The sequence below is a fragment of the Microtus pennsylvanicus genome, chromosome 1 (genome assembly GCF_037038515.1).
Source record: "Microtus pennsylvanicus isolate mMicPen1 chromosome 1, mMicPen1.hap1, whole genome shotgun sequence".
NCBI lineage: Eukaryota > Metazoa > Chordata > Mammalia > Rodentia > Cricetidae > Microtus > Microtus pennsylvanicus.
Window position 1 is genome coordinate 197312049 of NC_134579.1, and position 144179 is coordinate 197456227.

Genomic DNA, 144179 nt, shown 5'->3' on the forward strand with positions numbered 1-144179 from the left:
AATATGTAAGAAATTAGCCAATAAGAAGCTAGAACTAACGGGGCAAGCAATGATTTAATTAATACAGTTTCTGTGTGACTATTTGGGGGCTAATTGGCTGGGAACCAACAAGCAGCCTCCTTACTATACATTATAAAATATATACTAATGTAGTAACTTTCCATGCCTATGCCAAAAAAAAAATTTGAAGGGATGGAAAAATGGTTCAGTTGTCAAAATTTCTTGCTTCTCTTGCAGAAGACCTAGTCTTGGTTCCCAGTACTCATATGTGGCTCACAACCTGTAACTGCAGTTCCAGGGAATTCAGTGCTTTCTTGCATCCACAGGCACCAAGCACACATACAGTGCACATATGTGTATGAAGGCGAAAACCTCATACACATAAAATAAAAATAAAACAGCTTAAAGTTTAAATACAGGCAAACTATAATAATACATTTAGAACTATGCCCATTGTTAATATACATTCTAGTAAAAGGAAGCTAGAGATTTGCATTGCCATCTGTGCAGAAAAAACATTGCAGTAAAAGGCTTAGAAAAAACTTGTTGAAATTGTTTCATAAATAAATGTTTTTCATCCTTACAAAATATCTGATTGTTATACCCCAATTGCATTCTCTTGAATTCATAGTTAATGTATGCACATTTCCTTTTAGTTTTAAAGTCATATAATTAAAGATATATGCATCTGTTTTATAATATTTTATCTATTTCTATGTATATAGACTAAAAGAATAATATCAGACATCTTTCTTATGTGCCTATTATCTTCTTAATATTCTTAAGAAGAAATATTCTACATTGACCAAGGATTCTTTTTTTTATTGAAAAGAAAAAAAATTTTCCACCTCCTCCCAGCCTCCCATTTCCCTCCCCCTCCTCCCAGCCTCCCATTTCCCTCCCCCTCCTCCCACCCCTCTCCCCCTCCCTGACCAAGGATTCTTAATTCTTGGGATTTAACTGTACAAATTGCAGTGAATGGGCCTGAAATAATTTTGAGATGCTCAACATTAATGTAAACTTTATGTGCGCTGTGTGACTTCATGGTGAATAGATCTGAAACTTGCCTGAAGGTGGAGATCAGCAGTCTAAAGTCACAACTGAATGGCAGTGGAGCAGTTGAGCACACACTTTATGATGTGATATCTGGTTTTATATTCCAAGTTGTTCACATGGCAGGATTATTTTCCCCCTAAGTCACTAAATACAGTTGAGCCTCAATTTCACAATCTATAAAATAAAGAAAGCAAGGCCTACTTTACATATGATCTTTTCATGAAGTTAATGAAGGTTAAAGACCAGGTTTCTGGCAATGTATTAAGATCTCATTGGATTTGTGAATTGTGTCATCTTTTGAGTAAAGATACCCCACAATTTGAGCATCTTCATAACCTAGAAAATTGGATCCTTCATTTATTCATAAGAATTTATATGGAAGAAAAATTAAAATTACATCTAAAGCTCTGGCAATACGTTAGAAAACAACAAACATTTGATTAGTGTTCATTATCATCCTTATTATCATATGTATAGAAAATCTGCTTTCATTTATTTTTCAATTGCTGTATCCAAATGATTTTTTCATTTCTTCAGTAGTGTGGGTTAGGAATATTTAAAGGGAAGCTTAATGTGCCAGTAGAGTCACCTTGATGTATTCAGAATTCAATTTGGCATGAAGAAACTAAAGAATTAGACATTTGGTGTAGGTTGATGAAAGAAGTAGCTTTGGGATTTCATAAAACAATGTTTAAAATCTGTTGAAAAAGATCAAGATGTTTATTCAGAGAAAACTGTGATATCATGCAGAGAAAAGTGCCTGAGATCCCATATACTTGTCAGCTGGAAGATGCAAGAGCAAATGAGATTTCACCAGAATTATACAAATTGTATTACCTACACAGAAGCAACCAAATTGTCAAGAATTTAACTGCTTACAAAAATGGTCATGCAATAAGTCTGAGTATTGTTATTGGAATTTGGAGCATAGAATACCTGTTTTACATATACACATTCATATATCAACTTACAATTCATAATAAAAATGTTATCATACTTTCCAAAACTTTATCTTGAACTTAGAAACATTTCTAAAAATTATAATTATATAAAGAACCATAAATATTGATGGATAATGATAAAACTCCACTTGAGGGGGCTAAAATTGATATATACATATATATACTAGTTATAAATAAAATTTACTCATCAGAATGATGTGTTTATCACCAATAATAGGTGTTTGAATATTATCTCTCACCAAATTACTGACTCAGTATGGAAATAGTCTCTATGATTTAGAATAAAAAGAATTTAAAGTAAATATGGCACAGTTGCTTATTCCAATGCCTTAAATTCCAGGGAATTTGTAAATCAATGTTAGCAAAAGTTATATCTGAGTTATGTGTGTTTAATATAGATGTACATGGTGTAATGCAACATTTTATTGAGAGAAAACTATTTGTCTTGTTCTTGAGTCAGCTAGGGAATAGTATGCATGTGGAAATTATTTAGTTTGGTTTTGCTCAATAATAATAGCAAAGTCTGTACAGGATGTTCCAAGAGTGAGTTGAATGGCCTCCTATCACAGTGCTATCTCCTGCTTTGCACTATGCCCATTTATCAGGACAGAACTGGTCACCATGTTCTTTGTGTTGCTCTTCAGAGAAGTCATTCTCACAGCAGAAGAGCTGAGAAGGTAGCTGGTTGACCTCTCGGGATAGGACTTCCTCCTGCAGCAGAGCTGGCTGTTGAAGTGCTTCCTGAAGCTTTCGCTGAGCAGGTAAAGAGCAAAGGGATTGACACAGGAATTGCTGAAACTCAGAACCCGGGCCACTAAGGTGACTATCATGTGACCAAGGGAAGGGTCGATTTCCTTGTAGTTGAAAGACCTGTACAAGTAAAGGACGTGGTTGGGAAACCAGCAGAAGACAAAGCAGGCCACGAAAACAAGCACAATCTTAGCCAGGCGTTTCCGGGTCTCCATCTGTGAACAGCAGCAGAGAAGCCCATTTGGTCAAACGGAAAGAGAGGCAGTCTCAGCCCAAACTCACAGCCCAGGAGCAAGGAACCTTATCAGTGCTTGTGGTGAAACCCAAACACACTCATTGTTTCTTTCCCTCATCAAGTGATTGCTCTAACAGCTGGACCAAGACTATTTTGTTCACCACATTATTTTCTTTTAAAAATATTTAGCAATTCTTTTTTTTTTAATTTATTTATTTATTAAGGATTTCTGCCTCCTCCGCGCAACCGCCTCCCATTTCCCTCCCCCTCGGCGCACGCCTTTAATCCCAGCACTCGGGAGGCAGAGGCAGGCAGATCTCTGTGAGTTCGAGACCAGCCTGGTCTACAAGAGCTAGTTCCAGGACAGACTCCAAAACCACAGAGAAACCCCGTCTCGAAAAACCACAAAAAAAAAAAAGAATTAAAAAAAATATTTAGCAATTCTATAAGGTCAGATGATTATTATGCATAGCAACCTTCATGTCAAAGTAGTAATATTAATGAACTCCTTAAGGTATTATCTTTTTACTTAGGGTAGGGCCATGTTAGTAAAAAATGTAAAATATTTTATTTATATTAAATATACTAAATTGATTAAGCATAGAACACACACAAGTGCATATATTTTCCAAGTATCAGGGTATTTAAAACAAGAAAAAATAACTTATTAAAATAGAACTTGACTATTTTTCTTATAGTTCTCACTATTTCTTCTCTCTCTCTCTTTCACACACACACACACACACACACACACACACACACACACACACACACACACATATATATATATATATATATATATATATATATATATATATATATATATATAAAATCAGATACCTCAGATAATAATCAAAATTTTCTGGAATTGGAGAGGTGACTTAGTGGCTAAATCCATATAATCTTAAACCTAATGAACTGAATTCAATTCTCAGGGCCCATATGGTAGAAAAGGAGAAATAACTCCAGGAAGCAGTCCTCAAATTCTCATAGACTCACCATGGGCTGAATGTATAAGTATGCACACACATATAAATAGATAGACGATGGATAGATAATAGACATATAGATGGATGGATATAGATGACAGACTATAGATAGATAGATGATAGATAGATAGATAGATAGATAGATAGATAGATAGATAGATAAAATGATTTTTAAACTTATGATGTAACTATCAACCCTACTAACATTATTAAACTGGATTATATTTTATGTTTTTTTCATAAAATTTATGCCATGCTTACTATTTAAAGAAAGCTTCAGGATTGTAAGAAATAGAATTCAAAGTCAGACATTTAATATTTTAACTTAAGAATTCTTCTATAAAATATAGAGTACAAAATTTAGATCTTATTTCCCAATTTGCTTAAACATGTACGTATAACAGTGTGAGTAGGGACAGAGTTCATCAGAAGACGCTGACAACAGTCTTCACGTTCTGTGCGATGGAGACTTTGGTCAGCAGCTAGAATATTTAAGAAAAAAAGGAAAGTCTGAAACCTGAAGCTCACATAGCTGAAACTGAGAAATAGAAAGCAGTGGTCCTACTGTTGCATCTTGGTGCCCTACATTAGACAATGCAACCATTTTCAGAAGTATGAATATGGAGTTTAGAGTTCTCATGGTATTCTGTCTAGATGACACAGCACAGGTGTGAGACTTCCATGGCATTCTTAAACTGGAGACTCAAGTTCCAGAAAGTTGGGCTTTGAGATGATACGTTGGAAAATGTCAAGAATCAGGTACCCAATCATGGTTTATAAACCTCCAAGAGGAAATTTACAAAAATAAGGCAGAACTAGTAGCATTTTAAAAAAAAAGCTGTGGGTATTCGAAGAATTCAACTTAAAGGAAATCAAAAATCAAAACTCAAACATCCAATTTAAGTAATACAACTTAGATTACAGAACTAGTTAGATTGTGTGTGTTTGTGTGTGTGTGTCTAGTTATATAAAGAAAAGGACACAATGAACCTGTTGCATAGATTTTTTTTGCCTCCATGGTTCTAGATATTTAAATAATGAATGATTTGTTTGTTTGAAACATTGGTTCAATATCTGAATCTCTAAAATCAATGTCAACTCTTCATATTGATAATTAATGAAGGCTGCTTTGCCCCATGAAAACCTCTGCCAGCTCTTGCTGCTGATTGGTGACTCAAGACTCAAGACTCCATTCTCTCCGTCCTCAACATCTACCACCAACTTCAGTTATCTCAGATTAAGTTTGTCTTCAAATCGGCAACAAGCAGCCATTGCCTCCCTGAAACATGTTCTGGCCCATTAGATGTGCATGTGAATACATATGTGCATATGTACTTGTGTGTAGAAGCCAGAAGCTGACCGTGTATTCCACTATCACTCTCTACTTTGTTTGGGAGGGGTGGTTCTCTCATTGAACCCTTTGTACAGATAGTAGACTAAGTGGCCAGCAAGATCCAGGGAATTTCCTGTCTTCACATTTCCTCCTCTTGTTGTTAGTTATGGCCCATGCCTGACATTTTTACATGGCTTCAGGGGACCCGAACTCAGTCCTCACACTACTAAGCAGGTTCTTTACAAACATAACTGTCACCAAGAACAGGTACATTAGTTTCTACTGATAACATTCCAACTCTTGTCAGAGGCTCAGATATCTGATAAATGGGATCCGGGTAGATTCCATTTATATGTGACACAAACACATACAAGAAATTCTCCAAGAATCCCTCTGGTAAAGCAAGTGAAAGCCCATAGGCTGTCTTTATATTTCATAAGATTAACAACCCATAAAATAACACACACACACACACACAGATCCTGACCCAACTTACCTGCTTTTTGGTATGTTCATTGTATTCTCCTGGAAGATTGTGTGCACTTTTAATTAAAGTCTTTGCAATATGATAATAATAAATACTTATAATAACAAGTGGTATGAGGAAATAAACAAGAAAAATGAGCACTGAGTGAATCTTTGGATGCAGCTCATCTGTTTGCGGGTAAGGTATGCATGCCGTGAAACTGCTGTTATCCAAGCTACCAATTCGTGCTACTTCCGAAAACACAGCTTCTGGGACAGCCAACAACACAGAGACCACCCAGATGCCCACAGCCTTCACACTGGTCCACAGCACCACACCAGAAGTCTGCATGTCCATGGGGTTCACGATAGCTCTGTACCTAGAACAAGAGACTCAAGTTACTCTCTAGGAAGAAAGGAGGGAGGGAGGGAAAGAAGAAGAAAATGGAGGATAAAAGAAAAAAAGAGAAAGAAGGGAAGGAGAAAGAGAAGGAGGGGAGAGGGGAATAAATTTCTCTGGAAGTATAAGTACCAATACTTTGTTTTATCCTAGCTGCTTTCTAATGTATGGAAGATACAAACTCCCTGGCATCTCAGTGTCTCCAATTCATTCCAGGCCTTCTTGGAACAGAGCGCAAGCAGAGAGAATATTTTAAAGTAGAATCTCCTAAGCAGTGATGATTGACTCTTTCACAATGATTTTATCTTCAATCAATGCACAGTACATGTATCATTTTTCAATGAATTTGATAAGCTATTCTATTTTTGCATAAATGTGTTCATTTCCAATCTATCATTATAATTGCTAGCTAAGGGAAATAACTGAGTTACAAAGGAATGCAGTTAAATTCTACCTTGATTCTTGTCTCATAACTTCAGACTCTGAGACTCTCCACATTTTTCCTTAACGTTTTCCTAATCAATAAATCTCAGATATGAGTCCAGAGTGGGATTTTTCTCCACAGTACAATTGAAAGAACTGAACATTGAAGAGTATTCTGTTTTTATAGGCCTATTTTATTTTGTTAGACCATATAGAAGTCTATCCTCTCACCTTTTGTATCTTAGTGGCAATGTGTAGTCATGACAGGTGGGAAAGGACTCATATTTGGAGACAGCCTGCTCAGCCAAGCCCCCCCCCCCAATGACTATCATACAGACTCGACCTGCTTTCCTGGCTAGCTGCTAACATCTATTCTCCGAGGCAACCTGGCAGGTTGTTCCCACCAACGCTTTTCTTTCTCCCCGTAGTTAGTGGTTTCACTGTGCCTTCACTTACTGAACATAAACAGTGTCTTCTACTGGGTCCTTCTGGAGTTGTTTTTACAATGACCCTTCTCTAAAGACCTAATCACCTCCTAAAGTTTCTAGTGCCTGCTACCATTGTTTTGTGGGGGAAGATTTCGGCTTATAAATTTTAGGATGACACAAACCTTACCTTCATATTATAATATGCACTTCAGATCTAGAAACTTAAATGGTATTAATATATATAAACTGATCGATCATTGTGGTAAGATTCCTAGCAATAGGCCAAAATTCATTTAAAAAAATAAACCTAGCTGGAGAGTACGGTAAAGATGAGGATGACCTTTCCAGCAGGGATAATTCTTGTCACATTCTGCAAGAAATATATCTCGGGAAATCTTTAGATAATACACAACTGAATGAAAAGACAATATTATAAATTCTATAAACAAAGAAATACACTAGAAAAAACAACAGATTACAAAAGCTGTCAGAACTGTAACATATCTTACAACTGTGAGTGTTTGTTTCTTTGTTTGTTTTTGTTTGTTTGTTTTGTGGGGGAGGAGGGAGTATTAGGGAATGAATCCAACACATCATGCATGTAAAGCAAGCATTATACCACTGAGCTATAGATACAAATCTGAAAAATATTAATGCTGCAAGTATATCTTTGGGAAAACATAAAATGATAAATAAAGTCCTCTAATGAATATTAAAGTGGGCATGTTTTATCATGCTTTCTTCAAATATTTACATTAAACATGAGAAAGATATCCCTCAGCATAAAACCTATTTAATTAAACTCAGCAGCATGGCAGATATGTGTAAAATGTTACATTTTCCCTTACAAATAGTCTCAGAGAGATATTCCTAATTGAAAACTGAATTAAAGAATAACCAATCAACAGGCAGCCATAGAGAAGTATAATCATCATCCATATATTAAACTTTAGTGGATGATTTCTTCATCAATTTGAATCTCATTTATGATATCTGTAGGTAGTATAAATTTAATGTAATTAGAAAATTGAGTTTAATCACAATATAAAATAAAAATAGATCTCTTTTTCTTCTAGCGAAAGTAATCAGAACATCTCAAAAATCTTTGTTTCTTTGAGCATGTCTAGTTAAGCTACTGTCTTTTATGTTATTGAACATTATTGTGCAGGAAGAATGCTATAGATTAACAGAAGAAAGGCTATTTCTCATTGATGCTTCACTAGTACACGGTAAAATGTCCAGAGCACACAGTGTGTGCTCAATAAATGGTTATTTGTCTGAGTATTAAGGACATCATTAATGAAAATCAATCGTGGTAAGTGGAACTGTTAAATAGAAGGTTAGGACAGGAAGTGTACAGTAGAGACTGTCTAGTAATGTTCAGTGTGCGTCAAACTTCACCTGGAGAAGTGGGGTAGGACAAGAAGGATAAATAAGTGTGTACAAAGATTGAGTGACAGAGTCCCTAGGATGCACATTGAGAGATGTTGCCTTTACTTTACTAATATTTTTCAAGTCTGCATATAGATTATGCTTACAAACAATTAGCACTGGGAATCATTGCCTCCGGCTTCCTGCAGGATTTCCAGCGCAGTGGGTTCACATGCACAGTGGATTTCTGGGAAGAACAGAAATCCAGTGTTTAGAGAGTCAGACGCCTTCTCTGAAGGTAATAGTCTTGATTTCATATTAGGAAACACAACCTTAGGAGCATAAGTTTTGTGGTATTTTGTCATCCTTCTCCAGGTAAACTCTGTGTATAAAATGGCTGCAATGAGGACCCAGATGCCATAAAATCCAGGCTGGCACATTCCCATCTTCCTTACCATGTGTGTCACAAGTAAACAAAGTCACACTGCCATAACTGAATTGTGAAAACAGTATTGATATTCAAGAATAACACAGTGCATTTTTTACGTCAATGATGCTACTTCTAATGAGAAGGAAAATGGAAGTAATCTGGCAGTGATTGAAATCAATTGAGCAAAAGACATAATTTACTACAGTCACATATAGTATCACACGCTTTATTTAATATAAATGTAACAAATTAGGTGCAGAGATCATACTGTAACTATGGCTCTGTAAAAATCATCACAGCTGGGTTCTTCCTATAAAAGGCAACTTTTTATTTGGATGACAACTAGAAAGTTCTCAAAAAATTAATTACCTTTTGTGAAAGTGTGGGTCATCCTATATTTTTTCTTTCATTTTCCTGACACTTGCTTTTCCTCCCTTTTTATGCTTGTCATGTTATTGACATTTTTATCTAAGCTTTGTTGATTTTTCCAAATTGAAAACAGCCAGGGTACTCAATGGTCCAAAAGAAGCCATGTGCCAGTCTTTGCCTTTATAATGTGAGCATCTTTTTGTCTACATAATTGCTATGGTGTGTATATGATGCTCCCAGCATGTCCTAAATGCAGGAGAGTCTTCAGTCTTCTGCCTCTGATCAGTGAAAATCTACTTGTTTCCATGACAATAGATTGGAAAACTTGTATGTGAAAAAAACTCAATCCCTGAGTATTGCTATTAATGCCATACTTTTAAAATGAATGCTTTGTGTCAGGTTCACCTATCGTGATGGCTAATCATTGTGTTTTGTTCTAACTAAATTTGCTTCTTTAGAGTCTGATTAAAATAGGTCACCCAAAGAAGAGCAGCCAAGCATAAATGTCAATTTTAGCCTTAAAGTTCAAATAAAACTTTTGAAAAGATAATAGAACTGATGCCAAAAAGACAAAATAAGGTTCATAAATTGTTTAAAATTTTTTTTAATTATTTAAAATTTTAATCACTTTTCCAGTAGTAATTTGAAAGAGTATGCAATATAAACTGAGTATCTACTTGACAACAGCATCAAAAAGACTCTCCACTGAATATTGTCATATTTCCAATATATATTAATTCTCTTATTCCAAATTAGTATAAAGAAAGTATATCCAAGCCCCAGAATCTCAGATCCTGAATCATTAATAATTCAATATGCAAATTAATAAGGATAACAAATACCATTCTTATAGCCAAGTTAAATTGTTTAGCTAAATAACTTCAGTCTGTCCTTCATACCCAAGAGAAAGAGACCACAGCTCCTAATTACAAACATTGCCCCCAGACAACCATCTAGACATTCCCGCCTACATAAAAGTCCTGAAAGTCTGATGCAAACAGCCCAGGATAATAGTCCTAGCCTCCATTCAGTAAGCCTGGATTTTTCTCCCAGAAATCACAGGAGGACTTCTGTTCTCTGAGCTTCGGGATCCACACACGGAAAATGACAAAGTTGACCAACTGGTCTGCCAAGGAGAACAATGAATGCTTGCACTGCTAGAGTATATGAAAGCAGACCTGATAATTAAGGCTGTTCCCATAGCATTGTTTTAAGACAATAAAATTTAGCATTATGGGGGAAGGAGATCACTTGATTTCACCAAGAACTAGAAGAACATAAGGTTTTCCAACAGGAAGATATGACAGCCTATTTTTAAAGAACACTAATAATTCTAATTGTTTTCACTTAGACAAATAATATTTACTTCACATTGTAAATGGTGCACAGACTAAACGGAGCAGTTTCCACAAGTTGAATTTAGTGTTCTAACATGTGAGAATATCACCCTACTGAATCAGGAAAGAGCTTACTCAAGTTTACACACAGAAAAATATTTTAAAAAAAAAATCCGGAAGGCAACTGAACTTTAACTCGTTTATGCTGTAGATCTATGAAGTTCATAGTAAGGTTTCAAAAGTGTGTGGGAGAATCTTACTAGTGTGTGCGAGTTTAAAGTATTTAAATGGTTTGTATATGTTTTTAAACTTCGCTTCTCATTGCGTTTTAAACTAGAGATACTAAGCTTCCATTACATACATACGCTTTCTTTTCCCCATCTCCAACCCCAAACTATCTTAACACTTATTCCCTGGATGGAACATCCCAGTTCCCAACCATGCTGGGACCCTGTTCCTGTCTATCACTTTTCCAATTTATCCCCTTGCTAACTATATTCTTACCTGTCAGCGCTGAGGGCGGTGAGCGTGAACACAGAAACCCCCACCGAGGTGAGTTGGATGGCGGGGATGAGTTTGCAGCCCAGCTTGCCGAATACCCACTCATCAAAAAAGTAGCGGGAGGCATCCACTGGAACACAGGTCAGCAGCAGCAGCAGGTCCCCAGCCGCCAGGTTAGAGATGAAGATGTTGGGGACGCTCCTCATGGCGCTGTTGGTGAGGAATATCTTCACCAGCATGATGTTGCCAAGCAAGCCCACCGTAATGATGATTAGGTAGAGGGACGGGATCACACAGCGGATCACCAACTCCGCGGTGGTCCCGTCTGAGCCAGGCAGGAAATCTTTTTCCCACACCTCGGGAACCAGCTCGCTCTCATTCGCCTCCGCGGGCAAGGAGAGGTTGGAAAGAGACCTGGGGGGCATATTCTCTTTTTCCCAGGAACCCGCAGGAGTTTTCATGCACTCGAATGTCTCGAAAAGTGCAATGAGCACGAAGTGGGTTTAACTGATTTGCTTCTAATCCTGGCAAGTTTGTGACTCCTGGGACTGAGCCACCGCGCTGGCCCTCAGAGAAGTCTGCGCGCTGCGCTCCGGAGCTTCTTCCTAGAAGAGGTTCCCTTCACTACTGCAGGTTTGCGATGTAAACTCAAGCAAAAAGCAATGCGGTTGAGGCTTTATTCCTCGTCTTTAAGTCTTAGTTCCCGTTACTATTAACAAGCAGGAGAACAGAGGTCAGTCCCAGTGGGACCAAGAACCCTACCTGCCCCACTGGTCCACACCAGGACCGGAAGTCATCCAGGAGCTGTCCAGCGGGCAGCAACTGAAACGCTGGCACTAGCGCGGGCCTTTTGTGCTCACCCCACAGCTTTGCTCTTCTCTCTGCCATTCCTGTTGTACTGCTGTGTGGAACTGAAGAGGAGTTGGGATTTTTTTGTTTTTTTGTTTTCATTCTGCGTCCCCATATGCATCCATCCTCAACCGACGCCGAGCTGGAGGAGCCCACGCAGGAAGTTTGTGAGCCTCTGAGGATCCAAAATCTAAGCTGGCAAGTCCCCAGTGCTGAAATACTGAATTTAGCAAGCCAGCCAGGGACAAAGAATTAAGTCAACGAGAGAACTGCTCTCTGTTGTGTTCTATTATCCTCTGACCACCCCTAACCCCAAATCAGGAAACTCTTCCCCACAGTTGACGTATTTTTAACTTATATTTTACTGGGATATGGCGCGCATAAAATGCACATCAATCAGATGTATGCTTTACTATCAGAACAAACAATCTGGTATTAAAGCACCACTATGCTTGTCTTCAACTTAGTTGGTTCTCTCTTGAGGACCACAGTAATAGAACTTTTCAGATTACAATCATTTACCTTCTTCCCTCGTTACATCTGGAGGAGCTATACAAGCTTTGTGAGGGGCGCGTGTGTTGTGGTTGCCTTTTAGAAACATACAACATAAATAAACAACTGTTACCTATCCATTCTCATGTTCACTAATATTTGGAAGTTTCACAACTATAGCCAGGTATTTGTTTGTTTGTTTGCTCACTCGCTTGCTTGCTTTCTTGGTTTGGCTTTTTGAGACAGGGTTTCTCTGTGAAACAGTCTTGGCTGTCCTGGAATTCACTTTTTTAGACCAGGCTGTCCTCACACTCATAGAGATCTGCCTGCCTCTGCCTCATGAGTGCTGGGATTGAAGACGTGTGCCACCACTGCCTGGCTCACTTTAACTGATTTAAATAACGTTTCTATAAATATTTTGCACATGTAGTGCAAGACAAGTAGCCTGAATTCATCCTCGGAGGCCACATGTGGTGTGGAAGGAGAGAAGCAGCTGGAATGTGCAGTCTCTCATACCTCATGTTCTGGTGCACACACATGTATAAATTCCAGGCTTGAATTTTCTGGTCTCAGAGCTTATGTTCACATGTGGTAAAATTTAGAGTTTCTTGAGGTGGATTACCAATTTGTTGTTCCTTCTTATATTAGTATGATATTAATACTATATGTGTCTCTGGATATATATATATATATATATATATATATATATATACTCATAAATGTAGACAATTAAAATCCGATATATTCATTTTCTGAAACATGATGTTCTATGTCACTCAGAGTGGTCTTGAGTTCTTGGTTTCAAGTGACTCTCTTGCTTCAGTTTCTCACGAATATGGAACTCTAGGACCTAACTCTGCATTCACATTGACAGGTTCACAATCTGTAAATAGAGATACAATAGTTTCTAGAATCAATGCCACCATTGGAATTTTACAAAGAAAAGACTGCTCAGGGCCAGTCAGTTGGTTCAATGCATAAAACAGCTGTACTGCGAGACAGGCAGCCTGAGTTCATCCCTGGAGGCCACATATGATGCGGAAGGAGAGAAGCAACTGGAATGTGCAGTCTCTAACTACCTCATGCATGCCACAGCAACCCAACTGTACATTCAGAAACACATAATAATGAGCATAAATTAAATTTTAAAAAGCTGTCCGGATATAAATAGCTCCAAAATTAGACAAATAACACTCTTGTCATTGGGAAATGTATGCCTGGGTTTGAGTGCAAGAAGATAAAATTTAACAGTTATGAGTCTGTCAAGGAGCATCTTTAAAGATTAAGTCATGAGCTGATAAATATGTGCACAAGACCAAAGCCACTTGTCAATGAAGCAGCTTTTCAGACATCACCTCCCACAGAAAACCTCACACCGCAAGGTGGATATTGGAATTGTAATCAATTTTCTCTAACTAAAATTTGAGTCTGTGTTGTACTCTTAAATTTCACTGCTTAGTCCATTGCCAAGTTTAGACTGGCTAAGTGGAATTTTCATGTACATTTCTTTGAATAAGTGAATATCGCTTTTATGTTTGTCCATTTTACTTTAGCAACATAACTATCATTACTTATAAATTGGAGTACTCTAAAAGTTTTATCTTCAAGGTTAAGTTTCTCTTATAGCATTCAATCTCATTATGCAAGGTAAATTTTTAAAGAAATCTATACCCTTGGAAGTCTCAAAACTTTCAGGCTCAAAATATCTTATTTTATTGATTTTTATGTTTAGTGTTTTCCCTTGCAATAAAATTGTTTCACTTCTTTCCTCTAGTTGCTCCCATGCCCCTCTCAGGCTGATAGTATTTTTATTTTACTATGTTTTTTTTACATATGTGTCTGTGCATGTGTAAATATATCTCACTTGCTGAATCTCTTTTTCTTGTTTGTGTGTATATGGTTTCAAGACTGACCACTCTGTATAGGAAAACCAATGAAGGGGCTCAACCCTGAAAGAGACTAATTTGTTGCCCACAGTTCTACATCTAGGGGTAAGACCCCATGAGATATTTCCCCCTTCCACTAATGTCAGCATGTCTACTGATACTGCCATATTTCTAGTACTGTTTACACAGAATTTTAAGAAAAGAGTGATTCGCAGAAGCATCTCTAATAGTCTGGCTTTTACAACCTCTATGGCCCTTCTTCCTAGATGTTCAATATGCCACAGATGCAGAAGCTGTGATGTTGGTGTATCCATTGGGACTGTGCTCCCCATGATCTCTGCATTGTGTACAGATGGGGTTTTCTAAGATGGCTTCCATTTGCTATGAGAAGATTCTTTGATGAGTGCTTGTAGATATGCTTATCTGTGAGTATAATGATAAGATTTATAATACAATATGGAATTAGCATTGATCTATCAAAATGATGGTAGTAAATTCTTTCCTAAGTTCATGACCTTACTACTCCTGAGAAGCTGGCTAAGTTAGTGTTCAGCATAATTTCTCTCCTATTGAATGGGTCTTAAATTCAATGAAACAACTGTAGATTGTCAAGACATGTGAGAACTACTTCTTACACCTATTAATATCTTAACATGCTAGTGATTGTCATGGTTCGTAGTATTGAAGCTAGGTGGACTATTTAACTGTTTTCTACTCTTCTCAGCTTACACAGCATTTTCTGGAAACAAGTAAGCTATACCACAAGAAAGAGGTTGTAAGGCTGAATCCAGCTTGGATTACCTGCATTGTGTATCCTAAATGTATGGTATCTTCAGCAATAGGGACCCACCCTCAACTCTCAACCCTGCAGAGAAACTTAGGGCTTCATTGATAATATATTGTTTTGGAAATCATATGGACTACTCTGACCAACCCATCAAAAGAAGGTTTCTTTGTGCCTGATACTATATTCTTCTATAGTTATTATATTATAAGGTATGTATATGAGTGCATTTAGAAAGCTAGAGTATTGTATGACCTTCTTCTGATTGTCTATATTTTTCTGTTATGTCTATACTCATAACAATTCAGATAAGAAAACTACATAGTCCAAAAGATGTGTTAGCAAATATACAAGTCATGGGACTCATAAAAAGAAGACATTTTTATTTAGATGTACTTTTCATTTTTGAATAAATCTCTCTATATATTCACTTACAGGTTAAAATTCAAGGTAAAGGCTATTGTAGACTATATGTCAATAATGACTACTATGAGATTTCACTAAATTATTATAACTATGTAACAACTATTAAAACAGAATTCTAAATAGAATATGAATATTATTTTATTTTCAAGAAATAAAAGCAGGCATCTACTGAAGAAACAAAATGTTTATTTTATTTAATGTAACATTGTCTTCTGAGAATCATATCTCACTAATAGCTATAAATATTCTTTGATGTGAGTACTTATATTTTACATATTATTAAACAATTGAGGTAAGATGGCTTCCTTAATTCTACAAACAACTCAATAAAACTGCATTCTGAAGCTTATTTATGATTTCATTGCCTGTTAGATCTCTTTGTTCCTAAGAAAAACAAATACATGAATAAGACCATTAGAGATGATTCCATGGGTAAACTATTTGCTGTGTAAAATTGGGGATGTGCTGTAGGAATTCCTACTGCCAGTAGCCTTTAAGTTACCCGCCCACTTGGGCATGACCTCTTATACTATAAATGGCAATGTAAAGCGAACATCAGACTGCAGGACTAGGTTGTTGTTCCCCATTTGAGCAGAGACACATAATCTGTGTGAGTCTATCCCTAAATAAATAACCCTTTATTGTACTCAATTCTGAGCTAGTGTGGAATGTCTTTTTAGTGTCCATCTTCATCTGGTGCCCGTGTGGATTCAGAACACATGCAAGTGGGTAAAACCTGGGCATAAACACACATCTTTAATACCAGCAGTGGAATGGCAGGGAAAGGCAGGTACTGGGAACTTTCTGAAGGAATAGTTTAGTGAAAATGAAATACTCTAGCTTCAATGAGAGACTCTGTCTCAAAAATTGATGGAGAGTGAAAAACTTAGAAACTGAAATTATTGTAAGCCTCCACATATTTACACACAAGAGTATAGACACACACACACAGCGTATACATATAACAAAGAGATGATGAATAAAAATTAAAGAGGATTAAAAACAAAATGCATGAATAAATGCAATTCCCATGTAAGTAAAAGATGTTTTTTTTTCTTTTTCATTTTTCTCTGCTCCCCTCTCTGCCTCTCCCCTCCCTGCTCCAAACCTCCCCCAAGGTCCCCATGCTCCCAATTTACTTAGGAGATCTTGTCTTTTTCTACTTCCCATGTAGATTAGATCTATGTATGTCTCTCTTAGTGTCCTCATTGTTGTCTAAGTTCTCTGGGATTGTGGTTTGTAGGCTGGCTTTCTTTGCTTTATGTTTAAAAATCACCTATGAGTGAGTACATGCAATGCCCATCAAAATCCCAACAAAATTCTCCAAAGACCTTGAAATATTGGTACTCAACTTCATATGGAAAAGCAAAAAAACCAGGATAGCTTGAACAATCCTGTACAATAAAAGAACATCAGGCATCACAATCCCTGACTTCAAACTGTACTACAGAACTACAGTACTGAAAACAGCCTGGTATTGGCATAAGAACAGACAGGAGGACCAATGTAACCAAATAGAAGACCCAGATATCAATCCACACATCTTCGAACACTTGATCTTTGATAAAAAAGCAAAAAATATCAAATGGAAAAAAGAAAGCATATTTAACAAGTGGTGCTGGCATAACTGGATATCAACATGTAGAAGAATGAAAATAGACCCGTATCACCGTGTACAAACTCAAGTCCAAATTGATCAAAGACCTCAACATAAAGCTAGCTACACTGGACCTTATAGAAGACAAAGTGGGAAGTACACTTGAACACATTGGCACAGGGAACCACTTCCTAAATATAACCCCAGAAGCACAGACACTGAACAATTAATAAATGGAACCTCCTGAAAAGATGGGTTTTTAATTGTGAGATATTGAATGCTCATAAAATATGCATTGTAGATTTTATGTCTCTAATATAAAAAAATAAAGAACCATGCCCTTGTTTCACATTTGTTAATATAATTATTCTGTAAGTGAATTGGAACAATTTGAAATTTATATCACTCTGATACTCTTTATATCTACCAATGTATTTCCCTTCAAAGTATTAAGAAGAAGTCAAATGTTATATATGTTACAATATTTTACAGATTCACATTTAAGAACATTGAAAACACAAATCTATCTATAATTATCATTGTATTCAGTGATTAGAGCCCATTGCAATCAATGTTAAGATAAGCAAATCTTGTTAAGGGAAAGCAAATGTATAATGTTTGAGAAACTAGAGAGCAATACTGAAAATTGCTGAAAAATCCTGAAAGAGCAGTGAAAGTGGTAGATAAGAATTAAAATCAAAGAAAGACAATAGGAAGTTCAGGGACAGTTTTGTCTACAAGAAAACATGTGTTTAAAGGTGTGTGGCAATAAATGAACACAGAGAAGTATAGATTACTAGCAAGCCATACTTGGAAAACCAGTTCACATTACAATAATGAGTCTCTACATAACACTAAATATGTTAGAATTCCAGTGAATTAAAATCAATATGGTCTGTGAAAGACAAAAAATAGCTTAAAAGTATGTTTATTTTCATTGAGGAGAGAGTTCTTTAAACTTAATCAAATTTATGAAGTAACTATCCAAAAATAATCAGTCAAAAACTCATGGAACAATAAGTACTGTAAGTAAGTTTCATTCTTAGCAGTAAGAGTATAAAAAGCCTTTGAGTACTCAAAGCATCTGGCACATTACTCTGCAAAGTATTGTATCCAAAGTTGGAAAAAAAATGATTCATATGGTAGTTTTAAAAAATCCCCAAAGGTAGTGGCTCTATTAGGAGATGTGCACCTGCTGGAGTGGGTGTGGCCTTATTGGAGGAAGTGTGTCACTGTTGGGGTGGGCTTTGAAGTCTCCTATGCTCAAGCTACTCGCAGCGTCACCACACATTTCCTGGTGCCTTCTGATCAAGATGTAGCCAGCATCATGTCTGCCTGAATTCTGCCATGTCCTGCCATGGTGATAAGAATCTAAACCTCTGAAACTGCAAGCTTCTACCTCAGTGAAATTTGCCTTTATAAGAGTTGCCATGTTCGTGGTATCTCTTTACAGCAATAGAAATCCTAAGACAATACACTGTAGGATTTTTTATCTATCCTTCTGATCAGAAAATGATTAATAAGGTATGAAACCCAACTCACTGAAATTAAACCAATAATTATACAGGTGATATAATATTAGATGAATAATGAGGAAAATTAATTGTACTCCATTTGGTCAGAAAAGGAAAATGCATTCTAAGGAAAGAATATATATATATTTTGATTTTAGAAAAACAGTCTATTATGAAAAATAAGCTATATATAATTAACAGGAGAAAAACATTGCAAAAGAAAACTCATAATGAATTCTAATTCTGATACGGTAATATTGGTAATATAAGATACTTAAAATGAAATGCATACAGAAAATTTAATCAAGTGTTAATGTACCACAGGATATTTAGTTAGACAAATATCACTTAATTGGCGTGTCAGAATGTGGATGAAGAAAATACAGAAAAGATATTACTGAAGAAATACTGTCCCCAGTTTTGTGTATTTATTAAAAGCTAAAATCCCTAATAATATGGGAAACTCAATAAACCACTGATAGAACAAACAAAAATATAGTTATCACAGCATGAACTCTGTAGTTTTTCTACTAAGATCAATAATAAAAGAGAGATGTCCCTCCTTTCACTATATTAGATGTCCTCAATAATGCAGTAAGCCAAGAAAAAAAATAAGTAAACTTGAAGGGAAGAAATAAAACCGTTTCTGTTCATGGATGAATTAGAATTTGATGTAGAAAATATAGGATAATGAAAACTGAGAAGAAGAAGAAAAAATGATTCTAGCAAATAGTAAAAGAATTATGGCAGGATTTCAAGACTTAAAATTAATTTACAGATGTCAATTCTTTTCTTATGTACCATTATTATTACGTGGGTTTTAAATCCAAAACACTAAAGCTTTTGTATTGAGTCTCCAAAATTAAATACATAGATGCAAATATAAGAAAATATATACAATATCTACTTGAGGAAAACTGCAAGAATACAGCAAATGAAATCAGAGCTTTAAATAAATGGAAACAACTGTTTATATTCATAGATGGGAGGAATGACATGGTACATCTATTATTGCACCTTGAGCTATAGGTTCAAAACAATCCAATTAATAGCTCAGTAAGGTAGTGTGTGGGCACCAACAAAATGACAATAAGGTGTCCATAGATTTCCTGGAGACTAATCATAGTAAAAGCAATATTGGAGGAAAAGAATAAAATCAGAGAATTGATGCTACCTGAAGACAAACTACAAATCTATAGTAGTTAAAATAGTGTGTTGATGGTGACAGAATGACAAGTCAGTCAGTGGAATAACAGATAGGTCCCAAAAGTATTCCCCAGAAATATAAGAGCTGTTCTTTGGCAAAGAACTGATGGGAACTGTAGGTAAAACATTAGTAGAATCATTGTTTCTAGGGTAAACAGACCAAAATAGCTGTTTTCACTATATCCAGGACAAGCATCAGAATGAGTAGTTGTTTTCTAGAAGTACTTAGACCTTTAAGAAATCATTATGGTAAATAGTGATTGTTTTCTGTTATTTATAGATTTGTTTTTCCGAAGTTTACAGCCTTTGCATGACTTTGGTCACAAGACAGTCCTCGCACATCTTGCCTTATTGGGTACTGGGTACTGTAATAGTACCCAATAAGGACTAAAGTTGCAGGGGTGTGATGGTTTCCTTCAGAAAACGTGTAGATTATATCAGTGGTTTTGGTTTGAGGAATTTGTTTTGCCAATAAAACAATGTTTTTGTCACAATCACACAATTGCACAGCTGTTCGGGGTTCATTTCTTCAAAACTGTTCCTCCCTGCTGCCAGAGAGCCTAAATTGCAATCTGGAGTTACCTTCTTTCTTTGATCATCTTGAACAACACAGGACACCTGACATTTGGCACCCCTCGTGGGGGTCAAAGAAAAGAGGATTTGGGCACTCCAGGACTGGAGGTATTGTTCATTCGTGGTCAGTGAGACTCTAGGATTTGGAAGGTACATGGGTAATTGAAATTCCCTATCTCAGGAGCAACAATATGTTCAGTTACTAAATACAAAAGCTCTAGAGACAAGTATAAAGAAAGGAAAAGGAAAGGGCATCTCCCCTGTAGAAAAGTGGGAAATGTTTATGTTCAGATTAGTTGGAAACCTACAGAAATGACAGATCTGAAGCAACTTAAAGAAGCAGTAGTGGTATATGAGATGCATTCACCGTATGTAGGACAGATTTTAAATTACTGGGACACTCAGAATAGAATTATTACAAAAGATTGAAAAAACTAATGGCAGCTGTAATTCAGAGTTTTCAGCCCAAAGCAGTAACACCTGAATTCCAAGGATTAAATGGCATGGTGGAGATCTTCTGCACAACATGAATTAGGGTTAGGCTGTCCCAGAACTTACTTTGTTTGTTTGCTTGTTTGGTTTATGATTAAATGTTTTTTGGTTTTGTTATGTTTTTCCCTCATAGTGTGAATAACTCAATATTAAAGGTTCCTTTGTGAAAGATGTGCTTTGTTTTCCCCTAATATTGGAAATAACTTAATATCAATGGTTCCTTCGTGGGAGAAAAAAAATTAAAACAAGTCTGACTTCTGGTCCAGAAACTATCACAACCAAGGCATAAAGTACCAAGTCAATGCTGTTTAAATTTCCAGAGGTATTTATTAGCCATTCATTACAAGGAGGATGCTCTCTTCTCTTTATCATCTAATTAAGCTTAAACAGATGGTTAATTTTCATGGTAAATAAACAAAAGGAGCAAAATTTATAATTTTGATCTATGTCATTGTGTATGCTCTTTTCTGTTTATCATTACTGAGGATTTGGCTTTCTGAAAACTCTAGGTTAAATTCTATAAAAATGTGAAGCTTGACACAGAGCTTATTAAATGATGAGGCTGCTAAGGCTCATAGAATAACTTCTTACTGATAAAGAGCCTACAAAAATTATTTTCCTCTAAATAAAGTGCAGTAAAATTGTTTGTTTCATTCTGTTAAAATTGGTTAAAAAGTCACAGTAGCATGCTGTGTGGGATCTATAAGAATAAAAAAGGATCTGTTTTATACGATTTTATAAAAATATTCCATGAATATTGCCTAAAGTTACTTCTTCAAATTCTATAGAAACTGTTTCTAATGCTTTTATAAATGGCTCTTAAAAAGTACAAAGAGCATGTTTACAAACAAATTCAGCATGCTCCACCAAAAGATTGTACTCACTCTGGGTTAAACAGCTCAAAAGTCCAATCTTGCTGTAATCAATCAGTTTTATCAGATTTTCCCAGACATTAAATATTTTAACTGACTCTTCCGTTTATTTAAAATTTGATAATAGCTTATTTGGATGGACCAAGAAGAATCAGGGTCTTATGGTCATAATAGATAACTCTAGAACCCCAGTTTGCACATCCTCACCCAAAATATATGTCCTTCAGGGATACTGGAGCTCAGCATTAACTTCCCTCATTATAAATTAACACATGATGAACAGAGATGAACTGAGAAATGAAAGCAGTCTAACTTAAGAAAAACCAAATATTGCAGAAATTCTGTGAATGTGGAAAGGATAGCATGGAAGGAAACATTGGAATTGGGCAGAAGTCTAGTAAGCAAAATGTTAACATGGGTGGGACATGAGTAGTTTGGAGATAAAAATGCAAAAAAAGAGATAGAAATGAAAAAAAAAAGACTTACTCCTCCAGCCTCATTTCCTTGCCTAAATACTAGCGGAAAAAAGACCTGTCTAGGAGGAAGAGCCAAGAACTGCTGTGGCTGCTGTTGATAAAAGGCAACACCTAAAAAAAAATGTTAGTCCTAATTAACCCTCTTATTATTATTATCTTGGATTAGAATGGATTTTTGTATTATAAAAATTCCTAAGTTTATTAAGATTTACTTGGGTTGACAGAAATTGACTTAGAGATGTATGTCTAAGATTAACTTTAATCTTATCAAAAGTATTTGCCCTGTAGGAGACAACCTAAAATAAGTGCTAAATTAAAATCAAGAGTCTGATGTTCTAACATCAAGGAGAGATTATGTTTGTATCTTTTCAGAAAAAGAACCAAGCCCCAGATGATTCCTGATCTGACACATCCATCAAGGACAACCAGAGACCATCAGACAAATAAAACTTCCAAAGACAGACAACAGATCCATCAAAAAGAGGTGCTCCAAGAGTCCGGTAACTTGGGGAGACATCAGGACTTAGACATAGACATTTTGTTCACAGCAAAAATATTTTTTACAAATCTTTATATTTCTTATTCTGGCAATTGTTATAAATGTTTGTCTTTGGGGAAATAATTTTTACTGACTTTTACAGTTTTGGAAGGTACTATGCAAGATCCTGGGGAGAAAAGTTAGTTTCAGACAGCACTGAACCATAAATGCTACAATACCAACCTGACAGGCAAATTGTACCCATTCTAACAATAATGGCAAGATGGTTGTGGATATAACCAGCCACTTTCTGATTGGACTTGAGGTCTCCAATCCACAAATGTATCTAATTTCCAGTATTGCAAACCGGATCAAAAGCTTGTGACTGGGGATATCACAAGCCCCAGTGGCAAATCTACTGGAGTGTCACTAACTGGTCCTATTGGCCAAAGCACTAATTCTTTAATACATTTGTTTATGCCCCTCAATGTTGTGCTGCTCTCGGCTTTGGTCAAAGAAGCTTATTTTTGCTGTGAGTAATGATTAATGCAGACCTATAACTAAACAAAGTAATAAAATAAATGACTAATTGTTCATTCATAAGTGGATTGTCTATCCATCCAAAGTGAAGTCAATATCACAGAAGAGAATATTTAAAGATTTTAAGAACAGGAGGATGAAGAGAAGAGCTGTCCAAATGTTGTCTTCTTGACATAACTATTGGGTAAAAGATTTTTCCTCAGGAGAAATAACACACGTCTACACGTGCATAGAAAGAATTCATGACAAACAAAAGTAATGCTTTGCTCCAAAATCCAAGTTGGTGAAGCACGATGTTTGTTTGTTTGAGGTTATGAACAACAGGAGTTTGGTTGAAGGGTGACTTTCAGAAGCTGGGATTACATTCCAACGTTGGTGATGACTGATAAAATTTGCATTCCTGCTTCTGAATTTAAAGGGGTCTTTACAAGTTTGGAAGCTCTTATTTCAGCAAGTTGGCTGTTAAGTCTCCTCCAGACCCAACCCCACTTGATCCTATCTATGGAACTCTGAGGAGGGAGGCATCTATGATCAGTTTTCAATGGTCCCAGACATGAGTTTGATTACTCTCCAAGTCTCCTGAGTCTTTTCCTCCCTTCTGGAGAGACTATTTCAATTCAGATGAAGTCTATGCAAAATAGCATGACTCAAACATACATTACCTTACAGCAGCTATGGTAGCCTGCCCTAGACCTTCACAAGATCAAGCTGGTAAAAGTTACAGCATCAATGGGGGAGGGATCTCACGGTTCTACTCCTGGCTAAGAGGTAGTTTCAGATGATGGCTGTTGAGGGAAGAAAAATTACTTTAGCAATGTGTCCTCTGATAGGCTGCTCATGCTCCATTTGCACATAGTCAGTACTAATCTGATTCAGGCAAAGGTATAGTGATTTGAATAAGAATGGTCCCTATGGGTCCCTATAGATTTGAATGCTTGATCACCAGGAAGTGGCACTAATAGAAGGTGTGACATTGTCGTAGTAGGAATGGCCTTATGGAAGGAAGTATGTCACTGAGTAGTGGCTCTCTTTTCTTCCCACTACCTGCAGATCCAGATGTAGAACTCTCAGCTCCTCTCCAGCACCATGTCTGCCTGTGTGCCACCATGCTTCCCAACATGCTAATAACAGAATAGACTTCTGAAATTGTAAGTAAGCTCCAGTTAAATGCTTTCCTTTGTATGAGCTGCTATGGCCGTGGTGTCTCTTCACAGCGATAGAACAATGTTAAGACAGAAGGCTATTAATAATGATGATAATGTTTTTAAAAGGACATAGGTTGAGTGTAAGATGAACTGTTGAGTCCTGGGAACAGTTGGTAGGTGGTAAAGAGGAGTAAATCAGATTAAAATACCTTATATACATGTAGGACATTATCATGGTAAATTAAAACATTATTTACAAAAAATTAAGAGAAGATAAACAGATAAAATGCCACATATAAAGATATACAACATCATAATATTTTTAAGGTATAGAAAATTGTTTTAATTAATTAATTAATTAATTTAGGAAAAACTCATCTTTTCACATTTACATACCAATTCTGGTTCATACTCCCTTCCCCTTTCCCACTCCCTCTACCTCTTCCTCACCCTACATTAACTCTCAGAGAGGGTAAGGCTTCCGATGGGAAGTCAACAGAGTCTATCACATTGCTTTGAGACAGGAACAAGGCCTCCCCCACTGTATTAAGGCTGAGCAAGGTATCCCTCCCACATTCAGAGGGCCTAGTTAGGTCCTATGCTGGCTCCTCCATTGTCAGGCTGGAATTGGTGAGCTCCCATTAGCTCAGGTAAGCAGTTTCAGTGGATATCCCCATTATGTTCTTGACCCCTTTACCAAATTATTTTATAACATAATATTTTAAGGTATAGCAAATCAAAATAACAATGATTTATTCTACACATATATAAGAATGGCTATAATCCAAAAGACTGGTAGTGCTAAACACTAATGAGAATTTGGAACAACATGAGGCCTCATTCAAGGATAGTGGGAATGCAAAAATATAGAACACAGTTTGGCAGTTACTTGCAAAACTGAACATATTCTTAGCATATGGTCCAAGTCTTGTCTTTGGTGCTTATCCAAAGGAGTTGGAAACATGTGCTCTAGAGTTTCTGTTTGACCTGACTGCTGTCTTCATGATTTGTAACTGCCATGATTGCCCCAGAATAACCCTACATAGTTTTCAACAAGCCACACTAGCAAATTGTTAGAGCTGGATTTTGAGCATTACAACCCAACTACTGATACAGACGGGTGCCTCATTCCTTGATATTAGTTTACAACACACCATATACCTACACTCAAACTAAGGTAACATCACTTTGGTTCTAACCCAAATACATATTCCTCTTTCACACCCAAAATGTGGGAACTCAACTGGTTTTACTTATACCTAGGACCATTCTTCCACCAGTAGTTCTCCCAATAAATTATATTCTATACAATCCAAGATCAATCTGGCTCTCTTTATTCCCACTTATAGTACTTTGATGTCTATAGTTCTTATAAACTAGAATGTGCATATCCAGAACATATATCCACACAGAAGAACCTACATCAGGCTTATTATTGTAAAATTTTGAAAATAATTAAGATGGCTTTCTGTAAGTCAATGGAACAAAAGCAAACAATGATAGATCAAACAATAAATTTTATTCAATGCTGAGAATAAGTCTGAAACTGTAAAAAGATTCAGAGAAAATGGATATGTATAACTAAGAAAACTAAGACAATCTGAAAAGGATACACACCATATTATTCCAAGTATAGAACATTCTTCAAAGGGCAAAGCTACAGACAACAGAGGAAACTGGTGATGACAAATTGTTAGGTGAGGGGAAATCTGAATATGCAAAATACAAGGAATGTTTGCATTAGTAAAAGTACTGTGATGATACCAGAATGATAAATGTGTCCAATGCATATAACACACACCACTAAAGGTGAATCCTAATGTAAAGTGTGGTCTTTGTGTGATTTATAACATTTCAATGTAAGTTCATTAATTGTAACAAATATACCACTCTGTTAGAGGATACTGATAAAGTTTAGAGTATTAGTGTATCAAGGGGCAGTATATGTGTGGAACCAGTACATCTTTTTAGTTGTGCCTTGTCAACAGTCTCTGAATCTCTTAGTTAGTTTGGGCTACGATAACAAAAATCATACACCAGATTATTTCTCTCTATTCTCACAAGGTATTAGAGACTGACAAGATTTTTTAGGCCTCTCCAATACTATTCCTTCTCTAGTGACCTAATCACCATCTCAAGCCCCTATCTATACTACCTGAAAGTTAGGTCAGACAGACATTCAGACAATACATTTTTTTTCTTTTTTAAAAAGGATGTGGAGGTAACTGAAGCCAGATGATTCATTGGGATCACATACAAACTCAAGTGCTGTAGATGGTATTTGTAGTTTAGGTAGCTGTGGGAAACCCTCACTACACATAGATAATAGCATAATCAAGGTCAGCAAGCAACTAATGATTGTGTCTTGAGAATCATTTCTTGTATAACTGCTTCTGAATTTCAAGAAGTTATCACTCAATGGATACAACATATATATTGGATCAAATAAAAGAAAATTCTACTCCTAGGTTGAAGACAATCTTAATGTAAACAGTATCAGGTATAAAAAAAATTATGACTAATAGAATTTGCCTCAGTGAAGAGATACATTCAGGGAAAGAACAGCTTTTGTGAGAACAAGATATCCCATTGTTACACTATTCTAAAAAGAAGGAAAGGGATGGCAAGCTCCTGGTTCTGACGAATGCTTTTTTTCTCTGAATGGTAATGCTCAGGTGAAGATGCAGTTCATCAGTACACCACTCAAAAATAGTGTGCATGGTGCCTTAAGTTCAACCCTCAGCACCTCAGACATGTTAATGCTATGTTCATTATCACAAGAACTGGAGGAAGGAAATCCTTCAGACGAATGGTTAGAGTAGACATAGAAGCAGTCTTCTATGATAACACAGTTAGATTAATACTCCCAACATCTTCATAGACCTACTATGCCCAGGAGAAAACAGATCTGGTTAGCATCATTAATACAGGTAAACTTTAATAATTTTTTTCATTGTCCATAGTGCAAAAAAAAAAGAGGAGAAAGAGGAGGAGATGGCCAAAACTACCTGAAATATCTTAGTAAAATCAGAATAAGCCTGTGACTCACCTCCTCTAGCCCTCATGACCCCCAGGTAATGTGGTAGGTTCTTTCAGTGAGTGAGAAACCACAAACACAAGACTCCATGCAGTTTCTCCCTGGGAGGATCAGAGTAGCATTGGTTTTCAATTCCCACCTACCTGAGCTCTGGTCCAGCCAAGAGTAGCTGAGCAGCCCAGAGCAATCTTAACCCCTATCTACTACTAACACATTAAAAGTTATGCCCCAGGTGTGATGTAGGTATTGCTTTCTATGTGTTGCTTTCATTGGTTAATTAATAAAGAAACTACCTTGTTCTTGGATAGGCCAACCCTTAGGTGGGTGGAGTAGACAGAACAAAATTCTGGGAAAAAGAAAGCTGAGTCAGGCAGTCGCCATGATTCTCCCACCAGAGACAGACGCAGGTTAAGATCTTTCCTGGTAAGCCACCTCGTGGTGCTACACATATTACTAAATACGGGTTAAAGCAAGATGTGAGAACTAGCCAATAAGAGGCTGAAACTAAGGAGCCAAGCAGTGTTTAAAAGAATACAGTTTCCATGTAATTATTTCGGGTAAAACTAGCCAGGTGGCGAGAAGCAGCCTGCTGCTCTTTTAACAACACAGGTTTATCAATCTGAAAATATTTGGGTCCTATCATATTCACCTTCACTCTGATTCACTTGAAGAGGGAGAGGCAAGGTGAAGAAAATTGGACTACCACCTTTGCCCATTGCTCTGCCCATGAAGCAGTGGTGTTACTCAAATAAAACAAGCCATATCCCCTGCTTTGAGAGTGGTTTCCCTTGAGTGTTGAAGAAAAAACAAAAAAAAGAAACAAACAAAAAAAAAACAAACAAACAAAAAGCAACCAATAGCCCTACCCAAAGAAACTAACATTGGAAGAAAAAAAAACTTTGGGAATTTTAAGATAAAGAACACTGTTCAAATCAGTGAATACTATGATGTACCATAGCTTCAAGAACAATAAGCTAAATCATAAACCACCTACTCACTTCATAAGAGAAAATCAAAGAAACAAGACAGAACAAAGCTAAAATGCTGACCTCAAAGTCTATCTTTTGCAAAGAGTTCTGACTTCAATTGAATCAGACTGTGAAGCACTTAATGCCCCAAAAGTACTCTTAAGAACAATATAGCATCAGCCAGCAATTAGTTGAAGCTAACAGCTGAATATTACATTTACTGAAGCAGAAATATTAATAAAGAGTTCACAGAGGGGCTGGAGAGATGGCTCAGGGCCCCAGAGTATGTATTCCTCCTATGAGGACTAGAGTTTGGTTGCCAAAACTCAAAACCACCTGTTAGCTCATTGCAAGGGGGTCTAATGCCTGTAGTCTCTCTGTAAACACATGAACTCACATGAATATATTCATAAACATACACATAATTTTAGGAATAAAATATAGATTTTGAAGAGTCCAGAGACAAAGAATATTGAAAGATACTGTTCAAACCAGATCATACTAGCTTGACTATCTACAAACAGAGTTTCCTTTTCTGAGGAGTGATGTCAGAGATTGTGCACTGTGGAGAATAGAGACATCATCCAAACAGTAAAACTTACCCAACAAATACAGACAAACAAATAGGTTTGAAGGTGGTCAGCATACAGAAAGGATATAATGTACCATCTAAACCATATAGTTTTCAGTGAGAATTCTTATACATGAAACAAGACATAAATATAGGAAAGAACAGACAAGAGAGGAGTGGAACATCAAGTGTAACCCATGAAATGTTCAAGTTAATTATTTCATAATGATTATGTCTATACTAGTTGAATATAATGCTCAGTATATATAAATAACTAAACAAGTCATGGTTTAAAAAGAGAAAGAAGGTTTGGGATGTCTCGTCCAACATACGTTGTTGAAAAGGAGGCAAAAGAGAACCCCATGTAAATTCTGGAGATGAAAGTGAAACAATTAACATATCACATTTATTGCTGTCCTCAGCACTGGGTTTGAACTGGCAAGGTCAGTAAAACTGAAGACAGACTGTAGTGAGTGTATAATCTGGAGACAAGAGAAGGCAAAATGAAAGTGAACGGACTTGGAGAACTTTTGGTATATCATTAAGTGTGTCATACACACAATATCACAATGGCAGACAGATAAAAAGAAATATAAAATATTCAAAGATATAGTGGATAGGTTTGGTGAAACATATTTAAAACACAGCAAAAAAACCCCATAGCTCCCCAACTGGACAGCACAAAGATAGTTATTCCAAGGCATTTCAAGGATATAAAAATATTTAAAGACAAAATATTGAAAGCATCGAAAGAAAAATGACTTGTCAAATACAAAGGAAGAACTCTAGGGTAACAGTTCATTTCTTTTCTCTTAAAAAGATGGAGGTCTCTGTTCCAATGGGATGTTATATCCACAGTAATAAATGGAAACCTAACAGACAACAATCTCATAATCAGTCAAGGCATCCTTTTAAAATGAAGGCAACTACATTCAAAGACAAAACCAGCAGTTTATGGTAGCAGTATCACTTGAAGAGAAACACTAAGGACATTTCTGTGATGGTTTCTGCTATTAAAAAAAAAAGCTTATTCAATAAAGGGTTCGAGCTACACTTACCTATATGTGTAACACTAGGTTTTGAGAATCATATGTAAGAATTATAATGGTTTAAGGAAGTGGCAAGCGTCAGTTCTCTCTAGAGTACATAATCTCACCATTCACAGGTAGCAGGGTTGCTTTACAGTACCAGGCATGAATCCCTTCTTACTGAGTGGGTCGTAAGTCTAATTAGATGGCTGCTGTATGCCTTCACATATAGGTGCCACCTACCATCCCAAGTGGTACATAGACAGCACAAGCCCTTTATTCACCTAAGGGCTCAATGAATATTGGAGAAGAGGGAACAGAGAGATAGGAAGAGATAGAAGATTAGGATATTTGCTACAACATATTAGGGAAGCCACACTCGTGAAATGTTAACAATATTGCCACCTAAAAAAGACCTGCACAATGGCACCACCAGTTGCCATCTCTTCATTGAAGTGGGTGTCTTACAAAGTGCCAGCCACAAAATAAAGAGAAATACAGAGTTAATTGTCTGCTGAGAGAGAGTGGAAGAAGCAGTATTCTCCAGGGACGTGTCCATTGGTAAGTTATCCAGTGTCAAGCGGTAGTCCTTAAACAAATATGGCTATGAGCAACCCTTAATGGACTCAGCAGGTTGTATTTAAGCATATGCTTGTGTGGGTGGGGTTGGAGGTGTGTGGGGGGAGGTGCAGCAATAATAATAAAGGAGAGATCATAAACTTGAGAGGGAATTCCAAGGATAAAGGATGAGCTGGAGGGGGGACAGTGGAGTGGAAAGGATGTAAATATAGTACTCATTCATGAAATCCTCAAAGCAAAATGAAATGTAAAAGAGGAAATATATCTCTTAAACAATACATTTTAATTATATTTATACTGAATCATTTTTTTAATGTGTAGACCAGGCTAACCTCAAACTCGTGATTCTCCTGCCTCTGCCTTCTTCAGAAATTCTACTGCTATGCACCACCACAACCATCCTCCTTAATCTTAATAGATAATTTGATTGTCATTGTAGGAAGTTTTTATTTTTATTATATAATTATACACTCACAATGTAAATTTAAATTAAATAATAATCTGTAACTTGACAAAACTGCTCATATGAATCAACGTGGGTCTGACCAAATGCATATGATAATACATAAAGTAAACAGTAAGAACCTAAAACAAAAATTAAATTGAAATCTTAAAACATATAATAGATTCTCTTGGGACCTGAGAAGGTAAGAAAAAATGGAAGCAGGGCTAATGGTGTAAGGTTTCTTTGGGGCAAGACAAAAATGTTTCTAAACTGATTTTAGTGGTGATTGTGATATCCTGTGACTGTAGTAAAGACTATTAAATTGCACGCTTTAAGTGACTGAATGACATAATATATGAACCGTGTACCTCTAAGGTTTCTAAGACACAAACCAGGAGGAAGTGGAGGAGGGAGACAATCTCCCAGACCCTTTAGCTCATCGTGTTTACCTGCAAAGCCATTTATAGAAAATCTATTGGACCCTTTAAATTATGGAAGTTTCTAAGTAGGGAATGGATTTTATATTAATCTCCTTGACAGCTCTGACCCATAAGTTCAGAATAATGCATGACTATGAAACTTATAGAAATAGGAAACACAAAAATTGTTTCCCAGTTAACCCCCATAAGAAGCTGATGAGTTACATTGGAGATCTTTCTCTTTGGGAAAATATTTCAATTTACTCCCATAAAACAATTAAAGACATGTCTGTACCAATGCTGATAAAACACTGGGGTCTTGAACTCACTGGGACATGACCTTGGATGTGTGCTGATACATACAATTAAAAAACATTTTTGAGAAGAGATCATTTCTGTTAGAAAGAGGCAAGAAATTCAGCACTCAATTTTTTATTTAGGACTGTAGATGGAGACTACTCATATGTTTCCTGGCCACCCAGACCCAAATAATCACACAGAAACTATATTACTTACAACACTGTTTGGCCGATGACTAGGGCATATTTCTAGCTAGCTCTTATATCTTAAATTAACCTATTTCTATTCATCTGTGAATTACCATGAGGCTGTGGCTTACCGGAAATGTTCCTGGTACTACTCCTCCTTTAGCAGCTACATGGCATCTCTTTAACTCCACCTTCTCTCCTCTCTCTCTCTCTCTCTCTCTCTCTCTCTCTCTCTCTCTCTCTCTCTCTCTCTCTCCAGATTTCCTGCCTGCCTTTACTCTACTAAACCATTGGCCCAAACAGCTTTATTCATCAACCAATAAAAGCAACACATATACAGAAGGACATCCCATATCATAGAGCTAAAAAATCAAATTGAATGTTTTTTAATGAGAAAAGTTACTTTGGTTATATAATGAGATTTCTATGTGTTTTTAACTATAAACATTATTTGTGAAACTTAATCAATTTGTTATTTAAGAATGGGTAATAGTAGGGAACCCATTTAAATAGTTTTATTCAATCACCTGTTTCAAATAGTTACCCCCAAAATGTGAAATGGGAAAGTTTATTCAAATCAGAGGATAGAACTGGATGAGACTTATTTCTGTCCAAAGAATACTGAAAATCGAAAAATCATAGTATAAGAAAAATATCAGTGTTGTTGGAATCCATGTGGAATTGTAACTTCAGATAACACGAACTGAGTACTCAATAAATGACTCTCTCCATTTTAAAAAAAGAACTCTTTCTGTTGCAATGGCTCTCCTCTCTTCAGAATATTGCAGTATCTTTCAGCACAAAACCAATGCTGTTTTGAAGTTTAATTCTCAAATAGACAGTATAAAGCAAATGACCTTAGTCCATTAACATTAACTTGTATTTACTTTCTTTGGTAAGTATACTTAATTGCCACTCTGCATCCAATTTTTGTTGTGAAAGTACGCTAGTGTTGAGGGAGAGTCATTTTCCAACTTGAAGCATGTAGCCTAAATAGAAAACCTTCTAGATATGCCTCAAAGATGAGCAAGATCATAATTTCCTTATTATAACGGCCATGGATCTCATTTGAATCCTACGCAAATATTTATTGGAATCATCAATATAGTCCAGTTTCCCCTCTTGCAGTGCATGATTACCAAGTTCTCCTCATAGGTTAAAAAAACTAGCCCTTATTTTCAGCAAAATAAAATGATTACTCTTTTGTTTTCTATAAATATGAAATGGGAAAAAGAAAAAGCATCATCTTCAAATTTCATATATATCAGGAATTGGACAAATCACTAAAATCCCTTGGTATCTCATAAGCATTCCCCAAATGTGAGACAATGCGACCAATCTGTCTTCTCCCTCGGCATCTTTATTACTGAACTTCATAATTTAGCTGGCAAACAGATTGCTGGCAGCAGCCGTTGACAGTTCAATAGTATGTGTCTCGTTAGCGCCACCTAGTGAGGGCTGGTTTCATTTCCTAACTCTCAGAAGATAGCTGTAAAAGCAAAACAACCAAATCAAAGGAACAAAAGAATGACAGTGGATGGTTCTGTGGCCAGTACATCATTTCATCCACTGTTTCCAAATACAAGTGTAGCAATCAGAACAGGGGATGTCACATCACAAAAGGAGTTTGTCTGAAATTTCATATATATACATCTGTTTACCATCCTTCTCTAAACCTTGTTTAATTATTGCAAAACAGTATAAAAATTGTAATGAAATATCTCCAAGTGTCTTATTATCCACACTCTTATAGTACAAGCAGAACATCAGTTTGAGAGTCAAACAAAAGCCACATTTTAATTTTTCTTACCTATGATAAACAAGTATAACAATCAACCTTGCCAATTTGAAAGCATAAAAACATACGTAAACATAAAGGATAAGTGTCTAAAATGTTACCATTTCACTCAGAGGCTTTGATACTTGCAAATATAAACATAGCCAAATAAGTGTTATCAAAACCTGTCTCCGCGCCCTGTATGCTCTTGTTCAGCAGAGATCATGATACAATCCTGTGATACAATCCTGCTGCATTCTCTCGCCCATGCCATCCCCGCTAATTCTCCAGAGGTTACTTAGCATGGAAATCTCAATTATGAAATACAAAAAGTTCTCCTCAAAGCCAATATGCGCAGTCACAAAGAATTCTGCAGAGGTTAAAAGACTGATATGAGTTTAGTCCACTGAATATAACCTGCATGGTATTGCCAGAAAAGACAAGAATTTGAATGAACCCCAGTGGGAAAATAAATTGCCTTGTTCCTTGAAGACAGTCTCTGCTGGTTAAGGCCAAGAACTTTCCTTTGGGAACTGTAATCTTCTCTCTCAACACCTTTTCTCTCTTCACTGATTACTACACGGTTTGGACATTTTACTTAGTACTCTGATATTTTATCAAAAATCGTCTCTCAAACAATAGAAATTGTTCTCAATAGAATGACAAATCATACGGTTGTCTTTCTTAAAATCCATCATAAGTAACAAACTAAGGTTATTAATGAGAATGCTGCCTCCACCCATCATGTTTACTTCTACCCTCCAGGTTCATTGAGTGATATTTCGATTTCCTAATATTTCAATAACTATACAGAAAAGTGTAATGATCAGACATATGTCCTGTTCATGGTGGCAACGAAAGAAAATGACACAAGAGTTGAGAAATTAGAGTCTGGGTGGTAAAAATGCTAGTATCAGAACCCATTAAGTCCAAAAGCATATCTGAGTCTATAAGTGTATTGAATTATATGCCAAGGATTTCAGAGACTAGAAACAGACTCTTCTTGAGAACAAGAAGCTAAGTAAAGGACGATGGTAAGAGTACATACAATTAAATGGCTCACAGAATGTAATCCCCAGAGCTGGGAACCTAAATAAGCATTTTTCTTTTAAGTTGCTTATCTGAGGGATTTTGTTTTCGTGGCAGAAAGTGAACACAATGTGGTCATTACACTTGTATACAAGTACTGCAATATCACACTGCTAGAGTCCTACTGTCAACTAAAAATTACACACATCTATTTTTAAATTTTTCATATTTTAAAAGATACATTTTTATGTCTGATGTGGGGTTGGTGAAGATTTTTTTTCCCATACGGTAGGCTGCTTTTTTCTCTTATTGACTGTTTCCTTTGCTTTACCGAAGCTTCTCAGTTTCAGGAGGTTCCATTTATTTATTGATACTCTTATTGTGTGTGCTACTGGGGTTATATTTAGGAAGTGGTCTCCTGTGCCCATGCATTAAAGGTTACTTCTCACTTTCTCCTCCATCAGGTTCAGTGTGGTCGGATTTATATTGAGGTTTTTAATCCATTTGGACTTGAGTTTTGTGCATGGCAACAGATATGGATCCATTTTATTCTACAGGTTGAAATCCAGTTATGCCAGCAAAATTTGTTGAAGATGCTTTCTTTTTTCCAATGTATCTTTTTTGCTTCTTTGTTAAAAATCATGTGTTCATAGGTGTGTGAATTAATATCCGGGTCTTCAATTTGATTCCATTGGTCAATGTCTCTGTTTTTATGCCAATACCAAGTTGTTTTCATTACTGTAGCTCTGTAATAGAGCTTGATGTCAGGGATGGTAATGCCTCAGGCAGTTCCTTTGTTATACAGGATTGTTTTGGTTATCCTGGGTTTCTTGTTTTTCCATATGAAATTGAGTACCACATCAGACAAAGGACTGATCTCCAAAATATATAAAGAACTCAAGAAATTAGACATTAAAAATCTAAATAACCCAATTAAAAAGTGGTATACTGAACTAAACAGAAAATTTTCAACAGAATTTCAAATAGCCAAAAGATACTTAAGGACATGTTCTTCTTCTTTAGCTATCAGGGAAATGCAAATCAAAACAACTTTGAAATACCATCTTACACAGGTGGAATGGCTAAGATAAAAAACACTAATGATAGCTTATGCTGGAGAGGTTGTGAACAAGTACAACACCCATCCATTACTGGTGGGAATGCAAACTTGTGCAACCACTTTGGAACCAGTGTGGCGGTTTCTCAGGAAATTGGGAGTCAATCTACCTCAGGATCCAGCAATACCACTCTTGGGCATATACCCAAAAGATGCTCAATCATACTACAAAAGCATTTGTTCAACTATGTTCATAGCAGCATTATTTATAATAGCTGGAAACAACCTAGATGCCCCTCAACTGAAGAATGGATAAAGAAAGTGTGGCACATCTACACAATTGAGTACTACTCAGCAGTAAAAACTAATGACATCTTGAATTTTGCATGCAAATGGATGAAATTAGAAAACATCATCCTGAGTGACCCAAAATACAAATATGATAGGTACTCACTCATAAGTGGATACTAGTCATAAACAAAGGGCAACAAGCCTATACTTCAGGACTTTAGAAAAACTAAGTAATAAGGTGAACCCAATGAAAAATATATAGACACACCTGGAAATTGGAATCAGACAAAAATTTGGGAGCAGGGGAGTAGGGGTAGAGGACGGGAGAAGGGGGTTGAGAACTTGAGAGAACGAGATGGTAGGACAGATATGAGAGCAAGGAAAGAGATCTTGATTGAAGGCGCCATTATGGAGTTAGCAAGAAACCTAGCTCTAGAAAAATGCCCAAGAACCCACTGGGGTGAACCCAGCTGAGACCCTAAGCAACAGAGGAGAGGGTGTCTGAAGTAATCCTTACCCTGCAGTCAGACAGATGATTATCTTAAATATCACCATAGAACCTTTGTTCAATAACAGATGGAAACAGAGGCAATGACCACATCAGAGCACTGGGCTGGGCTCCCAAGATCCAGTTGAAGGGTAGAAGGACTGAGAGTATGAGCAAGGAATTCAAGACCATGAGGGGGGTCATCCACTGAGACAGTTTGCTTGAGCTAATGAATGGGAGCTCACCAACTCCAAATGGACTGGGAGTGAATGCACATGGGAACAACCAAGCCCCTCTGAAGGGCGTTGAGGGCTGGAGCAGACGGAGGGGCCACTGATAGTGACACTGGGATGTATCTACTGCATATACCAGCTTCATGGGATCCTGTTCTCTTGGTATGTAAACCTTGCTCAACCTAGATGTAGTAGGGAGGGCCTTGGACTTTCCACAGGGCAGGGTGCATGGCACCCCTTAGGGTTGAAGGGGTAGGGGGAGGGTCTGTGGAGGGAGAGGGAGGGAACTGGAAGGAGGGGAGGGAGTGGGAATTTGGATTGGTATTTTTTAAGTAATAATAAAAAAGAAAGAAAAAATTTTTTAAAGATACATTTTTTATGATCCATTCATAGTTGTTTGCTCACTACCGTATCGTTGAATTTTTCTGCAATTTGAAATGTTCTGGGTTTTGTCTTCACAGTTTATTCAAAAGTGTCTAGTGCCCCTGTATTACACTGGGTATTGCCGTATGTTGCAAACACTCAGAAAGAAATGTTTGCTTTTAGCTCAAATTATCAAGTGATCAATAGTAAAGGTGGTCAAGGAAATAGCAATCTACATTTAGTGATTGATTGATTTACTGCGTGTATGTGCATGCACAGCTGTGCAATGGGTGCTTGGATCTGTATATATGTGGATAGTCACATGAAAAGAAGCTCATCGACCTTCTGTGTGGGTTATTGGGACCTAGCTCAGGCCGTCAAGCTTGACATCTTTACCTGCTATGGCACTTTGCTGGTCAGGAAATAACTTTGATAATTCTCTCCACACCCTTAGTCTTACAAAAATATACCTCCCATCCAAACACTCATCTATACAGAAGTACTTATTAAATTTAGTCACAAGCAGCAGGTTTTAGAACATTTGACTCTAAAGGCGTATGTAGTTACTAAAGTCTTGTTTGCACACAGGCAAGGGACTGAAATTAGTCTCATATTCTGACTCTAGGACTCTAGGAATCAATGGGATCATTCATCTACTGAGAAACAGGCTTCGTATCTTACAAGTGTGATCATGCACCTGAGGTCCTGAAATGGTACTGCTCTACAGAAATCCTCCGTGCTACGCCTGAGATGGCATTTGATTCCAAATTGTACCATGTACCAATTCAAAGTAGTTCATTCTATTAGGATCTTACTTTTTCTCAAGTTCTCTCTACATTATTTGAGAACTATGAGAATTTTTTAGAGAAACAACAGAACAAATCTTGTTTTTGTTTCTTGCCCATTCACATTTCCATTTAGTTTAGAGTTTTACGTTTTACTCCAACGAATTCAATGGCATACATAATCTTTCAGCTTACTAGTATCATAAATTTTATCTAAATGGGCTCTGTTGGTTATCATTGTCTTTCAAATAATGGCTTTTAATTAGTTATTAACTTCTACTAGCATCATTATGATTAACATCCTTAGCAACCTGCCTCCTCATAAATAAATAAATCACATATGCATACGAACATTTTATATTGCAGCATTGCAATTAGAAACTTGCTGCACATAAATTCATATACTAAATTGTTCAGATCCCAGACACAGGCACAGATACTAGGATTGACTTCTACTAGTTTTATGTACCACAACATTTGCTATTATTAATAAATCTGTATAGGATACATACAGAACCTTTCTTTGCACCTTGAAAAGTATCAATGGCATATAAATCTGGGAAGACTGTTCACTCTAAAACTGTGAGTGAATATGGGATGCTTTTAAATTTTTAGTTTATATGACTCAGAAATCTCAAATAATTAGAGTAAGTAGGATATTAATATAATCATCTCACATATGGCTTCATATCCTATCAGCTCCTGTACATCTACATCAGAAGATCTCTATTAATATTATGAAACAATGAGAACATCCCAGTGCATATTGTGTAGAAATGAGTAGAAAATTTCATGCTAAACTTTCCTTACAAAAGGGGACAAAATATTTTATAAATTGGGTGTTTATAACAGGGAAAGGCATGAATCAGCCTTCATGTGCCTCGGGTTCATTATTATTCAAAGGAGTGAATTTCCCCTGGAAACATGTCACAAAGGAACAGGGAGCAACTCTAATCATAGCTCAACAATTGAGTATGAGATTATTAATTCTAGAATCTGAACTTTATGTACATAAGACTGCTTATGTAAACCAAAGTTCAATTTTAGAAACATTTCATAAATATAAATTAAAGGCATGCATTGTACAAAAGAAATTCAAAATATGATTCCATATTTCCAAATATTAAGCCGTTACAGGGTGTTTAGTTAAACTAGAAGCAATTTTCAAGTTTCCCCACACTAAGCATTTACAATCTCTAATTATGTGCAACATTTTAAAATGACACCAAATCGATGGCATGATGACAACAATTGATGGTAGGCAGGATTTATAATGATGAAAATTGCAATTAAGTCAAATACAAGCACCAACAAAAGAGATGCATTATGTACAGACATTTCAGTTTGACCTGCAGTAAATAATTTTACAACATTGGCCATATATACACTCTACAGATATTTGATTTGCCAAACAAAGAAGAAAATCATTGAACTTTCCCATATTTAAATTTATATTGTTTATCACAAGGAGAAATATGATTTTCTTATCAATAAATCTAAACAGTTCAGTTACGACATCTGAAGCATGATTGAACAAAGCACGATTAATAAAAACTCAGGGTCAGAGATTGGGGTTCAACCCAAAGATCCAAAAACCAAAACAACCAGTGGCCTCTTACCTTGACCTCGGTCTGAAATGGTGATCCTGCCTCCAGGAATCACAGAATGAGGCTGTCTTTGAGAGGTGTCTCACCCTGTTTTATAATTCTTCTCTAGGGCTGGGATTAAAGGTGTGCACCACACTATTTCTATGGCCATTAATGTGACTACTGGGATTAAAGGTGTGTGTCATTGTGGTTACTGGGATTAAAGGTGTGTGTTACCATAACCTGGTCTATAAAGTTGACTGTTATAGTTGTTTTACAAAGGTACTGTTGTTTTACTCTCTTCAGATCTTCAGGCAGTCTTTATTTATTAAAATACAGTTGAGATGTCACTAACCTGCAACCACTGCTAACTTTAGATTTCTAAGAAATTCATATACCTCAACCTACCTTGGGATCAAAATTCTTCATTTGACAGTGGTAACTTGGGATTGCTTAAGATGAAAGCCCTCCAAAGCCATGTGTATTTACATGACAGATTGTCTCAGAATGAAAAACCAAAATGGAAAATTTTCATCTTATGTCCCTTCAGGCTTAAGTAGTCCTAGGTAAAAAATGGACTAAGAGTCCACTTTTGAATTACTGGAACTATTCTCGGTGATCAGAGTCCTAGAAGGTGATGTGGATCTGAGAGACTAGAAACAGTACCTCTTCTAGTCAACCTAATTGCTGAACACCTCAGTAGCCTAGATGTTGGCTTATGATTTCTGAACATAATATCTTCACACATCCCTTCTTCTCTATACTACCTTCAGGGCCCTTCTTCATTTAATAGCTCTGACTCAGAAGGCACAATTGTATTCAGGAACATCTGTAATATAGATATCTTTTGAAGTAAAAGTACGAAACATTCCCAGACTCATTATGGTGGCAGAGGTTGTAGTCAAGGCACAGGAACATGATGACAATAAGGCATCTTAACAATTGTTTAACAACTGATGTTTCGAAGGGAAAGACTGTCAAGTCTCACAGAAAGCTAAGCAGACGATTGGTGCATTCTGAATGGAGCATCTCCTCTCATTCGGACATGTACACATGCTTCTCAGGTAATATTTGGATCCCGAGTGTCCCCCAAAGGTTGGATACCCTGTGTGGTACTGGAAGGAAGTGGTAAAACTTTTAATAATTGGGACCTACTGGCAGGTCATCAAAGCAGCATGTCCTTGAAGGAGATTGTGAGACTCCTCCCACCTCCCTCTCAACTTCACCCACAGAGTTTTGTTTTGCTACAGAATTCCTCCAAAATGTGCTGCATCACCAGTCATTCAGAGGCTGGTCGTAGGCTGAAATTTATGAACTGTGTTTCAAAATAAACATTAAAAACTTATTTTCACAGATATTTATAACAGAAAGGAAAGCTGTCTAATCTGACATGAGGATACGTGTGCAGGATATTTTTTGAAGAATACTCTCAAGAATTGACTGCAGAAGCAAATGGGAAAGACTGGCCAAGGGAAGAAAACACCTCTGATATGGTTGTCACTGGGGTCCTGGTCAATACCAGGGGGAGCTCTAGAGCTGGGATAGTCCTTAAGTATTGCTCTGAACTAGGATTGGAATAGGACTGTATTAGCCTATTACTGGCACAAGTCCCCACTGGGGACAGAGCTAAACTAGCATAACAATTTCTTGAAAGGTAGGGCTATACTCCGCAAAGGATGTAGCTGCCTGTGTCAGCAACAAGGAATTCCCAGCAGTAGTGGAATGGAGTGGAGGTGGAGAATCTTTACCATTCACCACACTTGGACCAAATTACCCTCATCACACAGGAGTATCGTATTAGGCTTGGGTTTTTAATTCCTGTTGCCTGCTGCTTGAGAGATGATACAGATGGTTTTGGCCATATAAATATTTCTGGTTTTGCCCAACATAAAGCTAAAGAATCTAGAATAGGATTCTAGAATAAGGGCATAAAATCTTTAAGTTCAGTGTCACATTAGCAAATGACCAACTTTTAAGTAGTGATCCCAAGAAACCAACAATAATATTTGTTAATCTGGTACTTATGTTCACATATGATACCAAACACTTTCTACAGACTATCTCATTTAATAATAATAGAAGTGCTAGAAGGTACATCATACAAGTTTTCCTATTGCCGCCGATGGCATATTCAAAACCAGGAATAAGCAGAATATGTAGGTTTGGGTATAACCAGGAAATAGTGATATATTTAAATATAGAAGACTTTGACTGTCACGGATGTCAGTTTAACATTCCCTTAGTGAGGGGTTAGTTTTATGTAATACAATGGAAAACATATGGAACACTAACCTGTGCTCAATCTCCAGGACCCACATGGTGGAAAAAGAGAATCAGCTTCTGAAAACTGTCCTCTGACCACCATACATATGCTATGGTAATTCATGCCCCACCTCTGTAAAAACAGTAAGTATACTGAAATAAATATATTAAAATTTTAATTTTGAATTAACTGAAGTTCCTGTGTACTGGTCCTCCAATAAAATTCTCCATTTAAAAAAAAATAGTACATCCAAGAACAGATGATCAAACACTCAGAACTAGAAACAATTTGGTCATTTAAAATAAATAAATAAATATACAAGTAAACAAATAAGTAGAATTTGAAAAATACCTCTGCACCCTGTCATAGTACTGACCATATAGCACTTAACACTTTCAGAGAGCTCTGTTGAATTCCTCATTTTACTTCTAAGTCAAATCTTCTCTATTATAAATATTTTAATTTACATTATATTTGTCCAGTGGTCACAAGTCCAGCAATCTTAATTCTTTGGCATACTACTGAGAACCACAAAATGAATCTGAAAGGGTTTCTGTTTAAGGAGAACTGTGGAGCTAAGGACTAGATGTTTTGCTTTCAAAACTAGAAAATCACAGCAATAACAGCAACCCTCCACTATCATTACTGCAAAAGCTTCAAGCTCCTTATAAACAGTGCAGAACTTCACTATCAAAGAAACAATTAAACAAACTGTATACATCAGCTTATGTATTTCTATTTCTAGGTTCTGTCAGAACAGGAAACTGATATAGATATGAATAATTTGCATTGGTATGGATTTTAAGGTCAATTTTGTTATATGTATATGCATATTTCTAATCTTGATTAAGATATTGTGATTATGTAGTTCATTTAAAAAATGTAATGTATAATTAGGAAATATAGGTTGTTAATGGATAATCATCAATAATAGTCAAGCTTGTAGTCATGTTAGTTAGATTTTCTAGATGTGCATAGATATATTTCAGATAGGCATTCTTCATATCTTTCAAAGACTACAGAATATGACATTTTAAATGTTTTAATAACTTAGGGCTTTTCATGAAAATGAGATACATCTGTTCCTGGCAGCACCAATCTACTTCAAGAGGAAGATGGGCATCAAAGAGGCTCCTTATGGAGATTGATAGCCATTTGGGCAAGAAACTGCACTTGCCTGGACTGTTGGATAAACTGGACATAAAGAACCCGCAGAGAGAGCATTGCTGAACTTGCCTAAAAGTGAGATGGTCTTTCAGGGTTCCTGCTCATGAAAGAGTCTGCGATACATTCTGCAGGACACAAAAGACTCAACTGACTTTGGAATTTCCTGCTTCCTGGAAATGTCTTCTGGATACTATGGGCCTATAGGCCGAAGATAGATGCCCCAATGGTACAGAGGAACTTTGTGTTACTGTCCAGGCAGCAAGATGTCTCTGTCATTTCTAGAGTTTTGGAAGTTGCTTACTTCTTGTTTACTTAGGTAATATTATATCCTTCTAGAGTCTTTGACAGAGTTGAAGAATGGTTAGTTGTAGTTACAGTTTTCTTTTGTTATAGTAAAAGATAAAATAGATCTAAATATTGTAATTGTAATTCTTGCTTGATAACTGTTTTGTTATTTGTAATTTTACTATGTTAAACTTAAAGCCTTTCTTTTTTGTTTAAACAGAAAAAGGGGGAAAAGTAGGAGGGTCATCTGTCTATGTGTTACTTTCATTGGTTAATAAAGAAACTGCCTTGGCCTTTTAATAGGCCAGCCCTTAGGTGGGTGGAGTAGACAGAACAGAATTCTGGGAGGAAGAAAGCACAATCAGGCAGACGCCATGCTCCTCCTACCCAGGATGAATGCTGGTTAGACTCATGCCCATGAGCCACAGTCAAGTGGTGATACACATTAATAGAAATGGGTTAATCAAGATGTGAGAGTTAGCCAGTAAGAGGCTAGAGCTAATGAGCCAGGAAGTGTTTAAATGAATACAATTTCCATGTAATTATTTCAGGTAAAGCAAGCTGGGAGCTGGGCTGCAACCTGCCTCTCCTTTCACTACAGGAAACCCTAACACAGTCTAGGTATCTCCATGAACTGAGAAAGCAGAAGTCTGTTTAGGCAGATGGAAAGGTGCTCGGTTTGCCAAAATGAGTACAATAGAGGTGGAAACTAAAAGAAAGCACTCTAGAAACATGCAGAGACGTCTGCTGGAAGCTTCTACTGAGTACTGATCCCATAGACGATAAGCTAGACAGAGACGGAGAAAGAACCACCGTAGCTTCTACTCCCACACCCAGGCACAGATACAATAGCACATGCTTACTTTCCTCCACTCAGGATAGCCTCGGGAAGATCACAAACTCAAGGAAGCCCAGGCTACTGAATAGCAATGTCCTTTACCAAAAACAAAGAAAAACATTTGAAACACAAAGAATTAAAAGTGGTTTATGTCCTGAGGCAGTTTGTGTTCTCAGAATACAGAATACACTCTGTAAATATAGCCGTGCACTGAAAACTACATTTGGGTCAATCAAGAGCCATTCATATCACAGTGCCCCCATAAGATGAGATCATCCTATGATATAGTCATGTTAAGTAGTACACACTAAATACACACTACACTGTTTGAACAATGACTAAATTGCACTGACTGTGTATGGATCAGAATGCATCTTGAGTCATGTGTGACTTTTACTTGGGAGAATTTTACTTTAGTTATGATTCTAAATTTTTCTACGCCAAAAGCAAATATAAATCTACCTTTACAGTGTTTAATCCTTCAAAGTATTCATCAGAATCTAATAAGATAGTAGCATGCCGGAACAATTTACTACCATATTTAAAAGAAGACTATAAAGTTCAACAGCCAACAAAATAAAATTTATAATGCCAGGCAATCAGTTAAAAGTTACCAGGTTTATTAAAAGCTAGAACACATAATTAATATTGAGAAAATCAATCACCAGAAACAGACCTATAAAGAAAAAACATGAAACCAGAAAATATATTAAACAGCTACTAAAATATATGCTGTCTGTTTAAGTGAAAGGACAAATATATTAACATAATTACTAGAAAAGAAAGAGAATTCTTTTAAAAGTCCTAAATTCAACTTTTACAGCAGAACTGACACAGGAGTGCTGGTAAGCTTTTGCTTCATGAGCCACATGGTAATTATTTTAACTTCATGGACCACATAATTGCTGTTGGAACAATTCAGCTCTTATTTTATACCAAAGAGCAATCAGAAACAATATATAAATGTGTGGCTATAACAATGCTGTAATAAGGCCCCTTTCACAAAGAATATATCAACTATACTGGTGACCTCTTCCTAGAGATAAAATATGTCTGAAATGAAAAATTCCAACCCCTGAGTCTATATGTTAACTATTTAAGATAACACATACTAAGGAAAAAAATAAAGATCAGCTAAGGTCCTTGTTTTCTGTTGCTATGACAGAGTGCAATACTTCCCCTTTGGGGGCTTTATTTCTCACAATTTCTGTTACCTCTGGTTAAACACTATCCAAAGCTATTTCATGGAAAACTTCAAGGGGAAACAGTTTGTAAGTTTAAAACTGAGAAACAGAGTAGCATAATGCTATCTTTCTTGCCCCAGTTCTTCCTGTTCTGTACGTCCATCATCCCTCTGTTGTTGTACCTTATCTGCATATGCTATCATTACTTTAGTCATTTAGTGGCTGTCTATGCAACCACATTGGTTATTGTGTCAATATCCCAGCGCTTATGCTCAGAATAATGCCGCCATGGGCACCTAACACTAAGTCACATGCCTGAATCATCTAGGTGATGAACTATCCCATGTAAAGAGGAGTGAGTACTCTACAATATTTTGACAGGAAGAATGACTACAAATTCATAATTTTTTTTCTGTTTGTTTGTTTTTCAAGACAGGGTTTCTCTGTAGTTTTGGAGCCTGTCCTGGAACTAGCTCTTCTAGACCAGGCTGGTCTCAAACCCACAGAAATCCACCTGGCTCTGACTCCTGAGTTCTGAGATTAAAGGCATGTGCCATCACTGCCCAGCTTCATTCATAGAATTGTATCAGAAGATATAGTATCTAAATAGTATATATATATATATACAATATATGATAGATATGAATATATCTAAGATATATATTTATAGAACCTTTATCTGAATGTATTGTTGAATTTTTCTATTTGGTTAGAAATTATTATGAAAGTCTTACTTTCCCTACATTATAAATTTCTTCATAGACACTGTGTTTAAATACTATATCTAAGAAATACACAGTATGCAAACGTTGGAACATTGTCCAAAAACGGAGTTGGTGAGAATTCTGAGTGCTTTTGAGAAAGCTCTAGGGAAACAAAAAGAGTCTTGTGACCTCAGTTTCTTCAAAAGAAGTAATTGTTCTTGAAATATACTTCCGTGTTCCTTCCAGGTGTAGAAGATGGGAGTGGTTTTACATCAGGTTATTCATTACGCCTGGATATTGTTATTTGTTTATGTGTCTCCATGGAAAACACATTTTTGCTGTGTGAGTCTTGCCTGCTGCATACGGCTTGCCATTGTGATTCTATGTTTTACTCATCTGACTCTTCTTAACCTGCAGTGGCTTTTCATTAGTGTTTTTAATAAATAAAGCCTGCCTGAGAATCAGAAAAGTGAAGTAGCCACACTGGCCAGACTTACAGACCAGACAGTGGTGACAGAGGCCTTTAATCCTAGTAGCCACACTAGATTGCCATAGAAACCAACGGTAGCGGTGCACACTCTTAATCCCAGAACTAGAGAGGATTATAAAACAGGAGGAGACAGCTCTCAGTCACAGTCTCATTCTGAGATTCCTAGAGGCAGGTTTGCCATTTTGTACCAAGGTGGTGGTAAGAACCAGTGGCTGGCTGTTTTGTTTTTCTGACCTTCAAGTTGAACCCCAATTTCTGTCTCTGAGGTTTTACTAATCATGTTTCATTAACCTTCAGAGTGTAAAATTGTCTATGCTCTCAATAAAGTTTACTACTATTAGAAGAGACTTTAGTCTGCCTCATTTTATCAGCTCCGTTCTCCCAGGTCCCACTTTCTCCAGAGCGATAAACATATGAGGAATTAGGTTCAGGTACTATCTGTGGTTTCAGAGTTCTGTAGTAGATAAGGTTGACTGATGGACCACAAACTGTATAAATTACAATGTACTTGGCTCAAACAGCTGCATGCTTGGTAGTCAAAAAGAATGCATCTGGCATCAGACACGGGACTTCATCCTATTCCAAAACATGGTGGAAAACCAAGCAAGTATGCCTGACACGGAAAGAGGAAACTGGACAGAGATTTGTCCCTATTATCCAATCCCACCCTCAAAATACCTAACCCACTCCCACTCCCACAACAGGCATCCATCCATTTTCAAGGACAGAAGTCTTCATAACTAAATTATCTACTTAAAGTAATTTAAAGTACTGCCCCTTAACACTGTCACTAGTAATAAAATTTCATTGTGAGCTTTGGAGGGTATACTCAACTTGTAGAACTTATCACTGGAACCAAATCAAACAGTTTCTCGTGAATGTAACTTCAGTCCCCTACGGGAGGGGAGGGTGATGAAGAGAACAAACAACACATTTAAGGAAGTAATAGTTCATGTTTTATTGGTACTCTCTGAAAAACAAATCCACAAATTGACGCTGTTCAATAAGCTCCACACAGATGGGGAAATCCAGGCTTGGCAATTTTAGGATTTTTCAGTGCAAGCAATGATTCAATATCATGTTTATTGATACAATAATCATGGGGATTCTGTGGGCCTCCACAAATAATCCACAGTTTTGCCTACTTGGCATAATTTCTGATAAATTGATAGAATGAGGAATCCATCTCCAAAACAGGAGTTAAAATGTTTATTGAGAAACCAAGCACATACCAGACACTGCTCAAGGCGGTAAATCATTTGCTCCTTCAATCATCGCATCTCCATTAAGAGTTGTCTACCCATTTTAAAGATGGAGAAACTGAAACTAAAGATCGAACATAGAAACTTAAATAATAGCAACAGCAGGAAAGAGATATGGTCTCGGGTCTTCTGGATTTATATGCCATGTTCTCCTTGGAGTTCAATCCTACTAATGAGATATCCAAAAAGGAAGAGTCACATGTGTTATGAAGCTAGAAACCAGGCAGTGTAGGAATATTCAAAATACAAATACCCTGAAATGACAGAAAGCAGAGCCTTCTATTCTAGTCTTAGAACAAAAAACTGCTGGTACCAAATGAATAACTGTCAATAAATCTCAAAAGTAGAGCAATCATTGCAACTATGGTAATAAATACGTAGACTCATAAAACCACAGAAATGTGAAATTACTTACAGATTGTAGTATCCAGTCCTGCCTTTTTGGAGAAATGGATGTGTACCTCCGAAGGTTAAATCATTTACCCAAAATAACATTGCTGTTATTGACCTTTCTATTAAACCATACCAAATTCCATTCTAGAAAATATAAATTATTCATGTAGGAAGACAAACCCAATTGTGGCAGATCAGAGATTTCAGAGAGATATGAATTGGTTAAGGACTGTGATTTATGAATCTAGGCAGCCATCCAGATTGCCTTATCTCAGCTGTCCTTCTGGGAAGCACACTATTGTGACTTCCTAAATTGATCTCTATTCTACCCCATTCAATGGTCATTGGCTATCATGTGAAAAGAAGGGTAAATTACTGAGACACAATGCAAATACTGAAAGTCAAAAAATGTTAGAGGGAATTTATATTGAGATCATCTCCCCTTGTTTGTTGGAAACAGAATTATACAAGATAGTTCATAACCATACTCTGAAGGATTAAATACAAATCATGCCCCATTTTAAGCAAACCCTAAGCACTGCAATTTTACACACACACACACACACACACACGCATGAACACACACACAGCTGTCTACACATAGCCATATATTCTTTATTTAAGATTTATTTTTTTGTATTTGAGTGTTTTGTCTGTAAGTGTATATGTGCACCACATGCAAGCAATACTCATGGAGGTTGTAAGAGTGCATCAGATCCCATAGAGCTTGAGTTGGAGTTCTAGGAACTGAACTACAGGTCCTCTGCAAGAGCAGCAAGTTGTTCACCTAGCCATCTCTCCATGCCTGACCCACATAGTCTTCTATCCTTATAAGTTCTTTGAATTCAAGGGTTACCATGTTCTCAAACACTCCAAACACATTGCACTCATTCTTTTATCCTTCTAAACCTTTGAATTCAAGGACGGCCATATTTCCATACATCCCAAACACCTTATAGACATATCAGCTGAACTATAAATGTCCAATGTCTATTGAGAGGATAAATAAAATAAAAAATAAAAAGTGCTAAACAAGCACAAGAACACAGAACACTGTGGAAAGCAAAACACAGAGCAAAGTACTTTTTTATTTTCAGGGATTTTGAAGGGTTTGAGAAATAATTGTATTTATTTAAGGTAGACATGAAACATAGTGTTTTCATGTGTGCATATATTATTAATTATGGTGAAACTTACTATTGTATCCATCCCTGCCTATATCACTGGTGTGTATTAACAATTTATCCTGTTGGAAACGTTTAATTTCAACATTGTTGTCTGTAGCTGCATTGCTAGTAGATCACCTGGCAGAGTGGACACTGTGGCCTGTCTCTATACCTTCCCTTTCACATACCCCCACTGGCAGCCACCATACCACTGTCTGTTTCTATACTTGATCACATCAGATTTCATATACAAGAGTGTTTATCATCCTGTGCCCAGTTGAAAGCTTGATTTACGTCATATGGATCCTCCATTATTATCCAGATGGTAGCAAGTGAAAGGGTCTTTCATTCTTTTAAAATCTGAACGTTTTACACGTGTGTTTGTGTGTGTGTGTATGTGTGTGTGTGTGTGTGTGTGTGTGTGTGTGTGTGTGTGTGTAGTGGTAGTGGTGGTGGTGGGCCTTAGATTGATACATATCTTTTTATTGTGGATAATGCCACAGTGAGCATGGGCACGCAGAGAACCTTGGGAGAAATTAACTTCACTTGTTAGGATGTGTGTTACAGCAGTTCTGTTTTTAAAGGACATTCATACTGTTTTCCATAATGGCTGTGCCAATTTGCATACCCATCGACAGCGAATAGGGGCTCCCTTATCTCCATACATTTGCTGACATCATCACCATTCTGAAACGCATGAGGTAATATTTTACCCTGGTTTTGGCTGGCAGTTCCTTGATCATGAAAAGTGCTGGGCACCTTTTCACTTGTCTTTAACCATTTAATGCATGGTCTAAGTAGTTCCTTTGTTCTTTCTTTCATTCAAGTATTTTGGTTATTTGGTTATGCAACATCGAGTTTTGCATGCTCTTTCTATACTTCAGGTGTTATTCCTTTAACAGATACGCAATCTGAGTGCACTTTTCACGCTGCAGCTTATGCTCTAGTTTGGCTAATTGACTCTTTTGCAGTAGAAAGAGTTGCACTCTGATATGCTACCACTTTCTGGTTTTGCTTCTATTGCCAGTCTTTAGAGTTACATCTGAAATTCCTACCAAAGAAATTTTTCTTCAGCTAGCTTCTGGCAATTTTACAGTTTCATATAAAGACTTAGTCTTTAAGCCCATGTATGTTTGTTTTCATATGTCTGAGATAAGGGCCCAGTCTCTTTCCTGCCATGCATAGGTATCCAAGTTTCTCACTCACAGTAGAGGCTACTGTTACTACATTTAATTTGCTTGGTGTCCATCTGAAAGATTGGCATGTGTAAACCCACCTCCATGTTCTTCATTCTATTCCATTGCTTTCTATGTCTTTTTTTAATGCCAATTCATGTCACTGTTTTGATTATTCATGTTTTGAATACATTTTGAAATCAGGAAGTCTGCTTATAGCTGTGTTTCTCTTGCTGCAGACTACTTTGGCATTTAGTGGGTTTGGTCAAACAGTTACATAATTGGGTGTTTTTCTTTTTAATCTGACTGAGATTACACAAAATCTGCACACCAATTTGGGTAGTGTGATTATTTCGGTTCTGGGAAGCCAGGAACGAAGGAGCTGCCTCCGCCTATAAATTGGTGGGCCAGTGTGAGCTTACTACATCCACATAAAACCTGAGAGAGCTTAATAAGGAATTCTGGACACAAAAGAACAGAGTTTAGCACAGCTTCTTGGTAGCCACATTTTTTTTGGATGGGCTCTGTTTGAATATTTGCCTGTCATTGGATATGTAGTTGACAATTTTTTTTCCTTTCTGTAGGCTGTTTCTTTGTAAAAAATAAAGGTGTGCTTTGTATTGCAGAAGCTTTGCGGTGTCATGAGGCCCCATTTATTTTTAATTAATGGTTGACCTAGTGTCTGTACTAGCACTGTTCTGTTCGTAAAGTTTAGATGATGAATTCAAGGCTCTTCCCCAATTTCTCTTCAATCAGCTTCAATTTATCTGGTTTTATGTTGAGTTCTTTGACCCATTTGGAGTTGAGTTTTGTGCAGGGTGGTAAGGATAAATCATGCACCCATCCAGTTTCATCAGCATCATTAGTTGAGGACACTCTTTTTGTGTATTTCTGATTTCTTTATTAAAAAAAATCAGGTATTCATAGCTGTGTGGATTTATATCTGAGTTTTCAATTTGATTCCATTAATCAATGTGTCTGTTTCTGTGCCAATACTATGCTGTTTTTATTACTATAGTTTGGTGATAGAACTTGAAAGTGGAGGTGGTGAGACCTCCAGTAGTTCTTTTATTATTCGGGAATGTTTTAGCTACCCTGAGATTTTTCTTTCCATATGAAGCTGAAAATTATCCTTTCAATATTTGTGAAGACTTGTGTTGGAATTTGATGGGACTTATATTCCCATTCCTATATATCTTATATTGTCATTAATACATTGTACAGACTAAGCAGGTTATATTTATTTATTCAGGAATATGTGTGTATGTGTGCATGTGTATGCATGTAACAGCAATTAAATAAAAAAGAGGTCATGAATTTGAAAAAGAGCAAGAGGGGGAAGACATAGCAGAGTTTGGAGGGAGGCAAATGAAGGGGAAATTATATAATTATAATATCAAAATATAGAAGAAGAAATCTGTGTCATTATATGTAATCCTTGTAATATAGTTATGACTCCAATCTGCTAATAAATTATTTTTCTTAATTTTATTTTTAACGTTTCATTTATTCTTTGACAATCTCTAAAATACCTCTAATGCATATTCATGATGTTCATACACCTATTCTTCTCTTTCTCTGAATCCCCTCCCATTCCCTCTAGAAATCTCTTTCAAACACTTTTCCATTGATCTTTCCTGTGCATATACATCCCCTGAGTTAATTAGGTTTGTTTCACATGCATGGATGTGGGACTGTTGAGTGGATCAAAGACAACTCACCTGTGGATGCTCCTGAAGGAAGATGATCCCCCTTCCCTAGCAGTTCTTAATTTTGTAAATCTCCTCCCCTAATGCTAGCATATCATAGGAAAGTGTTATGTCTATGCTAATTAAGGTATCAACATGATAATATTATACACAGCATGTTTGGAGACACTGTTTTTCCTTTTTACAAGAGCTTGAATTCAATTGCTACTTGCTCTTCAAAGGTCTGGTAACCTCCATTAAAAATACCAGAGTATGTGATAAACGACAATAGTTACATGATATTTACAAACTTACTTCCAGATGCTAATATATAATACATCTTACCCGTTGTTATTTCTTTCAATCCTTTCTTAGGCTCTACACAAAATTAGAGGCTTTGTCTTTTCTAGGCTAGAGCAGAAAGGGTTAAATGTTTCAAAATCACACAGACGTTTCATGATATAAGGGGATCTTTAATTTGTTCACTTACCACACACTGCATAAAGAGGAACACTCACATGATATTGAAAAACAACAGTTGTCTGGTGGTGTGGGAAGTCCTTCTGTGTATGCTTTGCTTTTATTGGGTAATGAATAAAGAAGCTGCTTTCAGACAATGGCTTACAGAATATAGCCAGGCTGGAAGATATATATATATAAATATATGGAGAGAGAGAGAGAGAGAGAGAGAGAGAGAGAGAGAGAGAGAGGTCATTGAGACGCCAGAGGGAAAAGATGTGATCTGCCTTCTGGAACCTTGCAGGTAGGCCACAGGCCTCATGGTAAAATATAAAATAATAGGAATGGGTTAACCAAAGATATAAGAACTAGCTAGCAATACACTTAAGTAATTGGCCAAAAAGTGATTTAAATAATATAGTTTCTGTATGATTATTTTCGGGAGTCTGTACAGCCAGGAAACAAACAAGTAGCTCTACAACAAATTGGCACTCCAACTTAGGCTAATTAAATCCACATAAAACCTGAGAGGGCTTGGAAAGAAATACCAGACACTAAAAAACAAAGTTTAGCTGCATATTTTTTCAGATGGGCTCTGCTTCCCAGTGGCATGCTGCAGCTCCTCTAAGAGAGGTCTTCCTGATTCAACAGTAGCAAGAAGAAAAAAAACTACATGGTTTCTAAATAGCATTTTCCTGGTCCATTTTTCCAGCACAAACTCTGACTCTTTCAGGAGAACAAACATTTAAATGTGGTTTGTGATACACATACATATATGCAAGCAGAACATTCATAAACATAAAAAATAAATCATGTTTAAACAATGTAATAGCTAAAGAATTGCTAGTATTGCTTTAAAGATCTAGATCTTGATCAGATTATATGACTTCTGGTTCCCTGGTTTTCTTCTGGAAGACGATAGTGAAGGAAACCATTTGACTTTTAGCACAACTACTGTTTTCCCAATTGAAAGGGGAAGACACTTTTAGCGAAGAGCAGAGTGTAGAGTTATAGGCCATTGAAGAGCTACAAACTATAGTTATCTGTGGATCTGGCAACCATTTCGGTTAAGCAATAAAGTCACCAACTGGCAATATTTTCCCATGTGAAATTTCAAAATCTTTGTGCAGCAGTGATGGCTATATTCTCTTGCTCTTCCATGTTTGGAGGAGAAGTGTTGATGGCCCTTGGGTCCATTTCATTGTTTTATGTAGCTATTGAATAAAAGAAGACATTTACCTTCGTATCTCAGACTCTAGAACAAGAGAAGTCATAGCTAAGCCATATCCAGGCATAATAGCTTACGTCTACTATTAGACAGGAGGCTTAGCATCCTAGAATAATGGTGAAAACAGTGAGAGAAATTAATATTTATGATAGAATATTCAAAAAAGAATACGAATTTGAATATAATTTTTCCTTATTTTTGTACCCATACCTCTGTCACACAACTTCAGATGAAAAGGAGAAGCTATTCTCTCATCTGGGCTATCATGTCTTGTGTTACATAATATAACATTAACAAACATGCACCCAGTAGATGCCTAAGCACTGCCTGACCTGTATTTCTAGGAACCCGCATGCAAAGGAACCCAGATGTTCACTCAATAAACAACGCTAGCAACTGTCATATGTGTGAGACCGCTCTCCTAAGAAGCGCTCTTACCTGTTGAGTTCACCATCCCTTTGGAAGCTAAGAGTGAATATATAACATTTATTGACCAGGACTTTCCCCTTATAAGCAAGTACCCACAGCTTGCTTACAGGATGCTATAATTCAAAAATGTATGACATTATATATATTTAACTAACATTATTTATTATTGCACAAAGATAGAATAAAAAACAAGATTCCTCTCACAGAAATAATTGTAAGAGCTTTTACACTTCTCTTTCTAGGAAGGAAGTTAAGTATACCTATACTCTGATTCTGAAGAGATAAGAATATGAGAATTTTTTTATTTAAGGAATCATTAAGTTGCTCATTTTGGTTGTTCCTATTAACACAGCACTCTTATTCAAGAATGTCACTGCCTTTGCCCATTGGTTACAACTATATATATAACATTATCGCTTCTCCACTGTTGGATAAGATAAACAGTTTGACAAGTCTTCAGGATATCACAAGAGAAAGAAAGGTGAGTAAAGGGAATAGATAGGATCCATTATTGGCTGTGTGCTATTATTGATCTACAGAGAATAGACCAATACCAATTGGTTTAGGTAGGAGTAGTTATTTCTCTTTCTAGGTCCATGCTGGACGTCAGTATCTATAACAATATCTATTGGATAATGTCTCTACTAAAAGACAAAAGGAAAAGATAGCTATGATTCATGCTAAACCCTAGTCTTATCTTGATTATTGTCCCACATATGAATCCTTAGGAAACCTAATTGCCTCTTTTTTATGTCTGTTGCAAGTATTCAGCAAAGAGATACATATCACAACACACTAATAATACTCAGGTTTGGAATAATCACCATACATCCGTGTTTGCAATTTCTTAGACCTCTTAGAAATTAGCAATAATATGTTGTGGAAGTGAATTAGAAAATATCAGTAGTGTTTCCATGTGCTTTAGGACATACCAAACAGCAATCCAGAGTACACAGTGTGCCGATTTACGTCTAAACAACTCTCAAGAGATTGCAGGGCCCCTGAGTGCTCAGGGCATCTGTCTGCTAGCCTGCTTTGCTGACTGACTGGTTGGCTTTGCTGATCTTGCAAGCCAAGGGATTATTAGATTGACCACATGCCCTCTGCTTTTGTTTCTTTGTTTTTTGTTTTATTTGGAGATGGAGACAGGAAAGTTGACTAGGGCCCCAGAGATCTGAGGAAAAACGAAAGAAACAGGAGGAGGGAAGAGAAATTTGCAGAGATAGGTGGTTTCTGTTATACAAGTCAAGAGAGAATGTAAAGCAAACTAACAACATAGTTTAACAATAGCCCACAGGGATGCCAAGATAACATCTACTGGAAAATGTCTCTAAACTACATCAAGAACTTCTACGAAGGGTGTGTAAGTAACAAACAAGAAATTCAATTGTACAAATTTTTGTCTGTGTATTTTTAACCTCATTGGCATATGTGTTGATGGGAAAATTAACTGTACATTTACAAAGAAAAATAACATATAACAACCATGTGCTGTAAAATAGTCTGAATTTAAAATTATAGATAGATTAATCCTGGATATGCTTTTATCCATTGATGCTTTAAAGTAGCTCACACTCTTAATTCAATATTAAGTATGGAAAGCAAAAAAAAAAAACAAGCTAAGTAAATACTGTTCTGTCATTTTGATAGTGTTTATCCTAAGAGTAATATTGTATTATAATCTAATCTTCCAATAGGGGCAATCAGACATTGTAAGATTTCTGGTTTTATTTCAAAGAGATTACATGAGAAAGAAATATTCATTGAATTGAAAGCTATTTAAAACGTTTCAAAACTTCCCTGTTTGGTTGCCAATAGAGCCCGGTTTGACTACTGCATTCTATAATTGAAGAGTAAAGCAGCACAGAACTCTTGCAGGGTCTACAGTCAATTTGACAATCTAAAGCATCTGTCTTACTTCAAAGCTTCTCAGACCTTAATATTTTAAAGTACTTTTTGATGTGATCATAAAAATATCCTTCAAAATCTCCTTTCCAAATGTTCCTTTTCCAATCCAGTTTGTCCCTTCCAAAACCAACAGGTTAAACCTCCAACTGTGGTCGGCCAGTTCCACACCCTCTTCTTTGGGTCTGTGAGGATGTTCTTCCTTGGAGTGCTGGGCTTTGCAGTTTACGGGAACGAGGCTTTGCATTTCAGCTGTGAGCCAGACAAAAGAGAGATAAATCTGTTCTGTTACAATCAGTTCAGGCCAATAACTCCCCAGGTAAGTGTTCCAGTGTGGATGCAAACATTGACACATATAGATTTTTTTTCTCCTATAGTTTTGAGAATTACTCTTTTATTGGCTGAATCTTTGAGAAAATGTAACTTGAGGTCCGTAAAAAGTACATTCAAATTCAGTAATCTGTTATTTATCGGTATATTGAGCATAAAGACATTAAGCAGCTATTTCAATCAGATAATTCATCATTATCATTAGTGAGTAGGCAGTGATAGTAAAATATGATCATGTTTTCCAATTGCCATATGTTTAGAGTTCTAAAATCTTAGAAAATAAATGATGTATGTAAACCCTACTGCATTTGTTTATTATATTTTCATTTTTATAAGGCATTTGTGAAACTTAGAATTTTTAGGTTAGCCCTTTCTGAATCTGTGAATTTTCCATGTGTTTTGGTGACATGTTTATTTGAGTTGACTAAAATAGTTCTGATATACGTTAGGTGTTCTGGGCATTACAACTAGTGGTTGTCCTGCTTCCTGGAGCTATTTTCCACCTTTATGCTGCATGTAAAAACATCAATCAAGATTGCATTCTTCAAAAGCCCGTGTACACTGTGAATTACATCCTCTCGGTCTTGTTAAGGATCAGCCTGGAGATGGTGGCATTTTGGCTTCAGATTCACCTCTTTGGCTTCCAGGTGAAGCCTCTATACTTGTGTGATGCTGAATCTCTTGGTAAAAAAATAAATGTTGTAAAATGCATGGTTCCAGAACACTTTGAAAAGACTATTTTTCTCATTGCAATGTACACCTTTACTGTAATCACCATGGTATTGTGTGTTGCTGAGATTTTTGAGATCATATTCAGAAGATCGTGCTTCCTATTTAAACAATGACATGGTTGATTGCCTAAAGTCATGCAATAATTCCTATCAATCTTTATGTTTAGTCTTCTCATTAAGTATCTTAATTCCATATGTTCTATAAATTTTGATGTATCTGTAGTTTATGTATAATATAAATAGATAACAAGTTCTAAACTAGGTGTTTTTGAGCAAATATTTCCCATTTTTATTTTATCACTTATTCTATGACAATGTACACATAAGACTAATGATAATTCATTTTTAAAATAGTGATTTTGAAAGCTTCTCTCATAAACAACATTTTAAATGATTGCATTATTTTTTGACCAAAGAAACTTCTTACCTCTGCTAGAGACTGGGAAATTGATGTTCAGAGTTGTTATGTTATGTTCAGAAGGTCACTCAACCAAACTAGAATCTGGGTCTTCTCTATCCATTAAACTATAGAGTTTAAACTTTAAGGACATAATTATCTTTGCATTTGTGGAAAATATAATTTTAAAAACATTAAAAAATATAATTAATTAAAAGTCATTATATAGCTTTATCACTAACTCTGAGGTAATGAACAACTGAATCTTTAATGGTAAACTTATTTGTTTTCCCAATATATTGTTTTCCAAAAATTTTAATATTAAATGATCATGGAGATAGTTAAATAATAAATTAGAGCTGCTGTAAATAACACTGTGCATGGCTTCCTTGTTTTCTGTTGTATAACTTCAAACCCTGATTTTGTATAACTTCCATATTTAAAGTGTTTACATTGAATTATAATTCCTCAATGATTTTGAAATTATCCCGTAGGTAATTTTACAGAAAATCAGTGCACTCTATTTGTCTTTATTTCCAAACAACTGTCCTCACTAATGTAATTTAAAAATATTTATGTCCTACTATTTTATGCTGGTATTTTAGTAAGGAACCATACGTATAGTCTATCAAATATTGAAATTGTGGATTTTATTAAGCACCATTTAGCCTGTTTGATGTTACAAATTCCATATTAGGAATTTAAATCTTGTGCCACATAAAAGCATAGAAGAAAATCCAACTTAGTTCCACTCAGCAAATAGCTTCTGAGGACCCATTATTTCATATGTACTACATTGCTAGGTCAAATTTAAAAACAAAACAACTTGGTACCCAAAGTTGTTGGGTGCTGCAGCGATAAGTCAAGAGAGTGGTGACCTGAAATAATGCAAGTAAATTGTAAATAAAATAAAGAATAAGATGATGAGAAAAATGTCTACGTATTTGAGAAATCACTGATAAATTTACATTAATCCATGGACTAAGAAAGAACTGGCATCAGAAGCTAAAAGGTAGTATAAACCAAATAATAATGAAAACAGTTTATTGAAATTTATTACAAGAATTAAAACAAAGTTGGCTGCCTATAGCAGTCCTATATTTGCCATTAAAATTATAAATTTATTTATTTAGCAAAACAACTAGCTAAAATCATTAAATAGGCTAGGAATACAAATAACATGAAATATAGAAATATGAAATGAAATTTAAGCAAAAATGCATTAAACTTTGATTATTTCAAAGTTGAGTAAAACCAGTAACATTTTAGTTATACAGTTTTAGATGATAAAGAACAAAAGAAGAAATCAATCTTATAATAAATGAAAGGTGATAGGACATTAACATAGTCAAAAGGATACTTGAACAATGTAACACTAAGTTTGATGGATGAAGAAATTCTTTGAAATGCTTATTGCTAAGACAAGAGAAACTGATAAAATACACAAACCATAAATATTCTTAAATTTATTAAATAAATTAAGGTGTAAGCCCTTTTCTTGAAGAAAACTCCAGATCCAGCTGGCCTCTCTGGTCAAATTCACCAAATGTTTAAGAAAGAGATACAATTACAAAATTTCTTTAGGAAGAAAGACAAAAGAACCTCCCAGCTTCCTGGGCAATATTGTGTCAGAACAAGTAGAAAATATTCCCATTTTGTATAAAGAGAGTAGCATACCATAATTTTGTTATTGAAATTTCCTAGAAAAAATATATTAGCACACATAATCCAACTATGTATGTATAGATAGAATATGTGCAGGTTGAGTTTATCCTGGAAGTGACAGATCATTCAAACACTTAAAAGACAATTAATGTAGTTGAACTGTATTAAAAGAAGAAATCACATAGTCATCTTAATAAAAGCATTTGATTAAATTTAACAGTCATTTCTAATGAAATAAAAAACCCGAACATTTTACTTAATAAGAACATTATCTGAATTTAATTTTAAAAAAATATAAAGTAATATTAGGAAATACCCCATAATATTGAAAAGAATGAACAATTTCCCCCACAATTTGGACAAAGAGAAGCATTTCCACTTTTCCTGTTTGGGGCTGAATTTGAATTGTAGTTCACTAAGAGAAAAACAGATAGATAGATAGATAGATAGATAGATAGATAGATAGATAGATAGATAGATATAAATATAGATGTATTCTTGATAATCTCATGAGTAAATTCAATAAAACCAAATAAAAGATACAAGGATTGGAAAAGAAGAAATATCATCTATATGAACAGTACACAGAAAATTCTAAAACATAAAAACCCTAAAATAATAATGAAATGCAAAAACCCCATGCTTTAAAACAGTAAAATATCTAAATTTACAAAAGTATTTCCATTTATAATATACTAAAAATATCAGGAAACACATTGGAAAAATTCACACAGTATTTGCTAGATAGGTACAATAAAAATAATGCAATAATCCTGAAAGAAATTAAATTAGATAAATAAAACATAACTGTGTTGATAGCCTTAATCACTTAGAACTTTTGGTGACTCACATAGAACTATAAATTCAATATTTTTGTGAATACCTGCAAGTAGAATCTAAATTTTATTTGAAAATACAAACAAAAACACATGATAGAATAAATTTCATAAAAGGAAAAAGTCCTTTATTTAAGTACAATAAGCCATGATGTGGGATTCCCCTCTGTATGCTCTGAATACCACTGTTTAGTAAAGAAACTGTCTTAGGCCTGCGCAGAGCAGAATATAGGTAGGTGAGAAAGATAACTGAATGCTGGCGCCTTCTTTGCCAAGGAGAAGCCATGGCGCTGCAGCCAGAGACAAACATGCCAAAACTTTGCCAGTAAGCCACAGCTACATGGCGATACACAGATTAATGGAGATGGGTTAATTTAAGATATAGGAGTTAGCCATAAATAAGCTTAAGCTATTGACTAAACAATACTGAAAATAATATAGTTTCTGTGTGGTTATTTCGGGTCTGAGCAGCCAGGAACAAACAAGTGGCTCTCTAACAACAAATTGGTGTACCAATGTGGTCAACTAAATCCACGTAAAACCTGAGAAAGCTATAAAAGGAATTCTAGACACACACAAAAGAACAAAGTTAAGCACTTTTCTCAGGTGGGCTCTGTTTGCTAGAAGCAAGCAGAGGCACAATTCTTTTAAAAGAAGATTTCAGCCATAGCAGCAAAAACCACACTGTTTCAATACAGGGGCTTCCTAGTTCACCAGCAAGAACGGCTCTGAGTCTTTCAGGAGACCAAGCATTTAAATGGATTTTGTGGGTAGTGTTCGGCAAGTTACTTGGTGGCAGCATGGGCACACTGGTTATCAGAGTTGAGGTGGTAAGGATGGCTCACACCTGGCAGTCTCAGTGGTAGTGAACAGACTTCCACCATATTGGCCTGGGTGGAGAAAGCAGGCAGGGCCATTTTTGCCCTAGTAACACTGTCACTTAGGATTTTAAGAAGTGCCTAGCATTTTAAGAAGCTGTCCTGGTCAGAAAAGGATTAAAGATACTTAATACGGACAGATTCAGACATAAAAGACATCTAAATGAGACACACTATGTTTATAAAATGTATGTAGGCTTGGGAGAGAGAAGAAAAAGAGTAAAGAGAGTAAATGCAATAAAAAGAGTACATACAGTCATAAATTGAAGGAGGAAAGATAATCAAATAAATATTAAACTTGTAGAAAAAGTAATAGAGTAAGAAAAATAAGCCATGTAAAGATGGAATATACACAGAGAATAAGGACTATGTATATTATTGTGTTTTCTTTGAATTTTTTGACTGGTAAAGAGCTACATTATGAGAGACATTTCATTGTATGAACTCCTAAGTCCAACATAAAGGTATCTTGAATTCAAAATTTGGGTCTAAGGATATGTTGCTTTGGAAAAGAGGTTCTGCTTTTGTTTCCACAGAAGAGGAGAACATATGGATCCATTCCAGACTAATGTGGTTTGATGCACCAAGAACCCCGAAAGGTCACCATGAACCCCCCAAAATACTTCACCCAACAAAAAACAGGAAGCAGACTGGAGAAAACTACATCCCAAATATTGCTTATATGTGTTTGTTTACAGTTAAAGGAGGATATGGTATAGATATGAAAAATTTGCATTGGTATGGATCTCAGTTTATTGTTAACAGATTTAAGATCAATCTGGTTATATGTATATTTCTGCTCTTGACTAAGGTATTGTGCTTGTACAGCTCATTTTAAAATGTAGTGTATAATTAAGAAATATAGGTTAATAGATAATCATACATAATAGTCAAGCTTGTAGTCATGTTAGTTAGGTTTTCTAGACATACAGAGATGTATTTCAGATGAATAGATATTCTTCAGATCTGTCAAAGACTACAGAATATGGCATTTGATATTGTCTTTTAGATCTTAGGACATTTCATGGCAATTAGACACATCTGCCCCTGGCAGCACCAGTTACTTCAAGAGGAAGATGGGCATCGAAGAGACTCCTTATGGAGTTTCTTCACCGTTTGGGCAAGAAACTGCTCTTTCCTAAACTCCTTGATGCTATACCATATGAACTGGACATGCAGGACCCGCAGAGAAATGACTGCTGAAGTTGCCTAAAGGTGAGATGATTCTTTGGGGTTCCTGCTTCATGAAAGACTCTGCTAGACATTCTGCAGGACACAGAAAAATGTGACTGGCGGACTTCCAATATAGGCAGAACTCTCTTTGAAATTTCCTGCTTTGTGGGAAAGTCTGCTGGATACTATGGGCCTGTAGAATGAAGATGGATGCCCCATGGTACAGAAGAACTGTGGGTGACTGTCCAGGTAGCAAGATACCTCTGGCAATTCTAGAGTGTTGGAAGCTGTTTACAAGGCACTTCCTGTAAACTTAGGCAATATTTTATCCTTCTGGAGTCTTTGATAGAGTTGAAGAATAGATAAATTTATAGCTTTCTTCATTTATAATAAAAGATAAAGTAGATATAAATGCTGTAACTGTAATTCTTGCTTAATACCTGTTTTGTTATATGTAATTGTTCTGTGTTAAAGTTAAAACCTTCCTTTTCATTTAAACAGAAAAGGGGAAATTATGTGGGAAGTCCTTCTGTATATGTGTTGCTTTTATTCGTTAGTGAATAAAGAAACTGCCTTGGCATGTTGATAGGGTAGAATAGAACTAGGCCAGAAAAACTATACTGAATTCTTGCAGAAAGAACACAGAGTCAAAGAAATGCCATGTAGCCACTGCCAGAGACAGATGAACTTTGCCAGTAGGCCATGAGCCTTGTGGAAAATATAAAATAAGGGTTAATTACTACAATTTCTGTGTAGTTATTTCAGGGCTGAGCAGCCAAAAACAAACAAGCAGTCTCCTACAATAAAGCCAAAAAAAAAAAAAAAAACAAGCATAAAGCCCTATTCGTAATAGGGGAAGAAGAAAATAGAAAAGGACCCAACTAACCAGAAAAACAGAAAGTAAAAGTTAACATGTAAGTTAGCAAATCCTCCACAACAATCTGAAACACAAATCACCTCAACTCATCTAAAAGGTGAGACTAGCTGCCTGTGTTAAAAATAAATAAAATCTAAGCTTTGCAAAGATCACTCAGTAGGTACTGCTCTTCCAGAAAGTTTGACTTTAGCACCAGGCACAGGTATCAGGCAGTATACAACTACCTAACCTCTAATTCCGGGGTCCAAAGCACTCTTCTCACCTCTGTGGTCAAACATACACACACACACACACACACACAGTCACAAAACAAACACATACATAGACATTTTCTAAATCTTTAAAAAAGAATCTAACAGCTATTTGTTCTAAGAAATGAATCCCTGATAATATCACCTAGAAACTGAGACTGAGCCTCAAAGAACCACAATATAACTATTAAGTAAATAGAAACAAACCAGGCTGGTGTAGCTATCTGATATCTAATTAACTTCAAAACAAAATTAATAAGACCACTACGAAGTGTCCTTACAAGTGACACAATCAATATCATCTAAAAAATGTAAATATAGCAAGTATCATTTCAATGGATACTTGGGTCCCTGGTTTCATTAAACAGTAATGTGCATTACAGGTCAGACATGTTGAGATAATCAACACCCCAGATATCAATACCCCGTTTTTATCCTCAAAAAAGCCTTTCAAAATAGACATCAACAAAGTAAGTTTACAGTTTAACTACATCACCGACGAGTTGTATGTATTAGTTATCTACAGAAAATTTTGTCTAATACATACAAAATATACACTCTTCTGCTCATCCTATAGAAATTTTTCTATCATAGAACATATTATAGGTCATGAAGCCAGTCTAGAGAGAACTAAAATAATTCATTGTATCTTGTGAGACAATAAAGGAATCAAACTAGAAACCCCCGCAAGAGAAAACACAGAAACAACACACATGTTTAAAGACTGAACAGTACACTTGAGAAGGAGCAGCAGATCATCACACAAACCAAGGAAGAAAATTTAAAACAACTAGATCACAAGGAAAATGACAGCACAAGTTATCAGAACTCTGGGATGTAGAGAAGACAGCAGTTAGCGGGAAATGTAAATCTATAACTGCCTGCACTAGAAAAACAAATCAAGGAGATTGCTTTTTTTTAAAAAAAGAGGTTATTAAATGCGAAAGATGAAATGCATTTCCTTAAGCATGCTATGGATGCTATTATGGGATGGAGAGGAGCCCCCCCCAAAAAAATGCTGGTAGAAAGAAAAGGTAAGGCATTATTTAAAATGACCTGAGTCAGAAGTGTTGAATAAATCACCAGAACTCTATTTTTACAAGAATTAAAATTGGATAATACTTCCCAAATGTTCCTCATCTTCTGGGGATAATAAACTTACATAGTATTATTTCATGAAAATATACTACCCAGATCAGAGCAAGTATTCGATTTCCATTAATTTCTATGTATTTAGCTTTCAAGTTTGAAAAGTGTTGGCCATGTAGTCCAACACATGAATATGCAAATTTTTAATTTAAACAAGTACTTCTCAGGCAAGAATTTAAAGCCTCTAAACCAAGAGCAGCGGCTACTTCCAATTCCACCTTCCTTGACATACATGTTTGCATTATCTCTACTGTTTCTAGAAAGGCTGCAATGTGTACTTTTTGGTGAATGTTTATAAAATTTTATTTTGTGATCATTTGTTCTATTAAAATTAATAAACCCACTCACCCCAAAAGCTCTGTGAGCTATCAATTAGCATATGGCTGTAATTGCTACTAACTGGGAATCTCTGGATATAAAGTTCAAAGACCGATTTGGCAACTTAGTTAGACAACACACACACACACACACACACACACACACACACACACGATGGAGAGAGAGAGAGAGGGAGGGAAGAAGAGAGAGAAAAAGAAGGAGGGAGGGAGGGATGTGATGGTTAATATATACAAAATTAATATTGGGGAACTGGAAGTTATAGGAAGCCTTTTCCTTTCTCCAAGTCAATAAACTTTACTTTCTTATTTTACCCTTTCATCTCCTTCCTTTTGTTCCACATCAAAAAAAGAAAATTAAAAATTTAAAAAAAAAATCAAAATTAAATTTTTTAAAAAGCGCTTCTTTCTCTTACCAGCAGAGAGCGCAGCTGCTGTGTGTAACACCAAAGACTCTCAGGATCCGCGTTATAGCTGCCTTGAGCGCGGCAGCTAAGTTTGTCTCTTCCGCGCATCCGTCCCGCCCAGCCGACGAGCCGCTGAGCAACGAAGAGTGGGTGGGATTTGCTCCGCTCGGAGGCGGAAGCGGAAGTGTTTGCGGCCGGCTAGTAGGAAGTGGCGCTTCCGGGAGTGGAGATGGCCGCGCTGGCCCCGTTGCCGCCGTTGCCCGCGCAGTTTAAGAGCATACAGCATCATTTGAGAACGGCTCAGGAGCATGACAAGCGGGACCCCGTGGTGGCCTACTACTGTGAGTCCCTCCGTGGCGCCGCGCTCCGTTCTCGAGGCCCGCCCGTCCCGCCCCGCACCCTGCTTTAGACCTGAGCCTGACCTCTGGCCCGCCCCGGGAAGCCCCACGCACCTTAGCGTCCCCAGGCTCTCCTGCCCGAGTGCCTCGGGACTGCCTACACCAGCCCTTCAGTAGTCTGCACACTCTTCCCTGCTTTCTGTGTCTTCACGAAAGCTGCCAGGGTAACCGAGCCGTTGAGACGCGGTGAGACGCAGATAGGTGTCCCAGAGATGGGCGGGAAGGTAAACTCATAGGAAACAGAACAGAAAGTGCCGGTTGATTCTGACAGCTTTGGGGTTTACAAACGGCCCAGCGGAGTGTGTCTGCTACTGGAAACCTGAATTGACCTGGTCTTGACGTCTGTTTTCCATACGCTGCTTTCCCACCATTAAGACTTTTGTGGTCCTGAAAGCTGAGCAGTTTAATAACAAAGTTTCCCAGTTTGAGGTGTATATACTCTACCGCTGAAGGGAAAACGGGTCTAACTTTGTTCAGGCTTTTGGAGTTGGTGATATAGGTAGTGCTAGTAGTTTGGTGTACACTATATTTTTAATCTTAGGTTCACATCTTTGTTGCAAGAAATGACTGTACTACTCTGAGCCTTTAAACAACGTTCAGAATAGAGAAACTCAATATGAGTTTCAGCGTCCTCTGTTGTGCACATTGTTAGGAAAAAATCTGGACCCAGTCATCCCTTCCCATCTCTACATGTACCCCATTTCTCAAATGTGCATGGGTGTTGTGTGTCGTCCCCCCAGCCCCATAGTTACCAAATTCCTCGTGATTTGAGATCTGAATTGTCATCTCTTCTCCAAGCCATAGATGACCATACTTCATCTGGAGTATTATTTTCACCATGCTTGCTCGTTTAACTTCTCAACCAAGTCTTAATCATCATTCATGCAGCATGTAATTATTGAGTCTCTTTATCTGGTGCCAGATTCCTAGGTACTGCAAAAAAAAAAAAAGTTCATAGAACTAATGAGAGTAGGTTGCTTAAAGAGTACTCAGGAACGGGAATAGAAGTACCAGACTAGTGGAGAGGGGATTTCATTTTTCTTTGTTCAGAGGGTCCTTCACTGAGCCGACAGTTGAAGCCAGTACTTCATGGACATTTGGGGAAGAATATAGCTCTAGACAGAATAAAAGTCTGAAGGCTCAGAGGTAAGTTTAAAAGAGGGGCTAGAGCCAGAGAGAGGCTAGTTCCTGAACAAAGAAGCAATGTCTCTGAACTGGGAAACAGGGCCCTTTGTTCCCCTCTAAGCCAGTCCATGCACCTATCACTATGCACCTCTGTGACTACCTAGCATTGATTCCTTCCTGTATCATTGTGCTCATTCTTGCCCTTTGTTCTAACCGTGTTTCCGACATCCTTTGTTTAAACATAAAAAGTAAAAAATAATAATACATATTAAAAAAAAGACCTAAGAGGATGTTTCCCATGATAGCCCCCTAAAATTGATCCTTATCACACCACCTTTTAGGTAAACTTGAAGTGAGAGTCCACTCTTGTCCTCACCCCTTCCTGGTAGGGACCTTTTAGCCTGCTGCTGTCTGGTTCTCATGACTGTTTCTGTTTCAGTGGAATCCCTCTCCCTAGAGTCTTGAGTGGGCATTTCTATGACAAAGTCCATTTGACTGTAGTACAGCTTTTGTTATAGGACCCATGTACAAGATAATGCATGATGTCCATACAGCGTTTAAGGAATAGTAGAAACATACTAATGTACTCACATTTGGTGTTATTAGAGCGTTTCATTTTTGCTAATTTCATGGCTGTGGATGCCATCTCTTTGAAGTGATATTTGCAATTCTCTGAGTTTTAATGAGGGTCAACATCTATTCATATGCTAATTACACATGTGGTTTCCTTTTGAACTGCCTTTTTTGTTGTTTGCCCATGCTTCTATTGAACTGTCCTTTCTTAATAATATATATTAATCCTTTGTTGCTGCATGTGTTGCAGGTATATTCTCCAGTGCATGGCCTGGTTTTTCTTCAGGAAGTTCTTTTTCCAAAATACCTAATATAAATTGTCTATCAGTTTCTAGGGTACATTCTAGTTTTCTAGGCCTTGATTTCTTCTGTGTGCTCACTTGGGATTTGGTTTCTTAAGACTGTAAATGGATTTTTTATCAATTATAAAAAATTGCATTGTTGATGCTTCTTTGTTAAACTATTGTGAAGTATTTATTACATATATGTTATCCTTTTCCTTTTAATTCTCTTCTTTCATTTATCATCTGTGTTATGTTGTGTAACTCCTTAAGACCTGTCTTAACCTCCACATATTCTGTTGCTTAACACATCTATTGAGTTAAGTTCAACTTTTATTTTTTTATTTCAGGTCAGGATTTTGTTTGTTTTCAAATCTGCCTTGCCTGTTTTGGTAGTTTCTTATCTTTGGACCTTTTAAATTAGATTTGTTGCCCCCCACATACTCTGTATGATTTAAAATCCAAAAAGCTTTTTTTTTTTTTGACTTTTCGAGAGCTTTTTATATCAACATGATGGCACAAGTAGAAAATTTCACACTGAGCAACATTGTTTCTTGCTTCAAGCTATTGAAACATATAAATTTATCTTCCAGGCTAGAGAGATGGCTGCTGGAGAGATGGCTCAGTGGGTGAGATGCTTGCTTTGCACACATGAGAGCTGAGTTCCTTCCGCTCTCCAGCATGGGCATAAGAGGGTCTGATAATGTGAGTCTGAGAAGGAGAGACAGGTGATGCCAGCAGCTTACTGCCAGGCAGCCTGGCCAGCGGGATGAACTGCACGTTCAATGAGAGATCTTACCTCAGAAAATAAGGTGGAAAGCAACAGAGGAAAACAGCCAACCTTGATCCCTGCCTCTATACATGCCTGCACAGGGAAGCAGATAGAGGCACAGAAAATTTTCTGCTGTTGTTGCAGTGTACAAAGTATTTATTAAACAGAACTCTATGTCTTTACTTGGATCTAGTCCAAGGTACAGATACCATTGTAGTTAGGAGTTTCTAAGACTATGAAATCCAAACTATATCATGTGTGTTATATTTATTCCTGACTAGTTCTGTGACTTCCCAAAATAAGTGAATCCTGGACCTAATAGGGACTTTCCTAGTCCTGTATTTTCAAGCTCCCTTAGCTCTATTACATTTCCAGTATGGCTGCTCTTTTGTTTCCTTTCAAAATCAGAAGTGAGCGCTGCAACACTGTCTAGATTATCTTTTGTCCCTCCTAGGCAGTATGAAGATGTTTAGTGTCCCGTGCTTAAAATATTTAGCATAGTCACAGCAAAAAAGTAAATTCTCCACAGTGAAAAATCTGTCCTTCAAGAACCAGTCCCATAAGTTCATCTTGTTCTGTTGTTTGTGTTGGGTTTTTTTTTTTCAGATCCACTTACCTCTCTCCTTCCTGAATGCTGAGATCACATGCATCAAAACATTTATTTTTTTGAATTAAGCTTTTGTTCTTTTGAAACTGCTCTTGATCCATGAGCAGGTATAAAAAATAGTACAGAGAAAGCCTGTTGTCCCACAAAATGCCATGTGATGTCATGGCCAGAATATTGAGATTTGTGCAGTCCACCAGTGTTTTCTCAGATTTCCAAGTCTTGCTTGCATTTATTCATGTGTTTACACACTTAGTTCTAAACAGTTTTGTCAGTGTAGATTCCTATGTTTACCATGACAGTCAAGACATAGCAGTCTAAGAATCCATTTCAGAGGGCATGGTTGGCCCGTGGACTGTAAGGCAATAGGATGTCCAAACAAGACATGTCTTGGAAATATGCTCGCTTTATTCATACAAACTTTCTTTATATTGTCAAGCTAATATAAAAGATAATAGAAATCTCCCCCAAGTGGTGAACAGTTGTTTTAGGAGATATGCTGCTGTAGGGTTCCAATGGAGAACGCTCTCTTGCAAGAACTCTTCAGAAGTTTGCAGGCTCCACCCACATCCACCAAGACATCCTTCAGGTGTGCAGGCTGGGGGGATGTCACTGATGAAGGTCCTGGAGGTTCTGGAGAGCATAGACCAACTGCTAGTGCTGGCAAATGGGCCCAACAACCACAGTGCTGGAATTTCAGTGGTCACTTTGGCTAGGGCCACACATGAGTCCCAAGCCCTCTTGCCAGTGGACATCAACACAGAAGATAGAGAAGCCATGTCTCAGGAGCAGTGTGATCCTGGAGTCCATTCCCAAAGTTCCAGTTTTTGTATCATTTAGCTGGCTGGTAGCTTTGTGTTCTCAGGGCTCACAGCTCAAGACTGATTCACTAGCACCTCAGCACCAATTTGGGGTCAGCGCATTAACATACCAGGTCCTGTCTTGTGCTGGGCCCCAGTCTGAAGTAGCCTGCCAGGAGCTTGCTTTTGAGGCCTAACTCTTGCCGGAGCTGCCCGATAGCAAACAGTCGTCATATTATTTCAGATTACATAAAATGGTTTCTGCGGCACACAAAAAGGCACTTTACATTCGTTGTGGTACCTTACTTTCTACACCACCTCACCTCTGTCTCCTAGCAGCCACGAGTCTGTGATTGATGTGGGAGGTGCCATCACTGGGCTGCTGGTCCTATATTCTATAAGAAGGCAGGCTGAATAAGCCTAAGGAGCAAGCCTGTAAGTAGCACTCCTCCATGGTCTCTGCTTCAACCTCTGCTGCCAGGTTCCTGCCCTATTTTAGTTCCTGTCCTAACTGCTTTTGATGATGACTAAGATAATCAGTAATAAGTGTTAGTTAAAATGAATACCATTTTTTTAAAATGTGAAGATTAAGTTTAGTGTAGGTAAGTATACTGAAATCATCACCAACATGGCTAAGAGGTTTGGTACAAAGTTTTAGAAGGCATTTTGGGGAAAATGGAAATAAATATAATATATTACATATATATGCATACGTACATGTATATAATTTAGTGGTTCCAGTTTGGAGGAACTTGTGATTAGGAAATTTTCACAAATACTGAAACAGCTTTAATCAGAATTCCATGAAGTATTATGAGGTAGATCCTTTTCTTTTTTTCTCAAATAAAGCCAGAAAATATGTTAGTCCTACAAACAACAGACACTATGTGAAATATTTTGGACACTGCTGTCTGGTCCTGTAGGTAATGCTAAGTGCAGGAAGATCTTTCTATTCTCAAGCTTGCTAAGCATCATGACATAAATCTGTAACCTAATACTCATATGACAGAAGCAAGAGGATCAAGAGTTCAAAACCAACCTGGGCTACATGAGGACTTGTCTCAGAAAAGAAGTAGTGTTAGGGAAATAGTTGTGGGATATTTGTACACTATGTGAAGATATATTGCTGTGGTTTGGCGTAATAAAGAGCTGAATGGGCCATGGCTAGGCAGAAGAGATTAGGTGGGAATTCCAGCCAGAGAGGTCTCTGAGAAGAAGAAAGGTGGTTTCACTAGTGAGACATAGGGAAGCAAGCAGGACATACAGTATGGAGACAAGGTAACGGGCCTTTGAGCAGAACATAGATTAAAAATATGGGTTAATTTAAGTTATAAGAGCTAGTTGAGCAAAAGCCTAAGCTGAAGTCCAAACTTTTATAATTAATAATGAGTCTCTATTATTACTCCCCCTTTTCTTCAGTAAAACCAGAAAATATTTGAGTCTCTACTAATGAAAAAATTTTGACACTGCCAGATTTGGTGCTATAGGCTGAACTGAGAAAGATCTCTATTTAAGTTCACTGTGACTAAAAGTGTAAACTTTCCTATTTGACTTTAAAGACTCCTCTAGGGGGTGGCATTGTAAAGCCATAGAACTTTAGTGACCATGGAAACACATTCTTGAGACTTTGTCTATGTGATCACGGAGAGATGAAATAGTTCCTCAGGAAGTTGTAAATATACTGAGCTGTTTCAGTAAGATATGTATAATGTAATAGCACATGAAAGCAAAAATGTTTAATTAAATACCAAAAATATTGGCTTTCTGTGCTAATGATGATAAAGTACTGGAAATTAGCATTAAAGATTGTCTATTATTAATTTATTCTTAATCTCACAGAAAAATGGATTTTTAAGTTAGATAAACCAATGGGAAGAATTTTGTTAATTTTATAGTTTCAGAAATTAAATGATATATTGGGACCATAGTTTTGTCTGAATTCTTTTATTATTGTTAGGACACTGTGACACGAGAGGTTAGCAGTAATGCACAGTGTGCTCAGCTCCTGCTGTATGCTGTAGAGTTCCATTGCTTTTGTTTGTGCACATATATGGACACCCGTATTTTGTTTTATAAATGTGGTCATTTGAATCATTTGAATGCTCTCCATTGTTTAAATAAAACTCTTCACTGGGGAAAAAAAAACTGAAGTTTGAATGGAGCCTGTGCAACCAAATATCTCCCCTTACCTTTCTTTCATTTCCTTTTTTGTCATCCCAAGTAATTTAAGCCTCTTTGATCAAGTTTGCTTTTCATAAAAGTTACATTTGACTGCTCAGAAGTGAAAGCACACATCCACTTTTAATAGCACAGGATTATATATAATAGGTTTTCACAGATGTGTTGTTAAGTTCCTGCCTCTACTAACAATCTTCATTTAGCTGTCATGATTACTTTTGTTTTTCTACCCTGGGCCTTAACAAGTTTTTTTTTTTGTTGTTGTTGTTGTTGTTTTGCTTTTATTTTTTTAGGAGTGGGTGCTTTTGTTTATTAAGACTCAGTTTATTATTGATTCTATTTAGAAACAATGCTGGAAATCATGGAAGGACGATTTTTGTTGTCAGGACTGTTGTAAGTGGTGGCAACACTTCCTCCCAGACACTGCATCAACAAATGCAAAATCTTTGAGTAAATACTGGTGTTGGGAAGATGGCTCAGTCATAAAGCTCTACCATACAGACATGACCACCCAATTTTGATTCCCAACACATACAATCTCACATAAATTCCCCAAACACACTTTTCCTACTTCTAGAAGCATATAGTATTGTTTTGTCACCTTTGAGAAACATTAGTCAAAATAATGTGCATTTATTTTAGACAGTTTGGAATACATAACAGAAAAATAAAGAACCACATGGCTTCTCACTTAAACTCATTACAGGTAACTTTTGCCTGAAGTGACTAAAATGTAAAGTTATGTGCAAATTCACACCTGCTGTCTTCTGTAACTTGCCTCCTGACTTTCTTAGCCTTCAGTTCTTTGAGGGAAAAATGCCTGACTATGCCAAGAATGATAATAATGATGATTCATGATTATATCAAGGATTCTTACCACATTAAGATCTTACTTTATAATCAAATAGTCACTATGTGAAGAGAATATATAATACACTTTTACCTTGGTAGTTCAGTTGAGTAAAATGGGCATAAAGGAGACAATGGTAGTATAAAAGTGTCCAACATGAAGCTATTTTTATGATATGCTGAAAGCTAGTATGGATAAGTTCAAGTCATTTATGTTGGGCTGATATAATAGAATCTTATATTACTGTGGAAATGATAGTTACATTTATTACAGAAAATACCCACAGCATCCTGTAAAAAAGAAGTATGAAGAATTATATACTCTAGTATATATAATTTGTGGCTGCATATACATAGCACATATAAAATGCTGTGTATGTGCGTGCTGTGAGAGCTTGAGTGATAGAAGGTTGGGTGACTAGAGCCAGATTGTGCCTAAGTGATATCCTAACCTGTTACTTGGTTACATGACTTGTTTGCTTCATTTTGTAAAATTTCGTTTATTTTTAATGATATGTAAATAGTGGACGTTGTTGTGACACTTGCACATATAATGTACTTGATGACCCCATTACCTTTTTTACCCCTTCTTTCTCATCCTCTTTCTCTGTCACAGTAGTCTTCTTTCTACTTTAATGTCATCTTTCTCATTTCCCCCTGCTTCAACAGATGAGAGAAAATACGGTATTTGCCTTTCACAGTTGACTTGCTTCACTGGCATGATGATAGCCAATTCTGTCCATTTTTCTAATATGGGAGGTCCTTCTGTCTTGGTTAATGAATAAAGAAACTGTCTTGGCCTGTCAATAGGACAGAACTTAAGTAAGTGGGCAAGACGGAACTGAATGCTGGGGAAAAGAAGGGCGGAGTCAGAGAGGGACGCTATGGATCCTCCGCCTGAGACAGATGCAGGGTTAGAATCTTTGATGGTAAATCACTACCACATGGCAATATACAAATTAATAGAAATGAGTTAAATTAATATGAGAGTTAGCAAATAAGAAACTAGAGCTAATGGGCCAGGCATTCTTTTAATTAATATAGTTTTTGTGTGTATTTCGGTTCTGTGCAGTGAGGGCAAACAAGCGGCCCCCGGGGCCCTCCTACATTTTTCTTCCAATAATATGACTTCATTCTTTGTGTATGGATAAAATTCCATTGTGTGTGTGTGTGTGAGAGAGAGAGAGAGAGAGAGAGAGACAGACAGACAGACAGACAGACAGACAGACAGACAGACAGACATTGTATCTTCTTGTTGATGATACCTGTTAGTCTTACAGCTTGCCTGTAGTGAGTAGTGTCTCAGTACACATGGATATACAGGTATCTCTACAATAAGCTACCCTTGTTTTTTTTTTTAATTTATTTATTTATTAAAGATTTCTGTCTCTTCCCCGCCACCACCTCCCATTTCTCTCCCCCTCCCCCAATTAAGTCCCCCCCCAGCCCGAAAAGCAATCAGGGTTCCCTGTCCTGTGGGAAGTCCAAGGAACCCCCACCTCCATGCAGGTCTAGTAAGTTGAACATCCAAACTGCCTAGGCTCCCACAAAGCCAGTGCGTGCAGTAGGATCAGAAACCCATTGCCATTGTTCTTGAGTTCTCAGTAGTCCTCATTGTCCGCTATGTTCAGAGAGTCCGGTTTTATCCCAGGCTTTTCCAGACCCAGGCCAGCTGGCCTTGGTGAGTTCCCAGTAGAACATCCCCATTGTCTCAGTGTGTGGGTGCACCCCTCGCGGTCCTGAGTTCCTTGCTCGTGCTCTCTCTCCTTCTGCTCCTGATTTGGACCTTGAGATTTATGTCCGGTGCTCCAATGTGGGTCTCTGTCTCTGTCTCCTTTCATCACCTGCTGAAGGTTAATATTCAGGAGGATGCCTATATGTTTTTCTTTGGGTTCTCCTTATTTAGCTTCTCTAGGATCACTAATTATAGGCTCAATGTCCTTTAAGAGTATACTTGAGAATGGTGTAGGTAGATCACATGCTAATTCTGTTTTCTGAGGATGCTCCGTCCTGATTTTTATGGTGGATATACTAGTTTACATTCCCGCTCAATGTTTGACTGTGCCACTCACAAATACCAGCATTTGTTGGTTTTAGGTTTAGCTATTCTGATTTATATAAGATAAAAATCTCATTGTAGTTTGGATTTACATTTCCATAATGACGAAAAATGTTGGCTTTTTTTTTCTGTATTCATTGGCTCTGGGTTGTTGTGAATAATGCACATTTGTTCATTTATTTCTTGGATTACTCTTTTGTATTTTAATTATCTGTATATCCTGAATATTACTTCCCTGGATATGTAATGGCAAAGATTTTCTCACGCTCTTCAGATTGTCTCTTTCTTGGTAATTGTTTGCTTTGCTGTATAGAATCTTCGTAATTTTATGTAATTACATTTGCCAATTCTTGATATTATCTCTAAGCTGTTTTGGATCCTGTTCCAAAGTCTGTGCCTATACTTCTAATGTGAAGTGTTTCCCCTGGGATTTCAAGTCTTTTTTTAGGCACTTGTATCCATTTCCAGTTGATCTTTGAGGGACATAAGATCAAGATTGACACTTGTACACCTGACCATTCATCCAGTTCTCTCAGCATCATTTGTCTAAGAGGCTGTCTTTTTTTTTTGATATGGTTTTAGCATCTTTGAGAATCAGATGGCAGGAAGTATGCACTTTATTAGTAATCTTGAAACAAAAGCAGCATCCGCTTCACAATATTTTGTGGTAAATTAATTTGATTTGACCACTTTTAAATGATTATGAGGGTTCGTGACTCTTGATAAATTTTAATTTAATGTTATTTTTAAGTAATTATTATTCCAATTCACTGGAGTCCTGAAGACAGAATATATTCTTAAGTCTTATATTTTTTTCTCAGATGGCAGCTTTGTCCTTTTAATTGGAGTAAATTATTTGTTTAATGTAATTATTAATGTGCTTGAATATGAGCCTACTTTTTATTATATTTTTTTTTTTTTTTTTTTTTTTTTTTTACTTTTCAGCTCTTTATTTCACAGCTCCTGCAACAATGAGGAAGAGCAGCGATTTGAGAAACAATGTAGGATAATGAATGGCATATTGGCCTAGCCTAGCACAAACACGGCTTCCGACCCGAGTTCATCCTTTGGCAAATGTTATTGGCTGTGTATAGTTTTTATTTATTTTGCAATGAATCAGTTTCCCTACCCTCGTCTCCTCCTTTTCATGCCCCCCTCCCCTACCTCTCCTCTGCCCGCCTACCTCTCCTCTGCCCGCCTACCTCTCCTCTGCCCGCCTACCTCTCCTCTGCCTGCCTCCTTCTGCCACTCCTCTGTTTCTATTCAAAAAGGGACAAGCCTCCCATGGGTCTCAACAAAGCATGACATGTCAAGTGGAGGCAAAACTAAGAACCTCCCTTTGTATTCAGCCTGGGTGAGGCAACCTAATATGGGGAATAGGTTCCCAAAACCCAACCCAAGCATTAGGGACAGGCCCTGATCCCACTGCTAGGAGTCCTGCAGATAGACCAAGCTGTACAACTCTCCTTCATATGTAAAGGGTCTACGTTGGTCCTATCCAGGAATCATAGCTGTTGGTTCAGAGTCTGTGAGCGCCTGTGAGCCCAGGTTCATTGTTTCTATGGGTTCCCTTGTGATGACCTTGAACACCCTACCTCTTCCGCCATCTCTTCAACAGGATTTCCCAGAGTTTGGCCCAGGGCTTGGCTGTGGATCTCTGCATCTGCTTCTCCCAGTTACTGGATGAAGGTTCTCTAATAACAATTAGGGTAGTCACCAATCTGATTGCAGGAGAAGGCTAGTTCAGACACCCTCTGCATTATTGCTAGGAGTCTTAGCTGGGGTCATCCTTCCAGGATTCCTGGAAGTTTTCCTGGCATCATGTTTTTCCCTTACCCTGGAAATGCCTCCTCCCCCCATCAAGACACCTCTTTCATTACTCTGTCACTCTGTCCTACCCCCAGCCTGCCCAACTGGATGCCTTCATTCTCCCTACCCCTTCCATCCCACACCCAGTTTACCCAGGAGCTCTTCTATTTCCCCTTCCCAGGGAAATCCTTTCATTTCTCTTGGGTATTCTTGCTATCATTTTTGTATTTGCTTTTCCTGGTTTTTCTTTCCTTTTCTGTCTCTTTGGTACATAATTAGGGTGCTCTTGGGGGGGAAGGGACATTGAGTGATTTTACCTGCAAAGGGCAGAAGAGGGCATTGAATGACTTGAAATGGAAATTACAGAGTTTTGATCTTCCATGTAGGTGCTGGGATTAGAACCTAGATGCTCTCAACAGCTGGAGTGCTCTTAACCACTAAGCCATGTCACTAGAGCCTGCAAGAATTTGTTTTTGTTTGTTTAAGGATTCTGTCATTCTTCCAATGTTTCCAATGTGAGATTAATAGATTTCTATTTATTAGTGATTATTGTAAAGTTTGCATTAAGGCATCAGAATCTGCTGTCATATGATATAAAACTTTACCCATGAAGGATGTATTGTTTTTCCATGTCTTTTGCCTATAGTTGGCATGTATGTGTTCATACATATCTCACATTTTCTGTAGTACATTTTTACTTTTCTAACCATTCTGTTTTAATTTTATTAAGTAAGAAACTAATCTCTCATATATTTGACTATATAAATATCATTCTCATCATTTTCCTTCCTTTGTAGCCTCAGCTTTAAATCTGGTGGTGTTGTCTTTTCTCTCCCGGAACTATGTCATTTCTTAACTCAGTTTGATGCTGACATTATCTCAACCTCTGCTGTGAGGACATGCGCTTTCATCTCAGGCTTTCTTTTTGAAGGATGCATTCGTGCCTGCTGTACATTGTTTTTTCTTCACCCCGTTTTGGACACCTTTCTGGCTGGCTCTCTTCATTTGGGAATCTAGTCACATGTAAGCTAAGCACTTGACATTTTTCTGGACCCCCAGAGGCTGGTTTTAAGTTGTTTGTTTTTCTTCTTTTCTTAAGATTGGTTTTCCCTAGTTTTATTTTGGGTGGTTTCTCTTGCTATTTTTAAGGCTCACTAACCATTTTTTCTTTTTATGTTTATACTGTACCATTACTAATCATATCAAGTGAATTTTTCACTTTGCATAATTATTTCTAGAGATTACATTTGAGGCCCTTTGCGTACATTTCTCCTTACTTACTTTTATGTAAATAACTTTCATATTTTTCTCCTAGTATTTGGCTTTCATCTGATATTTACATCATCTTATCATTGATTGATCCACTTGAATTGTTGGCTTATTGCTTTATGCATCACATTTTCACATCAACATGGTTAGTAATTTTTGCTTGGACATAGAACACTTTGGAAAATTTTATCTGGCCAATATTCAAGGTATTAGTGGTTCAGTGGATCTCTTTGTGCTTTGTTCCTTTGCTGGTTTCTGGCATTATTTGTCGCCATTATTGTTTATATTTATTTTGGGAAGAACGGATAAAATAGGCTTTGGAGAGTATTCATAAAAGAGGCTTTCTCTAGGAACAGGTTGGTCTAACTGCTAAAGTATGGTTTTGGAGTCTACTGAATATCCTGGGTAAATAGCCAAGACTCTCCGTGTTCTAGTTGGAACATAATTGGGTTTTTTGTTGTTGTTGTTTCTGTTTGTTTGTTTTGTTTTGTTTTGTTTTGTTGTTTTTGAGACAGGGTTTCTCTAGCTTTTGGAGCCTGTCTGGAACTAGCTCTTGTAGAGGAGGCTGGCCTTGAACTCACAGAGATCCACCTGTCTCTGCCTCCTTAATGCTGGGATTAAAGGCATGCACCACCACTGCACCACCGCCTGGCCATAAATGTATTCTAACACAGTATGTATGCTTGGTAAGGGGTAGACACATAGGCTGTGTGCATTCTTTGGCCTTGTGAAGTTTCCTCACGCACATACCCTTACTGGTATTTGACTAACATTAGCTATGTTTGGCCATGCAGAACAATGGCCTACTTTCTTAGCTTCCTCCTGGCCAATACCCTAGCTTTCACCTTATAACTCATTCTTTCTGAAGCTAGATAACTAATAAAAATAAATAAATAAATAAACAAATAAATAAACAAATAAATAAATAAATAAGAATTAAAGACAAACTTAGTTTTTATTTCCCCAATTCAACCAGAGGACATATTGTCCTGGCTTGGAGCTGTTGTCTTTCCCCTGAGTTGAGAGTGTGTCTCCATGCAGAATGCTGGTCTGGTTTAACTGTTCCATGCTTGTAGCTTTTCTCTAGATAACATTCAGGAAACTTGCTTCATGTATTTTGTTCAGGGTTTTTTTTTTTCTAGGCTGCTTAGGTAAGCCTTGACATCTCCCAGTTTCACAGGCCAGCCTTGGACCTGACAATCGTCTACCTCAGCCTTAAAAGTATCCTAGAGCACAGTCCTGCTCCTGCTGGGCCAGCTTATGGCATCATGTTAATAATCAAATGCCTGCGGTGTGTCAACACAATGCTAGTATCCAGCATGGAAGTGTGAATATTGGCTGATTTGTAGATATTAAAAACCTAGATATATTAATTTATAGGTCAATTTTCATTTCATCTTTTAGGAGGAGTTAAGAGTAACTTTTTCTTAAAAGTAGTTGTAGCTTACAAGGGCTCCAATATGCTTGTCTGATGAAGGAAGAATGCGTACCCTTTAGTAGACATTCATTTATTCTGTCTTTTTGTTCTTTGTTTTGTTTTGATTTGATTTGTGGTCAAAGTGTATGTGTATTGGCAGGGGAGGAGATTGTTACTGTTGTTTTACTTTGGAAAGTAGTACAATTATACCTGCTATAAGAACTGCAGTGTAATTCAATGTTCGACTCAGAAGTTGCTTCACAAAGGATAATACTGATGATATAGCAGGTATTTATAACAAACTTAATATAGTGTAGTATTTTCAGTTCTATCTTTTCAAATAAGTTTTGTTTTTAAACATTAATGTATATCATAGTATTTAATGTCATGTTCTTTTGATGTAATAAAACCTTATTCTCTGGTGTGTGTGTGTCTGTGTGTGTCTGTGTGTAAAATTTTGTATTTGCATGTTAAACCTTTTTACACTTCTCTTGGATAAGCAAGACCTGTTAGAACATTTATTTTTCAGAGTCTGTGGAACTTTGAATAATGCATACCTTCATGATTAGTGAATGTTTGTTTCCCAAATGCCTCACATTAAATTAAAGTTGGTTTGGAAAGTACTTAATCCTTTTGCAAACATACCTCATTACTCATCATCAAATAATATTTATTCATGAAAACAAACAAAAAGAGACCATAAATTTGAAAAAGAGCTGGGATGAAGGTGCACATGGAAGTGGGAAAATGGTGTAATTATATTATAATCTCAAGAAACTAAAATCTATCCATCCCATTCCTTAAAGAAATTCCAATATGAAATATTTTCTTGTTGGCAACTTTAGCTACACATGCATTTCTTCTACCTGTGTTACATATTAATGTTCATATTTCTGTCACTACAATGAATTGCTTGTGCCAAATAGCTCTTCATGAAACTGATCCTTTTTTCCCTTCCACATGGCTGCAGATATTTTTTAATTTTCATAAAGAGTTTAAAGGTCTTATTTTTATTAGTATTAAAGAATGTATCTTCTATTACACTTTCCAAACTTCAAATTGTAAACCACATAAGTGTTATTTTATCACCCGCTATGCCTGAACCTGAATCTACTGCTGTTTCATCCATCAACTGTGGCTCCTCAGTTATTGGCTAACTTCTCAGGCAGTAGCTGGTCAGGACTTCTAAATCCCTCTAGACCTACCTCCTGCTGCCACCACCAAATGTAGTTTTTAACTAAATCTCTATCGCTCTATTCACCAGTACAGTCAGAGGCTGGGGTGAAAACCTGCTATCTCAGAGAGGTTGAGGAGCAACTAGCTGACCTTCGTCTTCATTGGTGTCTCAGAGTCTCTTCCACCTCTAAACCAAAAAGGACCACCACACTCAAAGTCGCTCCCTACTACTTTCTGCACATCTCTCTGTTTTCCAACCTCCCTCTGACTCTATGATTACTTTCTGTCAACTAGTTGCTGGTTCCACCTCCTGATCCAAGATTGATTGTTTAATTAATGCAAATGCACACTCAGAGTTCACAGTGTGATCATATATGTCACAACACATAACTAGTACAAAGGTGTCAATTCAGAATTTGAGAGGATCTAATTGTTAAGTTAAGGATCTTACTATATAACAATGTCTTTACAATGCAGAGTAATATAGATAGATACACACATACACACACACAAATGAAGGGGGCACAGTTTAGGTCATGTCCATAAATATTATTACATTGTGTTTCTAGTGTTCCTAAAGAATAAGAATCTGGATGATAGTGGTGAGGTATAAACAATGTTATTTTTCCTTCAGAGGAAATAGATAAACATTTCTCTATATATATTGTATCTTTCCTTCAGAGGAAATAGATACACATTTTTCTATATATTGTAAATAACAGAAGCTAAATAAGGTCCTTAAATCTCTCACATGACACTAAATCATGTATGGTAGCAAGAAAGTGCTGACTTAATTTTCCAGTCGTTTCCCTGGGGCTGTTATAGAAGACAAGGTAAGTCTAGGAATCAGCGTCACTCCTTCTCTACCTGGGCTTTAACTGTGTCAGATAGTCACTTGTTCTCCAAGTTGGTCTAAATCGCTGTTGTCCTTGAATAGTGACCCAAGGTAATGTCCGCTGTCCATACTGTGAGAGAAGATTAGAAAAGGCACATAGAAGTGAAAAATCTTGCCACACATTATCATCTTTTTTTTATAAATTTTTTTTAAAAAATTTATTTATTGTGTACACAGTGTTCTATCTGCATGTATGCCTGAAGGCCAGAGAGGGCACCAGATCTCATTACAGATGGCTGTGAGCCACCATGTGGTTGCTGGGAATTGAACTCAGGACCTCTGGAAGAGCAGCCAGTGCTCTTAACCTGAGCCATCTCTCCAGCCCCCCCCCCCACATTATCATCTTATACTGACCGGTGTCTCCATAGTGATCAGTTAATTAATGTGTGCTAATTTTTGTGTGTATTTGTAGAAGTCCATGTTTTAAAGAGATTAAAATGTGTTTAAAATAAAGCTTGGCATTTGGGGAAAGTACATTTTAAGTTTATTTGAGATTAGCAGTCATGACAGTTTGCCAGCAGTCTGTGCTGCTTTCATACAAATATAGAGAAAAGGGGTAGTTAAAATATGTATATATTTGAGTATGTTTTTGCCAGGACGCTATAATAAAAAGATTTACAGGTAGAAGTATAGTCACATAGGATGTTCACATAGAAAAGTATATTGTAGACAGATATCTGGTTACTGTTCTATTTCTATGAAAAGACACCATGACCAAATAACTTATTTTTTTTAAAAAAAACATTTAATTAGGAGCTTACTTAACATTTTCAGAGGGAGAATCTGTGACTATCGTGGTGGTGGTGGTGACAGCGGTGGTAGCAGCAAATAGGTAGGCATGGTGATGAAATAGTATCTGAGAGCTTACATCTTATCCGCAAGTTAGAGGCAGAGAGAAAAGTTGGGAATGTTATTGGCTTTTGGAACCTCAGAGCCTGCCCCCAGTGACATACTTCCCCCAATAAGGCCACAACTCCTCCAATAAGGCCTTGTCACCTCTTAGTCTTCCCAAACAGTCCACCAACTGTGGTACACATCTTAAAATCTTTAAGCCTATGAGAAAATTCTTATTCAAGTCACCACAACAGGCATGGTGGCATGGCTGTCTAGCCCCAGCACTTAGGAGGCTGAAGCACAGCAAATACCTGCAGGCTTAAAGCTAGCTTTAGGCTATATAGTGAGTCCCAGGCCAGCCTGAGAGTCAGAGCAATACTCTTATCCCAAAAAGCCAAAAGAAAAATATATTGTACAATTAAATCCGGTTACAGAGATAGCTGAAAGAAGACAGATTATAATTTAAATTGAAAAGGTGCTAAGGAACTGGAAGCCTGGAGTTGTGCATATAGTTAAACATTAGAAGAACAGAGTATTGCATTCACGAGTTGTGCTTGATAGACAACTTCAGCTGCACATGAGCTTGTGATGGTAATTCATTTGTGGAACGGCAGAGTGAACAGAACACATAATGCTTTAGAGGTCAGTAAGTTTGTCTCTGTATTTATATTAGATTTAGATTATCCTGTTTATTGTAGAAAAAAATGAACTAATGAGCCAAGTAAAATGAGGATTTGCTCCCTTGATTAAAATAAAGGCTTGCTAACAGTACACCTGTCAGTGTGCATCTCTGTGAAGTTACAGGATCCCAAGCTCAAGGAGTTTCAGAGCTAGCATTGTGAAGGTTGCATATACTCCAGGTGAATACTAGAGTTGAGTTACCAAGTAGTAGTAGTCTAGATGGCAAGGAAAAAATGAAGAAGGTGAGATCCTTCCCTGCCGTTATGGCTGTAAGGAGACTTTGCTGACATCTCTCCCAGCAGTTTCTGGCTCTGTGGTGTTAGTCTCGGTTATTGTACAAGACCATACTTTTGTTTCGAATGTTGCAAAATATAATCTTTGACTGTACACATGTCTCCATAGCAAAAAGATGGAAAACAGACATATGGGAAAGCACCTAGCAGTCTCTACTACAGTAATATGCATGTAATCAAGAAAGTTTCAGAAGTGTGTAAGATGGTCAAGAATAGACCCTGAAATCCACAGGCCATTGCGGATAGAATAACATTGGGTGTCAGAGGACACGAGCAGGCTGAGAGAGTTGAGAAGATTTGGGGGAAACATTACAAATTAGATAACAGCAGAACTCCTAAAGGTAACTTGTAAGTCCCAAGATAGGTGGACTGTGAGGGAATAAAAATAATTATTATCCCATGCTTTTTCAGTCACAGTCCAGCTGGCCTTGGTGAGCTCCCAATAGATCAGCCTCATTGTCTCACTGGGTGGGTGCACCCCTCGTGGTCCTGACTTCCTTGCTCATCTTCTCCCTCCTTCTGCTCCTCATTGGGACCTTGGGAGCTCAGTCCAGTGCTCCAGTGTGGGTCTCTGTCTCTATCTCCATCCATCACCAGATGAAGGTTCTATGGTGATATGCAAGATATTCGTCAGTATTGCTATAGGATAGGGTCATTTCAGATTCCCTATCCTTAGCTGCCCAAGGGACTAACTGGGGACATCACCATAGCCTCCTGGGAGCCACTCTAGGGTCAAGCATGGGATAAAACTGGACTCTCTGAACATGGCGAACAATGAGGGCTGATGAGAAGCCAAGGACAATGGCACGGGGTTTTAACCCTACTTCATGTTCTGGCTTTGGTGGGAGCCTAGCCAGTTTGGATGTTCACCTTCCTAGACATGGACGGAGGGGGGCGGACCTTGGACTTTCCACAGGGCAGGGAACCCTGACTGCTCTATGGACTGGAGAGGGAAGGGGAGAGGAGTTTGGGGGAGGGGGAGAAGGGTGGGAGGAGGGGGAGGGAAATGGGAGGCTGGGAGGAGGCGGATACTTTTTTTTCCTTTTCTCAATTAAAAAAAATAATTATTATCCTGAGGACTGCAATCCTGATCTCCTGAAGTGATAACAAGTTTGGGTTAGGACTGAGCAGGGGAACCAAGGGAACACTGGTAGGTGATGATTATGAAGCAGTATGGGCTAGAAGGGTCTTTGAATGAGACAGAATTCTGTCTGATCTCAAGTAAAGAACTAAGACTGGGATTATAGTTCGTTAGTATTGTGTTAATTTAGCATTAGCCCCTGTTGTAGTCCCTACCTCTTCTTCCCCACCTTCAAGAAAACCAAAAAAAAGAAAAAAAATAGTTCTTCAAACCAGTTTGTTACAAAGAAAATCAGTTTAGTAGAAGATTTTAATTTTGATAGCTGTCCTAATTCATACAGTACCAAGATATCTAGAAAATAGGTAATATCATTAGGAAATGCAACGAGATGCTACTTTCAATCCCCAGGTTGACACAAGTTTTTGTTTAATATCAGCTACTTTCAATCCCCAGGTTGACACAGGTTTTTGTCTAATATCAGGTTTTGTGAGTTTAACAGACACAGGCTCTTGCATAGATTATAATTATAGATGTAATTATATAGTGGTACTTTGTGTTAAAGCACACCTTAAAGTAGCTCTCAGAAATGGCACTTGAAAAGCTACCTCTTGGTTCCCTCTTACCCAACTTGTGAATACATCCACTAGGAGGTGCCATAACACAAGACCAGTTATAACAGTTGAGAATTGCCCCAGAGTGCATGTGCTGGAAGAACCCATGTGAAAACACTAGTGCTGCCTTCTCCAGGATGTGCTGAGTTTGCAGAAGGGGGCGTTGTGTGTGTGTGTGTGTGTGTGTGTGTGTGTGTGTGTGTGTGTGTGTGTGTGTGTGTGTGTGTTCATCCCGTAGTCACCACCATAAACATTTCTAGTTCTCGGCAAAGAAAAACTGTTGTGTTAAGGAGGTCTTTGCTTTAGCCTTATTGAAAATGCTTTTATTAGTCTTTAAAGAGGTGTATTTATTTAAAGGAAAGCATACATTGAAATAACTGGAACAGTTCTCCCTATAAATCTTAGCTCAAGCCTCTGTTGGCATCCTTGCCCAAGTTGACTATCAGCACCACTAATCTGGCACATGTTGGGCATTCTTTACATGGGTTGTATTTTGTCTTGTCTTGTCTTTTTTACTTTAATGCTTTGACTCACAAGTTAAATTGTACATCCTTTTGACAGCAAAGAAGGCCTTACTTAGAAAAATGTGTTAGCATAGTGGTTCTCTTGCATTGTTTAGGTGAGAATTTTGTGGTAAAATCAAGAATAAATATAATTTTATTTTAAATTTATATACGTTCTGAATTTCTTACTAGGTAAAAATATTTTAAATACTCAGTCTCTTAAAAATTTTAAAGTATAAAAGTTCAGCTGCTTCCCATCTCACAAGATAGCATTTAAAAAGCCAGGAAACTAAACCAAAGGTGAAGCCTAGAGTCAAAAAAACAGTGCTGTTGCGTGTTTCAACAGGGGAAGCATGAGACAGCTCTCAAGAATGTGAAACCTTGTCTTGTTTAGAGAACTGACAGATACTCCTCAACTTTCTGGATGTTCTGAAAAGGCGTATAGGAAAAGACATGCTCAGCTGTTAAGTCCGAGGCTGTGAAGAATAAGACTGTCCACAAACCACTTGGGGGGAACAAGAATGGTGTTTCCTTAATTTGCATGCTTAGCAGAATGACTAGGTATTCTACTCAAAATATGTTGCAAAGGCTCTTGAACCTCTGGGAGTTGGGAGGAGCCTGCAATAATCACACACTCCTGGTGTCCAGTCAGCAGTACTTACTTACCTCAAGAGCAACAATCATGGAAGCCCAGACACAAGGACCATGAGATCGATGTCATGGAAAAAGGGAAATACCAGATTATAGAGCAGCTAAGGTTGATCAGAAAATGGTTGTGGACATTTTATCAAAGATTCAAACTGTTCCTCCATCCACTTTTATCCTAACAAATGGAATTTATCCTCATGAATGGATGCTATAAAGTTTATAATCATGGATGTAATTAAATAACTGGTGGATATTTTTAAAATGTATAGAAATTTAAAAGCAACTTATTTTTCTTTTTTGTGTAGGTCGCTTATATGCTATGCAAACTGGAATGAAGATTGATAGTAAAACTCCTGAGTGTCGTAAATTTTTATCAAAGCTAATGGATCAGTTAGAAGCTGTAAGTTAAACAATAATAACTTACTATCTGCCTGTTTTAGATGGCATTTTATTTTGTGTTTTTGTGCATGTGTCTTCTGTCATTTCAGCCCTTCCTCTGGCAACACTTAGCAATATCATTATACCTGAAGAAAACTCTTAACACTGTATGCAGGGGAGTTCCAAGTGTAAAGTAGACTGAGTTATCATTGCATATGCATTATTGTTGATGGCTTTCTGCTCATCCTTTCTTAACTTCGTTCACATGGTCATCTGGCTTACTGACCGAGGAATTCTTAAATGGCTCCTCCCGGAATAAAGTGGGATATTTCATGGAAGGAATCATGAAGGAGATGGTTCCAGTTGCTTATCCTCTTCATGGCAGGGCACTCTCCTCTCCTGGCTGGACAGAGGTGGATGAGAATGTCTCCCTCTTCACTGTGGGGAGCGGGAACGTTATTGTGTGGGTAGATTAACAGAAGGTTGAATTGTTTGGATTGAGTGTTACTGAATAAAGAATATAATGCCAACCATTACTTGTATTAGTAATCAAGGTCCACTCAGTGACCCTGTGCCCTGCTATCCTGGTGTCATGGTTAGTTTATCTTGTCACTTGGTGCAATCTGAGTCACTAGGAAGAGGGAAATTCAGTTGAAGAATTGCTTTGATCAGATTAGCCTGTTGGCATGTCCATGGTAATTGGTGCAACAGGTCTCAGCCCACTGTGGGTGATGTCATACTAAGGCAGGTTGGCTTGAACTGTCGAAAGAGCTACCTAAAAGCCAGAGAGCAAGCCAATAAGGAATTCATTCACAGTTTCTGCCCTGAGTTCCTGCCATGACTTCCCTTAATGATGGACTGTGACCTGGAAGTGTAAACCAAATAAATCCTTCCCTTCCCTTCCTTAGTTTTTGCCACAGCAACAGAAAAGCATACCACCTTGTTTATTTCTCACAGGCAGACAGTGACACAGTCGGGCATCTGCTCTGAGTGTTCCTTTGGTAGTTTGATAGCTGTGTGCTTGTTTCCTGTTTTTTTTTTAATTGGATCACTTGCATTATTTGGCTTAAAGAAACAAAAATAATACATACTAAAATTTATATTAACCCAGAACCTTTTAAGGTTTTCATTGTTTTACTTTATTATTCCAAAGTTACTATTCAGATCAAAGGGCTAGATCAACATAGAACTTACAGCCTATAACAGCTTAGAACTCATAGCCTAGTTATAATTGGCAGCCATAGATTAAGTGTCCTCTGTGACTGTCAATGTCTACTTACCCAGAGTCCCTGGTTTCTAATGCTGCTTGCATGGATATAAGGTGAATCAGAGTGCTGTTGCTTGAGATGCTGCTGTGGAAGATGGACAGTAACTTTCATACATCACGGTGAATGTGTAAAGTTCCACCTGTCACAGACATTTATACAGATTGTGTTTCTTCAGTACTAGGAATAACAGCTAAGATAAAAGCTTTAGACTAAGCAGAACTCAGTTCTTCACAAGGCATGCACTCACGACAAGTGAGGTAAAGTCAACAATTATGCATGCATATCTCTGTGATACAGTGTTTGCATTGTACTTTAAATTCAAATATCTCATGATTTTATGAGATATTTTTGTTTGAGCATAAGATGAAGTGGCCTATTTTCACTAATTTTTAGGACTAAATCTGCTTTACAAATCAGTTTACAGGTTAAACACAATAAATTGTGTTATATGGGGATTTACCTGGATTTTTGCTGTTATTTAGAGTAAGGTTAGGCAAAATTACCTTAAATTCCAACATTTCATATATCTCATCTGGATATTAAATTATTCTGCTTTAATTGTCAGTGTTTTTACTTTGACTGACTTTTAGGCAATCCACATTTGTGTGTGTGTGTGTGAGAGAGAGAGAGAAGAGACAGAGAGATTGTCTGCATGTATGTGAGTGTTCCCCATGTGTGCAGTGTCTACAGAATCCATAAGAGGACGTCAGAGCCGGGCGGTGGTGGTGCACGCCTTTAATCCCAGCACTCGGGAGGCAGAGGCAGGCGGATCTCTGGGAGTTCGAGGCCAGCCTGGTCTACAAGAGCTAGTTCTGGGACAGGCACCAAAGCTACAGAGAAACCCTGTCTCGAAAAACCAAAAAAAAAAGGGGGGGGGACATCAGATACCCCTGGTACTCAAGTGATAGATTTTTGTAAACCACTGTGTGGGTGCTGGGCACTAAACCCAGGTCTTGTGCAAGAGCAACAAGTGCTCCTAACCCTGAACTCTTTTTCCAGCCAGCCTCTAACAAAAGCAATTTTAGTGATATGGTTGCCTAAATCTGATGTTCCTGAAATTTTTTTTATTTCAGTTTAATGGTTCTAGACAAGCAAAAGAAACTACTTGAGTTTCAAACTATTTCAAATTACTTTTTGTGTAGTAGAGGGATTTGCAAACTGAAAATCTGCATAATTGTAAACTGCATTGACTTGGGCTATTATATGTGTCTAAGCTAAAATAATCTGGTAATAAATTTGTCACCTTATTCCTCTCCTAGTTTGCTGTGAGCTCTCCTTTAAACACTGTGCTCTAGAGGCACTATTTTAAACACAGTGATACTCATAATTTTATTTTTATATATTTGATACAAACTGAAATAGGTCAAAGTTAAGTTTTAAATTATGTGCTTGAGAAGTTTCTAGTTCCATCTTAGGGTACTTGTTAGTGGCTGGGTAATAGTTAGATGGGTTTGATTCTTCACCAGGGTACTTGGCAATGTTGTCTTTTATTTTTGGTTGTTTTCATCTTGAAAGCCCCATTGTACTTTTACGTTTTCATCCTTGTGAGGAAGTTGGGCTTTTGTTTGAGTACAGGAGGCTGGAGTAGAGCTATTTTATAAGATTTGCTGTTAGTTTTTATTGAAATGAAAGTAAAGTAATTTATTTAAAGTAATTACTAGAATTAATTGTTCCTTTTTTTGAGTTAATTGTTCCTAAACAGACCCTTCTGAGAACCCAAAATCATGAGCTATGTGTCTGATTTTTTTTTTTAGCTTAAGAAACAGCTGGGAGATAATGAAGCTGTTACTCAAGAAATAGTTGGTTGTGCCCATTTGGAGAATTATGCTTTGAAAATGTTCTTGTATGCAGACAATGAGGATCGAGCGGGACGGTTTCACAAGTAAGTGAGGAAGGAATATAAAATTGTTTTTTTATAAGTTTGGCTACTTTCAGACCAGAATTGTCTAGTTTCCAGTTGAATACTGTGTCCACCTGAGTATTGGTTTCTAAATTTTGGACCTGTAATATACAGTGATTTTTAGGTTACAAGAGGACTATTTCTCAGTATATTTGTCCCAGCTAGCCACTCTTTACAGTTAGTGAAAAATCTGAGTTGATTTTAGTCAAAACAAATTTGTCCTGATGATGTCAAATTTCAAAGCATACCAGTCTAGCTGGGTGTGGTGGCACATAGCTATTTCGAGTTAAGATCATCAAAAACTCAAAGCTAATAGAGGCAACATCTAAGACACTGTCTCAAAAAATAAATCATACACAAAACAAGAAAGAGTACTAGCCAAATTAGATGACTGGTCATTATTAAAGTATTTAAAACCATAGAAATACATTGTTCTTTTATATAGATTCCGGTAATAGTTGACATTGCTAAATCAAACTTCACGAAAAAAAAAAAAAACTTGTAGCATTTACTTAGGTCCAGTGTGTCAGATTTTTGTGATGACATTAGCAGTGGGCTTCCATTTATGTTCTTGAAATCAACTTCATTTCAAGCACTGATTTCAGTGTTTTTAAACATATTTGTATAGGTTCTTGACTGTATTTCAGTGTTTGTTTAATTTAAATTCGAGCACCTGTTCTCTTCCAGAAACATGATCAAGTCCTTCTACACTGCTAGCCTTTTAATCGATGTCATAACAGTGTTTGGCGAGCTGACAGATGAGGTGAGTGTGTGCCTGTCTCAACTGAAGAGGAGCAGTGTTGCTTTCTATTGTTTTATGTCTTATTGTTTCTTCAGACCATCATGTCTGTCAGAAGTGTGAATGGAAGCAAAAATGGTCATTTTTCCAACTACATTTTGAAAGTCAAATGAAACAACATTTTACACATAGGGTAGGAATGCTTTGGAAGATATTTGATTTATCACTTAAAGAAGAAAAGAAAAAGAAACAAGAAGGTAATGTAATTGTAAATACAAATGCTTAAAGAAAAAGTATGGAACAAAAGAAAAGCAGAAATAAAAAGTTGTTTATCAAAATCCTATCAATACCATTATTCACTTGACAAAGATGAAGATGGGGCAGGAGAGACAGCTCAGCTGCCCTTTCTAAAGTAAAAGTGTATAAAAGGACATTCATGTCATATACTAAGTCACCAAAAGCCAAGCAGCAATGCTAAGCAAAGTAAGCTTCTCCATTTTACTGTCTCATATTAGATGAGACATTTCCTAGCAGTCAGGACATTTCCTTCAGTTCTTGAAGAAAATGGTATAGACACAAATGTCTGTATACTACATAACAAGATTTTCAAATTATATGAAATACTTAGTACAAAATGTTTAAAAATTTGTAGTTATAGTTGGAGATTTTTAAAACCTACTCAGTCACTGATTTAAAAAGAAAAAAAAACACAACACAAAATAAAACCAATAGCTTCAACAATCACTAAACTCATCCAAACAAATACTGGCCCCTGAAATGTTTAGAACGAAGAAAAACCAGATCTTTCAAACTGTGCTTGGTGAAAATGTTAGATGTTGTAACTACTTATGGAAAGAATTGGCAGGTTTTATAAAATTAAACACACTCCCACCTTTTCTACCAGCACTTCCTTTTCTGGTACTTACCCAAGAGAAATAAAAACTTATGTCTAGAAGAAGAGCTTACTCATTGGAAATTTATTCATAATAGCAAAATCTGAAAACAACTGAGATGTCTACATCTCAGCAATTGATATGCAAAATTGTGATGTTATTCAGGGTGATACAGAATTGACGTGATGTAGCCTAGAATATGGATACATTTTGTAGAAATGCTGGTCAAAAGAAGAGTCAAATGGTATGCTTTGCATGTTTGCCTGTGTATAATAGGTAGCTAATAGAAAAGTTCATCTAATAAAAAAAAACAGGAAAGAGAAGAAAAGTACTTTTAAGGACTTCTTTAGGAGAGCAAGGGAAACAGATTTGGAAAGGGCTATAAAGGAACATTATTAGTTAGAATTATGTATTTTGGGAGGAGTATTATTTAGACCAACATCTGTTTATCAAAATAATAATTAATATGCATAACATTTATACATTACAAATTATATGTCAGCTTTATTGCAAAATTTTCAGTATTGAACTTTTTATAGGCTTATCTAGGGTAAGTTGGCAGTTATAAAGTGGCTTGCTCTATCCTGGGATTAAACAAATGGGTAAAGACAGAAGGAAGCAGGTTTTCACTGTGATAGAAACTAAGTGCAAGAGGAGAGAGAGAAGTATATTGTGTTGCAAAATTAGAGGATCTTACTTCATGCTTCTGAATACATTGGTTTATATATATACACTTTATGCATATGTGTATATGTTGTTTTATGTACATAATTTGCATGTTTTGTGAATATGTATTGACAACGTGTATGTAATATGTGTAAAAAGCATATACTGCCTATTTCCTATTTCTCTATACAAAGACTATCTAAAACAATGAAGTGCCAGTAGCATAGAACACCCTAAGTACCCGATTTGATTCTCAATAGCAGTCTTTTATAACAGGAACCAGTACTCTTATAAAAATGACTGCAAAGCACTGCATTAGGTTAGACCTTCTTGTGCAAAAAAAAAAAAAATGCATAGTGTGGTCATAATCAAGAGACACAGGACACACCTTAAAGGGGCCGCATTGTCTGTATAAAGAACAACTTCCTCTGGACATGGTGGTGCACACCTGTGGTTCTGAATGTGGAACATGGAGGGAGGAAGATGTCAAGTTGGAGACCAACCTAAGCTATGTTTAGACCCTATCTCTAAATAAATAAATCATCTATTTAGAATATTTATAAGTAAATAAAGGAATAGAAGGAGAATGGATAAGAAAGGTGTGGACATCAGTGCAAGTCTGATAACTGTGGACAATAACCTATGTTTTAAAATCATTGGGGCCATATAATAAAGTGAGTAAATAATGGAAGAACAGAGAAACTCTTTATAGCATTTAATACTATTAATTATCTTCCTTCAGATTACTTAATTGCTTCAAAGATAGAAAGAGTAAAATTATAAGGAAAACACATGGGCCTCTTTAACCAGGTTATGAAACCTGGCATCACTAGTATTGGAGCAAGCCAACATCACCATTATCCTATTCAATATTAAATAGTTTGTAGCAGTGCTGTTCAAAATATATGATGTGAACCAAACATGAAGAAACATCCAACAGATCTAATCAATAGACATTTTATAACTATGCTAGCAGTTTTTATGTCAGGGTCAGGAAAAAGTCTTTATCAGATTGAAAATAAATAGACATGATTACTAAATATGACTAAATAATGCATGCTTCTTAGATTAGATCTTCTGCCTTGGGAGAAGTAACAGCAGAGGAATTACCAGTGCAGCTGACACAATGTTATGCTGTGGAGCAGATAGTACTGCTGTGTGTAAATACTCCTGATCTTGATGTCTGTGGTGAAGGAAATTGTCTTCCATCTGAGAAATATGATTGCAAGATATGTGGAATATCTTGACTAGAAAGAATGTGTCTTCTACCTGTATATAATATATACTGTTATTAAAACTTTCCCATAAGTTTAATGAAACTATATTATTATATAGTTAACATCCATATGTTATTTGGAAATCTTAGCTAATTCGAACATACATAACAATGCTATGATAATAGAATGGATAAATTATGTGGGTTATTTATTATTTAATTATTTTTTAAGTAAATTCTGCTCTCTTTAAAATCTGTTTTGTGAGATTATGGTTGCTTTGAAAATTCTGCAACTATAAAACTTTTGTCTAAACCTCTCAGGAATTATATGTGAAAGTAATTAGAAGTACTTTGCAATATAATCATTATTAAAACAACTTTTATAGCTTGTGTCTCAAGTATTTCTCACTATATTTCATTGCTGCTGGTACTATATTGACATCTGTTGCTTATCATACAAACAATAGGTATCATACATATTTTAGGGACCAGAGCGCTGTAGGCACTAAGAGATTATTAGTCATTTGTTATCACTGCTTTAAAAATGTTCTGAAAGCTGTAAATTCCCTCTCAGGAGGTTTTTTTCTTTTTCCACTTCTTTTTATTACTTGGGGATCTTACATGTATCTTCAACACTGTCCTCAACCCCAAGTCAGAATGTGTATTCAGGTTTAACAAAAAGCGTTTACTGCTACATTTTAATCATTGTGCTTGAGAAATTGAAGGCAGAAATAAGTAAGCAAGTTGATTTGAGGCTTCACTGAGAATCAGGCAACAAATCCTTAAAGGCAATAAGGGGGAAAAATCACATAGATAGTCCAGAAAGAGACAATTTTAGATGAAATTCATCATTTTTATCAAGTTCTGTAATGATTCTGGAGCTAATATTAACTGCACATCCACGATTGGGAGGTAGCAAGGGAAATTCTGTGACTGAATGGAAATTAAGAACAGTGAGAATAATAGAAGATACTGAGGAGGGAGAATTCAGAATAATTGTTAAGAATTGTCTTTATTTAAGTTACTATTTTCAGGGTGGTAGACAAGGATTGAATAGGGAAAGTAGACATTACATAGTCAATATGAGAGCTGTCACTTGTTCAGACCTGGATTTTCAGTGGTGGTTATGACGGTAAGGAGTTGGATTCTGACTGTGTTTCTGATAGAAGTAGGTGATAAGAGCATGAGGAAGCTTGGTCTTGAGCAGCTGTCAAGAATGGTGTTACAAGTCACTTGTGGTAGCATACTTTAATCATAGCCCTTGGGAGGCAAAGGCCAGAGGATCATGAATTCCAGGCCAACATAGTTTAAGCCTAGCCTCACTAGTGCCTTAGAACAATAGCAAATAACAAAAAGGGAGAACTGCCATTAAGACACATCAGAACTGACATGAGAAGAAATAGATTTAGTGTATAGTAGTGGCTTAATGTCAGTTAAACTACAACTCTGAGATCTATGAGATCATTATAAGTTTATTAATTTAGGACTACAAGTAACTTATTCTAAAATGAAAATATTCCATAATAAAAAGGTTTCCTCCAATCTGATGCTTTTTACTAGGTTTAAAAAAGAGGGGGAAGTGGTGCCGGAGAATTGTCTGTATTCTGTCAATCATGTTTCAAATAAACGCTGATTTGCCAGGGGCAGGAAGTAGAGGCAGGAAAACCAGACAGGAAATAGAAATGATGTAATGAGAACAGGAGAATTCTGGGAAGAAGGAAGTTGATTCGTCCCATTCCTGCCCAGACCACCAAAGCAGCAGGATGTGAGCTGCCCCACTTAAAAAAGGTACTGAGCCACATGGCTAACATAGATCAGAAAAATGAGTTAATCAAGATGCGAGAGTTAGCCAGTGAGAGGCTAGAGCTAATGGGCCAATCACCTTATAATTTATAGAGATCTATGTGTGATTTTTGTTTGGGGCTTAACAGTTGTGGGGACCTAGTGGGAAGACAGAAACCCAAACAAGCAGGCCTGGCTCTTCATGTTACACTTTCTCAGGTTTTAAGTCGATTTTTAGTTACCCATGTTGGGTGCCAGTTTGTTGTGGTAAGGACACTTGTTGGTTCCCTGCTGCTCAGCCCCCGAAATAATCACACAAAAACTGTATTAATTAAATCATTGCTTGGTCAATCACTTATGTGTATTGCTAGCTAGCTCTTACATATAGAATTAAACCATCTCCATTATTTCATATTTTACCACGAGGCTGGTGGCCTACCAGCAAGGTTTTAGCATGTCTGTCTTTGGAGGTGGCTCCATGGCTTCTCTCTGGCTCTGCCCTTCTTTCTCCCAGCATTCAGTTTTGTTTTCCCTGCCTAGCTAAGTTTTGCCCTGCTATAGGTCCAAAGCAGTTTCTTTATTCCTTAGTGGTAATCACAGCATACAGAGGGGAATCCCACATCAAATCCCCCTTCATTATCATGTGCACTTAGGTTGAGAACACCTAATCCAGCTATGTGTTTTCATGGCAGTCCAGTCATTATGAGGGTTAGCGCAGGTGACAAACTGAGAACTCAGTGGAAATCTCCATGTCCGTTGCTGACTCTACCAGGTCAAATTTGCCATTGTCAGTGATTTTCATCAGTTCACTTAGAAAACAGGAACTTGGGGCCAGGGACAAAAGTAAAAGCTCCTTTTACAATTCCTGTTTCCCAGAAAGGATGTCTTAATCAGCCAAAAAGAGTGAATGGATTTTACAAATATTGACATCTTGAAATTTTCCTCTTAAAATATTTTGCATCATCAAACATTCTTTCTTTTTACAGCAGCATTCAAATGTCCATTAACTCAAGTTAAAACTGTCAGAAATTTCTGCTACATATTATTCATGTCAAGGTTGTGGAAAATAGGGACTTAAAACAAATTTTTCTTTATTTGCTGTGGGAAAGTTTGTTTCATGTTTACTAATATAAGCCCTTTTTCACTTAAACCAATATTTTCTTAAAACTTTACATACTTAGGAAAGGTGCCCAGGATGGTTTCAACATCTCACAATTGAAACTAGGAGTGAATCTTATACAGTCATAATACGACTCTACCGCAAAACAGACAAGATTAACGTATATAAAGATGCAGTTCATTTGTTTGCAGAAGTATCCTCTTTTTATTAGATACATTCTAAATACACATTATGTAACTGACTTTGTAAAGTCTTTTCCCCTTGGTTCATATATTTCCATCTGAATTAGAAGTTTTGTCATGATCATTGTACCTTACCAAAAACATTACTAAGTAGTGTGCCTGATTTTACTACTAAACTCTCATAACTATTGATAGCTCTGTATCTGTAATGATGAGATCAATCAACCCTAAGGAAAAAGAATGAAGCAGTAATATCTTACTGCTGTGGTTTGAATCAGGTCTCTACAAATATCCAGGTGTCAGGTGCTTATTTCCTTGGATCCATTACATGGAAATGGTTGGACCCTGTGGAAATCTTTCAGGCCATTGAAAACATGCCCACCAAGGATATTGTGGGACCCAGGCCTTTTACTCTTATTTCTTGGTGCTTAAGTGTGTGGTTTCTTCTCCAGCAGAAGATAAGAGCCAAACTTTGGGTGAAAGGCTCACATATAGAGATGGCAGTTACTGGGTGGCCTTCATGTTGGACTGTATGTAATGTTTGTGCTGTCTTCTTCATTCTGTCTCCCTCAGCAGTTAGCATAATGCCTGCCTTGAGGAAATGACAATTAATTATTAACTTCCTGCAAGCCAGGGGGGCTATTTGGTGGTAAATATTTGAGCTGAGCCTTGAAAAAGAGGAGACATTTGACCACAAGATGACCATGGTAGAAAAAGGAAAACAGCATGAGGAAATAGCGTGCAGGAAATGGCATGGCAGAGACTGAAGCAGAATCATAAATGTGGAAGGTTTTTTTGTTCACTTGGTTCCTTAATGTCTCTGAGTCTTGGAGGAAGTAAAATATGACTTGTGTGTACTTCAAAGTGGTTATGGAGGACCAAATAGGAAAGAGTAGAAAAGTGCTTTATAATCTGGAGAGTGATAAAAAGTTGTTGGCTAAAACTTATGACTCTGCTTTGGATTTCTCTTATCCAACTCACCCATATTATTCTTAACCAGAACAGACTGATTTTCTATTTATCTTAACTTTTATTTATTTCTGCCTGTCTGACTGCATAGACCTTTCTTTTTACCTGTCTGGTCTTGCCCTTTTCTCCTTTTTTTTCACATCATGTTTGTCTTCAAAGAGAAAACTGAAATACCATTTATACTCCCAGGGATCTCTGAGCATCCTGTTTTTCTTTCTGAATTTATGGTGGTTTGAACAAAAATGGTCCTCAAAGGAAGTAACACTATTAGAAGGTGATTTTTTTGAAGTAGGTGTGGGACCTTGTTGAAGGAAGTATGACACTGAGGATGGGCTTTTCGGTCTCATTTGCTCAAGCTTCCCACAGTGTGACTGTTAATTTCCCGTTGCCTGCAAGATGTAGCACTCTCAGCTCCAGCACCACATCTGTCTGCATGTTGCCATGCTCCCCATCATGATGATAATGGACTGAACCTATGAAACTGTAAGCCAGCCCCCAGTTTAAATGTTTTCCTTTCTAAGAGTTGTGGTCATGGTGTCTCTTCACGGCAATAAAAACCCTAAGAGTATTGAAATACTTAGCACAAGAGACAGGTTTATTTTTTTTTGCTTGTTGGAGCTGATATATATTTCCTGTATGCCTAGCTTGATGATTAGCTCCAAGGGAAAGATGGAATTCACAGCTTACTTTACATCTCTTTGATTGCTAATTTAAAGTCTTAATAGCAAATGTTTATTAAACTACAAAATATTCATGGTAACTAATTATATGTAAAATAAGTAATAACTTTAATTTTATAGCTGGAGAGTAGGATATTGAACATTTTCAAATAATATCATTTGTAGATAATGAGATTCAAGTGGACATGTAAACCTGGAGATTCTTAAATTAGATAATTTAGTGTTTGTTTACCATCAGTCCCAGTTTGTATGGGATTTTGAAAACATAACTCTAATGGAAACTTAGTGCTTAGTGCTTTGACATTTTTGCTTTGTTTTGTTTTTATTAAAGACAGTGAAAGAGAGGGAAAAACAGTAATCCATATGCTAATGATATTTCTGGAGGTCAGAAACTGCTAGTCTGGTGTGGTGGCTCATGCTATAATTCCAGTACCTGGGAGGCTGAAGCAAGAGAGTTACCACAAGTTTAAGACCCGCCTGGATTATACAGCACTCACTAGTCTAGACCAACTAGCTTAGCCCTGTTTCAAAAGTCCCCTATCCCCCAAAAAGTTCAATCATCAAACTTTGGAAATTTCAAATTTTCTCTATAACTGTATAATCAGTCTTTGGAAAACTTCCTAACCTGAATAATGCATTCATAGCCAAGCAACTTACTACACTATTGAAGAAGATGATAATTTCTGTGAGCACACATTCATCAGATGGAAGATGTTGTTAAGCTGCTACATTGCACTATAACAAAACCAGATACATGGTACAGAGAGCAGATAGTAGGCTGCCTTTGGTGATGTCAGCATGTTTATAGGTGAGAAAATGTTTTATAAATATAAGTATGTAACTATAAATTATAGAAAATATTTTTAAGTAAATTACTTAGTTTTAGAATGGATAGGTCAGGAAAACCATTGTGAGAAATTAATATTTGGTGTACCCCATAAGGAATGAGTAGAAGTAAATAAATGGAAGAAAAAGTAGAAACAGCAAGAGCTAGCAGCACATGTGGGCCTGGACATGTTTAGGGATAGAAACTGTGCAGAAAGCTATATAATGAGTAAAGTGGGCAGGAAGACTAAGAAGCCTGGGTAGTTATGAACTAAGTAGGAAAGACTTTTATAGCCAAGTGCATGGGGAAGGCACTGAAAAGATTGATATAAATGGGTTTATGTTTTAGAAGATTGATCTGAGCACTGCATGAGGAAAACACAGAAGAAGGTAATTAAAAACATAGAGACATGTTAGGGGATTAGGGGGATCTTAGAAATGTGGAGATAGAGAACATGATATTTTCTAAAAGCAAAATCAGTTGAATATGGTAGAAATGGCCAGAGATAGGATGGGGTACTAAAAATGACTCTCACAGACAACCAGTTTTAAATGAATGACGTTAATTGGGTAGAGGAGAGGCTAGTTGTATATGTGACTTCATAGTGGAAATAACCACATTATCAGATATTCATCAGACGCAAATTTGGGCTAGTTACATACATTTAAGATTAATGAAGAAGCCATATAAATCAGTATGTAGACAGACAAGTTCAATGACTTCTGTCCTGATGCTTGTAGATATTTCTTAAGTTGTAGAGGGGAGAAAGACAGGCTGCTACAAGTTAACTACTGTACCTGACAGTAATGCTAAAGATGTGTAAAGCTGGGAATGTAGGGAGAGGGCAGTGGAAGAATTGGGAGAGATGTATTAATGGATCTGCAAGAGTATGTCATCTGGAGGAAATGCAGTCCAGCTCAGACACTGCCAGATAGAGGGAACACCAGGGTTCCAGAGCCTCTGTTGTTTACAGCTGTAGACAAGTTTGCTGATACTGTGGGAAGCAGAAGTGATGTTTTCAAGTCCTCTGAGTCACACTGACTACTCCACCAGTTTGCAGTCTCTGCTAGAATAGGAACCTTCGGGCTATTCTGAGGCTGGATGGGGGTCTAGGTAACAAAAACAGGAAGGAGAACAACAGTCACAAAACAGAACTAACAGTTTCACAAACAGAAATGGTCCAGGACTTAATATACTGCTGTCAGGTTTGTCGAGGGAAGGCTAGAAATGTCCACTAGCCTTGCCCAAGAGAAGTGAGAGAAGCTCCTCTTCGCTGAGGTACAGACCCATACCACTAAAGAGATGGGCACATTCAAATTGTCTGACTTAGTGTGTGACATGAGTGAACATAGAAGAAAGGAAACAAGCACACATCCAGTGAGCTCAACAGTGAAACCATGAAAACTTTTAAGTGTGGACAGTTGCTTGGGAAACTTGTTAAAGAAATGGAACGATGTGCAGCCAAAGCTGAAACCGGGAAATGGGAACCAGGCCTTAGTGCTGGTATTTTCAGCTCACCTTTAGACACCAGGATGATTCCTGCCCCGTCCCCTTGAGAGCTGAGGTTATCAGCTGGAGCACTTAGCATATGACAGCTTAGAAGTTACATTAACCATGTATCACTTTTGTCAGCTTTATTGTAATTTCATGGATTTGTGGATATATGTATATAATATATTATATATATATATATATTTTTTTACAGAAACGAGTTGTCTGTTATTACTGTCATTTATATTTTACCTTAAAATTCCATTTAACCTTTTTCCTTTTTCTTTAGGAATCCAAGAGTTAGGAATTTTGCTGGCATGACACACAAACACTTGCCTTGCAGCCTTTGTCTGTGATGTAGTGCTGCAGTATGCTAATGAGAAGTCCTTCTCTTGGATTCTGCCAGGCCCTGACCACTGGGCGAATCAGCAGTAGAATATAGGGATGGTCAGACTCTTAGAACTATACCACTCAAATAGAGACTTCATCTCAAGAATGTCGCCGGGCGGTGGTGGCGCACGCCTTTAATCCCAGCACTCGGGAGGCAGAGATAGGCAGATCTCTGTGAGTTCAAGACCAGCCTGGTCTACAGAGCTAGTTCCAGGACAGGCTCCAAAACCACAGGGAAACCCTGTCTCAAAAAAAAAAAAGAAAAAAAAAAAACAAAAGAATGTGACTTAGCCCGTGTTAGTATTCTTATTTTTATGTTACCATGGTCTGATGGTGCTACAAATATATTCCCTTTTAGAATGTGAAACACAGAAAGTATGCAAGGTGGAAGGCAACATATATCCATAACTGCTTAAAGAACGGAGAGACACCTCAAGCAGGCCCTGTTGGAATAGAAGAAGATAACGGTATGTATCTATTAGTCCTAAGCAGAAATGTTTCAGTAGAATGTTGAGTTTTCAAAAGATTTCAAAGTTTTCAGAAGGTACTAGCAATATTTTTCATCTACAATAATTATAAAACCAGGAATTTGGACACACTTAAGATTACTGCTTTACATGTGCTGTCTGTCCATGTCAGCTAAATGTCTCCACTGTCACCATATCTACCTAGACTTCATCGTTACATAGAAAAATACTCACAGGGTGACCTAGAAGTGTCATTATTAATGTTGTGATTTTTGTGTATTTTTTAATTGTTCTGTATTAGCAGGGGATAGGGTTATACTTTACATGACTCCAAAAATTACAGATCATACAAAAGTGGGAAGTGAATTTTTAATTCCATATACTCATCTTCCTAGATCTTACCAAAATTTAGATAGTAAATACTTTAGTGTTGTTTTCTTAATAGAGACTTTTTTTAAAACTTCCAAGCAAATACAAATATGAATGGATGGATGGATGGATGGATGGATGGATGGATGGATGGATGGATGTCACATAAGCCCTAGGAAGAATGCAGTAATCATTAATTGGTGAGATAAAAAATAACCATGTACTTACTAAAAGCTAGAGTTATTTAATGAATGGCTGTTAGTGCTGTCAATGATGCTGATCAGCTGTAATTCACAGGTGGCTTATGGGAAACGGAAAGCAAATATATTAAATTACTAATATACTTAGCATGAGACCTAGCAATCTAGTTATTTCCCCTAGATCAGGAGTTCTCAATCTGTGGGTCATGGTCCCTATTGGGTCAAATGACCTTTTCATAGGGGTTGCCTAAGAACTATCAGAAAACAGATATTTACATTGCAATTCATAATATGATTGACTGTTGGTAGGTCCAGTCATATGCAAGCCCATTATTGGTAGCTGTGGTGCAGTGAGACCATGATTGCATTAGCTATGTCATTCTAAGAATTTAGCATTTCCTGGACTTTCTCCGTCATTTTCCTGATGCTAGTCTTTTCTCTTCCTTTTCATGATGTTCCCTGAGTGGGTGCTAGTGGGTGATATAATGTCCCACTTGGAACTTACTACTCAGCAAGCACCTTGAGTCTCTTACATTCACCACCATTCATTGCAAGGTGAACCGACTTTGAGCCAGACTGAGAGCAATTATTTTTGTTTGAATGTCTCTAGTTTGATTTCTATTGCTTTGACCAAAAACAGTTTGAGGTAGTTTTATTAGAAAAGAATTATTTCCGCAAAAGTCCATCATTTAGGAAAATCAGGGTAGGAGCTTCAACAGACTTGAAACCAGAAACCATAGAAGAACACTGTTTTGTGGGTTGCTTGGAAACTTATACTTGCTTGCTTTTTTATATAGCTCAGGGTGCCTTGGTCAGGGAATACTGCTGCCCACAGTGGGTGGGACTCGCCTACATAAAATAATAATCCAGGCAATTCCTGTTAGACATGCTCTCAGACCAGTCTGATCTGAACCAATCCTTCAATTGATACTCTCTTCTCCTGACTCTAGACTAACTAAGACAGATGTAAATATAGATATTTAGAAGGAGGCTTAGTACTGTGACAGTTAAGTTAATCAACAGTAGTAAGTTCTTTCCAGGGCCTGAGATTGCCTGAGCCACAGGTTTTTGGTTGGTTTTCCATTACCAGGCCTGGGTTCTTTGCTGGGAAGCTGAGCTCATATCTAGTCAGAGATAAGATGGTTACTCCCCTAACAGTCATGCCATTGTTGTGCCTGTATGTTGGTATTGTAGTTTGTAGGGCTTACAGCCAAGTAAGACCATTGATGCCAGCTACCTGATTTTCACCTTTTAAGAGGTACTATAAAGATTATACTAGCCGGGCGGTGGTGGCGCACGCCTTTAATCCCAGCACTCGGGAGGCAGAGGCAGGCAGATCTCTGGGAGTTCGAGGCCAGCCTGGTCTACAAGAGCTAGTTCTGGGACGGGCACCAAAGCTACAGAGAAACCCTGTCTCGAAAAACCAAAAAAAAAAAGAAAAAAAAAAAGATTATACTGTTGGAAGGAAACATTCAGTTTAGTTCTACTTCTACTTAGTTCTTAGTTCTACTACCTGACTTGCAGGTACTATAAGATAACCACACGAACTTAAGGATTTGAAGCTAGGACCTACGTAGGAAAAGAACACAATGTTTGTTTTTATGGGACTGAGTTACCTGACTCAGGGTAAGCTTTTTCAGTTTCATCCATTTGCCTATAAAGGTAAGAATTATGCTTTTCTTTACAGGTAAATGAGATTTCATTGTGCATATATAACACATTGTCACTAGCTATCTGTCCACTGATGGACATCTAGGCTAATTCTGTTTCCCAGTTATTGTAAAGAGTGCCAGTAAATATAGATGAGCAAGTACCTCAGGAGTAGAATGTAAAAGTCCTTTGGGTCTATGCCCAGAACTAGAATTACTGGCTCATGTAGTAATCTTATTTTTAGCTTTTTGAAGAACCTTTACATTGATTTCTGTGGTGGCTTCACCAATGTGTACTCCAACCAACGGTGAATAAAGTTTCCTTTTCCTCCATTTCATCACTATTTTCTTTAAGTTGTCTTTTTTTATGTATATTTTGATCTTGTTTTTTTCTCTTGCCTGAATCCTCTCAGGTTTTCACCACTCCCTACCCATCCAAATTCTTATTCTTTCTCTCTCTTTAAAAAAGAAATAAACAAAACACCAAAAGGACAAAAAAAAATACAGAAACAGCACACACACGCACATGCACACACACACATATTTTGTATTAGCTAACAACTCCTGTGTTCACTCATTGAAGAAAATTATTTTTCTCTCCAAGCAGGGATCAATTGCAAATAACTTCTTGGATAGGACTGGATTGTTGTACCCACTTCTCTATCTGGCCTGGGGTTTTGTGTACAGGTCTTGTGTGCTGTCACAGTTTCTCTGAGTTCAGATGATCATCAGTCTTGTTCCTGAAAAATGTTATTTCTTTGTAGTCTTTCCACCTCCTCTTCTGTCTGGATTCTTGAGCCTTGAGGGGAAAGATGACAAAGCCATCCCAGTTAGGACTGAGTGCTCTCAAGCTTCTTCCTCTTTGTTACTTACCATCTATTGCAAGACCATGGTTCTCTGATGATATACTTATCTCTGGGTATAACAGTATGTCATTATGAGTCATGTTACTGCCATGTTCCCTTTGCAGACTAGAAGTAAATTTCCTCTAGGGCAGTCTAGTCTCAGATTCTTGACCACCTTAGCGGTGTCAAGAATTGGGTCTGTATATCATGGAGTAGACCTTAGGTTTTAAACAAAGAAACCCTGGTTAGTTATTTTTGTAACATTGTGCCACTGGCAGCAGTGTCTTTTTTGCAGGCAGGTTGCTATTGTAAGTCACAGGGTTCATAGCTTGAAGATAATGATGATTACTTTTCTCTTCTGATGGCGTGTATAGTACTTTGCAACACCATGTATGCTAATTAGTACAGATGAAGCTTTTAGTTGGGCTCCAGCTCAATTTCTCCATGAATGATAACATGAGTGATGTCTTCAGCAATAGAACTAGCATTGGAAATTCCTGTACTATTTGGACAGAGGATCTATAGGAACACCGTTGGCCAATGACTACAGGATATAGCCCTACCTGTGCTAAAGAAAAAAACCAAGGTTTTACTTGGTGGTGTAACATGCATAGTTAGGGCATTGTTCTCACCATTGTATGTTAATTCCTATTAAATTATTTTCATATGTCTGCATATACTTAAGCTTCTCAGTAGTATTTTCGTATGGCTTTTCAAAAACCTTTTAGTGTTATTTGTCTCTTCCCATATTCCCTCCTTTACCCTGCCCTCCTATCACCCTCCCCCTTTTAATCCACCTATTCTAGTTTCCTCTTCTATTGCTACCTTCCTAATCTCTTTCGCTATTCTAATTGAAGCATACATACATTATATTTAAAAGCTAGCATCCACATATGAGAAAAATGCAATGATTGTTTTTCTGGCTATAGATTACCTTTCTCAAGATGATTATTTTAGCTTCATCCATTTACCTGCAAATATCATAATCTCATTTTTCCTAATAGTTGAACAATATTCCATTGTGTTTCTGTACCGCATTTTTGTTACCCATTCATCAGTTCATGGACATCTAGTCTGTTTCTAATTTCTAATTATTATGAATAGAGCAGAAGTGTACAATCTGAGCAAGTATCTCTGTACTAAGATGTAGAGTACATTGGATATATGCTTAAGATTCTCGGGGTTTTTTTATTTCTTCTTTTGGTTTTTCAAGACAAGGTTTCTCTGTGTTGCTTTGGAGCCTGTCCTGGAACTCTGTAGACCAGGCTGGCCTCGAACTCACCTGCCTCTGACTCCCAAATTCTGGGTAAAGGTGTGTGCCACCACCGCCTGGCAATGGTCAGCCTTTTGAGGAACCTCCATGCAAATTTCTCTAGTGGCTGTACCAATTCCTCTTCCTCACTTTTTCTTCTATTATATTCAGGATATCTGGTTTTATGTTGAAGTCCTAGATCCATTTGGAGTCAGTCAAATTTTATACAGGATGTAGATATAGATCTATCTTCATTCTTCTACATGCAACTATCCAGCTTACCAGCATCATTTGTAGGAGAAGCTATATTTTCTCCAGTCTGTATTTTGGGTATTTGGACATACATCTGAATATTCAGTTTAATTCCATTGATCATTGCCCCATCCCCAACATGCTGTTTTATTACTATAGCTTTGTAATGCAACTTGAAATGTGGGTTGAGCATTTGAGACTTCAAAGCCCACCTCTTAGTGACATTCTCCTCCAGCAAAGCCACACCTATTCCAACAAGGTCATTTCTCTTAAAAATGCCAGTCCCTATTGGCATGTTGGGGCCATTTTCTTTGAAACCACCACATTTCACTCCCTGGCCCCCATAGGCTTGTAGCCATATCATAACGCAAATCTACATTTAGTCCAACTTCAGTAGTCCCCATAGTCTGTCACAGCGCAACTTCAGTAGTCCCCATACTCTGTCACAGCACAACTTCAGTAGTCCCCATAGTCTGTCACAGCACAACTTCAGTAGTCCCCATACTCTGTCACAGCGCAACCCTGTTTAAAAGTTCAGTTTCTTCTGAGACTCGAGACAATCTCTTAACTGTAACCACCTGTAAAATCAAAATGAAAAGCAAATTAGATTCAACATACAATGTAGACCTTGCTGGCCTCAAATATAGAGATCTATCTATTTCTGCCTCCAGAGTACTGGGATTAAAGGTGTGCACCACTACACCTGGCCCTAAGCTTTTCTTTAATTCTGTTTCATAGAATTAAACTTAGCTGATTAGACTCTTACCCTGAACTCTCAACTCCCTGTATTCCATCTAACATCAGGCTTTCCTTTAACCTGTTTATCCCCCTGAACACAGGATTTAACTCCACCCCGCTTCCTCCGACCCCTTTCTCCTTGAACTGTCCATTTTGTATCTCCGTGCTCAGCTCGCTCCTTTCACTGTAGTTCTTCAGAAGCCTGAACACTAATAACCACGTGACAGAATCAGGACTAGGCTGTTTTAACATTTCCTCTGCCAGTGCCATTAATCAAAATCTCTTCAATTTAGCCTCAAACAGACATTTTGGACAAGGGCAAAACACCCAAATTTTTAGCTAAAATATCACAAATTTTTAGCTAAAGTAAACTGTGTAGTCCCGCCCCCCCCCCAGTTCAAATCATCCTTAGCACCACTGTCTTCCTTGTCCTTACAAGTATGGCTCATGTAGCCACTCTTAAATCATTCAGCTGCTTTTCTAATCCAAAATCCACTTTTCTCCAAACACCTATTATAATATACTGTAAATATCTGAACATAAAATTTCATTTTTAATTTTTATTAATCTTTGAACAACAGTAATAAATAATAGCCTGTACATAGTAAATATTGAATAAAAGACAACTATCTAAAAAACAGTCCATTTTGGACATTTATATTAGCCTATTTTGCCAAAGAAATTGTCCTTATTTTTCACTTGAAGTGTGTTTTAAAGAAATAAATATGTGTAAAGAATGTGTAGACCTGGTTGTTACTGTCCTAAGGAAATGGTATTCATTGTAAGTCAAAAATTTTTTAAGAAAATAAAAAAATTATTTCAGGAAATAGCATGCTTATCAGATACATTATGTGGAATTGTGTTTGTCATGTGATAGAAGAATAAAGTACTTAGCAATTGTGTTTCAAAATGCCTGCTTCAACTTTGAAAGTTCATTATATACAGATGTTGAAGAAAGTGAAGATGTTGGTGCCACCTCTCTGCCCACTCAGCCGCCTCAGCCATCATCTTCAACATATGACCCAAGCAACTTGGCACCAGGCAGCTACAGTGGGATACAGATTCCGCCAGGTGCACATGCTCCAGCTAATACACCCGCAGAAGTGCCACACAGCACAGGTATGAATTCAGTATTGTGTCCCCATTTTCATAAAAATTGCATAGTTCTGAAGCTAGAAATAGCTCACTTAGCTTAGTGGGTAAGAGCAAGCTGCACAAACATGAGGACCTTAGTTCAGATCCCAACACACACATAGAAGGTTGACCATGGCCACATACGCATATATAACCCCAATATTAAAGAGTGTAGAGACAAGGAGATTTCTGGTCTTGCTAGCTTAGCTCCAGATGTTTTTGAGAGACCCTACCCATTCACATACCATGTACACTACATCACACACAGGCATATATAAGCACCATGCACTACACCACACACTCACACATGCATATGCTCCACACACAATACACATGCACCACACACATACATGCACATATACCACACTCAGGCATATACACAAAAAATGTTTTTAGAAGTAGGAACAACACTTATATTTGGTCCACATGATGATGTTAATAGAGTTTGAAACATTCTGTTTCACTTTTGTTTTAGTATTTATTACAGTCTAATTTTTTGAGCAATGACAGGTGCTTATATGTATTGATTACTGTTTGCTTCTTATTTTGCTAATGATGTTTTCTCTACATTATAGAAATGGCTCTTCCCTTTTTTGTCTTCTTCCCTATCTGTCCTCTCCACTATAGATTTAGACTAGTTCTGCAATACTAGATTCTTTCTCACTGGGTGTGTTAGTTAGGATGCTCCCTCTGCCTCTTCATGGTCTCATTGACAGTGATGATGGGGTAGGTGTAGACACTTACACGTAACAGCAGGCACTCTTCCATTTCCTTGTATCACTGACAAAACATCTACCTTCCTTCCAAATAGAGACTCATTTACAACCAAGATTTAAGCTTTAGTATGGTTTGGGTTTGTATACATTGCCTTTATTATTGATGAAACTGACCATTGTCTCACTGTCTCTCTTATGTCATCACATAGCATACATAGTTCACCTGGATCCCAAGGCTTTATGGTGTGTGTCATGACATAGCTAGTGCAGCAATGTGACTTTGTTCTTACATACAGTTCATGAAACAATTTTTAAATGTTTTATAGTCTTTGGAAATATTTCTAATCTAGAGTCCCTAAACAAAACTAGCTACCCTAGTGTATCTGCCGTAAGTGAATACTGCTCAAAATGTACCTGAAAGAGTAAACACAGGCATTCTTACAAAATAAGCGTGCCATGCGTTTGGAAGCAGATCACAATGTTTGTTATTTCCCACTAAACTGTAAACTTGAAATAATTCAATTGACATCTACTTCTCTCACCCTATGTTTTTTCTCTGTTAGATGAAATTAGTATCATGCCTACTCCTCACATTTATTTAATTATCAACAGAATCAGAAGCATAGAATTGACTAGTACTTAGCCATAATGCATAGTAAGCATAGAACTGACTAGTACTTAGCCATAACGCATAGTAAGCACTCTACTAATTAGCTTCTTTTCCTTATTCTTTTCTTGCCTTCTTTCCTTCTCCATGGAGAGTCAATGGGCATTCAAAATCATTTTGTGAATCAAGACAAATATCATATGTCAGTGTAGCATCTACAGAAAGATGACCTGAAAGGTACTACTGTAGAAACAGATCTGAGGGTGTAGGAGGGAGACCGCTTGTTTGTCCCAGCTGCCCAGAACCAAAATAATCACACAGAAACCATATTAATTAACTCACTGCTTGGCCCATTACCCCTAGCTTCTTATTGGCTGATTCTTACATATTAATTTAACCCATTTCTATTAATCTGTGTATCACCACGTGACTTTGGCTTACTGGGTGAAGTTCCTTCTGGCTCTAACAGGACTACATGGTTTCTACTCTGCACTTCTTTCTCCCAGCATTCAGTTTAGTATTTCCTGCCTAGCTAAGTTCTGCCCTGCTATAGTCCAAAGCTGTTTCTTTACTTATTAATGGTAATCACAGCATCCAGAGGAAAATACCCACATCATGAGGGCAGCACTGTAGTTAAATTACTTGGGTTCGATACAGATTAACTTTGTGTGAGAAACAGCAAACTATACTTTTGGTAGGAGGACTATTTGATTGACCTATATAAAATTGCTATTTTTGTACAGTGGAAAACTTCAAATCTTGAGAGCTTTGTATGATCCCACTAATAGTATTTATTGTTGGGAATATTCATGACAATAAATATTAGGAGGTGCAATCTAGGAAGTATTCTAGTATGCACAGTACATTTTAGTCTGGTTAACAAAAGCATGTGATGGCTGTGTGTTCTCTTTCCCCGTCTCTCCATGAACATATTTGTATAAATATAGCATTCTATGTATCCTAATTACTCCTTCTCTACCTCCTCTTTCATTCATCAGAGAAAGTAATAAAAGTAAAACTTCTAAGAAACATATTCAGTGAAGAACGGAATTTGAATTCAAGATTCTGACCTCATTTAGTTAGCTAGTTGCTGCCTCCTTTCTGTGTCCTTTGTCATCCTTGGTAGGTAAGGATCTAAAATCTTTTCAAATCCAAAGCTGCTTTCTCAATGACATACTTCTGTTTAGTTATTAAGTTCAGATGCTGGATCTCCTCTTAACTCCAGGTTCTTTTCTGTTACATTTATCCAGTTCATAGCTGTCAAATAAAAGAAAGCAATAACAGTTTTAGTTTATAAACATAACAGATGTTTCCCCTCTTGCCCTCTTGAAGAGTGATTTACCTTCTCCCATGTAATAGGTCCAGGATGCACTTTTATCGAAGGGAAATCCTTCAGATAGCTGAGAAGAATAGTATGTACTCATTTACAAGTTTTAGTTCTTCCACAGAAAAAGCAGTGGGTGCAAGCAGGCCGGAATAATGGTTGTTTGCAGTGTTTGCCTTTGTGCCTAAGCCACATGGGACACTAATAATGTTCACTTTATCTCTCAAAACGAGTGCTTCTTGCAGTCTATGTTATAGAAGGCCTTAGCAGAAAATCAAAATAGATAAATATGATAGAATTATATTATTGCTGCTAACTTTTGGGTGTTTTGTTTTGTTTTTTGAGACAGTGTCTCACTATGTACCCCTGACTGGCCTGGAGCTCTCTATGTAGATAAGTTGGGCTCTAACTCACATAGATCCTCCTGCTTCTGTCTCAGGAGTACAAGGATTAAAGGTGTTCTCCACCACCCAGCCAGTGCTTGCCTTTTCATTTCTCACCTAACACACTGCAAACCTGAGTTCTGTGAGGAGCTGTGGAGGAAGAAGTTATATTCTTGTGTTCTGTGAGGTGTCATTTACCGGTTGACATCCTGGCCTGTGTTTTTATCTCAGTGCCATTTCCCCTCATCACATGGAGGATGTAACATCTGGTTTCCTACGTTCTTACCTCTGCTTCTCTTAGTCTTTATAGGTCCTTCTCTTTGCTAGGCCTCTGCACCCCACTGCATTTCAAGGCTCTGTTTAAATTTGGGAGTTAATCTTTTTCAGCTTCCTAACCAACTCTCATGTCTCCCTTCTAATATGCTGGCTAAGTGTAACTCAGAAGTTACATTCTGACATAATAGTTGCATTTTATTGAGTGACAGGAAGAAATAAATGCTCAAGCACACTGCTTTCCTCCAGGAGTGGATTTTAAGAGACTTATCTCACTCCACCATATTGCAGTCTAAGTTGTGACCACTGTACAGATTGCCCAGAGGGACCTATCCAAATCCAAAACAGACTTAAAAAAAAAAAAGCAGATGAGAGCATCCAGTGACTAAATAGTAACCTAAAAGACATTACCAACCTACCAGGTATTTTTGAGCTTACGTCAACCCATTATTTGGTTTCCACAAAAGGGCAGACCTGCCTCTGCTTCAAGACAGACAGGAAGAGACACATTCAAACTATCCTGCCTCAGGCATGTATGGCTGAACGATTGACCGAAAACTTAGTAAGATGCACACTGTGTGTAAAATATTCTTTACATGGAATAATCCTGTATAACTAGGCAGTTTATGAATCTTACTGTGTTCTTAATACAGCTTATCACACATAATTATTTGAAAGTTATCGTAGGATGCTGGCCTGAAAGTGTGGCCTTCTGTGAAGGAGTCAGTTGAAAGATTTAATCTATGGAAGAGTATGAGTCACTTGGGAAGGGTTGGTGTTACCTGCTCAGAGGATGCGGACGGCCATCTCTACTTGTCTGCCTTTTTGTTAAATTAGGTTTGACAAACAGCCTCTCAGACCTCCTAGCTTTCTAACAGTCTTTGTTAATTGTTGTTTGAGGCAAAGTCTCACTGTGTAGTCATGGCTGGTCTGGAACTCACAGAGATCTACCTGACTCTGCCTCCCAAATCGTGGGATTAAAGTCATGCACCGCCATACCCAGCTTTCTAACATTCTTTTTTTTATTATTAACTTTATGTGTGCTTTTAAGTATTTATGGGAAAAATATGTCAAATGTTAATAGCTAAATATACTTTGTTAGCATTCATCAAAATTAAGCAAAAGGTCACTGAATTGTTCAGCATAAATTTCCTGTGTCTCCTGGCTCTCCCTTGAAAGGTACGTCCTCTGTAGTACTGTGTGTGGTAGCAAAAGGTGTAAAAACATGAGTTTCTTAATAATGAGTTGTTTTGTAAATCATGATCCATGCATTGAAAAGGAGCATTGTAAGGCCATTCAAAGGGAAGCAAGAATTGTATGTATTAATCTGGCGATACAGTGTCTAAGCCGTATGAACTCCAAAGCACACAGAGCAGTCTACTTACTATGCAGACCTAATTACTATTTCCAAGACATATGCCATACAGAATTGAATTTTCAGAAATCATGTGGTTTCTGGAGTTAATCAGCTTGTCTTTGTTTACTTTCCCTGCTGATCTAATCATTGTAGTCTTCTGTTATAAAACTTCAGTGCATTTTGCTAATTTTTAGATGAGTAATAGGCTATATCTGGAGTACAGTGCTAGTTCCTCATTCAGTATGATAGTGTTGACAAGGCTTAACAGGAAGTCAAGCTAATCACTCATTTACCTGGAAGAAGTACCATCTTACAAATATTAACTGGAGAATTGTAGTATTCAATTTCACATGGTTTTAAACTGTACTCTTCTGCCAACTTAAAATAAATCATTATTTTGTCTCACTTTGTCCTCAAGGATACTTAGCAGCTTAAGGGATTAAATGGTGGGAAGGGAGCCTCCTCCTTTAAAGATACATGGCAACAATGTGACCACATAGCCACATACATATAAGTAATATGATAAAGGATGAGCAGGTCACTGTTACTTGTTTATGAATGTGTACATAGATAATATATAACGGCAATTAAAGAAAAGAGGCATTGAATTGAGAGAGAGCAAGGGCATACATAGAAGTGGTTGGCGAGAGGAAAAAATAGGGGAAAATGGTGTTATTATATATTTCAAAGAATTAAAAAGAATTGAAACACTAGTCATGAAAGTTAACACTCATATTTTCCTGCTCGTTTTCTGTTCCAGTTTGTAATATGTTAATTAATCAATTAATTAATCAAATTAATTCATCAGAATGAAGAAAATGTTCAAATAGTGAAATAATTGCCAACTGTTGATTGCTTTCCTAATACTTTATTAGGAGATGAAGCACTTTCTGCATATCTCTGGTTTTCATTCACAGGCGTAACGAGTAATACCGCGCAGCCTAGTCCACAGACTGGTCCGGTCATCGATCCTGACCTGTATACAGCTTCCCAAGGTGAGTCATCCAGCTTTCTGTAGGCTGCATTGTGTTTCTCCTTATTTGGGGTGGTGTTTGTAATTGTTCCTTGACTTTACCATATAAGTTTGAGTATAAAGGATACTCAAGTTTTTTTTTTTTCAGTGTCTCTGTTCCATTGTCAAGGGAACCAGGATTCTACAAGACGGTCAGAGAAACCCACATCCAAAGACACTCACTCCATTTTCTTTCTTTACTATTTTTTTCTCTTCATTTGTTCTGTAATGGATATAATGACACATGTCTAGCCACAACTACTGTGAAAGCTTATGGTCAATTACATTCCTTCATTTCAAAATCACTATGTGTTGTCATTGTGATTTTCCTGATCTGCACTACATTATTACACTATCCAGAAAGGAAAAAGCTAACAATGATGAAAATCGGCATCACTGTCTGCAGTTCACTAATTTGATGGCTCATGTTGTGTTGATGTCATCTTCTTCATTTTTCTCACTTCTCTATTTTTTTGCCGCTAGTTGGATTTGAGGCAAATATTTATTTCACATTCAGTGTTTAGATCTTATGGTCATGGAAAATCAAAGCATGGTACTGGCATAAACCCAACGCCTATACCAGAGTAACAGAATGGAGGTCAGTGAATGGACTTAGACCTGTGCATCTCCAGTTAACCTGTTCTCAACAAAGGGCCAAAGACAGCCTCTGTAGAAAATGGTGATAAGAAAACTGGGTATCTCTCTGCAGAAGGTTAATGTTATCCCCTTCTAGCTCTTGTATAGAAATCAAATTAACATTGCTTAAAGACAAGACCTAACACTTGGAATTACTGGAGGAAAGTATAGAGGAAATACTAATTGTTATAATTTTAGCCACTAGCATGCCTGGTACTTCGAGGTTCCAGGGCCCCACATGTGCGGACAAGCCTTCAGGCAAAAATACCTAGCCACCTCCGGGACCTTAAAAGGCCCTGTGTGACCCACGTGCAGCATGGTTGCATGACCTACGTATGACATGGCTACGTCATCTCATCCCCCTGTGCGCATGTGCTAGGCAGCCTTTAAAATCTAGAGCACCATCTTCAGCCCTCTCTTTCTGCACACTGTCTTCACCAGGCCTGTACATGTCTTCTCTAATAAACTCCTAAGCGGGTTTGTTGCATGTTTTGTGCTTTCTTCTCGCGCCAGGTAATTTAACTAATAGACATTGGTGGGCCAGTGATTTTATATGTAGATGACTCCTAAAGGACAGAAAATGAAGGCAAAAGTTGACAAATGGTATTAACTTTAAAGTAAAAGCTGAGTGGTGAAGAGGCAGCCTAGAGAATGGGGGACATATTTTCTAACTAGTCAACTGATGAAAGACTAATATATGGAATATTTACACAAATTAAGAACTGTAACCAAAAATAGACCCATTTCAAAATTAGCAAGTTGTCGGGCAGTGGTGGCACACACCTTTAATCCTAGCATCTGGAAGGCAAAGGCAGGCAGATCTCTGAGTTCAAGGCCAGCCTGGTCTACAGAGTGAGTACAAGACAGTCAGAACTACACAAAGAAACCCTGTCGGGGGTGGGGGGAGGAAAAAAATTACTACATGATCTACATAAACACTAGGAAGAAGTTTAAATGACCAACAAATATATATATAAATGTTTAATATCTTTAGCTGACTGTGAAACACAAATCAGAACTACAAAAATATTAATGATAAGGAGATTAAGGACTTTTATACACTATTATAGTATATTAGTTAAGACAGTCATTGTGGATAATAGTCCAGACACCGAAATAGATCTTCTAGCATGTGATCCAGCTGTCCCACTTCCAGGTTCCCAGATTTATATTCGAAGGAAATAAATCCATAAGCTAAAAAGGTAGCTGTATCTATATTCACATGCCGCTATTCCCAAGAAGAATCATCCTAGATGACTATCAGCAAATTAGCCAGTAAAGAAAATCTGATAGATGTGTCTTGGTTAGGTTTCTCTTGCGGTGATAAACACCAGGACCAAGTCAAATGGGGAGGAAATGGTTCTTTTCGTACTATACTTATAGCCCATCACTAAGGAAAGTCGGGGAAGGGACCTGGAGGCAGGAACTGAAGCTAAAGCCATAGAGGGCTACTGCTTACTGCATTTCTCCTCAAGGCTTACTCAGCTTGCTTTCTCATAGCAGCAGGACCACTTGGCAAGTCAGAATCGCAGTACTTACAGTGAGCTTGGCCCTCCCACATCTATCAAGAAAATATACCACAGGGTTGCTTATGGGCCAGTCTGGTTGGAGCATTTTTTAGTTGAACTTGCCTCTTCCATAAAGACTCTGTTGTGTCAAGATGTCATAATACTAGCCAGCACAATATGTAGATATAAGCTGTTGAGCCATGAAGATGAGTGAAATCCTGTGAGTTGCTGCCAAATGAATGGAACCAGTTGAACTATGGAAAGACAAGCACTGTGTTATCTCATACATAGAAGCTGAACATTCAAGTGGCAGGTGATGGCATGTGAACTAGCACCTGTTAATCAAAGTTTAAATCAAGTAAGAATAAAACAAGGATTAAGTCATTGAAACAGAAAATAAAAACTTAAAAAAATTGTTCAAAACAGACCACATACCTAAATGTAAAAAGGAAGTCATACCCTTTGATGTTTATCCAAAGTAGAGAACCTGTCCACAACAAAACACTACATCCAAGTGTTGGTACTATCTTTATTCATTTTTTACCAAAACTGAGAAGCAACACGATCTCTATCGTTGGCAAAGGGATAAAGTGTAGAAAACACATACGATACATCATCCTGTGTTAAGTGCACATGAGCTGTCCAACCTTTTAAATGAAGGAAAGGAAAGGAAACTTAGGTATCTGTTACTAAATGAAAACCCAGTCTGATGTCTCACTTGTTTCACTAGTCCAAAAGCTCTGCACTTGTACTTATGTGAGCCCACACTGTCAGGAGCTGGGGTGTGTCTCAGTGAAGACAGAGATTAGAAGGTTTAGATAGCTTAAACTAGAACTACCTGCATCGTGAGTTCGCCATTGCACCTTCTCCCTGATTGTTGGCAGAGGTTTCTGTCCCACCCGGTCCTGCAGTCGTTCAGTCCCAAAGAAATACACAAAGACCTACATTAATTTTAAACTGATTGGCCTATTAGCTCAGGCTTCTTATTAACTCTTATAACTTATATTAGCCCATAATTATTATCAGTGTTAGCCACGTGGCTTGGTACATTTTTCGGCAAGGCAGTCGCATCTTTCTTCCTCTGTATCTGGATGATGACTGCACTGACTCTTCCCTCTTACCAGAATTCTCTTGTTCTCATTGCCCCACCTCTGCTTCCTGCCTGGTTACCCCTTAGTAGTGTTTAATGACTACGTGTTTCAGAAGCATACCTGTTATGCTAATGTAAATATACTATGTAAATGTAATTATTGATGTGTAAATATTAATGTATATTAGTTATTGTAATGAATTTGTGACTGCTCCTGAGAGAAAAATTGAAAAACATTTCAAAGTCTAATATTTTTTTACCCTGTATATTATTAGAATATAATAAAAACTTACCTCTTTTTTTCATCTTAAAATTATGTTACAATATCTGAAAAATATTGAATGTTGTCATTACTTAAAACAATGATACGATCTATCTCGTATTTCTTTTGTTGTTATTGGCATCTTTGGGCAATTACTTTTTATAAAGATTTAAAACTCTGTTTCTGTTTCCTCTGCCTGTGTCCTTTCAAGTCAATAATGGAATATATTCTAATATTAGCCAAAGCCCTAGGTATACTAATTTCTAGAGCTATCTGCATAAATTGGAAAGACCCATCCTGGAAATATTACCAGTTACTCATCCGGTCCTCTGTGTAGGGACTTTGGATAAATGAATCTTGAGAAAGGATGCTCTTGTCATTAAGTATTCAGTGGTGATGTCATTTTCCCTCTGAAAATGTCTTGGATGCAGTACTTGACCCACTCTTTACCCCAGGAGCAGAGACTGGCAGTTGAGCAGCTGTCCTCTGCCTGCTCTGAAGGGCCTGGAGAGATGCCTGGTCAGACATCACTACCTAGGACCATGCGGAGCTTTCTCACCTGTTCCCCTTAGAGAAAACAGCCTTTACTTGGTACAGTAAGACTATCTTTATGATACTAAATATACGATGAGGTACACTGAAATTAAACTCTGTCCTTTCTTGTTTCTTCTACCTTCTCTGTTGAAATTTTATGTGATAATTGTAAATAACCGTAAGTAGGTGACAGATTTTATTTTTAATTCATATTATAAGTTGAATTCCTATATTTTATTATGGGTGACATAATTATATTTCTTAAGGAAAGCCTGGTGTGTTACAAAAGTAATTATTTTGTATGGCTTGGTTAAGTTCTTTAAATTGTTGAAAATAAGTCTAACATCTCTATGTCTAGAAATTACATTTTGAATGTGAATCTACATTTCAATTTTTATTATCTAGGTACTATCTTTTACATATGAATTAATGTCTTATGTGATATTAATGATATTAAGCTTTATGTGTCATTTTTCAGTAGTGATATTTCATTTACACTTTATTAATATTGAGATGATTTCATAAAAACTAAAATGTTTGTGCTTTAAAATAGTTTTATTGTTTGTGAGTAAGTTTAGTTTATGAAAAAAAGGAATATCAGCTTTGCTGTTATGCACCTTTTCGCTTTTTAATGAGCAAGTGATGCGTTAGCAAAACAAAACTAACATTGACGCTGTAAAGATGAAGTTGTTCTGGGCATCAGAGTTTCTTTCCCAACATGTGTAGTGAATACTGGGTCCTTGCCTTTGCATTAAAGTTTACTAAGATGGAAGCAGAGGCTGTCAGGCAGCTGGGCAGTGTTAAGGTGCACTCGAGCTACACAACGTTCTACTCGAAGAGGATGTGTATACCCAAGTAGCCGCGAAGCCAGAGCCTCAGTTATTTTGAAAAAAAAAAGTGAAATAATCTAGTAGATATTTTTCAAGGAAAGCATAAATTGAAGTGCACATGACCAAACAGAAATGAAGGTTGGTGTTTTTAAGTTTGACTGATGTGGTCAACAGCAGCTCCACTGCTCCTAACAAATGGTGGTGAACTAGGCCTGAATAGTTAGTGTTCGATTGTAAGTCTACTCCTTTGTTCATTTGTGTTACTTTTAAAGCAAGAGAGAAATTCAAGGAATTTAAAAATTTTCTGTTAAATGAGAATGTCTAATTACTTTAATCTTTTACTAACAGTGATTATTTGAAGGCTTAATTGATGTAGCACTCTGCATGTTTGCTGTATGTAAATTTGTAAACACATTATCTTAAAATCTTGGATTTAATTAGTATTTATCTGTTATGAACTATATATAGAATGTGGAGAATTAGTGAGAATACAGGCAGCCTTTTCCTATTTATTGAGTGAATCACTGAGCTGGGAACCACCAGGTGCCTTGTACAGAATAAACACTAAAAATACATAGTGTATCAGTGCTTGCTTTGGAAGATGGTAATATTTGTTAGAATTTACTCTCAGCCTACCTACAGTTGCTGCATCTTTAGGAGGTAATGTCCAATTTTGCCATTTCCATCAAAAGTTAAAAAAAATTAAAGACTGTTTAAAAAGAACCTGTGTCTCAGTATAGCCTTAACAATAATTAGAGTATGCTGCCTCCTCATTTTCCTGTGTTTCTGCCTTCTAGTCAGGTTACCACGTCATGAATGAATGAATGAATGAATATATAAATAAATAAATGCCCATTTGTTTGTTTCTTTGCCAAAGACAAAACATGGTATCTTTTTATCTTATCATAGAAATACATATAGAGACATTCGTAATTTAGATTAAGTGAATAGCATATTTTTATCCAAATTATTTAGTTGGATTCTTCCATATTACTTATATGTAAGAAGAAAACTGCTAGAAATAAATTTTGAAGAGCTGTTTTATAATTGCTGTTTTCATGTGTAGTTGCGCATTTTAATGTTAAGATTTGGAGATGGCCTTAAGTATATTTTTACATGAATGAAGCAAAATGTAGCATACGTAGTGCTTAAAAAGTGACACTGTTCTGCATGGAGTGTGTTACCCCCTCCTTTTATTGGAGGATATATTTATACTCTAGCTTCAGTGAGGGCTAAAGGGTTTAGTCTGTTTGTGGTGTTCCATGAAGAGAGCCTCGGCAGTCTAATATAAACACTAAGCTGCTTTTCTTGTTTCATACAACCAGTCATTTCTTGCCCTTAGTTAATTTGCTAAAATGCGGACTTCTTGATGGAAAATTGTGTACATATGAGTTACTTTTATTAGTGTGTATCTGGTTTATATTAGTGGCAAAATGAAGCTTGTTCTTTTTACATAAACATAAGTACATTGTTTCATCTTGAGTGTAAAGAGGGACCTGAGAACAGCACAGCGTGATGTCATCTGTGATGTGTCTGAATGTGTTTCTTTTAGGGGATATCCGCCTGACACCAGAGGACTTTGCCCGAGCCCAGAAGTACTGCAAATACGCTGGCAGTGCTCTGCAGTATGAAGATGTGGGTACCGCGGTGCAGAACCTACAGAAGGCTCTCAGGCTGCTGACAACAGGCAGGGAGTGAAGCCTCTGGCGTGGAAGCCATGTGTTTGCAGCCTCCAGAACTGACATCCACCACACTTTCCTCAGCCTGGCGGGAGCATGGCTGAACAGAAGACTACAGTTCTACTGAGTGCAACAATGACTCCTGTGTGCTTCAGATTCTTGGGGAAGCATTCTTCGGCTGCCTCAGCCAGTTTTCATTGTCCAGTGAGTGGATCCACTTATCTCTGAGCATAGAGAGCTGATCTTAGCATCAAACCCTGCTTCAAAAAAGGAAAATGTCCCTGTAGAAAATCATGCTGGATATAAGCTTTCTTAATTTATATACACTAAAGGAAGTTTTTGAAAAATCTGTAATATTTGGACAAACCATATTATGTTGCTATAATATCCTAAATTAAACGTTTAATAAAGATTGCCAGAATATTCTGGATTGGAGATCCTGGCTTTTTTTCCCCCCTCTTAGGATTTGTAAGCCAAATGTGAACATCCAAAAATGGTAAATGATAACAAATTAAATGTAGCTTATATTCATGTTTAGATAAAACTAGGTTAAAAAAAAAAGGTCATGGAAGTACAAGGTCTTGGAGAGGTAGAAAAATTATTACTGAAAATGACACTGGCTTCCAGTGACTCCATCCTACCCAGTGGCATGCAAAGGGGGTCACTATCCTTCAGCGACAGTTGACTCATATATTAGAAGATGAAATGCAAATGGTTGCACATGGGTGCTTTAAAGATGCCCTTCTGCCCTTGTGGAATTGTAGCAGGGAGATAAAGAAGGCCATAGTATGTTCAGTTCTGGGGAATTTAATAAGTTTTATAGGGTTATGCACCACCTGCAAGTGTGCTCTATGTACATTAATACCGATATTCTTTTATTTTTTTCTATGCACTTCAGAACCAACCATGTTGTGATTTACATGATAGAAATATCTTTTTTACTAAATGTTTTTAACTAAAAGGTGAATTTAATAAATTCAATTGAATTTGTCTCATGCATTTTACTTATGACATTTGGGTTAGAATTCCTTAGAGTAGGGGACATAGACTCTATCATAGGGGATGGCAAGCAATGATCCATAGGCTCTGTTAACATAGGGGACACCAGGACATGACCCATAAATTCTGTTAACATTGGAGACAGCAAGCCATGGCCCGTAGCATATATTTAACACAGGCCAGCAGGCCTGTAGACTTCACCTGTCATATAGGGTCTTATTTGAATGACACCATATACCATGTCAAGGTGCTTAGCACACAGCATTCTATACATGGTGATTATTTATTTAGATGCTTTAAAATGATGCACAATACTAATGATAATTTATTTTCTAAATAATCAGGAAATGTTTTCTTGCTGCTGCTTTGTGCCTGGTGTTGTTCTTTCAAGAGCAAATGGCAGAAAATAAAGTTGGCCTCAGTTTATATTCTAATGGGGAGGAATTGATCATCTTTAATAAAAGTTATCAGATGTTGTATTCAATTAGTTTTTCTCGAGGATGCTTGTAAGAAATGTAGTTCTCAGGTATTTCCTTGTCTGTATCAGTTAGAAACTCCAGCAGAGAGACGCAGCTTTCTGTCCTCCCAGAGATACTTTATCTAGTGACCCTAATGTTTGAGTGGGTTAATCTTGTCCAATCAAAAAGAATGGAGACAAAGATGAGATTGCCAAAGCAGTACTTCACAAAGGTACAGGCCCCACAGGGCATCAGTGACATCTGGGCACTAGTGAGAAAGCTCAGTAACTACATTGAGGGAATTTCTGTGTTAGTAAATCTGTGGAGAAACTGAAGCGCAAACTAGGAGACTGGATGTGTGCGGGTGTGTGCCTGAATTGGTCATTCAGATGGGCCTCAGGATAGAGCAGAAGGGGTATCACACAGCTACATTGGTGTGTGGTTGATCACGGAGTATATGTGGAAAGAAGACTGGTTAGCTGGATGGAGGTCTAGAGAACACAGGGTTACTATAACAGATTTGGCTCAGAATAAAATGAAAGCTGCAGGTAGGTGTTGAACAAAACAATGGCCCAGTGTGATATTAGCATCCTTTAAAAGTATTATATTACCGTAATGCCTATGAAGAGAGGCTAGGGAAAGAAGGATTGGTAGCTAAGAGGCCAGTTAAGAGTATTGCATTGATTACAGTATGAGAGGTTGGCCTCAGATATCATAGCCATAGAGAATGTAAGATTCAGTTGTATTAAGTAGGTCCAAGGGATATCCGTAAACTGGGCACAAGGAAGAAGGTGGAAATCATGATTGACCCAAGTCTCTAACTTGAAATGTAATCTCAGCTAGGAGTATGGTAGAATTTATTTTAGTTAAAGCACAGTGTTCGTAAGTTCTTGTGACCGTCCCAAATAAAACTGATAACAGTGTTTACCAGTGTGACAGAGAGGGATGAAAAAATAAGATAAATTTCTGTCTACAGTGATTGTCACAAATATCTCACCAAGCCCCTGCTCAGCTGAACCAAAGCCAAGAATGGTTCCCATGGTCAGCCTGACCAAAATAGGCTTTCTGGCCTCAAGACTGCACCAAAAAAACATCCCCCCACTTCCACCTCTAAAAATGTTTTGTCTTGAAGTGCTAACCTACTGTGTGTATGACTTGAACTTCTGGAAACGTGAGGCTTCTCTGCCCTCATTAGGAAAAGATCTTCAGTTCTGAAAGAAAAGAGGACTGGAGAGTGCCAGTTATCTGCATGGCTTCCTCTTCACCCACCCCCTAATCTTTTTTTTTGCAACTCATTTTGTGCAGGAAAGCAATCATGCCAAAAGTTTTGGGCCCTAAACAATTTCTTGTCTGTAGAAAATTTGTGTTTTGAAGGAGGACACAGAATTCTAAGATTTGTTTTTAATAGAGAAGAATGTTGTGAGTATGGGCTAAATGCCAGACACCAATTATGAGTGATTTTACATACGATAACTTTTAACTTACTTCCTCTTGCCACCTGTCCTGAGAGATGGGCCCTATATCATCTGCTTGCAAAGTGACACAGTGGAGTCACTTCCAAACTGTCTATTTCAGACTAAGAGTATCCATGTAGGCAAACTACCAGAAATATGAGTGTGTTCCATAGCATGGGAATCTGTGGACAGTTTCTGTTGGGGGTAGGGAGTAACAGCAGCTAGGTTTTTCTGCCGTCTTGAGCCATGTCATCTGGTGAACTAGGTAAGTGAAGAAAACAGATCAAACATGAACTTAAAAGTCCTGTTATACCTTCATGTTTTTCTGGTGTGAAATCCACGACTCCAGGGAAATAGAAGTGGGATTTAAATAAGTGGGTCAGTAGGTCAGTGTGTTGTCTTGAAGGCACACTACCCCACAAGGGAATTTGACAGTTTTATCTAATGTTAATTACTATCACTGCTTCTCCTCTTTACTTTCAACTGGATCAGACTGGGATGTGGGCTTCAATATAAAGCGAACAACAATTCTTGTTACTAGCCATTCCTTTTTATTAAGTTTCCATCCAATAGACCAAGGCTCAGTTCAGATCCAAAGTTTGGAAGGGAAAAAAAATGAATGTATAGTACTATCCCATGTCTATCGTCATATAGAAAACTGGGTTCATAGTTGATTGATATTGGTAGAAAATATAAGATGTATATAAGATGTTTAAGTCACTTGTTGAAAACTAAAGTACTTTGAGATCTGCCATCAAAGTCTACCATGGTAACACTGTTGTGGATGTCGGGTACAGGACATAGAGATGCTACATTGACATTAGGTGCAAGACGTGGTAGTGTTGTGCTAGAGATTGGGAATGGACTGCATTGGGGTTGGGTATGTGGCATGGTAATGTTGCATTGGGGACTGGGTATGCAACTTGGTAATGCTGCATTGTGGTTGGCTATGGGGCATGATAATGCTACATTGGGGGGCTGGGTGTGGGACATGGTAAAGCTGCATTGGGGTTGAGTATGAGGCTTGGTAATGCTGCATTTGAAGTTGGGTACGGGGCATGGTAATGCTGCATTGAAAGTGAGGTATGGGGAACAATAATATACCGCATTGGAGGTGATGTGTGCAGCACCGTATTTCTGCCTAAGGAAGTCAGGAAAGATTTCACATAACGGATTGACCTGGAAGCTTGCAGAGAAACAAGGAATAGACAAAGAGAAAGGCTGTGAATAGAGAAGAAGAATGGGAAATTAATTATTTGGTGGTATTATGCAGAGGCCAGGAGTCGGAAATGTTGCAGGAATAGCATTTGCATCTCTTCAAAATTCATCATTGGAAAGCCTAACTACTAGTATAATTATTTGCATATATGGCTCTTAGGAGAATAATTAGCCTTGTCTAAGATCAGTAAGACCCTAATCCTGTGGAGTTGGTGCCCTCATGAAAGGAATGAAGAGCAGAGCCCACTCTGCACAAGGACAGAGGAGCTGTATGAGGGAACAGGGCTACTCTTAGCTGCAGCAGTCGCCTGCCTAATTAGTAAACAGAGGAATTTTATTCAGGTCACAACCTTGCCATTTGTATAGGTATAAGGAACGTTCACCGTCCCTTGAGAAAGAAAAGGACGTTGACTTTCTCTCTTATGCTGGGCGTATATTATTTTCTACAACCAGCAAGGATCCTTTAACAGTAACTTGGAAAAGTTACTATGACTTCTTAGCTGCACAGAAACTGAACATTATTTTTGTTTATCCTTCTGTCACATGACAAGCCTCTTAATTTTTCCAAGCTGTTTACACATGTGTGATCATCAGTAACTCGCCTGTAAACTGGCATGTGTCTCAAGCATGAATGACTGAAAGAATTATACAGAAATCACCAAATAAAAATGAATGTTCTAAAACCTATGCTCTTTAGTATCACATTATGAGGTAAAATTATAGTGATAATTGCATCTTACAATATACCTGGGCTGGATATGTTCAATGTCAAAGCACTTGCTTAGCATGTACAAGGGTGTGGCTCTAATCCCCAGCTCTGGTAATGTGGGATTCTTCTCTGTATGCTGTGAATACCATTAGTTAATAAACCGGCTTGACCTGATACAGTAGAACAGAGCTAGGCAGGGAAAACTAAACTGAATGCTGGGAGGAAGAGGTGAGAAGCCATGTAGCCCTACAGGAGACAGACGCCAGAACTTTAGCCAGTAAGCCACAGCCACGTGGTATTCGTAGCATACGAAGGGAAATCCCACATCAGAAACTAGGCCATCATTTAGGTTTTGTTTGTATATCTGTCTTTAAATGGTCAGAAACGTCTAATTGGAATGTTGTGTCTTATGCTTAGCACTTTATAACTTCTTAACCAAAGCCTGGTGATCTGAAGTTGACTGAATAGCCATGACAGCTCAAACATCATTCTTCAGAAATGCCCTTACCTTTGTCATTCACTTCTCTGGGCAGCATGACAGGAACACGGGAATAAAACATATGTATCTCTGATTTTAGCAGATGGAAGTAGGAGAGCAAATAAATTACTCCTTGTTTTTCTATTAGATTACCGTGTTTTTCAACACATTATACTCTCATCTGTGTATTTTCTGGCATACATAGTGACATATACACTTATGCAAACATATTAACAGGGCACTCTGATTTTCTACTTAGAATACTATGATTTTTTCTCATAAATGATATCAAAATAATGAAGAAAATTATATCAAAGCATAATGAAGAACCTTGAAACTTTTGTTATAGTTACTTGCAATAAATTTCTCTTTCAAAGCAGCTAGATAGTTTTTCAGATATACTTAAAATCAGAGGATGTTAATTAAAGACTACTTTTGAGAGGGCTGAGAACTGAAAAGTAAGCTCCACAAGTATGTGTGTTTGTAAGTAACTTTACACATTATGTTTCAAGTCCACGGCTATTTACAACCTTTGCTTCTGTAAAAATAAAATCTACAACTAAGAGAGAAAAAATTCATCATCATACCATCAGACACAAAGTCACATCAAAGAAGCGAAGAAGCCCACTGCAAACAAAAAGCGATGGTTGGTTTTCTGTTTCCTAAGTATTACAGTAGGTATTTTCTAATTGTCCTGCATCTATTGAAATGATTTTGAAAAAAAATCTCCCTCTCCTTGAACTTTTGAGCAGAGGTTGAGCATTTCTTATCTGAGATACTTGGGACCAAATGTGGCTTTCAGAATTTGGTATACCTACTGACTTCACTGGGTGAACATTTCTAACATGAAAAATTGAACCTAAAATGCTCCATTTTAGGTTATATAGGTAATCCTACCTAAACATTTGACTTTAGGTATCCTGGCAACAGGGATGTCCAACCTGAATAGTATCTGCTTTCCATATTTTCAAACTCTTGGAAAGAACGAAGGGATTGTGTTCCTTTGGTTAATTTGATAGATTAACCATGCAATCATTATGAATGAAGCAACTCTTTATCCCTGGTATTTATTTGTTTGTTCTAATATCTTCATCAGGCTTACTTTCCAGCAGTTTTGGCTCTGGCAGAGAAACCTCCCTGCCACACAAATATAGCAAATTTCTGCCTGTTATTACTATGGTTTCTATTTTCCTCAAGGGCATTTATTGACTGACTTCTTGGCATATTATCATTACAATGTTCAAGATTTTTTACTTACTCCCTAGAACTGATGCCAGGATTTAGGTATTCAGAACGTGCTATGTTTCATGTTACAATGAGAAGTGGTTCAAGGGCCACAGCCTCATCTGAGTTACATCAGTTGAAGCCCAAGTATTTGCACTTGAATTTCAGATCTTCCAGTGGCGCTATCCATTTAACTTGGCAAAATCATTTTATATGCGGGAAAGCTAATGCGAAACTAGCATAGGAAGGTCAGAAGGGCAAATCTAAATCTTCCTGTGTTTTGATTCCTCCTGAATCTAAGCAGCATGTTTTAATGCTGTGTATCCTATAAAATGAGCAGGAATCCAGTAAGGGAAGTTTGGTGGCTGTTAAAAGTTGGGCAGTGGTGGCACATGCTTTTAATCCCAGCACTCGGGAGGCAGAGGCAGGCGGATCTCTCTGAGGCCAGCCTGGTCTGCATGAGCAAGTTCCACAACAGGCTCCAAAGCTACAGAGAAATGTTGTGTTGAAAAACCAAAACAAGAAAAAAAGAAAAAGAATGTAAGAGGAAAATGAAATTATGAGAATTTGAGAAGTTGTGTGAGTTTGTAACTGTAGTAAACTGTTCATTTAGTCCTGAGGCAAAACTTCCTAGTAGAATAGGGTACAATGGGTCACACTGTTCCCAGGGAGGCAGGTGGCAAACTAATCTCAGTGTCCTGGTTAGTTTATGGATTTGTTCAATATATCACTGAATAACTTTCTGAAGGAAAACCCCTTACATTCAACATGGCTTTCCTGTTCACTTGCTGCCTTGGCGTAGACTCTACAGGCTGCCACATCAGAGTGATTAAATGCAATAGGAATAGCCATAGCTCTGGATACGGGGAAGTCTAAGACCAAACAAGCAGCACATTCAGAGTCTCGTAAGGGCCCGTTCTCTTGCTGTATCTTCACATGGAAAGGGAGTAACAAACTTCATGGGGTCTGCTTTGAAAAAGCCCAAATCTTGAAGGCCACTGCCTCAGTACCTATGCCCTAGGGAATCCATTTAATGTACAACCTCGAGAAATACGGAGTTTCAGACCATAACATGATTATAACACACTTTGACTACATAAATATGAATTCTTTGAGGATCAGATCAGGTAATACTGTATCTGTCTCCATAGTTATAATTTCTCTTACATCAAGAAAAATGAATATTGCACTTAGAAACAGGTAAACGGCAAAATGTTCTTATGGGGAGCCTTACCCTCTCTGAGGAGTGGATTGGGAGTGGGGGGAGGTAGATGGGGTGGGAGGAGGGGAGAGAACTGTGATTGGTCTATAAGATTTCAATTTAATAATAATAAGAAAGACAAAAGAAAACAACATAAAATAACAAAATATATACATTCAGCTCTATTCTTATTCTTCCCGGAGCTGAGCTGTTTATTCCAATATCGTGTATGCTCTGGCTTCCTTGTGACCTCCACCCTCATCTCCGTCATCTCAGCTGTCAATGTGAGCACAGGCTTCCCCCGAAGGCAGGGCCTGTGAAGCAGACGGAAGAGTTTGGGACAGGGAGAAAGGTGAAAGACTTAGGCAGGCAGGACTGTAGAGGACAAAAGGCAGTGTGCAGTTCAGGCTCCATCATCTCCAAGAAAGGAAGTCCTGCTGAGAGGGTGCTGTTCAGTAAGGGTTTAGGGACCTAAAATGCTGCAATAGTTCTTAAGACAATAGTAAGAACTTCACGGTGTTCTTTTCTTTAAAAATCGTGGGCTGGAGCGATGGCTCAGTGGTTAAGAGCACTTGCTGCTCTAGCAGCGGACCTGGGTTTCTTTCCCAGCACCCACATTGTAGATCAGGGGGGTCTGACACCCTCTTCTGGCCTCAGGAACCAGGCCATGCAAGCAGAGCAATACATACATTCAGGTTTTATTTGTATTTATCTTATGTGTAGATACCCATAAAAGGAAATCCCCAGGACTTTCCCAAATCACCCAGCTTTTTACATTATTGGACTAAATGTAGAAATAGCATATCATTCCAGACAAGGTTTTTGACAACAATAAATGTATATTTTATTACTTTTTCTGCCAGGTTGGTTGCTTGTTTATTTTTTTGAGGTAGAGTCTTGTTCTTTATCCTAAGCTGGTCTTGATCGTAGAATCTTCCTGTGTGCAACCAGAGGCCTGTGCCACCAAAATGCAAGCAAAGGGGACAAATCTTAACAGCGGTGTGTTTGATATAGTCACAAATGACCTCAGAAAATTCCTGGTGGTTAAGCACTTCCATTATTAAATTACTTGGAGAAGTTCATTAATCCGGGAAATTTTACTTCAGTCCTTAATGAAGTGTTACAGTGGTGTTGATGCCGATTCACAAATGCTTCCGGATCAAGCGACTTTAGAAATTAATTAATTAAAAACTTGTTTAATAAGGAATGGAACTAATAGTTACTTGCTGCATATCACAGAGCTGTTGAGGAGGGAGGGAGAGAGGGAGAGAGAGGATAAGGTCATATCCCTGACACACGAACCACCTCGAATGGTGGCACTTCCCTGTAATCCTGACACTATCAGGATATAGAGGCAACAGGGTTAGGAGTTCAAGGCCAGCATATCATTAATATGTAGTCTGAGACCAGCCTGGACTAAATGAGGCACTATATAAAAAAAATGATAGACAGTCAAGTAAGTCTTAAAATTTGCAGTAGTTGCCAACATATGTATATAAACTCAGTGAGGGTCTTTAATTGCTTAATTTTTTAATCACTTCATGAATATTCACTATCTTAAAGTGTCCTCAACTATGGAAAATATAAAGGGTATATCACATATCACTTTTGCTTTCAAATCTTCTGACCTTATTGGGAAAGGAAGAACTCACATAAACAGGTATCTCTCCTTCCCAGACAGTAGAATAAAAAGCAAAGCTTGAGGTCACTGTTGTCCCTTACACATGTTCATGGTAGCAAAAAGCAGGTCTTGGGTGTAATTGGACTTTTCCGGGATAATGAAAATTCACTCACTTGCTGTCAGGAGGACATTGCTATGGCATCTCTTGATGCAGCCTTTGAGCACCAGAGCAGAGCCCTACACGGAAGTCTCAGGTCTTAGATGAGGAAAAACAGAAACTGCTAATGTTTTAAATCATTGCCAGAAGCAGAATTTCCTATAATTATCAATAAAAACATCCAAGTGTTATCAGTCACATCCCTGGCTGTCATAATCACATTGCCGTCGTGTAGTCAATGTAACAATTGCTACTGCAGTCTGATTCTCCTGCCTCCACTCCCCAGTGCAGGGATGCGAGCCTCGTTGGCTAAACATATGCATTCTAAAAAGCAGAGAACTTTTCCCAGACTTGAGCAAAGTGGACGATGTAAGAAGACTGATCTGCCTTTGTAGACTCTGAAGATGGAAAAGAAAGCAGAGAGCCAAGAAATACGGGTGGCCCCGGGAAGCTGGGAACCACAAGGAAACAGCGTCAATCAGACATCTTCCAAAAAAGAAAAAAAAAAAACCAACCTTGTTGCACTTTAGTATTAGCCCCCTGAGATTTCTAGCAGACTCTGGCCTCCAGAACTGTCAGGTAATAAATCCGGTCTGATTAATCCACTAAATCTTCAGGACCTTGTTAACAGAGGCAACAGAAAACTAGTACGCTATTCATTTTATTGTATTCTGAGGAACTTCAAAGTTGTTAAAGCACGTGTTGTTATAAAAAAAAAATTGCCTGGGAGTATCTGAAGCTACAATTAAAAGTAAATTTGTACTAGTCTGATATTAACATAAGGGAATATACAGTGCTAGGTAAAAGTGTGTGTGTGTGTGTGTGTGTGTGTGTGTCTGTGTGACTGTGTGTCTGTATGTGTATGTATTCACAATTATCCAAATGTTTTGAATAAAGCTTCTGTAGTAAAATCTCATAATTTTCTCTTAAGTCTGACCTTCCACTCTACTTTCTCAATGATTCACATTTTTTTGGCTTCCATCATGTCTGTATTTGGATTACATTTACATGTGTAATCCATTCATGCAGGAATGAGGGCCAAGGGAAGAATGATTGTAACCCTTTTAGTCGGCATTATCACTTTATGAGCTTCCAAATGAGCCCCTCGACTTTTACAGTACCATCCTGGGTAATTGCTGTAGGAGGATGGAAACCCAGTGAAGAAGATGTGTGTCAAGGGACAACATATTCCAGTAGTGACAGGGTTGCTGGACATTTCTTGAATGGAATTCTTCGGGTCATCCTTATCCTGTTCTACTCCTGTCACTTTTAAAACATTTCTATACTTCTGTTAAGTGTAAATAGCACCTTTTGAAGGATCTGGCTGATTAAAATTAGCAGCCATCCTTGAGTTCTTTAAATTTCCCAGGAATTATTTGGGTAATTTAATACAATGTTTTCCTTCTGAAGTTGTTTTATTTTTAAACCATTTTATTTCTGTTGAAGTTTGACTTTTGAGTATATAAAACATGTTTACTTTTCTAATACAACAAAACATAACCCATTTTATAAATGAGAATATAAGTCAGTCATAGAGAGCTTGGTTGAAATGTGTAAGGCCCTGGGTTTCCTTCCCAGTGTTAAAACAATAAAACGTAGAAAGAAGGAAAGAAAGAAAGAAAGAAAGAAAGAAAGAAAGAAAGAAAGAAAGAAAGAAAGAAAGAAAGAAAGAAAGAAAGAAAGAAAGTGGAGTCACCATTCCTCAAAGCAAGGAAAATCTTATGGCAGATACTGATTACAGGACTCAAGTCTGGGAGTGGGTCCTTGGAATCCAAAGGAAATGTTTTTTCTTTACAAAACCCCAGTACACAGTAGTCATCCTCCCTGTCTCCTGTTAGGCCCTACCCAGAGCACCTTCTCTGGTGATCACCTTGTAGAAAGTAGGCCCATGGTTCATTAGAAATCAAAAAAGACAAAAATTAAAACTGGCAAGGCAAATACTGTAAATCCAAAGGCTATTGGTCAAGTTGCTTTTGAAACCTCGTATAAGGGAATATAGTTTTTCTTTCCAAGGAATCCTAAGGGGAGGCAAACATGCTGCAGTTGTCTGTAGCCAAGTCAAGAATATGCAGCATAAGATAAAGTGTGATATCTGGCCCTTGCACCAAAGAGAATCCCAACAGGAATGTTGCCAGCTTTCCACCAAGAAAAAAAACAATTAAGCAGAAAAGTCTCCCTTCCATACTGCAGGAAGCTGAAATGTCTTAACGGGCATTGAAAACTAATACTTCTCATTACTTTGGACATGGTCACATTTATTTTTATTAAATTGTACATGAGATACTTTCAGAATGTCACACAGAAAGCTTTTTTTTTTAAGAGAAAAGTGGTGCTTTTATTCAATTTGAAAATCTTCAAAACATTAAGTTGTGTTTCATAGAGTTTTCAAATACTGTTTTGCCAAAGCAGTTGCCTATGCCAATACCTATGGGTGGAAATCTCATGCCTCGGATATCACCCCTCAATTAAGATGGCCTGTTTGGTTTTTCTGGCTGTGGATCAGTTTAGATCCTGGAATACGCTCAGCAAGCTTGCTGTCACCAGACTAGCTCTCCAGCTTTTACTGCCTTTCATTTTAACTAAAATACTTGCTGCAAGTATGTGTACTACAGCCGTAAATAATATTTAAAAAAAAGAGATTATATTTGTTGGTGACAGAAACAGTTTACAAAAGCAAATGAGTTTTAAATCTCTGTAGACTAATAAAGGATATACAGTCTCAGACTGTTAGAGAAAATCATCAGGAGTTCATCTTTGCAAGGCTGGATTATATTACTAGGATGTACTAGTGCATCAAATACACACCAGCACAAAGGTATCATCAGGATTGTTTCTTCTGAATTTGAATAGCCAGAATGGCATATCTGTTTAGAAGGTATCTCTTTTATGAATGCAATGGACAAAACCAGGTTTCTAGATTGCAGTTCTACAACCACCTGAAGGATTTTTATCATTTCCATGTGATTGAAAGAAGAGGAAAGAGGCTTCCAAAAGGTATCTACATATCCTTAAAATTTTTGTCCAGTAGGGTTGATCATGTCCCCTCAGATGTCATTAAAATCATCACATGCTACAGTTAACTGCAAAGAACATGAGAAACAGTACAGCCATTTTTATAAGCTAGTCAGTCTATGCCTGTCTCATGGGAGCAAGAGTATGAAACAGGATCTCACTATATAACATTGGCTAGCCTGGAATTCATTATCTTTTAGATGGCATAACTGTGTGTCTCATTGTCATGAAAAGTCCTAAATTCTCAAAACACTTTAAATGCCATATTCTGTAGTCTTTGAAAGATTTGAAGAACTTAAATAACATGACTACAAACTTGACTATTATAGATGACTCTCTATTAACCTATATTTCTTAATTATACATAACATTTAAATTGATTGCAAAAACACAATACCTTAATCAAGAGCAGAAATATACATATAACAAAATTGACCTTAAATGTATATGAATGAACCAAGATCCATACCAATGTAAATCTCTATAGCATACTCCTCTTTAAATATAAGCATAGTTCTCTCCAAACTGCTTCCTGCTTTTTGTTGGGTGAAGCAATTTTGGGGGTGTTCATGGCAACTTTTCAGGGAGTCTTTCTACATCAAGGCACATTAGTCTGGAATTAATCCACAGGTTTTTATCTTCTGTGGAAACAAAAAAAGAACCTCTTTTCCAAAGCAAAATATCCTTAGACTCAAATTTTGAAGACAAAATATTTTTAAAGTATATTGTTAGTTACTTAGCTCCTTCACAGTCAAAAAAGTCAAAGAAAACACAATAATATACATAATAATGACTCTCTGTGAATTTTCCATTTTTATGTGGCTTATTTTTCTTTATTCTGTTTAATCTATGATTGACTGTACTCTATCTTTTTAAAGACTTTACCTTTAAAAAACATTTATATAACTTTATATAACTGTCTATATTTCTTATCTTTTCTTTCCCAAGCCTTCGTATATTTATCCAACACTATGACTCATTTAGAGGTCTTTTATGTCTGAGTTAGTCTTTATTGTATATCTGCAATTATTTTCTGACCAGGAGTGAATCTTAAAATGCTAAGCCCTTCTTATAAACTTAAGCTGTGGCATTACTAGGGTATATATGGCACTTCTTGCTTGCTCTGCACAGTCCAACATGGCGGAGCTGTTCGCTGCCTCTGAGAGCCATGCTCACAGCCCCATTTTTAGGCAGATGGCCAGCCTATGTTGCCATTAAGCAAAATGTAGCATGTTGCTCACAAACCCCATTTAAATGCTTGGTCTCCTGAAAGAGTCAAAGTTCGTGCTGGTAGCACTGCCCAGAAAGCCAACATTTCAAAATGGCATGACTTTTTTTCTGCTACCACTGAGTCAGGAAAACCTCTCTTAAAGCAACTGCAGCACACTTCCAGCAAACAGCAAGCAGCTATGTTAAACTCTGTATTTTTGTGTCTAGAATTCCTTTTCAAGCTCTCTCAGGTTTTAAGTGTATTTAGTCAACCACGTTGGTGCCAATTTGTTGAAGGAAGTTGCTTGTTGGTTCCCAGCTGCTCAGACCTGAAATAATCACACCAAAAATATATTATTTAAATCACTGCTTGACCTATTAGCTTTAGCTTTTTATTGGCTAACTTTTACATCTTATTTTAACCCTTCTCCATTCGTCTGTGTATCACCACATGGCAGTGGCTTACCAGGTAAAGTTCCAGCATTTGTCTCCAGCAGGCCTACATGGGTTTTCTCTAACTCTGCTTTCCTTTCTCCCAACATTCAGTTTAGTTATCCCCGCCTAGCTCTGCTCTATCCTATCACAGGCCCCAAACAGCTCCTTTATTAACCAATGGTATTCACAGCATACAGAGGGGAATCCCACATCACTAATGTGTTTTCAATTTTAATTTTAATTTGTTAAGGACTATTTCATGATCTATCGTACAATCTATCCTAGAGGATGTCCCATGTGCTGGTGAGGAGAATGTGTATCCTGAAGTCATTTGCTAAAATGTTTTGTAAATATTTGTAGACCCATTTGTTCTACACCACAATTTAATTCTATTTCTTTGTCAGTTTTCTTCTAGGTAACCTTCCCATTACTAAAAGTAGAATATTAAATATTTTTAATTTTATTGTATTATAATCTACTTTTCTTTCCAATCTCCAGAAATGTTTCATATATTAGATATTAGGGATCCTATGTATAAGTATTGTTTCTTCTTGTTGATAGGTCCCCCAATCATTATATAATGAACTTCTGTCTTGTTTTCTATCCCTGTAATAAAACATCATAAAAAAAAGTGTTCAATTTGGTTTACAGTTTAAAAGGGCTAGAGTCCATGATGGCTGAGCAGAACGAACAGTTGAAAGCTAAAATCTTGACCCACAACCATGAGAAAGAGAGAGAAGTGGGAGGGGGAGTAGAAAGAGGGAGAGAGAGAGAGAGAGAGAGAGAGAGAGAGAGAGAGAGAGAGAGAGTTGTAATAGGAGTGGCGGGGCTACATTCCTGGCACCCGACCGCCCGCATGGCTAGCTTTATACCTGAAATCATTACATGAAAACTGTATTCTTTTAAACACTGCCTGGCCCATTAGTTCCAGCCTCTTATTGGCTAGCTCTTACATACTGATCTAACCAATTTCTAATAATCTGTGTAGCCCACAAGGTAGCTTACCAGGGAAGATCTTAACCTGCATCTGTGTTCGGCAGGAGAATCATGGCAACTCCTTGACTCAGCTTCTTTGTCCCAGCATTCTGTTCTGTTTACTCCACCCACCTAAGGGTTGGCCTATCAAATGGGCCTAGGCAGTTTCTTTATTAATTAACTAATGAAAGCAACAGATTAGAAAGAAATCACTCCCACATCATTTCCCCTTTTTCTGTTTAAACAGAAAAGAAGGCTTTCATTTTAACATAGTAAAATTACATATAGCAAAACAGTTATCAAGTAAGAATTACAGTTACAATATTTATATCTACTTTATCTTTTATCATAACTAAGGAAAACTATAACTATCCATTCTTCAACTCCATCAAAGACTCCAGAAGGATATAATGCTACCTAAGTAAACAAGAAATAAGAAAACTCTAGAAATGACAGAGATATCTTGCTGCCTGGACAGTCACCCAAAGTTCCTCTGTACCGTTGGGGCATTCATCTTCAGTCTACAGGCCCATAGTTTCCAGAGATATTTCCATAAAGCAGGAAATTTCAAAAACAGTTTAGTCACTTTCTGCTGTGTCTTGCAGTATGTCTCACAGACTCCTTCATGAATCAGGAACCCCAAAAGACCATCTCACCTTTAGGCAAGTTTAGCAGTCCTCTCTCTGCGGGTTCTTTGTGTCCAGTTTATGCAACAGTCAGCAAGAGCAGTTTCTTGCCTAAGTGGCTATCAAACTTCATAAGGATCCTCTTCGATGCCCATCTTTCTCTTGAAGTAGCTGGTGCTGCCAGGAGCAGACATGTCTCATTGTTATGAAAAGCCCTAAGTTATTAAAACATTTAAAGTGCCCATTCTGTAGTCTTTGAAAGATATGAAGAATGCCTGTCTGAAATATATCTATGCATATCTAGAAAATCTAACTAACATGACTACAAGCTTGACTATTATCGATGATTATTTATTAGCAACCTATATTTCCTATTATACATTACATTTTAAATGAACTACACAATCACAATACCTTAATCAAGATCAGAAATATATATACATATAACAAAATTGACCTTAAAAATCTATACCAATGCAAATTCAACAAGAGAGAGAGAAAACATTGGAAATCAGAGCAGTCTTTTGAAACCTCAAAGTTTGTCCCCAGTAACACAGGTCCTCCAACAATGTCACACTTCCTAATCCTTCCCAAATAGTTTCACCAACTGTGGACCAAGTATTCACATATGTGAGCCTATGGGGCCCATTCTCATTTCAAACACTGCAATGACTTTTTTGTCTCTTTTTGTTGCTGTTGATGTAACATCTATTTTATTTGAGAATGGCTACTCCTATATTCTTATAGATTCCATTTTAACAGAGCATCTTATCCCTTTATTTTTAGTCTTTATGAGGCCATAGAGGTGAGATACATTTCTTGTAAGCAACATGTATATGAATTATATTTTTTAAAATTAATGCAATTTCTCTCAGCCTTTTTTTGTGGCAGCACAGGGTTGAAACTCTGTAGCATACACAGGACCATAGTTCACAATCCTTATTGTCTTCTGTTTGCTGGAATTACACATGTGCAGTGCTATGCCTGGTCCACTACATATCTTTTGATTGGAGAGTGAATCCACTGACATCAAGGTATGTATTGATAGATAAAAATTTACATTAACCATTCTGTAACTGGCTTTCAGTTTTATCATGCTTCCTTTTCTCTTAGTTTCTCATAGCCTGACTTGTGGTTACTTAATGAACCCTAAGAGCAGTTTTAAAAAGATTTTTCTTGGTGGTTACCAGGAAGTTAAGATAATGGTCTTCTGAAATAAGAACATTAAAATTCTCATAAAGGCAAGAAAGAAAACCAAAAGGAAACAGAAAATATATTCATGAAGTACTAATACTCACATTTTCTTTCTTCCTTGTCCCATTTAATTTATCTATATTGTTTAACCACCAAACTACTTGGATAGTCAGTATTATTTTAATTATTTGTATTTTTAGTCTTCATATAAAAGAAGTGAATGGCTTCTATGACATATCCTTAACATGACACCATTCCGAATTCATCTGCATAGCTAATACCAGTTGTCTTCTTATTCATTAACATCTCAGTTTTTTTCAACACAAAGCATTCCCTTTCACAGTGTTAGTATAAACGTTCTGTTGGACTTGATAGACCATGCTTTGTTGACTCCCATGGGAGGTCACCCTTCTGAATGGAAACAAGAGGAGTGGATGGGGAGTAGAAGGGAGATCATGGGAGGGAACAGGAAGAGAGGAAGGAGGAGAAACTGTGGTAGGTATGTACAATAAAAATGAGGGTATTTTTTTAGGAAAAATTCTTTGCTTTCCATATTCCAATCTTCCCCACTTTTAATGCTAAGCATTGAAGTATTGCATTGCATACTTAAACATACTTGATTTAACGATAGCTTGTAAATAGAAATCCTTTTATTTTGGACTTGAAGTTATCTGAACAACTGCTAGAGAGATGTTTCACAAGTATTTGTGATGTTTTTACCACCTCTTACAGTAAAATTAACACTGTAATAGAAAATTAGGATTGATAGAGTATTTGCATAGCAAGGCTTTCTTTTTTCAGTGATAAATTGATAATGGCTGGTTTTGTCATTAGCAATGGCAAAGCAATGCTGAGCAATGCTACCATCAGGAAAAAGTTTCAGGATTCTGCATGACATATCAGACACAGGAAACTATGATTGATGAACTAAATCTGACCTAGCCCCAATTTTCTTCAATAAAGCTTTGTTGAAACACAACCATACATTTTCACCAATGTATAGTCTGTTGTACTTTTAGACTGCAATGTGAGCAGCTGTATAGTCAGGACAGTGACAGAATCATCCATAAGGGCTAAGAGCGATACTTTCTACCCCTTTTAAGAAAAATATTTCTGATTCTTATCATAATATGGCAAAGACTTTAGCATAGAGAGGCCAATGCTAGGCAGTCCCTGCAATCCTGAGAAACCTTCAGTATGCATTCTGTCAGAGCCTATCTGCAGAATCTATGAAGCTAAGAAAAGTGATTGATTTATCTGAAGGTGACTCTGAAGAACAATGAAGAATTACTTACAGCATTATAAATAATGTGCACCAAATGCCTACCTCCATTGAGTCGATATACTGATACTTAGTTCAATAGATGGAGCCACGTTATGAGGTTTCATTCATTCAGTCAGTCAGTCAGTCGGTCATTAGTTCATTTTCTCATTTGGTAAATAAGTTGACATTGAGACAAAGTGAAAAGTTGATAGAATAATACTATTGTCATACAATTAGTGAACGTATATCTACAAATGTAGAATCCATTGTACACTGGCACTATTAGCCCGAGACAAATTGTTTATTATGATACAAAACAATGAGGGTCTTTTTTTTTTCACTAGAATAAGTGAGTATATAGGGCTTTCACTGTGTGAAAAATATCAGAGCATCAGATAGCAATAGAACATAAAGAGCAATAAACTGAATCTTAAGTCACAGAGGAAGCAAACTTTCTGTCGGTAACTTCAACTTCTCCTCTTCCTCTTCCCCCTCTTCCTCTTCCTCCTCCTCTTCTTTACCCTTCTTCTTCTTTACTATTCTTAACTTCTAAGAAGCTCACCTCTAAGGGGAATCAAACAGTAAGTATACAGAATCTCCGTGTGTTTGTTAAAGAAAAACCCAATGAATGTAGCTTCTAGGAATATCTCATACATCTTATGAATAATGTATTCACATAATGGAATGCCTGCTAGCTGCAGGAAGTATCCTAATAAAAGTCAACAATATCATCTGCAAAATGAGCTGAGAGACCTGATAAATAAATGTAATGTAGAACCCTATGTAGGACAGAAAAAGATGCCTGGTTAAAAATAAAGAAGCTGAGCGAGCAGTAGATCTTAGCAAGTAATAAGACATCAATACTGGCTTCTTTGTTGTGACAAGCATGCTGCACAAACCCAACAGGAACTTGCTGTGCTACGTGACTCTTTTTCCTTCCACTTAATATTATTCTGATACTAAGTTTTTTAAATCTGAATTTTCATTTTGGCTCCCAGCATTTTTCTTCTCTTTCCTTCCCTGTTTTTGTTGTGTAATTACAACAGGATATTGTCCTGGGTATGTATAGTCACAAAGCACACAGATTTTAGTAAGTTGCATTAAATTAATATTAAAATCCAATATCAGAGTTTAGAAGCAAGAACAAATAGTTAAAGAAAAGAGCTTCTGGGACCATCAATATAAAGGAGTTGGAACAACCTAGGGATGTCCAAAGAAATCCTCGAGCACTCTGACATAGAACCCTATAAATTTTATTTTCCTATATGTCAGCAGACCATGTCCCAAACATCAGCCCAAAGAGTTTCTCATATTTCCACACACCACCTTAAGTCTACTCTAGTCTTCCCAATTCAAACACTACACCACTTACCTGGTTAAGAAACTACCTTTTGAATACCTGCTCAGCTCCTTTTCATCTTCTCCTTCCCATTTGTTTTATTAGATGTAATCTGATGCCTCAAGTACTTTATGTGCCCAGTCACATGGAGGGAAATTACAATATAGTCAGCCACCCTCCCCTTCCTAAGGTGCATTTGATGTGATCCAGGTTTGCCCACAGGTCGCTAGTCCTGACATGGGACTTGCATTATGAGGCATAGCTGGATGTATCCTGGTCCTTCAGCATCCACATTTCCAGTGCTGATATCTTGGCAAGTCCTCTCACCCAGCTTCTGCATCTTGGTCTCTGGCCTTTTCCAGTTCTCTCACACTTCCACAGCATATCCAGGAAGGATATGCAGAAAGTTTTCTATTACTTGTACTACATACATAAGGACTAGAAATGAAGAATGCAATTTCAGACCACATGCCTTACTCACTCTCTTCTTAGTTTTGGTAAAACTGTTAGGTTCCCTGTCATATTCCAAAGGGGCCATTTTCTTCAAGAATTATGCTGAGTGAAGTCTTCTTGGAAGGGAAAAAGAAACAAATCATTGGGCTTTGGTATTATTCTAAACTGATTGGGGATTCCTACCTTTATGCCCATCACTAATCTGTCTCTTTTTGTCACTTTTCATGGGTGGTAATAGAGTGTGGATTAGACCTTCCAATTGGCTCTGTTCTTGGTGTATTTAGTTAAATAGTGGTGACATGCTCTCTTAATCTTTTTTGCCCTCATCCAATCAGGTTTGTATGTGCGCATGTGAGCACTCGCACACCTGCTGTATATGCATTTGTGGGCTATGCTTTCCCATGATGCTCGTGTAGAAACCACAGAATAATGTTGGGTGCCTTTTTCAAATCACTCTTGACCTTATGTTTTGAGATATGTCTCATGGAACCTTGAGCTTACTGATTCCCTAGAATGATTAGCCAGGAAACTCCAGGAATCCTCCTATCTCTACCCTCACAATATTGGAATTACAGGTACATGCCATCAGCACCCAGGTTTTTACATGGGTGCCAGGAATCCAGAGTGAGATTGTCATACTTACACGGCAAGCATTTTAATAACCAAGTCGTCTCTCCAGCCTCCTCCTCAATAACTTTTATTTCCTTTTCCTTCCTAGTGGAAACTTCTGCTGTCACCGTTTCTATCTAGATCAATATCGAAACTTTATTATGGCAATCTGTATATGATTCAAGATTCAAAGCTGAGATTTGCAATTTTGATAAAACCTCTTTATAGCTCCCTTTAATCAAGTATCTTCCAAATGGAAAATAAACCACTATTTCAGACTAGTAATATAACACAGACTCCAAGAATTCCTATTTTGAGATTTAAAGTAAAGTATTGATTTCTATTGTCTAGGTGATGTCTGCCCTCTGCTGCCCTTGGTCAATATGATTAGGCTCAGTTCTAGGTTTTAAGGCAAAAGGACTCTAGGGACAAAACTCAGTCACTCATGGGGAAAAATACAATAGACCACACTTAAAGTATTAACCCTAAGTATGCCTGTACCTCTGCTTGGCTCAGATTCCATCAATGAAGCCATGGCCACTGAGGACTATAGCATTTTCCTCACTTCTTTCTCTGCCTTTCTGTCAATGAAATACCAAGTATGGCCAATACTCTCACTGTGATATTTATACCATATGTACTTCCTTCCAACTGTCATTCATTCACCTTCCCAACCCCTGTTCATTTACCGTCCCAACAACTCCCACTCATTCATCCCTACACCCTACCTTGATAACTTCTGCAAATTCCCACCATGCTTCACTACATGAAGCTTCTCCTCCCTGAGTTTCTATTCGACATTCTGTGCCTTAATTGAATACATGAACTTTGGGATGATGTAACCCTGAAACACATGCAGAGTCTTTCCATGGGCTCTGACTGCTGTGTCGGTTATTATTGTAATCAACAGTCTAAAATGTTTCTCATAGCCCATGGTGACATATGGAATTCCAGGACAACCTTGCCTCAGGTATGATGATTAACAATGACTTCAACCTGCTGGGATCTAGATTCGCTGAAGAAACAACCTTCTAGCTATTCTTGTGAGGGATTATTTCATCCAAGTGGGGACACTCACTCTGAATATGGATGACATTCCATGGGCTAAGATCTAGGACAGAATGAAAAGGAGAACCCTGTCTGAGCAAAAGCATCCATCACTCTTCGGTTCCTGCCTGCTGATGCAAGGTTTCCAACTTTTTCAAACTCATTGTCATTGTTTCCCCACTAGGTCCACTGTACCCTTAAACTATGAGCTCAAATAAGCCTTTCTTCTCTTAATTTGCTTTTTCCAGGAAATTTTATCATTGCAACAACAATAACAAAAAAATGAAGCTAATGCAGTGGATGAGCCCCAGAGCATGTGGCAGAGAAAAAAACTGATTATAAAAACCTCTGTGGATACTGAAGCACAGAGATGCAAGTAATTAGAACAGGGCAGGGCTTCTAGAGAGATGGGGAGAGAAACCTTGGAGATATGGGTCACAGAAGGTCAGTGACTAATTTCTGTGAATAAGTACATATATTTTTATTTCCTCCAGCAAGGTTGTGTATGAGAGGGAAAGTCATGTTTATTCAAACACAAACCTAGACAGTTGAAAGAGCAAAATGAATGGCAACACTTAACACATCTTATTTTCTGAATGTTTCATTTTTAAGGTAAGTCCTTCCTTATGAATGAAGTTTAGTTATCATAATCTTCCCCACCCCATCTGTTGACTAAATATCTGTTAAATTTATATATAGGGGCTCTTAAATATTTTGATATTTTTAAAACCTTATTTTTAACTTTATAGAAGGGCTCTTCTGTATTTATTCTGTGCAAAGAAAGAAAGAAATCAAGAGAGAAGTCCCCTGAGAACTGAGACAATAATAAAAACAATGTTAGTGGAATAAGATTTAGAACAGCCTACTGGCAAAACTCAAAGGATATAGGTCACCAAAAGATGAGGACTTGAGCAAAATGGCAAAGAGCAAACTCACATACCATAATTGTCTCTCTTTTTATCCCCAGTGGAAAGTACCAGGCAGAAGCAGTCTAAGTGAGGAAGGGATAGGTTGCCTTAGTTTCAGAGGATCAGTCTGTCATGGTCGGGAGGGTGTGACAGAACACAATTCTTCAGTTCCCAGCGCCCAAGAAGCAGGAATACTGGTGAGCCTTCTTGCCCTTTCCACTCTGGCAGGCCCTTAGCAGATGGACTGGTGCCACTCAAATTCAGAGCCTCTTCCTCATCCGGCTAATTAGTCCTCTCAGAAAATGCCCTTGCAGATACACCCACAAGGATGCTTTACTAGATGACTCTAAATCAAGTCAGGCAGACTGACAGTGAGCACTAACCAACACATGTAAAACCTAGGACTGCCTCTCTTCAACAAAGAACCTGGAAAGAGACGATGAAGATACTTGATTGTTGGGGGAGGCTGCTTGTTTTTTCCTGGCCACCCTGACTCAAACTAATCACACAGAAACTATATTATTTAAATCACTGTTTGGCCAATCACTTAAGTGTATTGCTAACTAGCTCTTATATCTTAAATTAACCCATTTCTATTTATTTTATTATTTTATATTTTACCATGAGGTTTGTGACTTACTGGAAAGGTTCCAGCTAGTGGCTCACATCTTTCTCCTCTGGTGGCTACATGGCCTCTCTGACTCCACCTACTCTCTATATACCTCTTTCAGTCTGGATTTACTCTGTGAAGCCATTGGCTGAAAGTAGCATTATTCATTAACCAATAAAAGCAAAACATAGTCAGAAGGACTTCCCACACTACTTGATTAGGCAAATAAGTTGATTTCATTTTATCTTTCGAATCAAAAGGCTTTGTGTGGACATACAACATTGACGGGAAGGTTGGGAAGAACTCCAGGCCCCACTCTTCAGGTATCTAGGTGCCAAGCTCTTAGCAGGAAGAAATTCAGCCTCATTTTTTTGATCAGTTCCAATTCATATGTAATTAGCCCTTAATAAACTTTCTCAGTTGATGCAGCCCAAATACCTGTGGGTTGGAGACTCTTGTCACATAATTGAACTAACTTCTCAGTGGCCATCAAGTCTTCCCGGGGGCTAAATGATGTCTCCCTGATACTCCTGGTTAAACCAAATTCTACAAAATTTTACTTTCTGCGTATAGAAATTGTATGGGCTTTCCCTACTGTTATGAGCCTTCTGATTCACAAGACTTTTTTAAATATCAAGTATCCAATTGTTTCTAGTTCTCTACTGGATTATCAGGACTTGTATAGAATGGTCCAGTACCCAGGCCACTAGGTTGGCTCAAACAACAAGAGTCATAAAGAATTCTGTTAATTGCTTTTCTTTCTTAAAATATTTTTATGAAGTTGGGCATGATGGCAAATGCTTTTAATCCTAGCAGTCCTAGGACAAAGGCAGGAGGATCTCTATGAATTTAAAGCCAGTCTAGTCTACATAAATTTCAGGACAGCCAGAGCTACATTGAGAGTCCTTGCCTCGAGACTGAAAAAGATTATCAAGTGCTCAGAAGAGCCTTCCACATTACTAGTGACAACATTAGTAATCTGAGAAAGGTGAAAGGTCAAGCATTCTGGATAGGTGAATTAATAAACAAAGAGTAAAACAAACAGTGCTTTATACCCAAACCCAAGTCTTTTAAGTCTTTCACTACCCATTTCAGTGTACAAAAAAAAATAGAAACTTAACTCCTAGGGGATGGATGAGCATTCTCTAAACCTTTATGCTACACTTGAATTGCAGCTATTAATAGTGAGATCACGGAAGAGTGAGTAAGACATTCCAACTCGTTAATGTTCTCCCAGATGGTGAATTCACAGCCTGAAGTTCCTGGAGTCACTGCAACTTTCCATTAATAGTGAAGAAAAAGGTCCTTTAAAAAAAATT

The 144179-nt window shown here is 37.4% G+C and overlaps 3 protein-coding genes across 6 annotated transcripts; 2 read left to right on the plus strand and 1 right to left on the minus strand.

Moving 5' to 3' along the window:
• Positions 1-1755: 1755 nt before the first annotated feature.
• Positions 1756-12075, minus strand: Nmbr (neuromedin B receptor). Its single transcript, XM_075959286.1, has 3 exons — positions 11053-12075; positions 5822-6170; positions 1756-2983 (listed from the first exon to the last, which is right to left on the minus strand). The coding sequence occupies exons 1-3, from the start codon at positions 11508-11510 to the stop codon at positions 2582-2584; spliced, it is 1209 nt and encodes a 402-aa protein (XP_075815401.1). The 5' UTR covers positions 11511-12075; the 3' UTR covers positions 1756-2581.
• A 43502-nt stretch (positions 12076-55577) lies between these two features.
• On the plus strand, positions 55578-57333 carry Gje1 (gap junction protein epsilon 1). The gene is made up of 3 exons (XM_075959287.1): positions 55578-55616; positions 56295-56477; positions 56938-57333. Exons 1-3 carry the CDS (start codon positions 55578-55580, stop codon positions 57331-57333), a joined length of 618 nt encoding a protein of 205 aa, XP_075815402.1.
• Positions 57334-65314: 7981 nt separating this feature from the next.
• On the plus strand, positions 65315-120095 carry Vta1 (vesicle trafficking 1). Of its 4 annotated transcripts, none has more exons than XM_075948513.1 (8): positions 65315-65528; positions 86349-86443; positions 89444-89571; positions 90277-90352; positions 100902-101010; positions 107261-107434; positions 113027-113104; positions 119534-120095. In XM_075948513.1, the coding sequence occupies exons 1-8, from the start codon at positions 65417-65419 to the stop codon at positions 119677-119679; spliced, it is 918 nt and encodes a 305-aa protein (XP_075804628.1). In that variant the 5' UTR covers positions 65315-65416; the 3' UTR covers positions 119680-120095. The 4 variants fall into 4 exon arrangements, with proteins under 4 accessions (XP_075804628.1, XP_075804647.1, XP_075804639.1 ...); XM_075948524.1 differs by lacking the exon at positions 65315-65528 and adding an exon at positions 67052-67095; XM_075948528.1 differs by lacking the exon at positions 65315-65528 and adding an exon at positions 70157-70175.
• The last annotated feature ends 24084 nt before the right edge of the window (positions 120096-144179 follow it).

Bases quoted from the DNA above. Each gene is read 5' to 3' on its own strand.
- Nmbr (XM_075959286.1), bottom strand. From the start codon at position 11,510: ATGAAAACTCCTGCGGGTTCCTGGGAAAAAGAGAATATGCCCCCCAGG. The intron at 6,171-11,052 runs GTAAGAATATAG...CTCTTGTTCTAG, and splicing joins ACCGCCCTCAGCGCTGACAG to GTACAGAGCTATCGTGAACC. The intron at 2,984-5,821 runs GTAAGTTGGGTC...TGCTGTTCACAG, and splicing joins ATGAACATACCAAAAAGCAG to ATGGAGACCCGGAAACGCCT.
- Gje1 (XM_075959287.1), top strand. From the start codon at position 55,578: ATGTCTCTAAACTACATCAAGAACTTCTACGAAGGGTGT. The intron at 55,617-56,294 runs GTAAGTAACAAA...CAAAACCAACAG, and splicing joins AGAACTTCTACGAAGGGTGT to GTTAAACCTCCAACTGTGGT. The intron at 56,478-56,937 runs GTAAGTGTTCCA...GATATACGTTAG, and splicing joins TCAGGCCAATAACTCCCCAG to GTGTTCTGGGCATTACAACT.
- Vta1 (XM_075948513.1), top strand. From the start codon at position 65,417: ATGGCCGCGCTGGCCCCGTTGCCGCCGTTGCCCGCGCAGTTTAAGAGC. The intron at 86,444-89,443 runs GTAAGTTAAACA...TTTTTTTTTTAG, and splicing joins TAATGGATCAGTTAGAAGCT to CTTAAGAAACAGCTGGGAGA. The intron at 89,572-90,276 runs GTAAGTGAGGAA...GTTCTCTTCCAG, and splicing joins CGAGCGGGACGGTTTCACAA to AAACATGATCAAGTCCTTCT.